The sequence below is a fragment of the Lepisma saccharinum genome, chromosome 13 (genome assembly GCF_977018435.1).
Source record: "Lepisma saccharinum chromosome 13, izLepSacc3.1, whole genome shotgun sequence".
In the NCBI taxonomy this organism is placed as follows: Eukaryota; Metazoa; Arthropoda; class Insecta; order Zygentoma; family Lepismatidae; genus Lepisma; species Lepisma saccharinum.
The window spans coordinates 22,246,446-22,390,624 of NC_139241.1; the positions used below are offsets into that span (position 1 = coordinate 22,246,446).

General features: G+C 38.8%; 2 protein-coding genes across 2 annotated transcripts; one reads left to right on the forward strand and one right to left on the reverse strand.

Annotated features, from left to right (window-relative positions):
* The first annotated feature begins 15,360 nt into the window (after window positions 1-15,360).
* LOC145996895 (uncharacterized) lies at window positions 15,361-69,244 on the forward strand. Its single transcript, XM_083133455.1, has 4 exons — window positions 15,361-15,410; window positions 43,205-43,455; window positions 59,024-59,524; window positions 67,690-69,244. Exons 2-4 carry the CDS (start codon window positions 43,316-43,318, stop codon window positions 67,736-67,738), a joined length of 690 nt encoding a protein of 229 aa, XP_082989581.1. The 5' UTR covers window positions 15,361-15,410; window positions 43,205-43,315; the 3' UTR covers window positions 67,739-69,244.
* A 10,610-nt stretch (window positions 69,245-79,854) lies between these two features.
* Window positions 79,855-80,999, reverse strand: LOC145996723 (kinesin-like protein KIF26B). The gene has a single exon (XM_083133248.1). The coding sequence runs from the start codon at window positions 80,863-80,865 to the stop codon at window positions 79,855-79,857; it is 1,011 nt and encodes a 336-aa protein (XP_082989374.1). The 5' UTR covers window positions 80,866-80,999.
* Window positions 81,000-144,179: the final 63,180 nt, after the last annotated feature.

Here is a 144,179-nt window from a genome sequence, read left to right on the forward strand (position 1 = left end):
GTTGACATTCCAAGTGTCTGTTTGTTTATGTTACAATGTTGTTTTTTCGTGCAAAGCTGTACAGTATCCACATGACATCAGACCGTGGCTCGTAGAGTAGAGTCGAAAGGGACATCGGAAATGGAACACCCACACGGTGTAATTGTTTGTATAGTGTATTGCGATGTTGTTGTCGAATTGGGCATTGCAAGAACAAATGTGTGATTGATTGAATAGGTTCTCCACACGGACAGGAAGTTGCAGGCACGGTATATGAACTGGGATGTATAACGACGTGACCTGTACGCATTCGCATGGTAAACACTAAAACTGCACGGGGTAGGTTAATGTGTTGAAACCAAGGACGTTTATTGCCGACTTGTGCATGCCATCTATATATATTGGTATTGAGGAGTTGCTGGGTACACCAATCGTCCCATTGTTGTTCTACTTTGTTTTTTACCCGTGGGAGGAGGTCAGTGTACGGCAGGCGCATCGGGGTAACAGTTTCTTTCGTTCTTGCTTGTTTGGCCATTACATCAACGCGATCTTGATATTTATTGAGGTCACTGTGGGCGCGAATATATGTGAAGGTCGCTGACAGACCCTGCTGTTGAAGTTCTAACATGATTCGGAGAATAAGATAAGGAAATACCGTTAATTTATATGCTGCCCGACCTGTTCGTGCTAACGTTTGAAGTACGCTCAATGCGTCCGTAAGAATTAACGAATGATCGATTCGTAACTGCAGGGCGAATTGTAGTGCTTTATAGATAGCATAACATTCCGCCGAGAATATCGACATATCGGATGGGAGGGAAAATTGTCGGGTGATGTTATGAGATGGTACGTAAAAAGCACATCCCACACCGTCTGCAGACTTCGATCCGTCGGTATAAATAAAGGTTGATGTGGGCCACAATTCTCTATAATTTTCATGTCTGCCATGATCTTCATATTGTATCTCTACTCGGGGTTCTGTGGGAATATTCAGTTGATATACAAGCGGGTCCGGATGTGTAAAAGTTTGGTGGTAAGCGTCAGGGTCAATATTATAACATTGTAAGAAAAAAAAACGTTTAGCGGGGGGAGGGGGGTCGGGAGGCCAAACCATTGTCGTTGAATCGCAAATGTTTTATTAAATGGATGAGCTTGTCGCGCCCACGATTTAAACAAACATTGCACAGTGAGTTTGATGCGTCTGTGTGACAAAGAAGATTCATTGCTTTCTAAATATACACTAACATTGGGACTAGACGGCATGAGTCCTAGACATGTACGTAAGGCTCGTCGTTGTAATACGTCGATAGACGTAAGAAGTTTTGGATAGGCTCCACCATAAGCTGGTGCTGCATAATCAAATAATGCACGAAAACAATTTTTATAAAATAATAACATTGTATGGGGGTGTCCTCCCCACTTGGTCGTGGAAATACAGCGGAGTAAATTAACTATTTTTAAACCCTTTTCCTTGAGATATTGTATATGCCTTGTCCAATTCAGTTTCCTATCAAAGTATACACCCAGGTATTTGACATTGTCGACTACTGGAATGTGCTGTATTTCTGTGATATTGTTAGGGTAACTGCTCATTTTTCTCGAGTTAAAAATTATGATTTTGGATTTCGGAATGGAAATAGTGAGTCCTAAGGTATCTAAGTGATCTGTAAGAATTGGAACTGTTTTCTTTAGAGCGAGTAAGCCTTGCGTGGCATCAGGGGTGCATTTATAGCAGCACAAATCGTCGGCGTATTGTAACAATTTAAAGCCGTGCATATTTAGGTGATGTATTTGGTGGGTATAGATATTAAAGAGTAGGGGGCTAAGGGGCGAACCCTGAGGGATTCCCGTGCGAGCTATACGGGGGCCTTCCAACCTATCTTCAAACCAGAATTGTAAATTTCGTTCGTGATATAAATTCCAGATTATGGTCCCTACTATGGGGTGTATGTTTAGTTGTACCATCATTTTATATAAGATCAGGATGTGAACTGCATCATAAGCATGTTCTATGTCAGTGAATAGGCCAAAGCAATAATCATGAGTAATCTGGCTATTTTGGATTTCAACTGTTAGGGTAGCTATGGCATCTTGGCTTCCATGTTGCATGCGGAAACCCATTTGTGTTGGCGAAAAGAATTTATTCTTTTCCAACGCCCAATTAATGCGATGTTGAAATGTTCGTTCGAAAAGTTTGGCAACTACTGGTATTAATACTATTGGTCGGTATGACTTTGCCTCCGCGGGAGGTTTGTTAGGTTTTAATATGGGGAGGACTATGTGGTGACGCCACTCGATAGGGATTCGTCCTGTGCGATAGACGGTATTGAATATGTGAGCAAGTAATTGTATACCTTGCTGTGGCAGATGTTTGAGCATGTCATAGGTGAGACCGTCATATCCCGGGGAAGTGTTCGGCACGATTTCTAAAATTTGTTGTATTTCGGTAGCAGTAACAGCCGGGAAATCGGCAGTGAAATCGAAATTCTGTGCAAAGGATTTTGCCTCTCGTGCGCATACAGAGGGTGGCGTGAGTATGTTCATGAATTTTGCTTCCCACTGTCTATCGAGATTTTTCCGTTGTGGGTGGGCCGGGTTCCTAATAGAATGAAATTTATTCCATATGGAGCTGAGGCTATCTGTGCAATCAAGGGAATTACAAAATGAATGCCACGCTTCTCTTTTCGCGTGTAGATATATTTTCTTCGCCTTAGCTTGTAGTCGCCTAAGTTCGATTTTCTTCCCCGGCGAGGGGTTTCGTTCATATCGTTTTAATTGATTTTTTTTTGACATTTTATTAAATCACAGTCTCGGGTCCACCAACTGAGGGAAGGAAATTTAATTGGGCTACTATATTGGCTTCGATGGGCACTATTGTCTATGGCAATGGTAATCATACGGAGGAAATTTTGTTATGTTATTTTTCCGTCAGTGTGGGGAGTTGTTTGATCATAAATGCTTTTAAATTGTGTTTGTAAATGCGTCCCATTTTATGGAAGCTTTGGTCCAACGTTTAACTGGGACCGACTCCCTATTTTCACGCAACAAGTATGTGGGAAACGATCTACGGGCTATAAGTAAAATGGGGGAATGATCACTGCCACGGAGATCTGGTTCCTTTACCCAATGAAAACTATTATACAATCGGGAGGAAGTAATTGTGAGGTCAATACAGGAGGGGCGATTACTATTTAATGGATAATGAGTAGGGCTGCCATCGTTAAAAAGTATAAACCGGTTGTTTGTGATCCATGCATCTAGATCTTTCCCCAAACGGTCCGCGTACGGGTGTCCCCAAGAGGGGTGATGGCCATTAAAGTCTCCGAGGATGAGGTAGGGGCCCGGAGCAAGGGTTATGATCTCTTGTAACTCGTGAAAACGGATTCTTTGAGAGTTGTTTGAGGAGGGAATATATAAGGAAATGATAACTATATATCGGTCATTAATGTTGACTCTAATAGCCACTAACTCTAGTTGGAAGGTCTGAACGAGGGAAAGGGTATGTGGAATTGGTATTTCGGTATGGGAAAGGGTTTCATGCACATAGATGACAGTACCACGCTGATGCGTAGGGTTGCCGTACAAGTGATAATGGGCAAGTCTATATTTCTCGTGCTTCGTTCCTTTAACCTCCTGCAAGCAAAGAATAAGCGGGTGGTGTTCTGCAATTAAATCTAATAGTTCGAGTTTCCGTGCGGAGAAGCTATTTACATTCCATTGTAAGATGGTACCCATTTCCGATATCACCTTAAGCGTTGTCTTCGAGTAACGTCAAAAGTTTGTCTGTCAAAAATTGAATGTGTTGGATGAGGCGAATTCGATGGGCGTTGTCCCGTATGTGTCTAACAGTTTCCCACATGCTGGGAATCATTTCTAAAAGAGCCTGGTACACCTTGCTGTGTTCGGTAGGGCGTTCAGTAATGTGCGATTGTGGATTATTATGCCTCTTGATCGGGTGCACATATGATTGGCGATGGAAATTCTTAGAATGGGAAGGAGTGTTATTTATCGGGTAGGCGTTGTTTCCTATGGGTTGGGATGTCGCTTCCTCTGGGTCAGTAAGGATCGATGAACTAGCAGCGGACTCTATTGCGACGTCATCGTCTTCCCATCGCGGACGGCGATGTGTTTCTTTCCTCGGAGGAGGGCGGATTTTGGATTTCTTAGTGTTTCGTGGTTGAGAAGTAGTCTTAAAGGATGGCACCTTAAAGCGAGAAGAATCCATTGATGTTTGAGAATCCTTATTTTCAGGAAAGTCTCTGTCAGGTTGATTACGTAGCGGGGAAAACACATTGGCATATGTCCTGTTTGAGGAGTGCCATGTGTGATTAGGAAAGAAAGGTTTTGTGCGGGAGGTCTGCAAGTCAGGGAATGCCTCTTTTGTCACTCGGGGTCGATAAACATCATCGCGAGTGGGAGTGGGGAGGAATATGCCTTGCAGCTTGAGTTTCGCCTCCCGATATGATAAATTGTTTTCAGCCATGCTGGTTTGGACAGCTGATTCCAACCGCCAGCTCGCACAGTTTCGGTCTTAGGCTGAATGTGGTAGCTTGCAATTGATGCAACACAAAGTACTGTCACAGTCCTCTGGGTGGGAGTCCAATCCACACTTAGCACACTTGGGTTTTGATTTACAAACTAAATTTAAATGGCCGTATCGGAAACATTTGGAGCATTGTTGGACTGATCGTATACGCGGTCGAACCTCGAATATTTCACTGTTAATGAGAACTTTCTCCGGCAAAATATTACCGCGAAATGTGATGCAAAAGAGTTTAGTGGGAACTAACTGGAAAGATCCATCCTCTTTCCACAGTTTTTTGTTCATGCGCTTGGCCGAAAGGGCCGGGATAGGACTCTCGAAACCATCGAGTACGTCCTGTTCTGACACGTCATGAGCTATGCCGAATATGAGTCCTTCCCGTTGAATTAACGATAATGGAATTCTCGTTTTGACTCCCATATCATGATGCATTGCACTACGCGTGAGAAACTCATTAGCAGCTTTAGCGGTGGGGAAAGTCACCCGGACGCGATTACGACCGCATTGTTCCACTAAATGTACTCGGACTGCTTTCTTACGGAGATAGTTACCAACACTTCCAGCGGCAAGAAATTTCTCGTTAGTGTCTATACCGTCAAATAGGACTATGTAGGGACCCGGCATATCCGTGCCATACCAATATGTAGGTGGAATCTGGGGGGACACATTAATTGTATCACTTCTGGAGATTTTATCGGGGTGAACATCGTCCACTTCTTCGCGAGAACGTTTATTAGAACCTTTCTCAGCGTCCATGTCGGATTGGGAGTCCGGAGTATGATTCCCGGCCATGGTATAACGGGCCTATTTCACGGTCCCGTAAATTTAATTCGATACGCAAGCACAAGATCACTTCACAACACTATCACTAGTTCACAAATAATTTCCCGTACAGGAAAAGGATACAGAGACAGCTCGAACAGGTATACGGTGGTAGTTACTCAGGACCGCTTTAAATACAGGTCTTGATCCTATCACTTCCTATCGCGCACTCCGTGCCCACTTTAATTTCAAAGGAACACTCGCTACACATGCTGCGCGTGCCTTCACTTGATCCCACGAACCTGTCCTCTATGCCTGCCAACAGCCTTTCACCGGTGGCGCCATCTACCCTCGAAAACTTCATCTCTTGGGGCTCAGTGTGCTGATGGTGCAGGACTTCTGGGAGAGCCTGGTATTAGTGTTGAACTAGTGTTTATTGACTAAATTATATATTTTACGCATGTACATATTTGTTGTGTGTATATGATAGGACAGGGTTTCGCCGATAAGCTGTCATTCTTCTGCTGGCTTTCTACCTAATTGACTTCTATAGTGAGTACAGTTTTAATTAAAATTATTGGTTTGATTTGCTTTCTTTTACTTCGCTTTTTGTGCCATTTTTGTCTAATTTGCGAGGATGGTGATGAGGAATGATATGATGAAATTGATAAATGGACACTCACAAACATCCATGCCCAGGCCGGAATTCGAGCCCAGGACCCCTGTCGTCGTAGCGCGATGTGCTAAGCACTCCGCCACGGGGGCCGGCAGTTTTAATTACACAATTAAAATCAATCAATTTAATAATACAATAATCAATTTTATACGGAATAATATGATATATTTTTTATCAGAAAGGGGTTTGTCAATAATAATGAACAGAAATTAATTTAATGATGATGGCTTGAGGAACTTATATGCTATAATATTGCACTGGTCCAGTGATTGGTAACTAATTTAAATTTATATTTGTCAGTCTTTATGATTATACCACACTTTCCAATTGTTAGTATAAACTATAAAAAAAATTGAAAAGTATTTACGAATAAATTTGTTGGGATTGGGCATCGTCCTATAAAATAAAAAAATACTAGGCCGAGGTCTCGAAAAGGTTGAGAACCACTGGGATAGAGTAACCAACCTACCATCTGCTCTGTGTTCCTATGGACACAAGCAAGTGGAGAATAGAAGCTGCTGCGAATTTTGTCACGCTGCCCCTTCCCATGGCTATGGTAAAAGGCCGAGGCTATTTATTCTGGATGAGGCAGTTCACTCCCCCCTCCCCTCTCTCTCAATCCCTCCCATCGGGCGAAACACTAGAAACCTACCCGCTCGGTCCCGTCGATTCTCGAAACCTGTTTTGCTTACTCTCGCTGAAAATGAGGAAGTAAACGGAATCGGAAAGTGAGAAGCCGACCATTTAATGAGGCAATTGTACGCTGTTACCAAACTCAATATAATTAAAATCAAGTATGAAATCATTATTGCTACAGAGAATTTGAGTGAATAGATTATGAAATAAACCTTTAAAAAGTGTCCCATAAAAATATGAAGGTCGTAAGTCCAATAGTTACGGAGGAGTGGAATTGATTACTTCTTTTACAAATAAACGGGGAAAACTCGTCTTTCTAGGAAAGGGAGGGGGAGACGGTCGCGCTCGGGCGAGGGGCATGATTTCCTCTTAAAATACTATTTTTATATTTATAAAGTTACTGGACAAATGACAGTTATACAAAATTTTATTGCTTGAGACCTCAATTCGAGATGTTGGAGTAAGCTCTAATTTATATGACTGAAAATGTAAGAACATAACCATCAACAAAATTTTCAATATGCAGTTATTCTCACAAAATACTTTAAAAATGAGTATTTCACAAACGTTTATTTTTTAAAAATAGATTTATTGATTTAGTGTGAAAGTTTATACTATTTGTAGAACTTCTGAGAAAACCAGACATTCATAGGCGTCACCGTTCCCGAGAAATATCAAACCAAAATAAATCTAATACGGTGGACTATTTTGAACATGGGAGGCATCGGCACGCACATAGCGATTGGCTCCTCGACTGAAAATTCCTTAAATGGCATAACAATTATACTACCAAGTCTCTTGCTTTTATCAAAAAGTGTAACAATTCGTCAATCATTAGGGACTTAGCCGCTGGACAGTGATCAAGATGATGGGTACGAGTCCTCTATTTGGAGACACATCTTATGGCGATTCTTTGATTAAATACATTAAAACTTATATCAGTTTAACGCTTATAAATTAGGCTATAATTTTTATTCCAAATAATTTTCTGTCGCATAATTTATTTGATAGTTACAATCGAGAAAATTCTAAAAGTACAGGAAGACTTGTCTCTATTTTACAGGGGAAGACAAGACTTGTCTTTATTTTAAAAGATGATTTCTTACATAACGTGAAAACCACTTACATTCGTATCATTGCCTATCCTTCCAATTTTCATTTATTTCGAATTGAAATAAATGAATATCCCGCATCTATCACTACGGGTAATGTAGCTCATTCATCATTCATCACCCCAACTATTGGCATACTCGCTGTTCATGGCAAACCTGATAAGGCGCAAGTGGTACTGAATAAACACATACGTGTGGCTAGGGTTAGCAGATCGCTGTAAGGGAAATGTAGGACATGCTGTCCCAAAATGTAGGTAGGACACAAAACATTCTCAATAAATAATAGATATTTCTATAGAACACTTTAGAAAGTAGTTGAAAAGTGACACTTTTCAGTTTTTAAAAAATGAATTCTCAATGAATTTTTAAATGCAAAATTTCAAAACTTGCAATCATACTAATCAATGCACCTCTCACTACATGACTTAAGCGGTACTTCTCAGAGGAGACAGTCAAATTCTTTGAAATTATAGGGACCAGTACCAAACAAACATTTTACAGACTTCATGAAAAATAATTTCTCTCGTGAGTCTGTTGTGCTGATGGTAATGAAAGTACTCTCTCAATATTTGAATTATGACCTGTAATGGCAAACAAATATTCAGCAGTTACCGTAATTGAAAATGGTTCGAGAAGTTTCATCTTGAGTAGTGTCCAGGGTGTCTACCAAAATAACACATCCAGAATTTTTGACTTTATCTGGACTTTTCTATACCTTTTTCCGTTTTTCTTAATGTCTATTTATGCGACCCCTACTTAGGTAAAGTTGAAAATTAGTAATTAAGAAAATAAATATTTATTTAATGAAAAACCCTACTAAAGGGCCTGAACTGTGTTTGGCAGATAAGCGAGGCTTTGGCGTCTACTCACAGCCAGTATAAACTCATATGGGGCTTGTGTCGGTTGTCCCTATATGTTTGTGACTGTCCCTTCATCCATCTTATCTTACCATCCTCATCTTCGCGATTAGCCAAAGGGACAGAAAAAAGTGAAGTAAAATAAACTAAATCAACCAATCAGTCATTATGATAGCAAAAATTCTTGACCACAAGAATAATTTATTGCCTTTTTATTGACTTCTTGACCTACTTGTTAATATATTTACTTTTTCTTGACTACCATGACTTTCATGACTGGCAGACACCATGGATAATTTTGTTATCTATACCCCTGCTTTACAATCAAATTGTATTGAATATTGAATCAGAATGGGCAAGACCTTGTTCCATCAGCATAAACCCTAAGGCAAGAAATTCTGCTCAGGCATTGAACAGTGACGTTATCAGAAAGTGGTCCCAAAACTTTGTTCATTAAGTGCTTCCGTTTTCCTGTTTGTTTAATAGCAGGACAAACTTTTTTTTAGGGGGGGGGGGGCAATGACTCATGGCCGCGTTCACCAACGCCGATTATTTCGAAGTTCAGATGAACGAGATCAATTTTAATCCACAATAAATGAACTTGGTTTAAGGATTTGCATTGCACCAACGAAAAACGATGTTCAGGAGATTCCGTTCAACTGATCCGAGATTAATTTGTAAGGCTATACCTGATTGGTTGGCTAACACAAATGACAACCAAGAACCCCATAGAGTAATGTGATGTGGTAAAGTATCAACATGTAGGAGAAGAAGATAATTCGGGCTGCAAACTTCTCTGAATTTGAGAGATGTACTAATCAACCTTGTCAATATGTACAAGGATGTAGTGGATTGTAAAGAAATAATAATATTAAAAAAGAACTGACGGCACAACACAAAAGGAGGAGAAAGCATGGAACCTTCTTCTACGGGACTTTAATGCCTTACGAAAAACATTCGATTTTGAGAGAACAGTGTACGCTGAACCTCGCCCGCAATAAAGATATATTATTATTATTATTTCTATTATTACTGTACTGTGGTAACTATTTGAATTTTTCATTTCTTAATTCTTATATATTTATATTGTCGTGTCGTGTAAATAGCCAGTAACGTATTTTCGTAAATTTATACAATCATATTTCCAACACCATGTAGCAATATCGCAAACATTGCTGTGTTCTAATTTACCTTGCACGTAATATATGACATTTATATATGTTTTGTGTTCTGGGATAGAAAGTACAGTATTTATAAACATTACAACTTTGCACCACAGAACCACAAATTATTATTATTATTTTGGCAGTTTTTAGTTTACATAGTTCTCGAATTATCAGCATTGTACATCCAACATCTCTAGCGTTTGCATGCCCTCGATATCACTTTCCGCTCTTTTTATATTAAAACAACAACTGCCTGCAGTCGAAGCGTCAGTATCGTGAACCAGGATCACACACCAAAACGGTCGCGAATGGCAGATCAGAAGATAAACAAGTGTTGAACCGTCTTCGTGCAATGGAATTTTCAAGTGATCCTTTCCCGATCCGAGTTTAAAATTTGATCTTCGTTCGTGGAAACGGACATCAATGACTGAAGCAAAATAAATTTCACTATTGAGTTTGGAAGCGTAGTCCATAGACTTGTAACTTGCATGATTTCTTTCTGTTACCTATTTTCCTAATTAATATTTTGTGACGCTCAAAATGTAGGACTTTTATGTTATTTTTCAAATTCCTCCCGGACGCCGGACATAAGGCTAAAATGTAAGACATGTCCGGGAAAAACCGGACGTCTGGTAACCCTACATCTGGCAAGACACACCACTTGAGTTTTAAACCCCCAAAGACTGGATGAACATGGCTTATTGGAAAGGGTATACTTTTCTCTGCACTACAGCTGAAGATATGCGATGAGAGGTTACGCTCGAGACTATACAAAGAGTCTGACTTGCGAGTCGTCTCGACACGGTCTCCCCAAGGCGTCCTCTTATCTCTCTTCGTAATCCTCGTACTCGCTCCTCGATTGACGGACTTAGAACTGACCACTGACCTCTCTCCTTCCAGACATTTATTCCAATCGAATTTACTCAGTAATGCCGACTCAGTTATCTGTAGACTCTTACTTGATTGCGATCGTTTATACCTGTTTGCAACGATGGTGATCAAGGAAGCTCGGCAATGTCTGACAAAACATTCATTCCTTAGATGGTTCTAGCAATTTCCTGATTGGAAAGATGATGGCTAAATGTCTGGGATTTTAGAGTTCGTTGTACGTTACATTTAAAAGATTCTACAGATCGTTACGATGCCCCTCTCCGGAAAATGATTCCTTTGAATTCGTCTTTATATGTGATCCAATCTTATAGGGGTATCGTTCATTACCAAAACATAAAATCCTACAGATCGTTACGCATTATTGAAAAACGAAACATTACCTTTTCTTCAGTCTATCTAATGAGGATCAAAAGTTTAATAGAAAAATAACTGCTTAGATATAAGCCAGTAACTAAGAGTCTGTGAATCCGATGCTTGAGGGGAAGCACAGGGGAGAAGGACGTGAACTTTTGAGATTTTTTTCTTCTAGTAGAGGTCTAACAACTGACCAAAATCCATCTTTTACGGAATCATTCCCAACATTCGTCGTTTTCAACTTAATTTTTTTTTTTGGCTAACACAGAAGTTTTCACAACACTCCCACATCTCGTCCCCATGAACGCGGCTAAAACTATGAAAACAGTAACGTATAAATTAGCAATAACAGCACAAAGTAAAGGCAATTATCAAGAGGAATATCATCTGTCTCTGAACAGTACGTATGTATATCCTCTAGCGGGACACAAATGAAAAGTCTCATTATAGCTCAGTTCATTGCTGATGCAGGACAAATTTCAAATTCATTTTTCTCTCTTACATAAAAAAAACCCTCGATAAAACTTTATTAGTATGAAGAGGAAGGATGGTAGTTAAAAATATTAAAAAATGAGAAAAATCGATGGGGGGATGTTTTGAGCTGTTCAAACTTGAAATATGAACATTTGAACAGCGTGTTCAAATTTTACAAAGTTTCAACATTTTATCATCTCATAATATGCAACCGTTTTTCCCCTTTACAACGAGCTCAAGAACGCTTCTGTATCTTCGTTCGTTCCCGAGATATACTTAATTGAAAAGAGCATGTTGCTCAAAAATGACATTTTGAACAACCATCATATAATTCGTAATAATCATATTTCAGCAAAATCCTTTCACAGGTCTTGGAGCAAAGCAAAGCTGTGTCCGAAATATCATCAACATCGTGACTATGAGGGTCAACTCCTGCCTGATTTGACATGGAATGAATGACCCGACCCATATATATATATATATATATATATATATATATATATATATATATATATATATATATATATATATATATAATGTCATTAAATGTCTCAAATTATTTTATAAAATATACAATATATTATATCGACTGTCTTTCATTCAAAATGTATAATTGCAAATAGATGAACAATGATGTGCATAAGGGAGGAGGGATAAAAAATAAGATATATTAAGATGATAATAGTTTCATGTATAAAATTCACATATAAATGCTATTACGTGTTTTATTAATATATCTATGTACTTCGTGGTTGCTAACGAAAGACGATGAGAAATGGAGAAGAAGTAACAAGTCGGTCTAATTTCTGTGTTCTGGGGAATGATGGGTTTAGTGTCCTTAGAGGTGAGGCTCTTTGTTGTCCATTCTTTTTGTATGTTCTCGATATTATTCCAGTCATGTATATTCGAATCTCAAACTAATTGTTTATATTTGTTGTTAAAACAAAAACTCTTCCCCCCTTGGAAGAATTTTGTGGGGGGAATTTCAAGACAAGGTCGTTGGTGGGAGGAATTCCCCCCGTCCCCCCGGGATTCCGCACCCTGGTTTGGAACATTTATGTTACATATTATGCTGTTCATTAAATCACATTTTTGTAATCTGTAATTTTAAGGCAGTATATTGTTTGAAATAAAATATTCCAAACCATTTCAAAGGTCAACTGACCCCGAACATATCGTCAACTCACTCCACATACAGGTTGAATTGACAATTGTCACTATTAAAAAAAATAAAAATAATAAAAACATAAAATAAAAACCAATAATTTTACAAGTTTTTTGGAGCATGGTGAATTAAAAATTTGTAGTGGTTGAGGAAAATACAAATATTGCTCGTAGGATTTCATCAATAGTATATCTTAATTTTTAATAGCTGCAAAAATTTAAACATAAAAACATGGTCAAGTACTATTTGATGTTGCTCTTAAAGTAGGGTGATCATAATATTTTGACCCAAAGGTCACTTTACTCCCTCCTGAAAAATTGGTTAGGCCTAATTAGCTATAAAATTATTGTCATTAACGTATTATTATTATTATTTATAGTAACCGCTGTAGCTCAGTCGGTGGTCGGCCTCCGTGGAGGAGTGGTTAGCATAGTGGTCCCGGGTTCGAATCCCGGCTAGGACTTGGATGTTTGTGTTGTCCGTAAATTTAGAAAACCGAGAATATAGAGAAAAACTGATATGTACGAATGTTGAGAAAATGTGTGTGAATGACGGGGGATACCACCGAATAGGGGTATTTCTTTATTTTATATATAAAAAAGTCGGTATGGCGTCTGACTACCATGCGAGAGGCCCGGGTTCGATCCCCGGCGGAGAGAACCGGGACTTTTTCCACCTGTTTATGCGGCTCCGGCGTTCGCCCAGTGTTGTATAAAGTGGATACCTGGAGGAAACTCTGGGAGGTAAATGCGGCCAGCGGCGTGGTGCTGATCACATCACTCCAAGCTTCGGCCGAGATACGCCTTCATGGCGTGGTGCAAAGCACAGGGGAGCACTTTACCTTTTTTATTATTTATTATAGTATGGATCACATAAATGATACATCATGAACAATATCTATGTAAAATATGATCTCTCGTTGTCAAGAGCTATTAATTTTTATAATCTCGGTATGACTACTATGCCAGAAGTATTTTGCAGAAGGACCAATCTTCTTGAGAACAAGTTTATTCTTTACTAACCGTTAATAAAGCTCCCCGAAAAAGTTGCATCACATATTAATATCTAACACAAAACGCGGGATTTGACATTTGAATATCCGCCAAGACACAGAAAGTCATTCTTTTTAAGAATCTCTCAAATTTAGACTTGGTTTTCAAGCTAATTCCTAGACTTTTAAAAAACGGGACAAATAGTGTTTCTTGTATAATATCGACGGGACAACTGGGACACGCCTATGAAACGGGACTCTCCCGGTCAAAACGAGACGAATGGTCACCCTATCTTAAAGAAACGATTTTATTTCGAGCAAAGTGAAACAAAAATTATTTGAATTTCACGTTATTCAGTTCATTTTCATTTCTTGTGCGGCGAGGTCGAGTATAGATTGTTGCAGTCAAGAAATGATTGTTGCGCCGGTGCATGGAATTCGCCGCCCCCAGTTTGTACTTCAGTTATGAGTTATTATTTTTTTCTTTTTGCTCAGGCCAATCGGGACTAGACCTACAGTTTAAAGTGGGATCCGAACCACTTGTAGCTCCACCGGGTATCGAACCCGGAACCACTTGATTACAAGGCGACGGCGCTACCACTGCGCCATCGGGGAGGCCCACACACTGTACTCGTTATTTCAAAAGTGGTAATGGAAATTTCCAGAAGCGAAGTTGAAATATTTTTTAAAAAAAAGTTTTTTGAGAACTGAATTTGAAAATTCAGGCGCCAGTTGAAAATGCCTACATTTTACATTCCCAATTTCGCCTTCAAATAAACACTCAAATAATCTGTTAGTTGCATAGGAAAGGCAACCTTACTTTCGAGTAAAAGATTCCGAAGAACTTTTCGGTGGCGGAAACGCATCACCCATCCCATCTCTTCACCCCACCCCTAACAGCAGTGCTTGGAAGGGAACCAGCGAAAAAGAAAGCCCTTGCCATTGGTAACAGCCTTGCTGGGATACAAGAGATCTGACCAATAAGGACGTTTGAAACCCACGTGACTGTCACCGAAAGAGCTCTCCCCCCAATTTGTGCTGGAAACAGCAAAAGAAGACGGCCGCGCCATCTACTGGCCACCGATGGAAATGCAATTTCAAAGCGCAGCGAGGTTTAAATGTAGCTTCCACTTCTATTACCTAACTTTTCTATGGTGTAGGTGCATAGTATGAGATGTTGTTTTAAATTTCGGAAAAAGTGATCTGGAAAAGCATGCGAAAGTACAAAATTCGATGCGCCCCTGTTATCTTCTCTTGTTCGAGAATATCTGCCCATTACTTCACACTTTTACGATTTTCATAAATATTTAATAATAATAATAATAATAATAATAATAAAGTTTGTTCCTCAGGCAAAACAGGCGTCAAAACAAAAATATTAACATAAGGCCCCTAGCTAAGCTTTGACAATGGGTGGGTTTGAAAGTCCGACAATCATTGCGCCGCAGACGATTTTTTTTTTTGGGTTTGGGGATTTTTTCAATACATTAGTGTTTTATTTTAAAATTCAAATGTCTATTTTAGGATAATTATATTATGAAACTATGATCAGTTTCTAGTATTTTATTCAATGGGGGATTTGAACCCACTACACCCCTATACGGTCCTGATTAACAGTTATAGTAATACAAAGATACAGCTTCAGATATGTTTTGAAAATCGAGGGAAATGTAGGTCGAAAAAGGGAAATTTTACACTGGTAAAAGGGAAAGCCTGCATTCGGAGATTGGCAACACTGCTTGACGCACTTGACACATTTCGCCCTTGCATGTAAACACGGAACGGAAACTGTTATCATTTCAAGGTACGTATATGAATAATTTTAAGAATTGGTCGTGAGGGTAGTAATTACGCGTTATCGTTGTACGTACATGTTTCAATTGAAATATTTTGTATGGTATATGAAGTGTTTGTCTTTACGGGGAAGCAGAAGAGCTCGAAGGTTTCATGCAAGTGAATATAGCACCCCAAAACGACTTTCCACAACAGCAGATATAGTAATTTTATGTAGTTAGGTAATGATTGTTAGGTTTGGTAGTTATTTTCTGGGTAAAAATTTACTATCCTTCGGACACCTCTATTTTTTTGGTTTCGTCAATTTTTGACATTGATACTTACGTATCTGCTTCGCGGAACATTCCTGAAGGTGTATTAACGTTGTTTTGATGAAATTAATTGCAATTTTTCACATTACCAGAACGTCTTTCTGGTAGGTGTTTTCCCTTGCCTGAGACACAATATCGCGAGTACACCTTCCTACATAATTGCGCGTCCGGCTTCTCTTTTGCCAAATTTTTGACATTCAAACTTACGTATCTGCTTCGCGGAACATTCCTGAACGTGTATTGACGTTGGTTTGATGAAAGTAAGAGCAATTTTTCACTTTACGACTACTACTTCCTCCTACCTTTCCGTTTGCCTCACACACAACATGGCGCGGACACCTTCGTAAATAATAACGCGTAGGAATGACGCATCGGCCTTGTTTTTTCTCGATTTTCAATTGTTATGCAGTGTTTCAACCTTCGGAACCCAAGAAAAGCCCGTCGACAAACTTAATCAAATCTATTTCTTTTTAACTTTATTTTTCGCGTTCTGACACCAAATTTTAACTATGTATCCCAACCTAATCAACTAACCTATCCACGCGCCAATGGTTTGTGGGGCTAGCGCCAATGGTTCGTGGGGCTATCTTTTTCACTATTGAAACCTTTGCGTGGCCTACTAACCTATCCATGCGCCAATGGTTCGTGGGGCTAGCGCCAATGGTTCGTGGGGCTATCTTTTTCACTATTGAAACCTTTGCGTGGCCTACTAACCTATCCACGCGCCAATGGTTCGTGGGGCTAGCGCCAATGGTTCGTGGGGCTAGCGCCAATGGTTCGTGGGCTATCTTTTTCACTATTGAAACCTTTGCGTGGCCTACTAACCTATCCACGCGCCAATGGTTTGTGGGGCTAGCGCCAATGGTTCGTGGGGCTATCTTTTTCACTATTGAAACCTTTGCGTGGCCTACTAACCTATCCACATGCCAATGGTTTGTGGGGCTAGCGCCAATGGTTCGTGGGGCTATCTTTTTCACTATTGAAACCTTTGCGTGGCCTACTAACCAATCCACGTGCCAATGGTTTGTGGGGCTAGCGCCAATGGTTCGTGGGGCTAGTGCCAATGGTTCGTGGGGCTATCTTTTTCACTATTGAAACCTTTGCGTGGCCTACTAACCTATCCACACGCCAATGGTTTGTGGGGCTAGCGCCAATGGTCGTGGGGCTATCTTTTTCACTATTCAAACCTTTGCGTGGCCTACTAACCTATCCTTGCGCCAATGGTTTGTGGGGCTAGCACCAATGGTTCGTGGGGCTAGCGCCAATGGTTCGTGGGGCTAGCGCCAATGGTTCGTGGGGCTATCTTTTTCACTATTGAAACCTTTGCGTGGCCTACTAACCTATCCACGCGCCAATGGTTCGTGGGGCTAGCGCCAATGGTTCGTGGGGCTATCTTTTTCACTATTGAAACCTTTGCGTGGCCTACTAACCTATCCACGCGCCAATGGTTCGTGGGGCTAGCGCCAATGGTTCGTGGGGCTATCTTTTTCACTATTGAAACCTTTGCGTGGCCTACTAACCTATCCACGTGCCAATGGTTTGTGGGGCTAGCGCCAATGGTTCGTGGGGCTAGCGCCAATGGTTCGTGGGGCTATCTTTTTCACTATTGAAACCTTTGCGTGGCCTACTAACCTATCCACGCGCCAATGGTTCATGGGGCTAGCGCCAATGGTTCGTGGGGCTATCTTTTTCACTATTGAAACCTTTGCGTGGCCTACTAACCTATCCACGCGCCAATGGTTTGTGGGGCTAGCGCCAATGGTTCGTGGGGCTAGCGCCAATGGTTCGTGGGGCTATCTTTTTCACTATTGAAACCTTTGCGTGGCCTACTAACCTATCCACACGCCAATGGTTTGTGGGGCTAGCGCCAATGGTTCGTGGGGCTATCTTTTTCACTATTGAAACCTTTGCGTGGCCTACTAACCTATCCACGTGCCAATGGTTTGTGGGGCTAGCGCCAATGGTTCGTGGGGCTAGTGCCAATGGTTCGTGGGGCTATCTTTTTCACTATTGAAACCTTTGCGTGGCCTACTAACCTATCCACACGCCAATGGTTTGTGGGGCTAGCGCCAATGGTTCGTGGGGCTATCTTTTTCACTATTCAAACCTTTGCGTGGCCTACTAACCTATCCTTGCGCCAATGGTTTGTGGGGCTAGCGCCAATGGTTCGTGGGGCTAGCGCCAATGGTTCATGGGGCTAGCGCCAATGGTTCGTGGGGCTATCTTTTTCACTATTGAAACCTTTGCGTGGCCTACTAACCTATCCACGCGCCAATGGTTCGTGGGGCTAGCGCCAATGGTTCGTGGGGCTAGCGCCAATGGTTCGTGGGGCTATCTTTTTCACTATTGAAACCTTTGCGTGGCCTTCTAACCTATCCACGCGCCAATGGTTCGTGAGGCTAGCGCCAATGGTTCGTGGGGCTATCTTTTTCACTATTGAAACCTTTGCGTGGCCTACTAACCTATCCACGTGCCAATGGTTTGTGGGGCTAGCGCCAATGGTTCGTGGGGCTAGCGCCAATGGTTCGTGGGGCTATCTTTTTCACTATTGAAACCTTTGCGTGGCCTACTAACCTATCCACGCGCCAATGGTTCGTGGGGCTAGCGCCAATGGTTCGTGGGGCTATCTTTTTCACTATTGAAACCTTTGCGTGGCCTACTAACCTATCCACGTGCCAATGGTTTGTGGGGCTAGCGCCAATGGTTAGTGGGGCTAGTGCCAATGGTTCGTGGGGCTATCTTTTTCACTATTGAAACCTTTGCGTGGCCTACTAACCTATCCACACGCCAATGGTTTGTGGGGCTAGCGCCAATGGTTCGTGGGGCTATTTTTTTTACTATTGAAACCTTTGCGTGGCCTACTAACCTATCCACGCGCCAATGGTTTGTGGGGCTAGCGCCAATGGTTCGTGGGGCTAGCGCCAATGGTTCGTGGGGCTATCTTTTTCACTATTGAAACCTTTGCGTGGCCTACTAACCTATCCACACGCCAATGGTTTGTGGGGCTAGCGCCAATGGTTCGTGGGGCTATCTTTTTCACTATTGAAACCTTTGCGTGGCCTACTAACCTATACACGTGCCAATGGTTTGTGGGGCTAGCGCCAATGGTTCGTGGGGCTAGCGCCAATGGTTCGTGGGGCTAGCGCCAATGGTTCGTGGGGCTATCTTTTTCACTATTGAAACCTTTGCGTGGCCTACTAACCTATCCACGTGCCAATGGTTCGTGGGGCTAGCGCCAATGGTTCGTGGGGCTAGCGCCAATGGTTCGTGGGGCTATCTTTTTCACTATTGAAACCTTTGCGTGGCCTACTAACCTATCCACGCGCCAATGGTTCGTGGGGCTAGCGCCAATGGTTCGTGGGGCTATCTTTTTCACTATTGAAACCTTTGCGTGGCCTACTAACCTATCCACGCGCCAATGGTTTGTGGGGCTAGCGCCAATGGTTCGTGGGGCTAGCGCCAATGGTTCGTGGGGCTATCTTTTTCACTATTGAAACCTTTGCGTGGCCTACTAACCTATCCACGCGCCAATGGTTCGTGGGGCTAGCGCCAATGGTTCGTGGGGCTAGCGCCAATGGTTCGTGGGCTATCTTTTTCACTATTGAAACCTTTGCGTGGCCTACTAACCTATCCACGCGCCAATGGTTTGTGGGGCTAGCGCCAATGGTTCGTGGGGCTAGCACCAATGGTTCGTGGGGCTATCTTTTTCACTATTGAAACCTTTGCGTGGCCTACTAACCTATCCACATGCCAATGGTTTGTGGGGCTAGCGCCAATGGTTCGTGGGGCTATCTTTTTCACTATTGAAACCTTTGCGTGGCCTACTAACCTATCCACGTGCCAATGGTTTGTGGGGCTAGCGCCAATGGTTCGTGGGGCTAGTGCCAATGGTTCGTGGGGCTATCTTTTTCACTATTGAAACCTTTGCGTGGCCTACTAACCTATCCACACGCCAATGGTTTGTTGGGCTAGCGCCAATGGTTCGTTGGGCTATCTTTTTCACTATTCAAACCTTTGCGTGGCCTACTAACCTATCCTTGCGCCAATGGTTTGTGGGGCTAGCGCCAATGGTTCGTGGGGCTAGCGCCAATGGTTCGTGGGGCTATCTTTTTCACTATTGAAACCTTTGCGTGGCCTACTAACCTATCCACGTGCCAATGGTTCGTGGGGCTAGCGCCAATGGTTCGTGGGGCTAGCGCCAATGGTTCGTGGGGCTATCTTTTTCACTATTGAAACCTTTGCGTGGCCTACTAACCTATCCACGCGCCAATGGTTCGTGGGGCTAGCGCCAGTGGTTCGTGGGGCTATCTTTTTCACTATTGAAACCTTTGCGTGGCCTACTAACCTATCCACGTGCCAATGGTTTGTGGGGCTAGCGCCAATGGTTCGTGGGGCTAGCGCCAATGGTTCGTGGGGCTATCTTTTTCACTATTGAAACCTTTGCGTGGCCTACTAACCTATCCACGCGCCAATGGTTCGTGGGGCTAGCGCCAATGGTTCGTGGGGCTATCTTTTTCACTATTGAAACCTTTGCGTTGCCTACTAACCTATCCACGCGCCAATGGTTTGTGGGGCTAGCGCCAATGGTTCCGGGGGCTATCTTTTTAACTATTGAAACCTTTGCGTGGCCCTACTAACCTATCCACGCGCCAATGGTTCGTGCGGCTAGCGCCAATCGTTTGTCCACACCCGGCACAAACTTTACAACACACCCACCACACGTCATTCTCCAAACCCTCGATCCACAGTTCTAACTCTCGTCGCAAACGCAGGCAGTTCGAAACACTGGATACCAACAAAACACAATCACGACGCGTCATGATAGTCACGACGGTGTATGAAGGTGATGGTGTATGAAGGTGTACGAACTTCATGGTATACGCAGATGTACGGGCCAAACGCTATCTCCGTCGAAGAATTGATTTTCAACGAATAACATGAATTTCAGCTCTGAAACATTCCCAAATCACACAAAACACCTTCCTGATGTTCGACAATGCTACAGGAACTAATTACGGTAAGTAGTTTCTTCTGTAAAAGTAAATAAATGTGTCCGAAGGATAGTAAATTAGTACCATTTTCTGCGTGTTCTTTCGCTATTTTACTGTACATACAAACAGTTTTGGTAACATTATCGTATGGGTAAAACGGATTCCTTCAAATTTACAGGAGAAAGTACTTACGGAAATCATTTTCTTGAGCGTTTTGGAAGTTCCTGAATGTAGATTTGATCCATTTTAATGTGAATGCGTGTTGTTTTCTGCGAAAATCTCTGTCCGACACGCTGTTTCTGCTCACGCCATTTGCTTTTTGCATGAGAGTGCAATGTTCCGTGTGTTAAGACAATGCAACCCCGTAGCCAGTGTTTCAGCCTCGCCGTGTTTTCACTAGAACCACCTGTCGAGTTCGAAACAAGCCATTTTTCCCGAATGGGTGTCACTTATCGCACAACATTGTGTTCCGACGTCACAGGAGAGAGCTGTTTTTACAATTTTTCTTTGTATTTATGCTAATGGAACCTAACCTAACAGGCCTAACCTAACCACGTAGGCATTCCTCGTCTGACGTCAATATTCAAGGTTGCAAGGAAGAGAATTAACGAATTACAAAAGAAAGATGGTTCCGACCCGAATGGGTGTCACTTATCGCACAATACTGTAGCAACATTGTGTTCTGAAGTAACAGGAAAGATCTTTTTCATGTTAGGCAATACAAGCTAACACGTCTCTTAGCGAAAATAATAATTTTTCTTTGTATCTATGCTAATGGAACCTAACCTAACAGGCCTAACCTAACCATGTAGGCATTCCTCGTCTGACGTCAATATTCAAGGTTGCAAGATGGTTGTGCGTAAAGGAAGAGCATTAACCAATTTCGAAAGAAAGATGGTTCCGACCCGAATAGGTGTCACTTATCGCACAACACTCTAGCAACATTGTGTTCTGACGTCACAGGAGAGACCTTTTTCATGTTAGGCAATACAAAGGTAACGCATCTCTTAGCGAAAATATTATTTTTTCTTTGTATGTATACTAATGGAACCTAACCTAACAGGCCTAACCTAACCACGTAGGCATTCCTCGTCTGACCTCAATATTCAAGGTTGCAAGAGAGTTGTGCGTAAAGGAAGACCATTAACGAATTGCGAAAGAAAGATGGTTCCGAATTGCGAAAGAAAGATGGTTCCGAATTGCTGTGTATGGACAATGAACGTGGTAAATCGCAAGATTATTTTACAAGTTCTACACGTAAATGCGACGTATTAGCATAATTTCAAATAGGGGCACGAAAGTAGATATTTTCCGGTGAACGAGGCTGCACCACTGCATAAATCGACAAAACACTCTCAGAACGCCCCCTAAACCAGTATGCTATCATGGCCATAATGTGTTACAGATTCGAAACAACAAGTAACAGTAAGTACTCGTAAATAGAGAAAATAAACATTATCTTAGTTAGAAATGCATTATTTCGCCTGAAGAAATGTTCCGCAACGCGTTAGCAATGTAAAGAAGTCCGAAATATATGATTCGTAGGTGTTTCACCCATACGATAATAGTACCTGGCCTCCTAATCACGAATCTGTTGTAAAAACCGGGGGTCACGTCTGGAAATTGTACATTTTGATGAAACATTGTTCATTAGCCCCCAAAACCATACACCGGTAGCCCCACAAACCATTGACGTTAGCCCCAAAAACCATCGATGGGTAGCCCCAAAAACCATCCACGGGTAGCCAGCCCCACGAGGTTAGGTTAGGTTCCATTAGCACTCATTTCACCCCTAAATTCATCGAAAAAATAGGGTTCGTACTAGAATTGAACATGATAAATCATTTTCTTGTAAACCAACGGTGTGGTTGGAAACAATGACATTTTCGTTTGTAAAACTACTCATATACACCTATATATATATATAAAAAAAAAATTCAATCTCCTTTTTTTTTAAATTTCCAGACGTGTACTCTGGTTTTTTACAACCGATTCGGGTACTTGTTTACTATCCTTCGGACATATTTTTTTATTTTTACAGAAGAAACTACTTACCATAATAAGTTCCTGTAGCATTGTCAAACATCGAGAAGGTGTTTTGTGCGATGTGGGAATGTTTCATAGCTGAAATTCATGTTCATTGAAAATTAATTCTCCGACGGAGAATAGCGTTTGGCGCGTACACCGTCTTACACCATCACGCGTCATGATAGTGTTTTGTTCATGTTCATTGGGTATCCAGTGTTTCGAACTGTCTGCGTTTGCATGACGTGTCCTGGATGCGTGGTGAAGTTTGTACCGGGTGTGGAGGATCCAGTGGATTTTCTAATTGAACATGGGGTAGTGAAGAAAGGAAACCATTGGCGCTAGCCCCACGAACCATTGGCACGTGGATAGGTTAGTTCTGTTAGGTTAGGAAACATAGTTAAAATTTGGTGTTATGTTAGTATCAGGATCTAGAAATTGGAAATAATTGCGAACCATTGGCGCTAGCCCCACGAACCATTGGCACATGATTAGGTTAGTTCTGTTAGGTTAGGAAACATAGTTAAAATTTGGTGTCATGTTAGTATCAGGATCTGGAAATTGGAAATAATTGCAAACCATTGGCGCTAGCCCCACGAACCATTGGCGCGTGGTTAGGTTAGTTCGTCTCAGGCAAGCGAAAAGGCCTATCAGAAAGACGTACTGGTAATGTAAAAAATTGCAATTAATTTCATCAAAACAACATTGATACACCTTCAGGAGTGTTCTGCGATGCAGATACGTAAGTACGAATGTCAAAAATTGACGAAACGAAAAAATTAGAGGTGTCCGAAGGATAGTAAATTTTTACCACAATACTTGTTGTTCCATCTATCAATGGAGAATGCACAGTGTGCATGCTTGCGTGAGGTAATTTTTTAGATTTTTTCAACATCAATATATATATATTTTTTTAATACATAAACAGTGGTCAATACTTTACGATAAGTTCCAATTTCGTGGCACAAAATCGGTTTGACAATGTTAATTAATTTCAAAAGCAGCTGCATGGAGCTTCTAAATGAAGATCGAACTTGTGGGATTAACCAATGCTAAGAAGAAGGGAGCGATTTTACAATACCAGACAATTCCCCAATTTCGTTCATACTTCGCATACTCAATAATGTAGGAATCTGCAGTTAAAAATTGCCGCTCACGTGTTGAACTTGCAAAATAAGTGGTTCTGTGATAGCAACAGACACCCTAGATATATCAAGGAAAGCAATGTTTATCGGAAGATTTTGTGTTTCGAATATCTAGAAAATGAAATATATAATAACCCATAGCTCTACAGCCCGTGAGGGCCTTGGCTTACCTACCGACTGCTGGTCTCCCTCCCACACTGTTCTTCCGTCACCTGTTGTAGCGTGGAGATCTTAGACCAGTATTGGAGTGTCTGGGGATCAGCCCGACGAGCCCCCAGCCATTGCAGGTCTTCTCAATCGGGTTACGCTCACTCACTCGGAGCTTCCCAATTTCCTCACGATGGTGGGTTGCCACCGGCCCTATACGTAGGCCGAATTAATTCCGACCAGAGCCAGATTCGAACCTACGCCGTCCCGCAGCGAACGATCTCAAGACGAGTGAATATATATATATTCCTTTTTTTTTTTTACTGAGACTTCAAATTTTAACTGTTAGCCTAATCTGACCGTGCATGGTTGGTGGGGCTATCCGTGCCCGTGCATTTTCGTATCACTTAATATTTATGAATGAATACCACCATATTATTAATATTAACCCAACATAAATTGACTAGTGTAGATATTCATCGTGGTAATTGATAAAGTTATTTCACAACTTCTTCACGTTATTCTACAATTTCTACATGTGAGCACCAAATCTTAACTGCAGATTTGTTATCAGGACTCCATTATTAGTAAGTATTCAAATTATTAACGAAATTATGACGTTTTAAAGTGTTTTTTTTTTCAAAGCAAAACTTTACTACTTCACAATATTGTACAATTTTTCCATGCGAGCTCCAAATTTTAACTCCAGATTCATGATTGGGAGCCCTACATTATTGAGTATGCAAAATATGAATGAAATTGGGGAAATGTCGATATTGTAAATTCATACCAGAATAAGTTATTTCACAAAATTGATGAGCCTTTTGCAACAAGTTAGAAAAATCTGAATATCAAGAATTGTATTTAAAACCTTTCTACCTGGAATGCATTCAAATTTTACCATGATCGGAGCACATCTTTTTTTTTTTTTAAATAACATTTTAAAGTAAACACTCATTTGGAAAACACCAGAAATTAAGCACCTCTTTTTCTCACGATTATATTGTATTAAGGCCATGCCCCACCCCAAAAAGGTTGCTATAGATAGATAGATTTATTTCCTTCGAACAGGTGTTCTCGGGTTACCAACCAGGTTAGATTGGAGTTAGCTTCCAACGTTTCAGGCACATACATTGCTCTCATCATCAGGGAATATAGATATCGAGACCAGTGTGGTGTTAAATATATGACAGCTTCCCAGATTTATTTCCTGTAAGAACCATACATGTAACATTAATTACAAGATTGGTATAGGAAAAAGACATGTTACATTACGATGTATTACATATTATATACATTACTAATACAAAATATATATAACAATTGATAATTAATATTATTAGTCAAATTTGATTTGAAAAATTTCCTCAGCCGAATAAAAACAATGATATATAAGTATACTTTTAAGTTGATTTTAAATATGTTCAGTGAACAGTCTTTCAGTTTCTTAGACAAATGGTTGTACAGTTTATATCCATGAAAGTAAACACACTTATTAAATGTAGATGTACTGTGGCTTTTAAAATGAATGTCATCTTTCTTTCTTGTTCCATATGAATGTGCACTTCTATTTCATATAAGGTTGAAAATATTTATTTATTTATTTATTTATTTATTTACTTCTTCTTTTGGATGGCGAAGTTAAGGCACAAGCCTTTTCTTACACTTAACCATCTACTTCACATTTAAATTCAGAAATATTAATACTTCATATATATATACACAAACATAGTAATGGTAAAATCTTTAGGCTTCAAAACACCGGTGCACACGATTCATGATAATTGGCACCAATTATTATTCTAACAACTCTTTTTTTTTTGTAAAATAAACAACTGTTTGGCACCAGGTGTGTTTCCCCAAAACATAATCCCATGTCTCAATCTTGAGTGAAAGTTTGCATGATAAGCAGTTAGAACGGTTTCTTTACTGCATACTTTACTTAATACCTTAGTCCATAACAAACTGAACTTAGTTTGGAAAGTAATACATCAGCATGAGTATTCCATTTAATATTTTCATCAACAACACCCTAAAAATGTTGTATGTTGTACACATTTAATAATATGATTATTAATTTTTAGTATAGGTTTGGGATAATTTTTGGGAAAATATTCACAGTATATAATTTTGAGTCCATCGAATGTAAATTATTAGAAATAAATTCATAAAGTGCAGTTTCTGTCGACTTATTTCTATGAATCCATTCTGACTAGATGTAATTATATTAAATTAGGTAAGAAAGTCTCAATCTTTTATGCATCACTCCTAGGATTTTATCTAACCATGATAATAGTGATATTGGTCTATAATTATGAATACTTCAAGTGTTACCCTTTTTATAAATAGGTATAACTCTTGATAATTTAAGCTTGTCTGGGAAACTCCAGCTCTAAAGGATTAAATACATGAAAAGGTAAGCACTTTTAAGATATTGTGGTAACATTTTTTAGTTATAACATCTGGTATCCCTTCGTATCCTGTACTTTTCTTCATATTAGCCGCGGTGGCTCAGTCGGTAACGCGTCTGACTACCATGCTCAAGGTCCCGGGTTTGATCCCCGGCTGGTTCAAATCCGGGAACTTTTCTAACGATGGAAGCGGCCCCGGCGCCCACCCAGCATCGAATAACATGGGTACCTGGGGGAAACCCTGGGGGGTAAAGGCGGTCAGGGGCGTGATGCTGATCACATCACCCCCACTCATGACCGGGATCAAGAAAGTGTGGGGCGTTACCCCCACACCCCCTATACGCCTTCATGGTCTGGTGCTATGCACAGGGGAGCACTTTACTTTTTTTTTTTTTAGCATTTATGAGAGAATGAAGTTCGTGTCCAGTTACAGGATATATAAACTTAGAGTGATTATTAGTTTTAATTCCTTGATAACTATTTTTATGTGCAGGAAGTTGTTGGACTATTTATCAATTTGATTTATAAAGAAGGAATTGAAGTTTCCAGCTAATTTTTTGGGTTGAGTTATTTCTTCATTTGCCACTAGTATTTTATTAATTAGATATTTATCATATATATCATTCCGGATTCTTGTTTAATAATATTCCACATAGCTTTACCTTTATTACTTGAAGTGACAATTAATTTATCATATTCATATTTCTTTGCTGCAGCAATTACCTGTTTGTAAGTTTTTTTATAGGATCTAAAATACTCCTTAAAATAAGGTCGGCATTTACTTTAATAAGCCTATACAACATTTTTTTCATTTCACATGATATTCTAATTCCTTGTGTTATCCATTTTTTAATTGGAGATTTCTTATTTCTATATAGTTTTGCAGCAAAGGCTAATTCAAAGTTGTACTGGAATATATTTATGAAACCATTAAAATGTGTCATTGACAGATTGGGCTCTGTACACATCTTCCCAAGTTTCAGATTTTAAAAGTTTGTTAAAATAATTAATATATTCTACACTAAAATTTATTTTATTGGTATATATAGCTTCCTTATTAATTTTGTTCTTGTTGGTTTTTAGGTTAAGATTATTAATTTCAAGTTTTTGATATTAAGGTCAGGCAGTCCAGGTTCACCTATACTTGATATGCAATCACTTTTGGTAATATTAGTGATTATTTGATCTATACATGTTTGAGAAGTAATTGTGATCCTAGTTGGTTTGTCAATTATAGCATTTAATTTGAATTGTTTTGATAAATTATTCATATTTTTAGTTTGGGTATGCTTAACTAAAAAAATCAATATTTAAATCTCCACATATAATTAATTTATGATTCTTTTTGTCAGATAATCCATAACTTTTATAAAATTATGAAAAATGACATTAATATTGCTGTCAGGAGTTCTCTAAATTACTAATACTAATAGGTCAAGGGAATCAATTACAATACCCCAACATTCAAAATCTTTTTCCTGATGATAGTGATCAAGTTTAAGTTCGTCAGTAGCCATTTCCTTTCTTACAAAAATACATGTACCTCCCGTATTATATTTAGATCTACAGCATCTTGCGGCCATTTTATAACCAGGCAAGTGTGCACTCTTCATTTTTTCACACTTTAACCAATGCTCGAACAAACAAAGAATATCACATTTTTCATTATAAATTACAGTTTCCAATTCAATAATTTTCCCATTTAAGCCCTGAATATTTTGGTGTAGGACATTATTTTTGGAATTTCTTTCATTGCTTGCTTGTTTTAACTTCTTTTTGATGTTCATTTCACTATTTCCTTCATCAACTTAGGAAGATTATACTTATGAGGCAAGTACTTTACCAATACTCTACAACATCAACTGTGTATTGTCCATTAATATCTAAGGGTGTGTTATTAATATAAATATCATCAGCATTAAATTTATAAGATTGTTTCATGAAACTAGGCCAAGTTTTATTACATAACCTGCCTAGATCTAGTTGTTTCCCTGTTGTGATAAAATATCAGGTAATGCTCTGCTTTCCTTCCTATTGTAAACATTTCTATTCATTATATAGTATTACCTCACTAATTTCTTTACTTAACCTATTTTTCCCAGTCCAATTTCAATGTTGACCATGTCTTGTATGCTCTTGCCTATTAAATTTACTTACATCCACCACTGATACATATTTGAAATGTTTACAAATGGTCTTATATTTTGCATTTACTCGACTTATTTCATCATTAACTACAGACCATTCAGGTAGATCTAATCTGTATGGTAAGTTGACCACTACTACATTTGTGTGGGTTTCCTTTGTCAGATTTTTTTATAGAGTTTTTGTGGCACCATCTTCTAAATTCTTTGAGGCATCATTGCTCCCCCCAGTTATCACTTTAAAGTCATTCGAGTTCATTCTTCTACATGATTGGTCAATGTTTTCCAAAACCTGATTTAGGTTTGCCTCTTATTTTACCAGTCCCGTGCATGTCCTTTAGATTGTCCTTGATTATACCTGCTAAGTTTTTTCCATGACTATCACTAATTAGGTTCACTTTACCTATAAACTTTTAGTCATTCACTCCACATCTAGATCATGATGAAGGATTTTTAGATATCCTATTTATCAAAGGCACATGGTCAGTTTTTGAAGTATCCTTCCACTTCCAAGAGGTCAAAGAGGTTATTTGAAGTAAAGTCCTTTTTGTTTCTAATATTTTTGAGTCTTATTTGTCTTCCCTTGAATACCTTTGCTCCAAGTAAACTCATTTGCGTTATTACTTTTGTTTAAGTGTCCAGTGAATACCTCCTGGTTTAATAGCTTGATTTTGGGTTTATTATTTTCAGCCTTCATATTTTCCAAATCTTCTGTTAAAAGTTCCACTATTTTCTTGAGATTAACAATTTCATCTGGGGGAATTTGATTTGTTGGATCCGAATATATGTATCTGATTCAGTCACCAAAATGGCAGTACACTTTTCACAAATTCAATAAATTTATTGGAGCGTTGTCTTCCTTAATTTCACAACAGTTGTCAAAGTGATACCATGAGTCACAAACATCACATAATATGCCATTCTTAACTACTTTAAGGCATTTATAACATTTGAAATCAAATACAAATTTAACTTTTTTACAGAGCGATTCTGCTACACCACTCTCACCATCTGCGATTGTGAACAACCTGCACGTTATGTCAAATTACGTTAAATTCATATTTTTAGATCTTAGCGCATGTAAAATTCACACAGGGCCTCTTGTCTGAGTTTCCTCCTAATGGGCAGCCTGAAACATTGGATGTCAAGGAAGACAATGAGGCAAATCTATTCATCTGACAAACTTTGTAATTATTTGTCCTTTGCCACACTCAACCAGTATCTCACATCAGTAAGATAATGGAACTAATTTATGTAAATTCATGTCAACTTTATCTGAAGCAATGTCAAACATGTTTCACACTATGGAAGTTGAATGAAGAATAATAGATTAATGCAGAATTGAATAAGCAAAATTTGAATGCAACACCTTTTTTTTTTTTGTGTAGGTCTACTAGTTAATACAGCATGTCCACGCTAGAGGGATCGAGAAATAAATGCTCGCCATTTAAAACCAGATAAGGATATTGCTGTATTTTTCATATGACAGGAAAGGGAAACTCTCCGAGATTGTGCAACACTGTTTTCAGACAGCTACACGGTGGCGCATGCGCGTCAATAGCTTTTGTCTCGAAAGGAAGCCAGGTGCCAATCAGTAGTCGATCGCGCAGTGGAAAACATGTGGACACCGCAACAGAAAATACAGTGCGTCTTATGGCTAGCAGAAGAGAAATCTGTTACTCGGGTTCAAAGCCGTGTTCGTCGTACGTGGAATGTGGATCCACCTGGTCATAAAGCGATTCTCCAATGGGAGAGAACACTCCGAGAAACAGGTTCTTTTCTACCGCAAACAGGCAAACATGTGAAAGTGTCTGTGAATGAGGCAACAATCGAACGTGTGAGAACAGCATTTGCAAGGAGTCCAAGGAAGTCTATCCGAAGAGCTTGTTCCGAACTTCAAATTCCTAAATCGACTATTCACAAGGTCTTACACAAGCGACTCCATTTGACTGCTTACAAGATCGAGCTTCATCACCACATAAAGCCAAATGATCATCCGCTTAGGGCACATTTTGCAGCTGAAATGCTTCTGCGAATTGAAAATGACAACTCGTATCTGGACAAGATTGTTTTCTCGGATGAAGCAACCTTTCATTTATGCGGCAAAATCAATAGGCACAACTGCCGGATATGGGGTTGAGAGATTCCCCATGTTATTCAAGAACATGAGAGAGACATGCCTAAAGTGAATGTCGGGTGTGGATTGACGAGGAACTCTGTCATGGGACCATTCTTCTTCTTAGAGGCTACAGTCACAGGACATGTGTATCTGGACATGTTGCAGAACTTTGCCATAGACCAATTTCCCCCAGGATCGATTTTCCAGCAAGATGGAGCACCGGCCCATTATCATTGACAGGTGCGTGACTTCTTGGATGAACGTTTCCCCGATATGTGGATCGGAAGAGAAGAACCCCTTGCCTGGCCACTCAGGTCATCCGATTTGACCCCTTTGGATTTTTTTTTCTGGGGATATATTAAGGACGTTGTTTATCAAGGAGACAGACCAAGAAATTTGCAGGAACTGATGGGCCGCATCACAAATGCAGTAGCGCTTGTGACTCCCCAAATGCTAGAGAACACTTGGCGGGAAGTTGAATACCATTTAGATGTGTGCAGAGCCACCAAAGGTGCACATATCGAGTTGCATTGAACATCATCTGAAACTCGGTGAGTTTTGTATCAAGTAAAAGTAAAAGTTTGTTACCAATACATTCTGTTCACTAGAAATTATCACTTATTTCTCGATCCCTCTAGCATGGAAACCCTGTATTTAATTGGAGTCCAATCTTGATAATCCATAATTTTTAATACAACAGTAGTGTCTGCCAAATTCGTAGTAGTCAACATCACATGGAAAGGATGATACATAGTACTGATTCAGGTTATTAGGATATAATAAGGTTTTGGGAATTTCTTGATTTACCATGTTTCTTAGGATATCTAAGATGATGAAAGCTCCTATGTTTTACAATTTGTTTTCCAAGTTCATCTGCTTGGTATTCTCCACTGGCATTTTGTATGTTTTTTTTTAAATCTTTAAAGACTTCTTTCAGTACATGTATTTCGTTTGTCACGTTTTTCCATATTTACTGGTCATTTTATTTAAAAGAAAAATAATATAACTGATGTCTAAAATTTTGGCATTATGGCTTAATTTTTCTTACTTTAGGACTGGTTAAAATTTAGTTATACATTGAATTGCTTATAAATTAGTTCCAAACTTATTTGTATGAGTGTATCAATATATTTCTTATAATTTTCCCCTCTGTAATGAGCATGGTCTATTATTTTGTGTGTCTATTCACCTGTGTAAGTTACCTCATGTTGGAAGCTGATTCCGTGTGTTTTTGTTGGTTCTGATAAGTTACATTGTCAGAAATGAGCAGATTTTCTCATGGTAGATTTTCATACCTTTTAGGAATTTCTCATTAAAATTATGGTGTATGTTAGTAACATGTGTTTATAATATTTGTTGAATATATATGTGATGCATTTTGCACGGGCTTTGGTTTTTTAATCCACTTCATACACAGAAAGGCTAATTGGGGTAGGGCCTACAGTTTAAAGTGGGGTCTGAATCAGTGTATGTCACGAGGGATCCTGTTTTTGAATCCCTGCCTTGGCATGGTTGTTCTTTGTGACTGTCCCTTCATCAATTTTATATCATCATTGATCCTCATTGTCACAGTTACCTTAAATTGACATAAATGTGATGTTAAATAACAAAAATCAGTCAATCAAGGAAACATTGTATGTCACCAATGGGCATCACACCTGGAACCCGTTGATTGTAAGCCAACTTTATTAATATTAGATTTTTGCATAGGTCTTCATTTTGCCTACGAAAGACTCTAGTGAATTGTTTTTCAACTAATGGGCCTATGAGAGGTTTTTCTCAGGCAGTTTTCTACCAATCAATTTAAATCAAATTAACTGTAGTGATAAATTTTCCAATATACGATTTCCCATATAGTATTAATTGGATTTTCTTGGTGTTCAAGTGCTACTTGCTTATGATAATCAAGACTTACCAAATAAGGAATGTTGGTTAGGGAAAACTACTCCAAGTCCTTAGATAAAATAGTTGACACAATTCTAACCTAATTATGTATTTTTCAACAAGCCTAAACAAAATTGAAGTACTACTCTTTATGATTATTTCATTATTTATCATACTCATCAGATTTTAATTGCAAGGGCTCATATTTATTCATGTATAATGGTAAAACATATAAAAAAATATTTGCAAGTAAAAAGTAGGAACTACTGAGTTCAGGCATTGACTTTTAAAGAATAGAGTTTGCCATGCCATGATCTCGCAAAGGTTCAGAATCACTGCTCTAGTTTAGCTATGAGAACTATACCTATGCACTACACCCTGCAAAACTCAAATCTGTTCTAATTCGATACTTTGCAGATACAGTCTTTTTTGTTTGTTTGTTTGAAATTAATATTCCAGTATCAGTGTGTTTACATGACCATGACTAAATCCAAAATTTATATTTCAGAGTATACAAAATAAACTTAATGTGTGTGTCCCTTATGACATAGTGGTAAGGTTGTCACATTGTAATCAAAGTGTTCCATGTTTGATTCCCAGTGGTCGCACATAGTGTTTCGGATCTCATGTTAATCTGTAGTTTCAGTCCCAAATTAGCACATCTTTCCATAGAGTGGACTTAACTTGAACATTATTCCTTGAAAGAAAATGCTGAGGAGTTTGAGATTATTCATAATTTGAACACATTTTACCAGTTTTTATAATATCTCACTCCTTATTAATCCAAAATCATAAATTAAAAAATATACTATTCAAACAACTTAACCCTATGTCAATAATCTTGTCAATGAAACTCATACTTCTCAAATTTAGAGGGGAAGAATTGAAATTCAGAAATTATATCACCTTGATTTTATTTGTATGATTGCACCATTTTAATGCCCTTTGTTTTTACACTGCTGGACAAGTTTTCTTGTGTGTTTTTTAGGTCATTTAATCCGTAACTGGCATGGTACCAGATTGTAACATAAAGGGCAGTAGTGTGGTCCCATGGACCACCACCTTGAATTCACAATTTCCATAAGTTACCGAAACCGTAGCAAGCTTTTTCACAAATTATTATGTACAAGGGTCGTTCAAGGTTGACCGGGATTTTCGTACGTAAAAAATCTATGAATAGCCGGATCATGATGAAACGTGCGGGTGACGTAATGTATTCCTTCGCGAGTAACTAGCGCCCGGCATGACGTATTTCGCGAATGCGCAGCAGTTGCAGCGAACATGGCGGCAAGCAGTGTGTCTGTGGCTGTGGAGCAGCGGTGTGTAATCAAATTTCTCGTGAAGGAGAAAGTGAAACCAGCTGAGATTTTCAGACGATTGCAAGCACAGTATGGTGAACAAACGATGTCGCGGACAAGAGTGTACGAATGGTGTGAGCAGTTTCGCGAAGGACGGGAACTGGTGACAAATGAAGCGCATGGACACATTCGCCCGACTGCAGTCACACCAGTGAATATCGCACGTGTTGAGCAAATGATTCTTGAGAACCGGCGAGTAACAGTGTGGGATATTGCTGCCGAGGTGAATATCAGTGTCGGGAGTGTAGAGACAATCATTCACGACCACTTACGCTTCCGCAAAATCTGTGCAAGGTGGGTTCCCTGCCAGCTGACATTCGATCAGAAGTGGACATGCAGGACGGTCTGTGAACAGCTTCTGAATCGGTTTCGAGCAGAAGGTGATGAATTGTTGCAATCCATCATCACGTGTGATGAAACATGGTTGCACAATTCAACCCCAGAGACCAAAAGACGCAGCATGGAGTGGCGGCATAAAGGTCCCCCCCCCCCCCCAAGAAAAGCAAAACGCAGCCGTCCGCTGGAAAGATCATGGCAAGTGTCTTCTGGGACATGAAGGGCGTTATCCATGTGGATTTTCTGGACAAAGGGAGCACAATTAATGCCCAGTATTGCTCCACATTGTTGAGTAGTGCTGTACGAAAGTCCATTCGCAAGAAAAGACGTGGGATGTTGTCTGGAAATGTCATTCTTCTCCATGACAATGCCCGCCCTCACACGGCCAAAGTGACAACAACAACTCTGGCCGACATGCGCTTGGAAGTTCTGCCCCATCTCCCCTACAGTCCGGATTTAGCCCCCAGTGATTATCATTTGTTTGCATCCCTTAAAGACCATCTGGGAGGGAAGAAATTCACGACAGACGAAGCACTGCGGAGCGATGTCCTCCAGTGGCTACGACAACAACCAAGTTCTTTCTACGCCAAAGGAATTCGGGAGCTGCCAGAACGATGGCAACGGTGCCTTAGCGCACACGGAGAATACTTTGAAAAACTGACATAGTTTGGTATTTCTTCTGCTACCTATTTCCTCTGCAGAAATAAAAGTCCCGGTCAACCTTGAACTACCCTTGTATTTTGGACCTTCTTTATGTGATTATGATAAACATTTGTCCACTATTTCCATTATTATGGTTTTTATTACTCAATTTACATAACACTACAAAAATCTGTCTGTTTTCTTAAATGGCTCTGTAAGTATATTTTAATGTGTCTAAGGTAAAAACAATCATTTAATTGTTCAATTATCACAGAACATACATGTAATAACCCAAGGAAAACAATCACAAAAAAGATTCTGCACAATTTTAAAATGATTGATTGATTTGCTTTATTTTACTTCACTTCTTGTGCCACTTTTGGCTAATTTGCGAAGATGGGGAGTTGTTGTGATATGATGAAATTGATGAATGAACACTTGCAAAGATCCATTCCCAGGCCTGGATTTGAACCCGTGATCCCTGGTGTTGTAGCACGCTGTTAAGAGAGATAAGAGCTAATAGATCATAGCAATAGTCATTAGAGATAAGTACTTCATTATAACTTTTATCAGACTCCAGATCTGATAATTCACTTCCGCTACCAACTTATTCAAGTATGTCAAGGATATGTTCACTAAGAAACAGATCATCAACTCTGATTCTCTCACCATGTCCCTTGCCGCAAGACTTAACTTGCGAATTACAGTTGGCCCCACGAGTGTCTATTGCTCTGAAACTAAAATAAAAAGTGGTGCCCGCAGGTTACGTAATATTCCTAAATATGAAGCTGCCGAAAAGGATAAGGATGTACATGTTATTGCTTCTAAGACTGAGAGCATTGTAAAGCCCATGGGTCCCAGGGAACATGCCATGCCAGTTACAGTTTAAGTAGTCAATACGTGTTAATTAAGAAAAAACTTACAACATGCAAAGTTTTGGATTCTCGATGACTGGCTCTTTCAATACCATATTTCATTCTTGCTTCTTCAGCGTCAATCAAAAAGTAACTCTATAATGCCATAAATGCAGTATCTACAGTCACAGATATGATAGTGTTGTTACATTTAAGCCATTCTCTGGCTTAAACTGCTTGGCTGCGAGAGGATGTGTGTATGGGGTATGGAATAAATTAATCTAATTGCCCTTTATCAATATTTAATAGAGTCCGCACAAGCAAGGGAGGATGATTGCGCACGAGCCAGCAAGATATCTAAACACTGATAATGATAAAATCCAAGTGTCACCACTGTACCTGGTTTCCTTCGTGGTTCCTCAGCTGAGTCACAACGTGGCACTGTATCAGTCCATCGAAAGTGTCCTCAGTGGGTTCACACAAACTTTTTAAATGGACCATCTTAACACTTTCACTTGCAACACACTTCGCGCTTAGCTCTCTTGACCAAGACTCTCCTTGCGACCTCTCGTCATCTGGGGACTGGTGGCGTTTTTCATTATATTTCCAGCTCATGACATGCCACCTCCCCCTGAAAAGATATAGGGTTTACCAGGATGCAAGCCCATTTCTTTATTTACAAAAAAATATCAATAAGTATGTACAATGACCAGTCCCTGAATTAATGATTGCACCCCGGATATAACACAATTCGTCATAGGGCAGTAGGCTTGCATGTAGTGTCATATTAACAGGGCCTGTACGTTATGAAGAATAATACACTAATTGAAGTGTAGCACTGTTCTGTCGTGTATTCCGAAGCGAACCGAACCAAAAGTGGCAATTATGGTAGTTTTGGCAGCATCTCATGTACGAGTTTCATGACGTACATGTACGTGACACTGTGGAAAACACTTAAAAAAATATATCAGTGGTGACAGTAATCCAAAGTTAAGTTAGTAGGCCTCAAAATTTGAAAAGAATACACAAATAAGTTGATTGGAGACAAAATTATGTTCGCAAGGAAAGCTCAGTAACAATATTAATTTAATGCGGGATCTTCTTGCCACTTCTGGATGTACTCTGGAGAAATGGCTTCATCTTATTTCTATGACAAGGTACATTAGTGATGACACAGGAAATTATGATCACTATCAGCGTTAAGTATGTTATAAAATAAAATTTTGAGCGTGAACAGGAACAATTGGTAAATTTAATCAGGGTGTAAATAATAAGATTAGGTACATAGTATGCATTCGATTATAGCAGAACATATAATGAAAGGTCGTCAGAAAAATAAATATAAATGGAGGTACCAAATATGTAATAACAGTTAATGTAAATATGTGTGAATGGCAATATTTCATAAAGTCAGAAAATTGCATTTGTAATAAGGAAAAATTTGGTATTTCTGTCCAAATCGTGTATGTTGTGTTTGGTAGGTGTAAAAGAAAATGTGTTTCTTTGTGAGAGTTTTGTTCATTTTTAATGATGCAGCACTCTCAATTCACTTCATTGATAGATAGGACACATCTGCATGATAATAATTTAGAAATTAACATACTGTCATATATTAATTATGTTGATAATATTGCCGTTTACATGCCAGAAGTTACATGAATTGTAGAAATATGAAGGGAAAGAGTGGATAAGACTTTGGTACATACAGCTCTGTAAAGGCATTTTGGCATGTTGAAGGTAGTTATGAATTATTGAAAATTCACAGAATGAAAATTTTACAGCTAATGAAATGGATAATGCATTATCTCCGCCAACAGTGAGAACACGCGAGCCCTCTTCCCATATGCAGTAACTACGTTCATCACGTTCATGCTTTTTCGTTTATGTACATAAATGCTAGCGAAGCAGAAGGTCGTGTTGCTTCGGTATCGTCCTTAGGAGTCCATCCGACTCTGTGTGGAATCACATCATAAAGTGACATCACGAGGAGAAAGGGTCGGCACAATCTTGTATGAGAAAGAAGAGGAAAAAAAATGTTCTGGCGAGTGTTGTCGCATGTATGAGATCTATTTTATTTTCTTCTTGCTCTGTGAGCTAGAAGTGCAGATTTTCCTCCGTAAGATGAAGAGAAAACAGAATTTATAAGAAGAAGCACAGTTTATATGTGTTATTCAGTTTTATAAATTATGTAGTTCATGAGTTGTTACTATCACTGTTCAAGATTTTGTCGCGGCGAGGAACTATGAAGGATGATGATGATGGTCGTCTGCATTAGGAAGTAGTTGTTTTATGCTGCCAGTGTTTCAATGTTTCTCCCAGTGTTGTCAACTTCTAATGTATAAGGTTCACTAGTTGTGAATTATTCCAAATAAAACCCCTCAAGAATAAGGACGATATCCGCTTGTATTTCTGAATTTAAATTTAAGGCGTTCACGTTATCTTCCTCTGTATTTGGTTGATTGAGAGTTACCGTTTGTGGTGTGTAAAGTTTCATCCTGACCGACGCTATCTTTTGTTCAAACTGTTTTCCTTGCATGATCCCTTCAATTCTGTAATGGTTTTTGTCAAGTTGCTCGATTACTATGAAGGGGCATTTGTACTTGCCTAAAATAGCTTTGGACGTCTTTGAGAAGAGTTGCTCTTTCCATAAAAGTAGCATTGATCTTTCCACAAAAGTATTTGATCTCCAGGTTTAAATGATGCTTGAGAATAATGAGGATGAAGCCGTGCCTTGTTCATTCTGTGGCGTTTGAGGATATTATCTTGTGCCAAAAGGCGTGAAAGCTTCATATGTTCCAGCCATTCATAATTGCTCACATGCTGTGGTGGGGTTTGAAAAATCACATCCAGTAAGGTGCGGGAATGATAACCCATCAGCAAATAGGTAGGTGAGTACTGTGCAGATGAATGCAGCATGTTGTTGATAGCTGAGACTGCTCTTGGTAAGAAATTGGACCAATTACTGTGTTTGGCACTGACGTAGAATTTGAACTTTCCTTCCAGCGTTTTTTCCGTTTTTTCAACTAAGCCAAGCCTCTGATGAAATCCTGGGCTGACAAAGCTTACTTCAATTTGGAATTTGTTGGCCAATTATTTGAATAAATCTGAAGTTTGACCTGGAAGTTGGTCGACAATGAATTTTCTTGGAAAGCCAAATGGCAATATGATTTTCGTGTACAGAATATCCTCTAAAACTTCAGTAGTGAGAGAATGTGTCGGTGCGGCTACTATGTAATGCGTGGCTGCCTCAGTGCACGTGATCACATAGTGATGTCCTTCTGGCCCTGATGTGACGTATGGACCACATTGATCCAAGGCGATAATTTGGAGAGGTGTCAGAGAAGTCCTTGTTTGTAGTTCAAAGTACTTTGGTTGGCGGGACTGCTTAAGTCGTGCACACTTTTCACATTATTTGGATTTCTGAGAAGGAAAATAATAACATTCCTTCGCATAGGCATATGTTTTATAGTTTCCAAAATAGTTGAGAGTGTGTGGAGAAGAGTGCACTTCTTTGAACCATATATCTCATAATGAATTTGGGATGCACGTGAATAGCCTTTCCTGTTTGTCTGAACTTAGAGTCCTTCTGTAAATAATGTCTTCTAGGAGATGGAATTGCTGCTGGCTGGTTCTGTCATATTTACAGTCAGCTTCTTTACTTCCAATTAAATGTAGGTAAATATTTTTGAGAAAATGATCAGCTTGTTGTTCATTGGCAAGGTCAAATTGATGTTCTCAGAACACACACAATTTCATATTCTAGGAGAGCAGAAAAAGTTTCATCTTGGATCCATCGTGTTACGGCTAATGGCGTCCGAGTCACTGTTGTCGGTTCCCTTTAGATGTTCAATAATGAAATCGTAGTCTGACAGAATATGTGAAAAACGCCCAAGATGGCCTTTTAGGGTAGTTGATTGTCGTAAATTTTGAATATATTTGGAATCTGTGTGTAATATAAATCTCTTGAAAAGGGTGTAGTTTCGAAATGCTTTTAAAGCAAAAATTATGCCAGAGAGTTCTTAACATGTTTGTCTTGTTCCCTTTCCTTATCATTTAGTATCCTGCTTGCATATGCAATCGGCTTGACGTGTGCGATGACAGTCCCTAGAGCTGTTTTGCTACTGTCTGTGTATGTATATGTGAATAGGTTGGGAGGGATCATATCTGGTTAATACTGGGTTCGTGATTAGTGAATGTTTTGAAGCATTGAATGCATCGTTTTGTGCTTCTGTCCTTCGTAATTTTCACTCCTCCTTCAACAGTTGTGTAAGAACTGATGCGTGTTGGGAAAAATGTGGAGAATAATGACGGGAAAATTTGCCATGCCCAAAACTGGCGTAAAATCATCTTGTTTGTAGGTGTCTGGTATGACTTAACAGTTTCTAGCATCTTAGGTGAAATAGCGCAGCCCTTTTTCAGATAAATGGGGTCTAAGATAGACAATATCACGGTAATGGGATTTGCCTTTTAGGAGCCAATTTTAATCCAGCAAGCCTAAGTCTTTCAAAAGTGTGATGCAATATCTTCAAGGAAGTGGGTACGTTGTCTGAGACTGCCAGGACATCATGTGCGTGAAAGAACAAATGGCGGTTGACAACAACGTAGAGGTCTAAATTCAGCACTATCGCTAACGCTGTTCCGGACGTGACAATCACTCTGGTGCATAATTAAAAGTGTACATTCCCACATGCGTCACTTGAAAACTCACTTTCTCACGACTACTTGGTGTGAGGGGTATCTGAAAATAAGCAGGGAGAATGTTCATGGATGAATATTATTTGAAACCTGCCGCTCTCTATGATGTTTATGAGATGCCAGAAAACTTATTTTTTTGGCGATGGTGTTCGTCTAGCGCACGTCGAAGCAGACACGGTACGTGTTATTTGGTTTATTTACAAGCAGGGTAGGAGAGTTCAAGCGTGGTGCTAAAATAGGAGAAACGACTCCCTGTTATAGCAGTTTCTTGATTTCTTCTTGCATAATTGGAAGTGTATGAGGTGGTATCCTGTGGGGTCGAGTGTACAATGGAGGCTAATCTCCTGTATCGATATCCAGTTCATACCAGGTGCAACTTCGTATGTCACCCTCTTTCGAAATAAAAACATCGGCAAACTCGTGCATCAGTTCTAGTAGTTTATCTTGGTCTTCTTCGTAGACGTTTGGGTTGATGTTGATCTTTGTTTTGTCGAAGTTTTTCCGAGAGATTCAGGAATACGCTTTTCGAGTTCTTCAGAATTTGCCTTAAAAAAAGTTGATGTAGCTTTCTATCATCACTGTTATTTCCCTTTATTGGGTTCCAGATTGGTTCCATCCTTGCCTCGGCAGGACCTTTTGTCTCTCCCGTTTCATGCTCGCCAATTATGTCAAACACAACATCGGCTTTTCCTATCATCATAAATGTAGGAATGGTAACTGGATAATTGGAAAAAAATTGTAAGGACGACATGTAGTTCGTGTTTATGCATGAGGGAGGTAGGGATCCAATTTCCTTTAGGGGATGAAAATCTGGGAATGGGGTTTTATATGTGACTACTGTCACTGGTTGTGCAATTTATTAGATGTACTTTTACCACCGCTTGTTCTCTAGAGTTTAGTTTTACTTTCTCCTATGTTGTGTATGTAGGTTGAATACACTCTTATTGATGTTTCATGTCGATTTTGTATAATTTGTGTACTTGTTGCTGAGCATTCTTTTCTTTTTGCAATTTCCAAAAGTCAAAGCGAGTAATTTGCAAGGTTCGTCTATTTGTGACTATGAGGACTTTATGTGCTGTTAGAAAGTCATTTCCCAAAATGTTGAGGTTTTCTGACCCTTCATACAGAAGTGCCGTGTGCATAAAAGGTTGATCAGCCAATTTGAAGTGAAAGTTGGTTTCGTTTGTTATTGAAAATTTTGGTTGTTCATTTTTAGTAGAGGAAGGATAATTTTCTCAAATTTATCTGAAATTACAGCGTTACCTTCCTGTGCACTAGTAACTAAAGTAACACGATTATGTTTTTGTTTAGGTTTCTTCTTTCTCACACGTCGTCCTCACATTTCATCTTTACATTCCGACCGCAAGAACAGATGTTTGAATTCACCTTCAAATATGTCCTTGTCAGAATTTCAATGAGTGCTAAACATGACATGACACTGTCTATTTCATTAGAATGTTCTTCTGAGAATTGCTTTGCACATGAAAGGGCTATTTTGGCTGCGGCTGCTGAATTAAAGCTGAAAACGCCTGTGGCTTGGCGTGGGAAAGCAATTGATCTTTATCCTAAAGTTAAGAGTAAATTTAGGCAGTTGACAGGATTTTCGCAAAATTTCAAGATCTTGGTTGTTTGGATTGACAGAATGAAAAATATAATTAGCTGGTATATTGTACACGGGGTAACACTGACTTCACCAAGCTGTTTTGTGTTGGAAATTTTAAGTTCATTGTCTAATTGCTTCCTCGCATCTCCACCATGTTACATTTAGTCTGTTCGCCAGCTTAAACTGCTTGGCTGTGAGACGATGTGTGTATGGGAATGGAATAAATTATACTCATTGCCCTGTACCAATATTTAATAGAATCCGCACAAGAGAGGGAGGATGATCATGCATGAGCCGGCAAAATAACTAAACACTGATATAGACAAAATCCAAGTGTCACCACTGTACTTGGTTTCCTTCGTGGTTCCTCGGCTGACTCATGATGTGGCACTGTATCGGTCCATCAAAGGTGTCCTCAGTGGGTTCGCCCAAACCTTTTAAATGGATCATCTTAACACTGCCACTTGCAATAGTTACAATGCACATGCTCTTTGCCAGAATGTGCAGACATAAAGTTCAGTGCATGTGAAATATCCTTTTAATTTATATCCTGCAAACTTCACAGTTGGGGCTTCATGATCTCTGGATTGGATGATTGATTTTGTTTTTTTAAGTCCACTTTATGCACAGTAAGGCTAATCAAGACTGCACCTACAGTTTCATGTGCAATCTGAACCACTATGTGCCTCCAATGGGTATCAAACCTGGGGTCCCTTGATTACAAGGTGGCGACACTACCACTCCGCCATCGGGGAGCCTGGATTGGATTGTGTCTAGTGTTACATATCAGTCATGAAGGACCATGTGACTTGGATCATCACCAGTGACACCCTCACAGTTATTTGAAAGCAGAAATTTCCGTTCTCCACCGCAATCCCTCCTGTTGATATGGTATCTCAAGATAGATTATGCTGATTTTGATGGGGGTTAAATTACTAATTTATCTTGTTTAAATTGGAATTGTATATGAATGTAGGATTTAAAATTCTTCTACTGTACCTCAGACTAAGGAGAGAAGGCTTACTCAGTTATTTTCATTGATTTATATGAACGTTTTACAGAATATTTCTGAAAAAAAAATAATGTAGCTTGTATTTGTTTATTGTATAATAAATTCTTAACTACATATTTAATTCCAGAATTAATGGTACATGGATACCTTTGATGTAATGAATAAATTAATCCTGTGGAGTGATTTATTTTGACTTGATGGATATTTGTACACATTGAAGATATAACTGAAAATATTCATGACAAAAATGGATGATTACCACAAACTGACAGATGTGGAGATATTAGATACACTTACCAGTTTGAAAAAGGAGCTAATGGCAGAGCTATGTAAATTGCCTGAATGGAGTGAAAATCAAACTGTTAATTTGAATGCAAGGTAAGTTGTTCAGATGCAAAATGTAATTGAAATTTTACAATGCAATTTATTATATATGCATCTTTAATCTGTTCCCTTTTTTGTTTACATTCTGATCACTGTAAATAGATAGTTAATTAGTAATCTTCATTATTTTGTACTTTTTAAAGTAATTTAGGGAACTTGTTACCGAACAGAAATAATTTTAACAACGTGGAGAGTACTGGAAAGTAAGTTTTTTTATTAAGTTTTGTTTTGCTTTGCTTGTGGATACCATCTTTTAGGTGCTATCTGCCCATAAGATATACAATGTTTGTACACTAGGTTTATGTGTATTACAGGGATTATCATTTTCTTTGTTCCTTGCATCAAAATCAGGTTTAGTGATCAATTCAATGGTGGCGGGGGGGGGGGGGTAATATCCTGGAGAAATAGAAAAGTTCACCCCCCCAGATAATAATAATAAGCAATTCTTTAAAATTAATGTTAAAATAAAGAAGGAATGTAAATTATTATTCATTTAATGATAACTGCTAACTAATAATATTCTGAAGTAAGTCTTGAAGCTTTTCTGGTGACCAATGATGAAAAGATTCTCTTGTGATATTGACCAGGTGAGTTGTGGAAAAGATTCCAAGCTTTTGAGAGCTAACGACACATTCATCTTCAGGGTGGAAGTGCAGTCCTGAACGTCATCCTGGTGTGTGTATATATATTCATGGAGCAGATATCCTGTTGAGGATGGTGGACCAATCAGGTACTGTGTCCGCCCTTCTGGTTAACTATTGCCACCCAGGCTAGATCCAGTTCGAACCCTGTGTCGTGATTACGGTTCTCTTTTTCTTCATGAATGGCAATTTCTTCCTTGATGATGAAGTCCCAGTATCCATCTGCCCAATATATGTTTTACCCCATTTGCTGATAATACAGTCAACTCCTGGTGTTTTGACACCTAAGTCATCCTTGGGGTTGTGTAGAAGGCTTCTGATCTTTGAGGTTGGTTTGTGAATGTTTTTTTGTTATGTTTCTTGAGAATTTGGCTTATAATTCTGGAGAGATTTCTGATGTATGGAAGGATGGCTATCTTCTGGTCAGCTTTGTCTGGGTTCCCTGGTGTGTTCATGTCCCCTGATGTGTCCGGATTCCCTGGTGTGTTCATGTCCCCTGATGTGTCCAGATTCCCTGATGTGTCCGAATTCCCTGATGTATCCGGATTCTCTGAGGAGTCCAGAGTTCTTGATGTGCAGGTTTTCTTGGGCAGTACTAGTTTTAATGTTGTGTTCTGAGTACCTGTTCTGTCTGAAAGCTGTGCAAAGATGCTGTATTTATTTTAATAGATGCTCCGCATCACTGATGGAGATGGCCTAGTGTAATAGAGTGGAGAGTACTGGTGCTCGTTGAGATGATAGTGATAACTGTTGTCATTGAGATATAGATCCGTGTGAGTCTGTTTCCGGTATAAGGACTGAAAGCTTTGAATCTTCTGCACAACACACCTGGTCAATATCCCGAGAGAATCTTTTCATAATTATATTCTATTTTATTAAAAAACAACAATGGACTTTTGTGGAGTAGCAGGCTTACTGTAATATACATTCTATTGTTGTAATGAATTTCAGCTTCTTGTAGTTAATTTAATGATTAGTCTATCAACAGTTTGCTGCAGAATGGTTGTGAAGTGCTTATACAATGTTATCAAAATATCCACTTAATTTATTTTAACTTACGAATTAGACATAAATTTTAAAATATCTGTGTTGTTGTTATTACTATTATTGTTTGATGTCTATGATAATTCCTCCTCTCCCCTTAATGTTTGATATCCGCCCCTGGGGAAGTGGCTGAATTCAACACTGAACAAGACACTTAGTAAGTCATCTGGATGATTGAATTTTGATTAATAATGAACTACTATTTTACAACATAAGGCTTGTTTGTTTCTGAGTTAAATTTGAGAAGTCTCACTTGTATAAATGTGTATTCAATTTGGAGTTACTGAATCTCTCAATGTCATATTATCATCATACTAACAATGAAACACTTAGGCAAGGATACAATGCAGAACAGAAAAATTGATGAAAGTATATAAAATCTATTACCAATGTTTTTTTCTTTTTACATTTTATATCATTCTTTGTTGGTAAGAGTGATTGTAATGGTCACCTACAGGCTGTTGAAAATGGAAAGTTAATGAAGTGTTACTGTTTTCATATTTTTTATACATAAACAGAAATCTGTACTTGCTCTTGCTTATTCGTAAGCCATAGCAAAACGGATAACTAAGTCTGTAACTTAACACTGTTTGTGACACCACTTCTGTAAGTATATGATGTGATGAAGTGTTTGATATGTCATAAGACCAGATGTTTTCCTGTCCCCTGGGTGTAAAAAAATTTATGAGCCAATACTGCTTCAAATGTATGGGTGTACCTCTATACCAGCAGTATCAGAATTGGTAAGTATTGTTTGATGTCTATTTATTGATAGCAGCCGATACCTTTCTGGTATTTTTGTCTTAAATGTGGTGTGAAAAAATACTGCACAACACTTTCATGGAGTCTAATTATCCTGGAAAATACAAATTTATTTTTAGTTTCCCACCAGTTTTGCATGAAAAGCTGGATTTTGTTATCACGTACTTAACACGTATTTTAATATTCTGTTCAATATTTTACAATATTTTAAAGGAAACTGTTGGCAAAATGATGCATATGATTACCGTGGAATACTTGTGGTGGATGTTTGTACTCTTCGCAACATCTTAATTGACCGCCCTGATAAAATTCAAAGTCCTGAATTCATAAATTTGGCAACATATCGCTTCAGAGCCAACAAATAGTATCCAACTTAGCAACAGTTTTTGCTTCTAAATTAAAACATTCTTGCGAATTTCTTTAATTGTTTCACATTGCATGAAGTTAGAAACCCTAAACCAGTAATATAATATGGAATTAAATGAAACTCGTAACTTGGAAATACGAATATTGATATTTTTTTTAAGAGTATTTGTTTTGAAATTGAAAATAGGGGAATTTATGTGCAGTTGGAAACACTGATCTGGTTCTCCACCACCTGGAGAGAATTGACATCACATTTGAATGCAATCAAGCAAATTTCTCTCGATTTTAGGCAAAATTACAATAAAGAAAATTGCACCATACCGGACGATTCTACAAAGTGCGTCTCTTCCCTGATCTGTAGCGAAAAATCGTTCAGAACTGTGGCAAAATGTTCTTTCAACTGAGATCAACTTCTTTTGCGGAGTTTCACGTTCGTAATCTCCTGGAGCAATTGGTTAGACGGTCGTCTCGTTATACTTTTTCGTCAAGAACGAAACATTGTATGTTCAAATCTCACCCACTCCTGATTATTTTTTGTATTGTTATTTACCGAGTACGAAGTGTTGTAATAATGTAATATAACATTATATTAAATCACTGTAAATATTTATGCGATGCATACCTCGGGAATGTTTCTACTCAACTTCTTGATTTTTCAGTGATTGGCAGTATTTTTGCAAGACCTCTCTATTCATTCAGCTGCCAAAAGTTCCAAAAGTTATGTTAACACACATTAAATATTTATATGTCATAAATATATGTTTTTAAACAGGATGTTGTAATCAATGTGTCCCAGATTTTATATCCCGTGGAGGTTCATTGCACAGTGGTTCGGATTCCTGTTTTAACTGTAGGTCCAGTCCTGATTAGCATAAAGTAGACTTAAAACAACAACAACAACACACACACACACGCACATACACACAAATATTATGTTCTTTGTGCTCTTCACTGCAGACCTAAAATATACGTCAATGGTACAACCACAGATATTATGCTACTGTATATTCAACGTTTGAAACTACCCACCTCTGACTTTATATCACATGTTTCTGCATCCAGAAATGCTGGATGTAAATTGCATAAATATAAACTGAAATATCCAAGGAACATAGATAAGCATTGTTGTCCAAAGCCGTTTACTTTCCGAAAAATATTTTGCAAAGAAGTAGGATTGAACCCATGACCTTTCATTCCTCAAGCAAACACGATCCCCCTACACCACACAGTTCACATTATTTTAGGCACTCGGTTCGATGGATAAAGATATACACATTTCTATTGTGGTGTAGTGCAGTGTGACAGTGTGAAGTGGAAATTTTTAGGTGTTTGCTGGAGTTTTTAGAATAGCTGAGAAATGCTTGTAGAATTAAACATGATGACTAAGGCTCGGAAGTTGGTGACCTAAAAAAATCAAAAGATAACCTATAAAATGACCTAAAAAAGGTAAAAAAATATTATAAAATAATTTTCCCTGTAAAAATGAAAGCTTGATTTTTTCATAAATTACAAGAGAGTAAGTCGATGAAGCCAGTTATTTAGTAGTTGAAACCACTTCAGCAAAGGGGAAGAGAGCAACTAAGTGATAATGTAGTTTTGTTTGTTTACTTTAATGTTACATAAAGTATACCTCAAGGTTTTTCTTTTTAAATCATCTCCTTTCTGATGGAGGCACATACTGGTTTGGATCCTACTTCAAACTGTAGGTCCAGTCCCGATAAGCCTTACTGTGCATAAAATGGATTTAAAACACCAAATCAATCAATCAATCAACCGATTAGCCTTACTGTGCATAAAGTGAACTTAAAATACCAAATCAACCAATTCATCTCCTTTCAGAGTCAGCCTTCTACGATATTGAAGTCGGCCAGCATCCAAAAATACAGTTCTGCTTCTCGTATACCAGAGTATAATTTCATTTAATATTGTGACTAATTTTACTTTAAAACCACAGATTGAAGATAATAGTGTCCAGCAAAAGAACCTCAAAGTAGGCTTCACACAAAGTATTTTAATCCACTGCCAAACATTTCAGTTATGAATAATATTATGTTTTTCCATTGACTGTATTTTTGATTCATGGTGAATTTGCTAAAAGGACCATGTCAAGAACTTTAAATATGTAACTTTTACTAGTAAATGCATTTGAAATGTATGAAAAAACAGGGGAGGAGAAAGATAAACCTGTAAAATAAAAAAAAATGCAACAAAAACTGTTAAAAATACTGACAAATGAACTAAAAGCCAAAAAAGGCTGAAGTATTAAAAAAAAAAGAAATGTTAAATAGAAAGTGTTCTCAGGCTCTAACTGAAGGGAAACTGACATGCTATCAGGTTTTGCATTGTTTTTAAAGATCAGAAAAAAGTTGATTTTTCATCAACTTCCGGACCCTTATTACTAATTATAACCATTGTAAATGTTTGAGGGAAGGAGGCGGTTTATTTAATTTTTTCTTGCTGAGGGATCGTATCGTCCCATATCTCCACTTTATAATACAGAAAAAAAAACAGGTTCATATTTTGAAAGTGACTTGCAATTTTCCACCACGAAAATATGTTTTTCATAGTTTGAAGTTCCTTAAGATGCACTTGCAAGGTATCCCATTGTTTTAATTTCACAAATATTTTATATTCCATATGTTGAATATCCTTTTCCTCTCTCTTTTCCTACAGTTTTTGGAAAAAAGCCAATGTTTGTTGGTAACTGGGGTCTAGTTCAAATGACTCTTTTTCGCTCTCCTGTTCCTACTTTAAACAAACAACAAAATACTTCATAACTAAACAATTGCTTATTCAAAAGATGGAATTTACACACAATTTACAAAATATGACAAACCCCAATAGAAATGTTCATCATTTTTTTCCTTTCAGCGTTTCTCGATTTTTTCTGAATTCGTTGCCATGAGGAAGTTTTAAACATGACATTAAGTTTGAATTGGCTTTTTCAAACAGGTAGCAAATTTTAACGTGAGCTACATGGAGAAGAGGTAGGGTGCTTGATTCTTACAAGGGAGGTTGTAGGGTCGATTCTCAACCTAGGCAGGGTTTTTTTCAGGAATATATCGTTGGGTGTAAAGTTTATCCATCGTGCTAAGAAATTAACATTGCTCTCTGTATTTCACGAGGTGAATGGAGACCTCTCCGATGGCGCAGTGGTAGCGTCATTGCTTTGAGATGAAGTGGTCCCAGATTCGATACCCGGTGGAGGCACATAGTGGTTCGGATTCCACTTTAAACTGTAGGCCCAGTCTCAATTAGCCTTACTGTGCATAAAGTGGACTTAAAACACCAAATCAATCCAATCCACGAGGTGAAAGGAAATAGTAAGAGGAAGTTATTTAGATGATAGGAGGAAGTCACATGCCACGTGGAATGCGCAGAATCAAGTTACGTAAAGCTAAGTCTGTAATGGTGGTTTTGAATATTGCAAAGTTAGGGGGGAAAGTTTGTTAGATCTGATACTCATACTTTCTGCTGAAATAAGACACACATTTTGACCCCATTAAGCCTTGTTTCCATGATATGAAAAACTCAATATGCTGACCAAGGCAGAAATTTATTTTATTATAAAACATAAACTAAATGTAATGTTTCAACCTTCAACTCTGCACCAAGTACAAATGTAACAAGGTACAAAACAGGATGATATATATACAGGGTGTCGCAAAACACTTTCAACAATGCTTGGGTGCTGATAGATATCATAAAAACAAGCAACTTTTCCCTATAAAGTTTACCTCGAAAGCGCTTAGTTTCTGTGCTATAAGCGCTTAAAATCTATCCTGTATGTATGCAACCCAACACAGCAAATGCTTGATCTGACATAACTACCAGGGGTGCGTGGCAGGTTTGCCACTAGCTTTCCTCCTTAAGAGAGACGACTTGAAAACAACAACTTCAGAGTCTTGCCTGAGCAAAATCTAAAACATTAATGATACTTGCGATGTTGTAAGAAGCATTGACAGTATTTATAAACTGACCTAGACAAATAATGGGCAGACTGAAATTCAAGATTGCTCATTCTAAAATATCTCCATAATGGATTGATTGATTTGGTTTATTTTAATTCGTTTTTCTGCCACCTTTGGCTAATCGCGAAGATGAGGATGATATGATGAAATAACAAATGACACCAATGTCTAGACCAGGATTTAAACCCGAGATACCTGGTACCATAGCGAGCTGTGCTAACCACATCACCACGGAGTGTTTCGTGTATCATGCAATATCAACAATTGCAAGGGGCACATGAGATATGGGAAATCCATGAACGAACAAATGTAAACATTATGTGTTTGCTGTCTCGTTTCGAACCCGCAAAGCTGCCCCCCGGACCAGAGTGGTTAGCACATCACGCTACGACGCCAAGGGTCCCAGGTTCTAATCCTGGCCTGGGCATGGATGTTTGTGAGTGTCCATTCCTCAAATTTATCATATCATCACTCATCCCCATCTTTGCAAATTAACCAAAAGTGGCACAAGAAGCGAAGTAAAATAAAGCAAATCAATCAATCATTAAATTAAAAGAGCATTGCAATTATTTCCTTATGAGACGAACACAATTAGCAATAACTCAGATAGGAATAATTTTCTAATAAATAAATTGTAATAACATTACAGTCTGCGTGTTCGAGATGAGGCTGCAAACACATCATGTTTACATTTGTTCGTTCGTGGATTTCCCATTTCTCACGTGTCCCTTGCAATTGTTGATATCGCATGATAAATGAAACACTCCGTGGCGATGTGGTTAGCACAGCTCGCTACGGCGCCAGGTATCTCCGGTTTAAATCCTGGTCTAGACATTGGTGTCATTTGTTATTTCATCATATCATCCTCATCTTCGCGATTAGCCAAAGGTGGCAGAAAAACGAATTAAAATAAACCAAGTCAATCAATCCATTATGGAGATATTTTACAATGAGTAAGTAATCTTGAATTTCAGTCTGCCCATTATTTGTCTTGGTCAGTTTATAAATACTGTCAATGCTTCTTACAACATCGCAAGTATCATTAATGTTTTGGATTTTGCTCAGGCAAGACTCTCAAGTTGTTGTTTTCAAGTCGTCTCTCTTAACGAGGAAAGCTAGTGGCAACCCTGCCACACGCCCCTGGTAGTTATGTCAGAGCAAGCATTTGATGTGTTGGGTTGCATACGTACAGCATAGATTTTAAGCGCTTATAGCGCAGAAACTAAGGGCTTTTGAGGTAAACTTTATAGGGAAAAGTTACTTGTTTTATTATATCTTCCAGCACCCAAGCGTTGTTGAAATAGTTTTGCGACACCCTATATATATACAGGGTGTTGCAAAATACCTGTTACAACGCTTGGGAGGTGATTCGACAAGTAAAAACAAGGAAAAAATGTCATGTGAAAAAATGTCGAAATCGGCACCGTTTGCGAGTGACAGGCGTGCGAAAATCACCTCACGCCATATTTAAAGCACAATAACTCAAGAAGGAAGAAAGATATCAATGTCGGATTAAAATAATACAAAGAAAGTCGTACATGACGAATACAATGGTGCAGCAATTGAGGCCCAGTGTAAATTGCGCAAGGGGACTCTCAAAGAAAGTGGGGAATCCCCTGATGGAAAATACAGGAAATTGACTACTATTTTGTATATAATGTTGAGATCGGAATGTAGGAAGTAAAAAATGATGACGTATGTCCACATGTCCCACTACTGCTGTGACACCTTCCCACACCCGGGAAATAGGAAAATTACTGCAAATCTCCTGTTGTACACGGTTCACATTGCGGTACGAAGAAGAAAATAAACCAATTTGTCACATATCCCACTACTGCTGGGACACCATCCCAAATGGAAAAAAATACGGGAAAACCATAAAAAAATGTTTTCAATCCCTTAATGTTGACACACTACTTTGCAGTACGAAAAACAAAAGTTAAACAATGGCATCAGTCTGTACATACTACAAGAGAGCTCCCCAAAGAAAGTGGGTACTCCTCGAAGGAATGAAGACGGAGAATGGCGAGAAAACGCACACAAGGGCATGTAACATTTCCAGGCACAGCACATCTTGAAGGGATTCCATTGAGAAGCGCACAACCTCCGCACATTCAGATCAATGGTATGAAATATAGCGATCTTCAGCATCTTCACTTGCACCTTTCACTAAAGGACACTATGCTGTGCTGATAGGGACTCACAAACACCGGTATACACAGAGAGGTTGTTGAAAATGTCCGCCATTGACTTCAACACAAGGATGGCATCGGTGAAGCACTGATTGTCTGGTACGCGCAAATACCTCAGACATGTCACCAATTGTCCCAGCAGCGGCACTAACACGAGCAACGAGGTCCTCAGCACTTTCCACAGGGGATTAATACACGAGCCTTTTCATTTCTCCCCACACAAGTAAATCCAGAGGTGTGAGGTCGGGGGAATGTAGTGGCCATGGTAAAGTTCCACCCCTACCAATCTAACTATCGCCAAAGATATAGTTGAGTAAGACACTAGCTCCCCGGTCGAAGTGCGCGGGGGAGCCGTCGTGTTGAAACCAGATACGTTGTCTACCTCACAGTAGCACATTTTCCAAAAGTTCGTACGTCATGTAGAAACACCCGATAATTTCCACCACACAAAATAGAGGGCAAAATGTACGGGCCTATCAAGTGGTCATATACTACGCCACACCACACATTCACTGCGAACCTATGTTGATGATGGTGCACAATGATTCCATGTGGATTCTCCATATCCCAGACGTGGCTGTTGTGGCTATTGAACATGCCGTCCCTGGTGAACATTGCCTCATCGGTACACAAAACTATTGTTGGGAATCTGGAATGGCAAGAGTTCTTTGCACGTACCATTGGCAGAAATTCATGCATAGGGGAAAGTCATTGGGCAGTATGTAGTGCACCTTATGCAATTTGCATGGGGGCAATCCCTCCTCCTGAAGAACGCGGAACACATTGCTATGGTGAGTTTGTCGCGTATGAGACATGACACGTGTTCTGGTGCCAGGGTGGTCTCGTATCGCGTCCAACACGTCCTCTTCCAATTGCACAGTCCGCACAGTGAGGGGTCTTCCACAATCCCACCTACGGAGTAGTAGAGATCCTGTTTCACGCAGTCCAGCATCAAGTCTTTGAAAGAGTGAATGTGCTGGTAACTCCCTATTGAGAAAACGTTCGTGATACGAACACCAGACTAAACTCCACGCTGCGACACACAGAACAGACAGGAAGAAGAACGGTCGACTACACTCTCTACGTAGTATCCAGCAATGCTAATACGTAACAGGTGACCTACACTCTCAGCACCTCTAGTGGGGCTTTCTGTATCAATTAGCTGAAATCACTCTCAGCGTAATCTGATGGCATAGCATCATTTTCGGGTGAATTTCCTATTTCCCAAGTGTGCGACGGTGTCCCAGCAGTCGTGGGACATGTGGACATACGTCATCATTTTTTACTTCCTACATTCCGATCTCAACATTATATACAAAATAGTAGTAAATTTCCTATATTTTCCATCAGGGGATTCCCCACTTTCTTTGAGAGTCCCCTTGCGCAATTTACACTGGGCCTCAATTGCTGCAACATTGTATTCGTCAGGTACGACTTTCTTTGTATTATTTTAATCCGACGTTGACATCTTTCTTCCTTCTTGACTTATTGTGCTTTAAAGATGGTGTGAGGCGATTTTCGCATGCCTGTTACTCGCAAACGGTGCCGATTTCGACATTCTTTCACATGGCATATTTTCCTTGTTTTTGCTTGTCGAATCACCTCCCAAGCGTTGTAACAGGTATTTTGCAACACCCTGTATATACACACACACACACACACACACAAACAATACTCCCCTCCAGACTATTAGACAGTTGTTTTTGGAACATTCTAGCAGGTGGCTTTCCCTTTGTCAACTGTACTTTCACCTAAAAGGCTAAACATATTTTCTTCCATCTAGAATGTGTTTGGACTCTTTATCTAATGCTTTTTCCTTCCTTCTTCTCTCCTCTTTCTCTCTTGTCCTTTCCACTCTTTCTAACACCTTCCATTATTTGTTTATCTTCAGTCCGCCATTCCAGATCATTGTGTCTTCTTCATCTTTCTTCTCTATTTCCTTGGCCTCCTTCCATTTTCTCACCAGTCTTCTCTTCTCCCTTCCTATCTGCTTAGCCTCATCCCACTCTATGTCACATCCTGTTTCTCTCGTGTGTTTAAATATCACATTTCTCACTCTCTCTCTTAAGTCGTGCATCATCCCTATGTTGTTTCAACCTGTCTGACAGCCTCTTTTTCGTTCTCCTATGTACACACACTGACAATTTTTTTACATTTCACTTCGTAGATAATGCCTTTCTCTTCTCTGTTTTCCTTTTTCTTGTTTCCATTCTTTGCTATTCTTAAGATGCCTCTCCTTCCCTTTCTGTAAGTTTTAATGCCCACTTTCCTAAGCACTTTGCATATCTTTTCTGTGGTCTTCTCCATACTCCTTATTCCAAACCTCCTCTCTTTTTTCTCTTCCTCTTTCTCTTCCAATTCTCCCTTGCCACTTTTCTTCCTTTTTCTGTTTATGTCCAGTCTATCCTCCTCCTTATAGCCATTCTTTTCCAGCTGTTTCCATAGGCTATTTTTTTTGCCTTCTTTTTCACATTCTTTCATGCATATTCTCTTGATTCTGTCCTGCATATTCTTTATGCAGATATGTGGACGATTGTTTTGGCATATGGAGGGTACGAAGAGGCAGCCCAACATATTTGCCAAAGAAATACAAGATGAAGAAAGAGGGTTATTATTGGAACTCGAAATAGAAGATGAAGACAAGATAAGCTACCTAGATATATTGATGAAAAGGAAGAGAGGACAAGAAATTGAAACCGCTTGGCATCAGAAGAAGTTTGCAGCAGGGGTATTCTGCCACAAAAGAAGTGATGTAAGTGAGGTTACAAAAATGAAGGAAAAAGAGAGAGAAGACTGGTGAGAAAATGGAAGGGGGCCAAGGAAATAGAGAAGAAAGGTGAAGAAGACACAATGAACTGGAATGGGGGACTTAAGATAAACAAATAATGGAAGGTGTCAGAGAGTGGAAAGGACAAGAGAGAAAGAGGAGAGAAGAAGGAAGGAAAAAGAGCGTGAGAGAAAGAGTTCAACCACATTCTAGATGGAAGAAAATATGTTTAGCCTTTTAGGTGAAATTACAGTTGACAAGGGAAAGCCACCTGCTAGAATGTTCCAGAACAACTTTCTAATAGTCTGGAGGGGAGTAATGTTTGTTTATAGGAGGGTCACTATTTATATTTTGAGCCTAACAATGAAAAAACAGGAATTTGGCATTGAAAACTGCTTTATTGTTTTTCGAAGTATTCTCCTTTATGGTCAATACACTTTTGCATTCGTTCGAACCATTTGTCAAAGCAGTTTTTCCAATCTTCTTGAGACACCTCCATAATATGGTTTTTGAACGCATCAACGGCGTTTTCCGCCGACGAAAATCGTTGTCCACGCAATTTATTCTTGATATTCGGGAACAAGAAGAAGTCATTGGGTGCCAAATCAGGACTGTACGGCGGATGACCCATCAATTCGATTTTTTGAATGTTCATAAAGTCGGTTGTTAGACAAGATGTGTGACAGCTGGCATTGTCTTGATGAAGAATGATCCGATGGCGTTTGTTTGTTTTCCATATTTGACCGAAGACCTCTGGCAAACAAATTGTTGTGTACCATTCAGAGTTGACCGTTCTACGTTCCTCTAAAGGCACAGTTGCCACATGACCAGTTTTCCCGAAAAAACAGGCGACCATTTGTTTCGATGTGATTTGAGCGCGAACAACTTTTGTTGGATTGCGTTCATCTTGAAACACCCATACAGTCGACTGCTGTTTACGTTCCGGCTCATATGCATATATCCATGATTCGTCACCTGTTACAATCTTATATACGTCTTTTGAAGCACCATTATTGTATTTATTGAGCATTTGTTTGCACCAATGGACGCGAGCGTCTTTTTGAGTTTTTTGTCAAATTGTGTGGGATCCAACGAGAACATAGCTTTCTCACAGCTAAATGATCATGTAATATTTTATATATGCTGGTGGAACTAATGCCTATGGTTGCCTCAATCTCACAGTATGTCACATGATGATCTTGCAGTATTAGGTTTTGCACAGCATCAATGTTTTCTTGAACAACAACTGATTTTGGACGACCTTCGCGAATCTCGTTGGTGAGCGAATGGCGGCCATGATTAAATTCGTTATACCAGCGTTTCACAGTGGCAAATGTGGAAGTAAGTTGATCGATGCACTCTTGTCTTGATAATCCAAGTCGAAAATCGTAAAAAATCATCGCACAAAAATGTTCATGAGTTAATTCCATTTTATTGTTGTCGCGCAATCTCCAAGGCAACATAAACAACACAAATGAAGATATTGATAAAACATTTGAAGTACGTTATGGTCAATAATGCCAGACGATTCCGTGCAAACGTCAAATTGCGCCTAACTTCAATCAGTGTTGCCAAGGCTCAAAATATAAATAGTGACCCTCGTATGTATCGTCCTGTTTTGTACCTTGTTACATTTGTACTTGGTGCAGTCTGAAGAAGACCTTGCTAGAAGGTTGAATCATTACGTTTAGTTTGTTTTATAATAAAATAAATTTCTGCCTTGGTCAGCATATTGAGTTTTACAATACATTTTAGATAAAAAGCAGTGACGAATTAACGATTATTATGAGGTTTTGAATTTTTTGTTTGTCACTCATTATATAAATACTTATTAGTAGTTTCTCTGTCGCAATAACCATTTACTTATGTTAATTGGCGATTTACTATTAGTTTTAGACTGTCTTTACGAAGGAACGGACGTAAATTTACCAATCTTAGCAATTTGAACTCATTGAACTCCCTCTTTCGTTACAGTAATGCACTACATCACTACTTAACATAACTGTATTTTTTTTTTAGTATATCGAAATAATCAATATTTTCAGTGTCAGTGAAGAATATAAACAATACATAACTTAAATAAAATTACATTTTGCATCCTGAATACATATATGTGATTTGTGAATTAATCATGATGTGTGTGTTAACACAACATTTGAACAATAAGTAAAAGAAGGTTTAACCTTAAATTCTTGAAATCTGCAACTTTTAAGGGGGAAAATGTGCAGAATGGACGTCCCTCAAGTATGCATTGGATTCATTTTTTAAATATTCTAATATCAACAGTCTCTGTTCAGCAAACCAAAAACAAAAGAGGAGAGGGTGAGATTTGAACCCGTGACCTTTGGATAATAAATCTTTTCTTCGAGCAAGACCTCCTCATCTCCGGGAAGCTATCAACTTGCAGCAAGCCACGGCACCTAGCAACCTGTTGAGTGAGATGAGTCAAGGCAAAATGGATATAAACCCGTGACCTTGCATGCTTGATGAAAAATAAGGACAGTAGAGTTTAACCAACTGCTCTACGTTAACTTGATGACGTTATGCCCATAAAAAACATGACGTTAGGAAGACTCCCTATGTTTGAAGCACATTTTCTTGACAATTCATGAAAAATATTATTTTTTGAGAAGTGTTCGATATTATGCAAGGTATTGAAAATAAAATGTCTCATAAAATCCTCACAAATTTTCTTCTTTCTGCACAAACGTGAAGGCGATTTCATCCAGGTGGAGAAAAAACTGTATTCAGTGTTTCAAACCCCTCTAATTTCAAGTCGAGCAAGCAGAATAGTAAAAATTCCTCAAGGTTCTTTTTCCAACTTATTATTTCTGTTTGTACCTCTTTCTTGCACACTGTCATCTATTAATTAATATTATTAGTTAAATAACAAATTCAATCACTATGCAAACACACAAAATCTTTTGAACTATTTAATTAGCGAGTAATGAAATATATATTTGAAACAAGCAAATTAGAGTGGAAAATCACAAATCAGTTTTATCTCATTATTGGCACTGAAACAGCTACTTTTGTGATGGTGAAATTGATCCTTGTCTGCAGTTTATTGCAGGATGAGGGTGATAATAAATTATATTTGATAAATGATATGTTACAGATTGCATGACATGGATATATATTTTTTATAGACACTGAATTTATGCAAATGTGTGTGTTTTGTGTGTTTGTTGGAGCTGATCCGATACCACTTTGATCCAATAGCGATACTGATGCTTGAAAATTGTTGCATTTGAAACTTGGCCAAATGATCAAAATGCCAGAAAAATATTGGCCAGTATTGGTAAATAAAATCCGACAGATACATCAGTATTGTCTCAACCCTAATATTTATATTTATTTTTCTTGACACCAATAGCAGTGTTAATTTACCCATGCTTTGCTGGTACAAGGTGCAAAGATTTATTTGACAATATGAATGATCTACAGTGATGGACACTTCAACCTTTTTTGATTCCATTGAAGATCAATGTTATGCCCAGATATGTCTGTAACTGTCACTGAAAACCAAAAAATAAAATAAACAAATGTTCTGGTTTGCAAGTACTTTAGCAAGCAGTGTCTACGTCATGCATAGGAAATGTAATATTTGTATAAAACAGTATCCTTCCTTAGAATTCATTATTTTATGTGTGCTCTTGGTGGGGATGAGTGATATATGATGAAATTGATAAATCGACTTTCACAAACACCCATGCCAAAACATGAATTCAAACCCTGGACCCCTGACATTGTAGCGTCGTTTGCTAAACACTCCACCATAGGGCCCACTTAATATATTTTTATCTTCCATAATTTCAGTGAAAATATGTCATCTGACAGCAGAGAAACAAAATTTGAGGGGGAAGTTATCACATCACTGGAAATTCAAATTGGGGAACACACTATATCCCAATCACCAAGTTCCAGCATGTCCTTTAAAGCAGAAGATATAAACATCAGGAATACTTCAACACACAAGTACAACGTAAGTGAAGTGGATGACATTTATGGAAATGGATTTGATAATGTGTCTCCATGGATATTACCAGATTCAAAACCTGATATCAGTGGAAGTGGTAATATGGGAGAGCAGTCATTAGTTCCAAAGGAAACTATAAATCCAGTCGAATGTAAGGAAAACAAATGTGACACAGGAGATGAATACCAGATGTCATTTATGAAAAGAGAAGATGTGAAGAAGGAGGAAGTTGTGAAACAACGTGATGAAGTCCAAAATATTAAAACAGATGAGAGAATGACTATCAATCTGACAGAATTGGATTTGAAGAACTCAATAAAAGATGAAGAAGATGATACCAGGTAATGAATAATATCAGTATTACTATGAAATACTCTCAATAGACCTATTTTAGATGTAAGTAAGGGAGTGTGTTCCAGAAATCTTTGAAGGATATAACTAGAAATTGCATGAAAAAGATTGGAGAGAGCAACTCAAGGTTATTTATGATGTAATTTGAAACTAAACTCCAACATGGATTCTTTTGGTTGCCTACTGGATATCTAGTTCATATTGAAGTTTTCTATTTGTTTTTAGTAGGCTGTTTTGAATAATACGCCAAACTGTCTCTTTGATTCTTCTCTTCAGTTTCTCACAGTTAAGAGGCCTGTCAAGGTGGGATGTCACACAATCTTCCCTTGACATGTGTTAGGTCTGGTTAGGACATGTCATGAAAAAGGGCATGGATCCATTGTAAATCTGAAAGATACAAAACTTATGTATCACATTCATCATTGCAGTAATGAATCTACATCAAAATTTCATATTGGTTTTCCAAAAGGATTCTGTTGTGTTTTCATACTTTTGTAACAAAGGGATAGTTTTAATTGTAAAGTTATGTGAGGAGTGGATAGCATACTGTGAAGTATATATTTGGTGTACTATTATTTTTTTTTTAAGAATTGAGATCCAGTGGTATTCTGTATTACCCACACAAGCAAATCAATATGGTTCGTTTTGCTTGGATTACCTTTATTTTACTTTGCTTTTCTGCATCTTTTGGCTATTTGCGAAGATGTGGATGAGTAATGATACGATTAAATTGATGAATGGACATTCATGAACATCCATGCCCAGGCTTGGACTTGAACCCAGGACCTCTGGCATCATAGTGTGATGTGCTAACCACTCATAACTAATTTTTGTTTCATTTATATTAAAACAATTATTGTCAGTAAAGGAAACGTTGACAAAAGGAAACCAAATCTGAACCTGTGTAGTACTGTATTGCTGCTTGTATCCAAATGTGATAGCCTGAACTTCTAGCCCTATGTCCAATTAATGGCTCTAGCAGGCTGACAAATACCAGATATGACCAGCTTCTGACCTCTAGCTGTTTTTTTCTTTTGTTTGGAACCCTTTTATCAAATGTCAGAACAGTTGAGCACCTTTCTTGCATACATTTTATCCCTGACAAAACTGCAATAAACTCCACAATATAAAATCCAAAAGCATGAAATCCAGTGATCAAGATTGTGAGAGTATTTGTCCATCATCACAAATCCACCTGCTATTGTAATGCAAATTCAAAACAGCATGTGCACTATATTGCTGTAAGGTGAATATTCTGTATATGAAATCAATCAACTTTCAACGTATCAAGAGACATGTCTGAATTTAAAAATGCCTCTTGAATAGTAACTTTCCAATGATTTTGATCAAAGATCATGTCAAACCAGGCATTAAAATTTAGCCATCTCTCACCACTTAGCATATGAGGAATCTCTGATCCTTCTATTGATATATATTTGGTCTTTTTACTTCCCAGAGAAGTGAAAGGAGTACTTGTGTAAGAACGCAACCTCAATAATTGGGGGTCTTCAATCTTGAGCAAAAAATCTACAGCTGAGATTAACCACTTCATTTTGCTATGGGTTCATTATGTAGCTTCAACTGAAATTCATATAGATGCAGATGATGTTTACGATTCAACATACTCTTAACACTCTTTGGAGTTGTTGTAAGTTACCTCTGGGTGTTCTCCTAATCTACTTTCATAGTCATCTTGAAATCATACACCAACTCAGTTGATATCTTCCTCAGTCTTTTTGGGGTCTTCTACTTCTCTAAATGTAAAGAATACTGCTTATAATTTAACAATTTGGTTTTGGAAATTTAACTATCTGGATTTTGGATAAATCTGCACTTCAAATTACTTTTTGTTTTAAGACGTGATTTGCCACTGATAGAGCAATTTAAGCTGAAATATTTTCAGTATTTTCATCTTTTTAGCTCTGAATATATAAGGAGTAGAGTAAAAAAGCCGGTTGTGTGCCCTCTTTTTGGGCTCAGTGTTGCCGACCCACTCAACGAAAATTTTACCATATATTTTACAGGCGAAGCTAAACTACAAATAGGAGTTGGCAACATTGACTAGTACCAGAAAGTCGCTTCACAAACCTTTTGTTTTAATTTTGCCATATGATATTTCACAGGCGAAGCTAACCTACAAATAGGAGTTGGCAACACTGACTATTATCTATGCTGTATATTTTAGCAATTTTTTTGTAGCCTTCTAAGATGATAAGTATGCAGTAAGATGGAGAGTTTATGACAATGACTACGATCTAACACATGCTAACTGGCAATAGTGGTGCAGTGTTGTTGCTCTCATTAACACCCCAACCCCCCTGTCTTTTCTAGCATACTGTTGCCACAATCTATTGCATGCTAACCAAACCTTAAGCAATATTGGGAGGGCCCGGGGACTGAGCTTTTCGCTTTCCACATTTACAAACAATATCGTTTACAATAATACCTTTGCTAGAAAGCACAGTGCAATAAATATCCTTTTTATCAATATTTTAAATTATGCAATAATTTTGGGCACCAGCGTTATATTCGTGTCCATGTGCAAGACTAGTCTTTATATACACAGCCAACTCACTCTTGCAATGTAATATCTGATGCAATATAATACAAACAGCTGTGGAAGGTTCTCGACTCTTCGCGAAGCAGGAAGTACACATCAGAGTTATGTAGAAGATAGGGGGAGAGGGGAATTGCACGCTAGGTTACTGGGGACACGCAAAATACCGTAAGCGAACCTACAGTCTAAAACCACTATGTTCTGGCACCTAGAATCAGAAATTTGTAGTTATTTTATTATAAGTTAGGCGATCCCCATCTCTAAACAAAACAGAGAAATAAGTTGTTGTTTTTTGCTTGGAGAGGGATGGGAGCAAGTGTGTTTGTCGGTTAGTTCTTAGTTTATTTTGTTCGGTAGGGTGTCAGTGAAATAGTTGATTCATATTAGCTTTTTTTTAAACCTGGTATATGTGTGGAAAATGTATATAAATTGTCTAACTTTCTGTATCTGTCCATCTTATTTCCATCTGATGCTCATAAAAATGTTGCTAATCGCTAGTTGCATGTTAATTTAACCTACGAAAATCCATACAAGGTAATATTTTTACATGAGGTAAGTTGGCATACTCTGCAAGGGTGTTTTGTGTGTATATGTTTCCAGCTTATAGCTGTAGAGGACTAGCTATAGCCTATAGAAAAAAAATATTTGCAAAGATGTAGGTTTGGTAACACTGCTCATCGAAAGGAGGTCAAACAGTGTTGCCAGCTGTAGGTTAATTTTCCCCGTCATAAAATGTAAAAAAAAAATTGCAAGAGGTGAGTTGCTTATACTCTATCAGTCGCCGAGGTTTTGGCAATCCGGCTCTCACCACATGGACTGAGCATGTTTGTAGTCATCCTCAGAGATGCCTGAGCCTTGCAGCTTGCTGTAGAACTTCGCTCAGAGAGGCAGCGACTTCTCCGCAAACTTGGTAGGGGACACAGAGGTATGCATGTTTTCATCCGTTGCATTACAAGAGAAGAGCCTGCCTCCCAATATTGCTTAAGGTTTGGTTAGCATGCAATAGATTGTGGCAACAGTATGCTAAAAAAAAACAGGGAGGTGTGGGCATTAATAAGAGCATCAATACTGCACCACTATTGCCAGTTATTTAGCATGTTTTAGATGGTAGTCATTGTCACCAACTCTGCATCTTACTGCATACTTATCATCTTAGAAGGCTACAAAAAAAAATGCTAAAATATACAGCATAGATCGTAGTCAGTGTTGCCAACTCCTATTTGTAGGTTAGCTTTGTCTGTGAAGTATCATATGGCAAAATCAAAAGAAAAGGTTTGTGAAGGGACTTTCTGGTACTAGTCAGTATTGCCAACTCCTATTTGTAGGTTAGCTTCGCCTGTAAAATATCATATGGTAAAATTTTCGTGGAGTGGGATGGCAACACTGCGAGCCCACTGAGCCAAAAAGAGGACACACAACTGCCTTTTTTACTCTACTGTAAGGCTTATTATGCAGGTTTTTTCTCCCTATTCTTACTACGGTAGTTTTATCTGTTTATTTTCATAGATTTCTTTGACATATTATCATTTATAATTTTTAAATTTGTTTGTAGATTTGCTTTTGAATTTTCAAACAACGGATTATCATCTGGATACAAAAGTTCAGATGCAGTTACTGTTTTTATTTTCCAATTTCCTATCTTGAATTTTCTCATCTTTGGTTGTTTCTTATTTCTCAGAACGTCATCCAGTAAGATGATAAATAAAGAACTATGGAGATAAAAATTTCACCAGTTGTTGTTATAAATTCCTCTGATCTATTATTGCCAGTTCTGACATTCTATCTGTTTGTTTTGTAGACACTTTGCATCACTTTTATTAATTCTTTGTTTACTGTTAGTGTTTTTCACAGCTCTTGCCATGGCACCTTAACAAAATCCTTTTCTGAGTCTAAAGCATATATAGCTATAATTCTCTATTCTATTCTGTAGTTTTCTATATTATTATAGCCTTGCTGTAAATATATAATCTTGTACACCTCTTCCTGGTATGAATCCACGCTGTCTCTCTTCTGAATTTATCCCATCTTTCTTGTCTTACTCCATTTTCCAGAATTCTTGAATAAATTTTACTAGGTAGACTGAGTAGTGAGATACTTCTCTGATCTTTGCATTCCCTGTTGCTTCATTTCTTATGTGTAAGTATTAATATTGATAATTTCCCTTAATTAACTGTCTTGTTTTCCTTCCATACCACATTCACTATCATGAGCAATAAATTTCTCCTTCCTTTCCCATATACTTTATTATTTCTGTTGCAATTCCATCATGACCAGCTGCCTTTCCTAATTTCATTCTACCAATAGCTTTATTTAACTCTTCCCGTATAATTGAATCCTGTTGTATCTTGTTCTTTAGGCCTTCTCTCCTCCTCTTCCTCTTCACTTAATACATTATTTCTTTCATTTTCATTCAATCATTCTTGAAAGTAGTTTTTCCATCATTCCATTTTTCTTCATAATTTGTTCTCATCTTATTTTCATCATAAATAAATTTTAATGGGCAATAGTTTTTTCCTTATGTTCTTCTGAACTTTGTAGAATTTTTTTTTATTTTCTTTACGACTTTTCTCCAAATTTCTCCCACATTACTTTATTTGCCTCCTGAACCACTTTCTTCACTTTAACTCTCTACATTCTATATTCTTCGAATGCCTCCAGGGTACCAGTGAAAGATATTTCTTCAATTTTATTTATTTTCTTTTACTTACCTCCTCCTATTTCTGGATTCCACCAAGTTGTTATCTTTTTCTTGCTTCCTACTCTAGGTGTTCCACAAACTCGTTCAGCTACATATATTATTGCCCCTTTCCAACTACTCCAGAGTTTTCTAAGTCCACTTCTCTTTCTGCTACTCTTCTTCTACTGTTCTTTTCTCACTTTCTTTCAGAATTCTTCTTGGATATTTTTGTCCTCCAACTTGTGTAATTTATCTTACATTGTCATTCATCCTTTCCTTCTTTCTATTATTTTTTGATGCCTTCTATTTGTTTGTCTGTTTCTTGTTTTTAAATGTGATTCCAGGGCTGTTGACCAAGTGTATACCCTCATAAATTTTGTGCTTTTTAAAATTGAATTAACCGATTTCGATCTTTTACATGACGTAAAATATATTTCAAGATGTGGAAAACGCATAATAAAAATAACCTGATGTCTAAAGTTAACCAGTGTTCATCTGATTTTCCTTATTAGGGAGTAGTTTTAAGTTTTTCTTCCTTCTTTTTTTTTTTTTTTTACAAAAAGACATCTTGAACAATGCAAAAAATAGTTTTAAATTAATGCAAATTGATGTCGGGAATTCTGACAACTTGATTCCTTTGACAAAGATTGATATTGGAATTGGTGCCAGAGCTGCTTTGGAGGAGGTGAATGAAAAGGAGAAGCTTATGTTTTTTACTAGCTGCAGATTTTTTTAGCAACCAACAACAGGTAAGATTGTGGAACGTAGTCTCCTTAAGTTGAGGTTGGTGAGAGCCGCTAGTTGTTTAGTTCCAAAGCAAATGACTCAGTTTCCAAAGTGATGTTCTCAGCGCATGGAAGACCTGATACAGGAACTTCTCAGGAGAAAGAGAATGAAGGCTGTATCTGGTGATAAAGTAATTCGCCAGTTTAAGACATTGTTGCACAATGTCAGTAGTGAAAAGGTATTGAAAGAAAAGTTTTGTAACTTTTTAATCAAAACTGATGCACTAGATTCTTTTTTTACAGGTGTCATGAAGGGCATGGAAAGTGGGTTTTCTGTAAATAAGCAGGTTTTAATAGAAAATTTGAAAGGAGAGTCTGTTGTGGCTATTCGACAAGTTTATGATGCAGTGAAAGTGGTAGGAGGAGTGTCAAATGTAGAAGTAAGCAAAGATATGATCCAGAGTGTTACAGGTGCACGTATTAGATTCGAAGAAGCATCACAGAAGATGAGAAAGGAATGTGATCACAAAGAAAACAAAAGGAAGGAAATGAAATGTAAAGCAAGTGAGATCCGTGCTTTACAAGCCAAAGAACAAAAGATGCAAGAAGAAGCTAAGGCTATTACAGAACAATTAAAAAAACTTGAAGCTTCTGAGAAGTTTCTTAATTTGCTGTATCAGACATTAAGTACATTTCTTGTTTTATCTTTCAGTCTCAGTAACTTATTATTCCTTTTTAAATCTGTACTAATAATTGTCACTTCATTTTTATATGTTCTAAAAATTCAAATAATTTGTTTGTCTTAACTATTATTGTACGCATTACAGATTAATTGATATTGTATCCATTTATAAACATGCATGAAAAGTGTGAAAATATTTCAATGTTCTATATCAGATATGTAGAAATTGTTTCAGAGTTGTTTAAAGTTCAAGAAAACTGGTGATCTTTGTTCTTAATTACATGCAAAGAAGTGTAATTTTATTTTATTATTGAAGTAGTTTTGTTATTTGCATCAGAAAACAACAGCAATACAGAAGGTGAGGATGGTATGGCTATGAGGGGAAATGGAGGAGGCCATTGTAAAATTTTAGTAGTCATTTACTGTGCATTCAATACTCTGGAAAATATATGAGGATTCTGGAAAACTCAGGGAAAATGGATTTGGAGTTTGCGTGGGAACCCTGCACGTAGCACAGATGGAAGAGGAAAGAAGAGTTTATAGATTTCTTGTTAGGAAACCTGATTGCAAGAGGCTTGTAGAAAGGCCAAGACAAACGTGGAAGGATATGTTGATATGGACCTAAAGGAAATCAGTAAGGATGGAATAGATTGAATTGGTCTTGTCCAGGATATGGACAGCTGGGGAATGCTTGTATTGCTGCAGCAATATAGCTGGTTTTGAGAAGGCTAGAGAGAGAGTGAGGGAGTTCTTCTCTAGTATATTGATGTACCGAGAGTTGGGATAATTAATTCATTTATAATGGAAAGTTCCAATACTGTCTCTCCATTGTTATTTATCACTTCTTCTCTATGCTTTCCTTTTTCCTTTCACCATTGTTCTCTTTTATTTTTCATTCTGACGTTCATATCTCCTAGGATAATAACTTATCTATGTCTTCAATAATTCTTTGTACCTAGGGAGAATTTTATAACATGTTTCTTTGTTGATTGAAATTTCATCCTTGTTAGGAGCATCAGTAAAGTCAAATCTTCTTTCTGTTCAAAAATGTCTACTGTCATTATTCTCTAATTTATAAATTTACATTCCATGATATTTTTATTTTTATATATAATACATGCCACTCCTATTCTTGCTCTTTCTTGTTTTGGTACCCCAGCATAGAATAGGATAGATTAGTGGGTTATTCAATTCCATTACCTTTCTTCTTATGTGTCTGTAAGTGCCATGTGTTTCATTTTTGATTCTTTTATCTCTATTGCTAATTCACTGTCTTTCCCATTTAGACCCCTTATATCCCACATTGAAAAATTTATGGAACCACATCCTCGCCAATGTGTGTCATCATAATGTCTCTGGATTACTCTCATTTTCTTCTTTTATTCATTATGGCTCCAAATGTGCAGGAGTGTGAAAAATGGCAATGTTATAACCACACACCCAGAACGGTTACAGATTGGTGTTCATACAAGGTGCTTTCAAGTTCTAAGGTCTCCTTTTTTCTTCATTACTAGAAGCAGTTATAGACGTGAGAGTTGTTTGAGAAGAAGCATCTATTCTTGAAGGTTGATGAGGCCAGATGACAGCACGAAATGGCCCATAGGAAGCTAGTGGCACTATCTAACAATGGACATGTTTTTGACACTGGAAATGACATCACTTACATCGTAAGAACAGTGTGTTTTTATCCATTTTCTTCACCTGCATGGAATAACACCCATCGATATTCATCTTAAATTGACTGAGACATGCCGTGGTGGTGTCATGGATGTGAGCAATGTGCATTCGTGGAGCTCATATTTCAAAGAATGTCGAAGGTCTGTAGCGATTTTCGGTAAAAAAAAAACAAAAAAAACTGATTTATCTGTTGTAAAGTTACCAAAAATCCTACAAGTTTCAACACCGATCTTTGCTTGCGGTTTTCCGCTCATGTTACGAAAGAAAAGTGTCGTAGTTCAGGAAAGTTGCTATAGGTGGCAGCACCTATTATGCTAGTTCGGCTCCTTTCTTAATCACGCCACCTGGCATGACGTAACTCGACGTGCCGTGCAAAGCAAGCACACACAGTCGAAACGCAGTTTGAATCACTCGTTGGAAAGGGGCAATAATAAATTGCAGTTACGGCAGTTTTGAATTTGTATCGCATGGACTTAGCTATTTTTGGCAAGTGCGATGCAATGGGACTATGGTTCACGTATTTATAAGTAACGTCAATGCACTAATATATATATAACATATATGAACGTTTGACGATAATATGTTAAAATCCAGGTGCACTAAATTTACGTGTGGGCAAAATACCAGAAATTGGTCAAATTCTTCTCGTCGATCTAAGAGTTTTTGAATACGCAAGGAAAGAGGACTCAAGGCTATCCAAATACCAGTGATCATCGTGTTGAACTTGTAAAAAGGCATGGAAGTACAGTTCTAAAGTGTGCCCACAGTATTTAGTTATAACCCTATCTTACTGACCGCATTTATCATTGAAAAGGGTGCTGTAGTGCAAGTGATACCCTCCATGAACCTATTCTACAGTCGAGTAACACGCGTTCTATTAAATGACTTGTTTTGTGATACGTAGTTAAAATGAACCTCCCGAAGTAATTGCTCATGAGCATTTTCAAACACTTATTTTGAACAAGCAACTTTCTAGTGAAACTCAACGTAATTTAGCAATTATTGTTTAAATAAGATAAACTCAGAACCTATAATTGTTGGTTAGATGGAAAATCAGCATTAGTTATCATGAGTAGACGCTGTCATACGATAAAAACTGTATTTAAAGTGGATACTTAGTAAAAATTGGAAATCGTCGCAAAAAGTCACTTTTGGAAAATCGCGACCGTAGTGATTTTCAATGCCTTGTCCTGACTTTAGAATACTGGAGAATTAAAGAAAAGTAAATTTACCTTAATCTTTCCTTTGATTGAGCATCTAATTAGCATGGTTGTTCCATTTGTTAGCATTATGACAAAATAAGAGTAACGCAATTAAAGCCAAGGTACTAGATTAGTCTCTGTTTATAAATTATGAATTTAAAGTGTTGAATGCTAATTAATTAAACCGATTTTGCTGGACAAAATTGTATTTGATTTTAAGCAAAAACTTTCACATTACGAGATTGAACTGTTCTTTGCAAGTTACAGTTTTCTTGTTATGCAATCACTTTGCATTGATTGTGAAATTTACAAAACGTACAAAACGCGATATTATACCAAATAATTACATCACTTTCTTGTTATGCATATTTGTTATTTTGAAGGATATTAACGTGGATGAATCTACGATCAGTAGAATTGTTACTGTTAAGGAAAGATATAATTGAATAAAGTTGTCAAATTGTTATAAATTGAAGTACGTGTACGATAATTTCACCTTGCCATATCAACCAACAAGTGTGGGCATACATCACATGTGTAGTTAGTGGTGAAGGCATGAACATTGATAATCGTAACACTGTTTATTTAAGCGTACGCAACTTTGAAATTTTTCGGTAGCATTTATTTTGCAGGTGAATTATATAAGAACACGAAGCTTTGTTTACCCCCCCTTCTTACAAGCAATCATCTGTATTTTGCTTAGTCACTGCTTAGTCCTTGCCATGTATGTTTATTGTGTCCAGTTTTGCATCAAGTGAAATTGAGGTGCTGTGAACAACATGGCAAGTACATTCCGCCGTTTCCAACCTAGCAATTTTGTAAGGGTTCTGCAAATATTAACATCATTTTGATTATGACCTCGAAGATTCGTATTTCTGGTAGCTTACAATTTTGTACCACCAAAGCAGACTGTTACACGTCGTATGAAAACAAATCAAAGGACCCTCGCCCACAAACCAGACAGCAGTTACTCCATTGCTGAGAAAAGGGATATTTTGGTACAGCGAAGGCGTTATGCACACGCATTGCTATCCTAAGGGTACTACAATGATGGGTACAAGCTATGAAACTGATTTGAGGACCAAGTTGCTTCCAGGATTGTGAAAGAAACTGCCGGAAATGGCTGAAGCTGTCATCTTTCATCAGGACAACACACCTCCTCATTGAGCGGCCATTGTTTAGCCGCTCTTCATGGAAAACAAATTTGAAGTGAATCACATGCTCTGTCCATACTCCTTTGACCTTGCACCTAGAGATTTTTGGCTTTTCCCAATGCTGAAGGAGTTTCTCCGGGGCCGCACATTTTCCTCTTGTGCTGCTATTGCATTGGAAATTTTCCAGTGGGGCAAGAAGACCCCTAAATAAGCCTTTGCGGTAGCCATGCAATCATGGCGTCGACATTGCAAAAAGTGTGCATGTCTAGAGGGAGACTATGTTGAGAAGTGAATGAAGTTTCATCTCTGTTGTGTAAGTTGGCTTATGAAAGAAAAAATAGTAGACCTTAGAACTTGAATGCACCTTGTACTAAGACGTTTTCACTCCTGTTGCAATACCTATGCCTACAGTTACGAGTATATACACTTACATAATTATAGTTTTTCCTACCTCTAGAGTTACTATTTTATAGTTTACCATCACCACCTTGTAATCAAGGGGAACCGAGTTCGATTCCTGGTGGAGGTGCATAGTGGTTCGGATCCCACTTTAAACTGTAGGTCCAGTCCCGATTAACCTTACTGTGCATAAAGTGGACTCAAAACACCAAATCAACATATTTTATAGTTATTATAAAAATATGGAATCTCTTTAGTTTCCAGAACCTTTTACCAGATCTATTGTCATTACCACTACTGTTATTGGTGCCGTGTCATCTGGAACATGAGAATTCCTTGCATAAGACTCATGACTCTTACATAATGTGTCTAACACCAACAGGCGTCTCATCCCTCCTACCTTAAACTTTCAACACTTGCATACAATACTTCATGCTGAGCAACTAATTCTGGTGTTTTACCAAGGCTAATATTCTGTAGAAATATTTCTCTACTTTATTGGGTACCTGTTGGGCAACTATTCACTTCTATGTCTACTTTGCTATCCTGGATCTATGGTTGCAATGCATGTAGACTTCTGATATGCAATTTTGAAGATTTTAAAGAAAATGGACTGTAATCTATTACCTGTAGTTTCTCTTGGAAGAACCAGTTTTTAGCATCAACTCTTGAAAGTATTGGTGCAATGTCTTTGTGGGAAGATTTAACATATCAATGGTATCCTCAGCCTCTTGAACAAGTTTTGACAGTAATCCATTCTAGTAGCAGTTACATTAGGTGTAACATCTTCAGATCTTTACAAGAGTGTACTAGATTCGCATATTTTTTTTTTTTTTTGCAAATACCGTATTTCAACACATATTCGTCATCGTCACACCCTGTTTCTTCAGTCGAAGAATGTTTTATAACTGTTTGTTGCACAATCATCACATCAGCGTGATAGATAACAAAACCACCATGATACAGATACAGAAGATTTATATATATATATTTTTAAAATAATCCATACTTCACATCATTATAGTAAACTTTCTCAAATACAATATTTCAATTTCATTGTGCATATCAATAACAACTAATGGGTTAACTTATTTTGAAAGGGAGAAATGTTCACTAAACTGTTATGAAGAAGTATTGTAAGTTGAGTTACACTGTATTCAGTTTTAACATATTCACGTGTATTCTAATCTTGCCCCAAAGACAGTTTAGTAATGAATGATTTTTAAGTACTGTTAATACTGGCACATTTTTTAAAAAAAATCCACCTTATGGTTGAACCATACCATTTTAGCAGAATAATTTGGTACATAATTTATGATGAACATGGAATGAAATATGGTACTACATTTCTGTTCAGTTCCATTTCCTGAATTACCATCATGGAAGTTATCTCTGCTTTACTTTTTACAACTGTATTATCTCTTTTATGTATACTTAGAGACTTATGTTCAAGCCCAGTAATGAATTCTCGAGGTTGCTCTGAGAGGAACCCCCAGGAAATTAAAAATTCCATCCTGAAAATTTCAATATCCTGGCAGATCATTCCGACAATAGCTAAGAAATTTGACAAGCATGTTGACTTATGCCGTCTTTCATTCACTTGAATTTAACCATGTTTTTTTATAATAATGATAACCTCTGGATTTTCCTCTTTTTAATTTAAGGCGGAAATTTTGAAAAAAAAATATATCATCCGTTCTGAAAACTGCTAGTTGTAATATATAATAAAATTCTATTTCATTGAAACTCAACAATGGACACATTTAGACCAGCATTACTGGTGTAATTTAAGTTTTATTGTTGCAACAAATTTCAAAATATTGTAACTATTTTAATGGTTAGTAAGTCAACAGCTGTGGAATAATAGTGACTTGCTTCTGCAATTATATTGAAAGAAGTGTTCCAGAAACATATCTAAACAACAATTATTTTATTTTCTTGTAATAAAATATGGGAATTGAGGAGGACTCATATGCTGAAAGAAGTGCTATTAATGGTGAATATTGGGTTACTCTTCGTTATTCTTAGATCAAAGAGAGTATGATTTTATACCTATCCTCAATTCATCCTGAACAAAGTGTTGAATGCGAGATTAAGTACCAGCACAAATGGGATGGTAAGTTGTAAGTACAATTCATTGCATTTTGACAGCGATTAGGGTGAGAATTTTAAAGTTGTGAGAAATGCATTTGAAGTATCATATTGAAGCCTGAAAAAAAGAAATGAAAGGAAATGGCATAGTGTTGTGTACCTTTCAGTATATCTAGAAGTGTTGGAACCTGGAAAAAACACAGGCCATTCAGCACCATGAATATAGGGTTATGACGATATTAAGAAACATGATGGTCAGGATATACATCTGGTTCTGTGAAGACGTCAACTGAGAGGGGAAGAGGAACGCACAGAATATTTCATTGATGATGTCATCCACAGATATGCTGTATAAAAGTCACAGTCCATTAGTGTGCTGTAAATAATGTATTACATGCTATGGTATTATTTTATTTATTCTGTTCATGTAGAGAAACAGCCTCTGTGGCAGAGAGATTATCACAGCATGTTACTATCTCAGGGTCTAGGATACAATTTACAATTTCCGGATTGAGCAAAGGCGTTTTTTGTTATTGCCCATTTATCAGTTATATCACACCATTCACCCTTATCTTCGCGATCAACCAGATGTGACAGAAAAGTAACGTGAAATTATCCAAATCATTCAATCTAATTGTAATATAATTGGCACTTATTCTCATCATGGAATATTCAGTCCTTACTCCTTAGATCGCTTGCTTCAAAGTGAATATTTTTTAACTAATTATCAAGAATCTTATTTGTGGCTAATCACCTAATTTTGTTCTAGTCAACTTCTAACATGATTGTCAATACAAATGGTGAAAATTTTAAGCACTTGAGTTAAGGTCTTTAGTAACATTTGCAGGCCAGCTCATCAATTACATTAGATTAGATTTATTTCCATCCACTTGACCATATCAGTACAAATAGCACTATGATATGGGATAGATCAATTACATGAAGAATTTTGAGTACAAAGGAATTAACCCATACTTAAGCATATTAAAGTGTATAAAATAACATAACAAAAAATAGAAGAGAAATCAAAGGTTATGTCTATTAATGAGAAGAAAAATCAAAGGTTATGTTATGTGTATTAATGAAAAATATGATCTAAGTACTCCTCTGTGCTGTAAAACAAATACTTCATTAGCAAGCTCTTTACTGTCATTTTAAATTTAGTTGGATTATGATTCTTGAATTGCTCTTGCAGTTTGTTATAAAGTTTTACACCTTGGTATCCTAGACTATTATGCGTTTTGGATGTGCAGACAGTAGAAAGGTGGATAGATTTATGCATACGAGTGCTGTATTTGTGTGTCTAGATTTTTTGAGAAGATTTCAGAATTTGTATGAATAAAGTACAATGTTTCTAATATGTACAAACATGGAAGAGGGATATATTTCAAAATTCATTCAAAATTTGTTGGGCTTGAGAGGAATAAATTTTTCATAATTTTTAATTTCCGTTTTTGCCAAATAAAAATGTAAGTACAGGTTAAATCTGTCCAATATATACTGTCCTCAAATCATTTAAAGATAAAACATTTCTCAGAATTCTCATCATGTAGCAGAGTTTTCTTAACTTTTTAGTTAAAATAGTAATTTACATGTCCCAAGTCAGGTTTGAGTCTATCCTTACTCCTAAGAATTTTATTGCATTGCTTTCTTTGACGACTTCATTGTTAATAATTACATTTAAGTTGTTTTTTTGTTTGTTTTACTGGATTAAAATTTATTAGAACTGTTTTATTAACATTCAGGAAAAACTTGTTGTTTTGATTTGAATTGATTTAGTTTATTTTACTTCGCGTTTTGTGCCTCTTGGCTAATTTGCGAAGATGGGGAATAGTGATGAAATGATGAAATTGATGGGCATTCACAAACAACCAAGCCCGAGCGGAATTCGAACCTGGGAACCTTGGCATCGCAGCACGATGTGCTAACCACTCAGCCACAGGGTTCGACTTGTTGTTGCTCATGTTCCAGGCTTTTTACTATGATGTTTGTGTCATCCGCAAAAAGTTTTGTTTGAGAGACTGATAAAGTTTCTGGAAGATCATTTATGTATAACAAAAGTGAAACTGGTTCTAGAATTAAACTTTGCGGTACACCTGTTTTGAGGAACAATTTGTCTGATTTGATTTTGTTAATATCTACATACTGACATCTGTCTTTTAAATAGGAAGTGAACCATTTCTTGCTAAACCCCTGAATCCATAATTGTCCATTTTATCTAGTAAAATGTGCTGCACCAAATCAAATGCTTTGGTAAAATCTAAAAATAATCCATACACATGCATTTTTTTGTCTCTCGATTGTAGTTTATTTGTAAATTCGAAAATAGCTTCTGATAGTGATTTACTTTTTTGGTATCCAAATTGATGTTTGGATAGAATTTTATGTTTTTCTAAGAAAGTTTCTAATCTATTTAGCATTATTTTCTCTATTACTTTAGAGAAAACCGATAAAAGAGATATTGGCCTATAGTTCGAGCATTTCTCTTTGTTCCCTTTTTTTTAATAAAGATCTCACTTTTGCTATTTTGTACTCACTATGGAAAATACCTGTGTCTAAAGGTGTGTTGCAAATACTTACTGATAGGGTTCGGGGTGAAGGACTTGGTAATGAGGATTAATAACCAGACGGTGAACAATTAATACATTTAATATACACTGGACGTTATGTCCGAAGCATTCAAATACATTGAACCATGATATAACAAACATTACACAGAATATATCTGCTTATGATTTTTCTTCTTCTTGCCGTGAAGACTAAGCCTTGTAGCCATACCTAGACCGTATCATCCCTCCAGGTGTCCCATAAAAAAAATCAGATATGCTGATGACCGTATCGATCTGGTGGGCGGCGAACCCTGGTAGACCTTCTCGGAGATGAGTGAGGTGTGCTAGGACCTGGTCCTGGGTATCCGGCTCTGCCTGGGATAGGTTCTGGTACTGTTCCACCGGGGTTTGTTGAATTTCTATTTGGTATTGTAACGTTGAAGTCGTCGTCATCTGCAGTGTCACGTGAAACACGTCTCTTCAACCACCTGGGATGTACCACTCGTTTGATTCCATCTTCCAACATTATCTCGTAGAGGATGCTATCCCCAATTCGACGAATGACAACTCCTGGGATGTAATTTGGAGTACCATGCTTAGGTGATTGAACCCAAACTGCTGAGTTGATGGTGAAAGTACCATATCTCGATGAAGAATCGTTCTGAAATTTTGCTGACTTCCTCGGCTTGAACGGAGATTCACTCGACAGAGGCAGATTGTTTGGTTCCCACCAAAATCTTGGTCGGTATTTCAAGACCGAAAGTGCCGGCAGGCTTCCTTTTCCACCCAGTCGCGTGTTCCGAAGGATGAAAAGAAGGTTGGCGATCCCCATATCAAGTTCAAGCGTGCTGAGATTGGGCTTGTCAGTTATAAGCTTGACAAGAGCGGTTTTGACAGTACGAACGTATCGTTCGGCTAAGCCGTTGCTAGGACTGTGATAAGGTGGTGAAGTAACATGTTTGATGCCATTCTTAAGGCAGAAGTTACGAAATTCGAGAGAAGTGAACGTTGGGCCTTTGTCGGATACGATAGTATTTGGTATCCCTAGCGTGGCGTAAGATTGCATAAGCCAGCGGATCGTTTCCTTTGTGTCCAATGTGTGTAGAGGCCATACTTCTGTCCACTTGCTGAAGGCGTCTACTATCAGTAGGAACTTAGGCCCTGCAAAGAAAAAATTGTCTATATGCCATCTCTCGTTCACGTACGAAGCGAGAGGCCATGAAGAATCGGGTCCGTTGCGGACCTTAGGAGCATTAGCTCGGCATGTATTGCAGCTCGCTACAAAATCCGTAATCTCTGCTGACATGCCTGGCCACCAAAATCTCGATAGACACAACTCTTTCATACGAGTTGAACCTATGTGCCCATCGTGTAAAGCTCTAAGAACTTCATTCCGTTTAACTGTGGGAATGATAAGTCTACCCGACCACATGAGCGTTCCCTGCTCGTACGTTAGGTGAGCTCTTCTTTCGAAGAAAGGTGCGAGCTTCTTCCGTTCGGTAGACGTGTCGTGTTGATCTGGCCAACCATTTACTACACAGGAGACAACTAATGAGAGCAGTGGGTCTTCTGAAGTGGCGTTCTGTATTGAGTCTCGAGAAAGAGGAGCTACAGCGTCTTCAATGGACCCGAAATATGCATGAAGTTCTTCTTCTCCAGCTGGTATTGTGTCACGTGTTTGCGTAGGCAACCTGCTTAGCATGTCAGCTACTTCTACCTTGCTGGAATGAATTATATTATATTGGTATGAAGATAAAAGTAGAGCCCATCTCATCAATCTATTGGATGAATGTTTTGAAATGGCTCGATCCGGAGAAAATATAAACTTTACAGCACGTGCGTCTGTAACAATCTCGAACTTGGATCCGAGTAAAAATTTGTGAAATCGCTTGATACCGTGAACTATGGCTAGAGCTTCTCTCTCTACCTGGGAGTATCTGCGCTCCGTCTCACTGAAGGTGGTAGAAGAGCAGGCGATGGTCTGTAGACCGCTATCAACTCGATGACACAATTGTGCGCCACAGCCGAAAGGAGAGCCATCAGTGATAAGTACAACTGGCTTTGTTGGGTCGAAAGGCACAATAGGATTTATCTGTCGAAGTTCCGCCATGATGCTGTCGAACTCGTGTTGACAGTTATCGTCCCATTTCCAAGAGACGTTTTTCTTGAGTAAAGAAAGTAAAAAGTGAAGTTTCGAAGCTAAGTTCGGTACAAACTTTCGATGAAAGTTGATCATCCCGATGAAGGAACGTAATTGTGATTTGTCTTGAGGTGGGGGAGAATTTAGGATGGCCTCCAAGTTCTTGTCTGACGGCCGTATACCAGCGACGTCAATCTTGTATCCTAGGTACTCGATAGATGAGGTTAGGAATTGGCTTTTGCTGGCGCTCGCTTTGACATTGTGTTTGGCCAGACGATTCAGGACATCACACGTGCGTGTGAAGCATTCTTGCAATGTTTCACCTCCGATGATGACGTCATCAAAGTAGAAAGAAACTCCGGGAATGTCATCTAGAATCTTCGCTAGGACCATTTGAAACAGATCTCCACTTATGTTTATGCCAAAAGGTAGTCTGTGAGGTTTATATAAGCCCCAAGGTGTGTTGACGACAGTGATGCGTTTGGCAGCTTCAGAAAGTTCCAACTGTCCGTAAGCCATTTGAAGGTCAATTACCGTAAAGTATTTACACCTGGCCAACTTAGAGAAAATATCCTCGACTCTAGCAATGGAAAACTTGACGTTTTCAGTCATTTTATTCACCGTTCCTGAGAAGTCAGTGCAGAGACGAAGTGAGCCATCTTTCTTGGTAACAACGACAAGTGGTGAGGCCCAATCAGAATATCCGACCGGTTCCCATAACCCTACTTTCACTAGATTTTGAATAGAATCCTGAACACGGTCTCGAATACCGTAAGGAACTTCGTAATGTCTACGAAATATTGGTGCAGAGTTGGATCTCAGTGGTATATCGACCAAATAAGGTGTAATTGGCTTGGACAAATCACCATCAAAGATTTTCTCGTATCTAGAAGAAATTTCTCGCCTTAGGTCGTCGGCACCAGCGTTAGTAATAGTACCTTGTACTGTGTTAGTTGAAAGAACACTGGCCGTAACTAATAATCGCCTCCAAGATGGTTGAATAATGTCCAACCATGTACGACCGATCAATGGATATAAAAGTTTCTCCTGACAGAGAAAGACAGGTAAAGTATAATCCCTATTGTCTAAGTATAGTTTGACGGATGTTTGTGCTGTAACACGAACATATCCTTCGTTTACACCTCGTAATCGTAGGCTAGAATTACATTTAACATAGTGTGGAAACAACTGATCAAAATACTTCTCGTTGAAAAGAGTAACAGCAGACCCAGTATCTACTTCACATTTAACAATACACTTATTGATTTGGAGATTTATTATGAAGCTATCCGAACTGATTTGGTGCTCCAAAATGTGTTGAGTAGAAGTAATCAGTGTGGAACGATGACTGAGCGCACAAGTGTTGAGATGGTTGAAGCTGAACGTAGACAACTCATCGGGTGTTGTGCTCCGTGAGGTTGAACTGGACGTTCTATTCACGGCTCTATCTTTTTGCTTCTTTCTGCATCGTATATTCCAATGGCCTTGTCGTTTGCAGTAGCTACAGATTGCGTTTCTTGCCGGACATAGACCTTGTGGGTGATTCTTTGTGCAGTTGCCGCACTGGGAGTGAGGATTTTGCTTGGTAGCAGTTGTGTTCTGAGGTTGATTGTAGCTCTTCTGCCTCGTTTCGCCCGAGCGTGAACTCTTTGAAGCGCCTGTGTGGCGATCTGGATTCATCCGCGTCAAATTTCTTGAGCTGGTGGCAAAAGTCACAGAATCTGCATTGTACTTATTCGAGAATAATTTAACTTCTCGTTCTAATAACTCACAATGCAAAGCAATTTCTTGACATTTAGCAAAGGAAAGATCACTTTCAGATAATAATCTTTTTCGAGTACTGTCAGATTGTACACCAACAAGAAATTGTTCAACAAGTGCCTCATCTAAATACTGCTCATACGCACATTTGGCTGCTTGTTGTTTGATTTTCACTACGAATTGAGTAACTGATTCTCCTTGAGATTGGATACAATTTCGAAACTTGAACCTCTCTGTAAACTTGTTGGTTTTGGGCCTGAAGTGCTGAACCATTTTGTCGTGAATGACAGCATATGTTAGATTACATGGCATTTCAGGAGCCGTAATATTGCGAAGTACTTGAAAAGCCTTAGGACCTATGACTGCTAAGAGAACTGCTGCTTTTTTTTTTCATTTGCCACATTCTGGGCGAGACAGAGTTGATCAAAACGCATGAAATAACTATCAATATCTTCATTTTCTTCAGCAAATTCGCTGAATGTAATGTTGAGAGCCATGTTATCGAAACTTCAAATTACATTAACTGATAGAAATCACTGGCATGTATGAAAGTTACGATGTGTAACTGAAACTTGCATGTAGAAAATTAGCAAACTTAAACGTTACATGTAAGACCGTCTTGTTGATTTGCTACAGAAATCTTACTTGTTATAATCCCGTGCCGATAAAGTCATCCTGACGATACGATTAGAATCCTTCAAATTTTCTATTCACTGTCCACAGCGCCAAACGCAAACACGTGACACAATACCAGCTGGATGGTGGAAAGGGTGTCCGTGTAGTGATGTGCTGAAGGAGACACATGAGCAATCATGGCGGCGTGGCACGTCAAAGATCCTAGACATTCCTTCACTAGCTGCGTCACCTTGTTATCTCTGTATGGCAGATGTTTCTGTCCGTTGAAGATCGCGAGGAGGACGTTTCCGAGGCCCGAGAGGGGGATTCCGCCGGTCGCTCTCCCTCGCTCGCAGCTTCCCAGGTCTATCAGGTGGAGCCTGCTTCTGCCTCCGGCCACTCCGCCCTTGCCAGACTTGTCGACGCTGTACTGGTAAACGTGGAGCGTGTAGAGCAGGTGAGTATCTCTGGTCTCGTCCCTGCTCCTCGAGACCAAGGCCGCGTCCAGGTAGAACGCCGCCTTCTCCGCTGTAGGGACTCTCAGCTCGCTCTGGTTCTGCAGCTGGGTGCCGAAGAGAGGGTCGTCGCGCAGGTACACGCCGGGCGACTGCTCCGAATCGTTCGCATGCCCAGCCAGAAGGTCCTTGAGGTGTTCCGTAGGGCCCGCCACTTCCACGGCCGAGACGCGCACCGAGAATCGAGCCCCGGTCTTCTGCTTCTGCTCGTTGATCCCCCTGAAGAGCCAGGCGATGGCGCAGGGGATGACGCCCATCGTGTTGGCGGACTCTCCGCTCCCCACCATCGTGTAAGTTTTACCTAATTTGGCATGTCCGAAGCAGAAGAGGCAGCCGTCCGTTCCGTTGATGACGGCATGGATGACGTCAGTTAAGGCACTGGAGCAAATTTCCGTCTGCGATTCGTCTTGCGAGAAGATGGCGTCGAAGGCGAACATCTTGGGGGCAGCGACGCCGACGGGCCTGTCCTCCGGGGCTGAAGATCCTCCGCACGCCGCTGGATCGAACAGAGTCACCTGCTTCTTCCGCTTGTCCAGGCTGAGGAACGGGGAGGACGAGTCACCCGCAGAGCCGGCCACCCGCAGCATCACCTTCACCTTGCCAACTCCGCTGACTTCTTTGACCCCGATGCGCCGCAGAAGCGCGGGGGGTGGCGGGGGCGGTGAGCGGTGGATGACATTGTAGAAGTGGGTAGGGAACTGTGACGTCAGTTCCTCTTCTCCCGAAGTACAGGTTTAAATTTTTCCAAAAGCATTTTTTCCTTCTCCTGCAATGCTTTGTCAGATGGATTGTTTGGGTCTACACCCTCCGAGAGCGTAGTCTCCTGTGTAATGTATTTTACAATTACAGTCATCAGCGCATTGATAAATCCTGGTGCTGTGTAATGTGAAGGATCTAAATTGTCCTTTATCCATTTGTAGAATGGCGTAGGATTTGGATCCGCTTGTAACTGTTTCCATAATTCAGCCTGGATTCTAAGTAATGGGAATAAGAAATTCAGTCCTCTGTAACGTTGAAGTCGTCGTCATCTGCAGTGTCACGTGAAACACGTCTCTTCAACCACCTGGGATGTACCACTCATTTGATTCCATCTTCCAACATTATCTCGTAGAGGATACTATCCCCAATTCGACGAATGACAACTCCTGGGATGTAATTTGGAGTACCATGCTTAGGTGATTGAACCCAAACTGCTGAGTTGATGGTGAAAGTACCATATCTCGATGAAGAATCGTTCTGAAATTTTGCTGACTTCCTCGGCTTGAACGGAGATTCACTCGACAGAGGCAGATTGTTTGGTTCCCACCAAAATCTTGGTCGGTATTTCAAGACCGAAAGTGCCGGCAGGCTTCCTTTTCCACCCAGTCGCGTGTTCCGAAGGATGAAAAGAAGGTTGGCGATCTCCATATCAAGTTCAAGCGTGCTGAGATTGGGTTTGTCAGTTATAAGCTTGACAAGAGCGGTTTTGACAGTACGAACGTATCGTTCAGCTAAGCCGTTGCTAGGACTGTGATAAGGTGGTGAAGTAACATGTTTGATGCCATTCTTAAGGCAGAAGTTACGAAATTCGAGAGAAGTGAACGTTGGGCCGTTGTCGGATACGATAGTATTTGGTATCCCTAGCGTGGCGTAAGATTGCATAAGCCAGCGGATCGTTTCCTTTGTGTCCAATGTGTGTAGAGGCCATACTTCTGTCCACTTGCTGAAGGCGTCTACTATCAGTAGGAACTTAGGCCCTGCAAAGAAAAAATTGTCTATATGCCATCTCTCGTTCACATACGAAGCGAGAGGCCATGAAGAATCGGGTCCGTTTCGGACCTTAGGAGCGTTTGCTCGGCATGTATTGCAGCTCGCTACAAAATCCGTAATCTCTGCTGACATGCCTGGCCACCAAAATCTGGAAAGACACAACTCTTTCTTACGAGTTGAACCAATGTGTCCATCGTGTAAAGCTCTAAGAACTTCATTCCGTTTAACTGTGGGAATGATAAGTCTACCCGACCACATGAGCGTTCCCTGCTCGTACGTTAGGTGAGCTCTTCTTTCGAAGAAAGGTGCGAGCTTCTTCCGTTCGGTAGACGTGTCGTGTTGATCTGGCCAACCATTTACTACACAGGAGACAACTAATGAGAGCAGTGGGTCTTCTGAAGTGGCGTTCTGTATTGAGTCTCGCGAAAGAGGAGCTACAGCGTCTTCAATGGACCCGAAATATGCATGAAGTTCTTCTTCTCCAGCTGGTATCTGCTGTTACTCTTTTCAACGAGAAGTATTTTGATCAGTTGTTTCCACACTATGTTAAATGTAATTCTAGCCTACGATTACGAGGTGTAAACGAAGGATATGTTCGTGTTACAGCACAAACCTCCGTCAAACTATACTTAGACAATAAGGATTATACTTTACCTGTCTTTCTCCGCCAGGAGAAACTTTTATATCCATTGATCGGTCGTACGTGGTTGAACATTATTCAACCATCTTGGTGGCGATTATTAGTTACAGCCAGTGTTCTTTCAACTAACTCAGTACAAGGTACTATTACTAACGCTGGTGCCGACGACCTAAGGCGAGAAATTTCTTCTAGATACGAGAAAATCTTTGATGGTGATTTATCCAAGCCCGTTACACCTTATTTGGTCGATATACCACTGAGATCCAACTCTGCACCGATATTTCGTAGACATTACGAAGTTCCTTACGGTATTCGAGACTGTGTTCAGGATTCTATTCAAAATCTAGTGAAAGTAGGGTTATGGGAACCGGTCGGATATTCTGATTGGGCCTCACCACTTGTCGTTGTTACCAAGAAAGATGGCTCACTTCGTCTCTGCACTGACTTCTCAGGAACGGTGAATAAAATGACTGAAAACGTCAAGTTTCCCATTGCTAGAGTCGAGGATATTTTCTCTAAGTTGGCCAGGTGTAAATACTTTACGGCAATTGACCTTCAAATGGCTTACGGACAGTTGGAACTTTCTGAAGCTGCCAAACGCATCACTGTCGTCAACACACCTTGGGGCTTATATAAACCTCACAGACTACCTTTTGGCATAAACATAAGTGGAGATCTGTTTCAAATGGTCCTAGCGAAGATTCTAGATGACATTCCCGGAGTTTCTTTCTACTTTGATGACGTCATCATCGGAGGTGAAACATTGCAAGAATGCTTCACACGCACGTGTGATGTCCTGAATCGTCTGGCCAAACACAATGTCAAAGCGAGCGCCAGCAAAAGCCAATTCCTAACCTCATCTATCGAGTACCTAGGATACAAGATTGACGTCGCTGGTATACGGCCGTCAGACAAGAACTTGGAGGCCATCCTAAATTCTCCCCCACCTCAAGACAAATCTCAATTACGTTCCTTCATCGGGATGATCAACTTTCATCGAAAGTTTGTACCCAACTTAGCTTCGAAACTTCACTTTTTACTTTCTTTACTCAAGAAAAACGTATCTTGGAACTGGGACGATAACTGTCAACACGAGTTCGACAGCATCATGGCGGAACTTCGACAGGTAAATCCTATTGTACCTTTCGACCCAACAAAGCCAGTTGTACTTATCACTGATGGCTCTCCTTTCGGCTGTGGCGCACAATTGTGTCATCGAGTTGATAGCGGTCTACAGACCATCGCCTGCTCTTCTACCACCTTCAGTGAGACGGAGCGCAGATACTCCCAGGTAGAGAGAGAAGCTCTAGCCATAGTTCACGGTATCAAGCGATTTCACAAATTTTTACTCGGATCCAAGTTCGAGATTGTTACAGACGCACGTGCTGTAAAGTTTATATTTTCTCCGGATCGAGCCATTTCAAAACATTCATCCAATAGATTGATGAGATGGGCTCTACTTTTATCTTCATACCGATATAATATAATTCATTCCAGCAAGGTAGAAGTAGCTGACATGCTAAGCAGGTTGCCTACGCAAACACGTGACACAATACCAGCTGGAGAAGAAGAACTTCATGCATATTTCGGGTCCATTGAAGACGCTGTAGCTCCTCTTTCTCGAGACTCAATACAGAACGCCACTTCAGAAGACCCACTGCTCTCATTAGTTGTCTCCTGTGTAGTAAATGGTTGGCCAGATCAACACGACACGTCTACCGAACGGAAGAAGCTCGCACCTTTCTTCGAAAGAAGAGCTCACCTAACGTACGAGCAGGGAACGCTCATGTGGTCGGGTAGACTTATCATTCCCACAGTTAAACGGAATGAAGTTCTTAGAGCTTTACACGATGGACACATTGGTTCAACTCGTATGAAAGAGTTGTGTCTTTCCAGATTTTGGTGGCCAGGCATGTCAGCAGAGATTACGGATTTTGTAGCGAGCTGCAATACATGCCGAGCAAACGCTCCTAAGGTCCGAAACGGACCCGATTCTTCATGGCCTCTCGCTTCGTATGTGAACGAGAGATGGCATATAGACCATTTTTTCTTTGCAGGGCGTAAGTTCCTACTGATAGTAGACGCCTTCAGCAAGTGGACAGAAGTATGGCCTCTACACACATTGGACACAAAGGAAACGATCCGCTGGCTTATGCAATCTTACGCCTCGCTAGGGATACCAAATACTATCGTATCCGACAAAGGCCCAACGTTCACTTCTCTCGAATTTCGTAACTTCTGCCTTAAGAATGGCATCAAACATGTTACTTCACCACCTTATCACAGTCCTAGCAACGGCTTAGCCGAACGATACGTTCGTACTGTCAAAACCGCTCTTGTCAAGCTTATAACTGACAAACCCAATCTCAGCACGCTTGAACTTGATATGGGGATCGCCAACCTTCTTTTCATCCTTCGGAACACGCGACTGGGTGGAAAAGGAAGCCTGCCGGCACTTTCGGTCTTGAAATACCGACCAAGATTTTGGTGGGAACCAAACAATCTGCCTCTGTCGAGTGAATCTCCGTTCAAGCCGAGGAAGTCAGCAAAATTTCAGAACGATTCTTCATCGAGATATGGTACTTTCACCATCAACTCAGCAGTTTGGGTTCAATCACCTAAGCATGGTACTCCAAATTACATCCCAGGAGTTGTCATTCGTCGAATTGGGGATAGTATCCTCTACGAGATAATGTTGGAAGATGGAATCAAACGAGTGGTACATCCCAGGTGGTTGAAGAGACGTGTTTCACGTGACACTGCAGATGACGACGACTTCAACGTTACAATACCAAATAGAAATTCAACAAACCCCGGTGGAACAGTACCAGAACCTATCCCAGGCAGAGCCGGATACCCAGGACCAGGTCCTAGCACACCTCACTCATCTCCGAGAAGGTCTACCAGGGTTCGCCGCCCACCAGATCGATACGGTCATCAGCATATCTGATTTTTTTTATGGGACACCTGGAGGGATGATACGGTCTAGGTATGGCTACAAGGCTTAGTCTTCACGGCAAGAAGAAGAAAAATCATAAGCAGATATATTCTGTGTAATGTTTGTTATATCATGGTTCAATGTATTTGAATGCTTCGGACATAACGTCCAGTGTATATTAAATGTATTAATTGTTCACCGTCTGGTTATTAATCCTCATTACCAAGTCCTTCACCCCGAACCATACCTAGACCGTATCACTTACTAGTGGTTGTAATATATTTTTCACACATTTTTTGAGTAGATAACTTGCAAATTTATCTGGCCCTGATGAATACGTTTTTTTTCGGGGACTGTTTAAATATGTTCTTAATGTAGGTGTAGAGATTACTGCATTTTTATTTACTCTAGTGGGAATGTTCACAAAACATGTATTAAAAATTTGTGCTACATCAAGGGGATTGCTTTTTTTCCTCCATCAGACATTATTTCTATTTTTCGTTCACATTCTATTTTTCCTACCAGATTTGTTATTAAAAATTTGGCATAGTTTATTTGATTTATTTGCAGATTTGATTATTTTATTTGCAATGGCTATTTTCTTCGCATTGTTTATTACCTTCCTGAGGATATTTATATATTTTTTTGTAGTAGTATTTAAGTATGGGATTCTGGTTTTTCTGCATTTCTTTGTATAATTTTCTTTTTGTTTCACAGGATTTTTTTTATCCCTTTGGTTATCCAGGAAGTGAAGTTGATATGATTAAGGGTTTTTTGTATGTTTTGTATGGAAATGCTGCTTTAGAATGATATTTTATTGTCTTCGTTAATAGGTTTACTTTTGTATTTAAATTTTCCTCTGTGAGCACATCAGTCCAGTTTTATTTTTTAAGGAATGTATAAAGTTTCCTATATTTTCCTTTTTGAATTTTCTTTTTCCATAGTAGTGATATGTTTTGCTTTTTTGTTTTATATTCTCTGGTATATGGAAACTTATGAAAAGTGCTTCATGATCGAACAAGGCTAAAGGTAAAATATTTGTAGAGTGTTTAAAAAAATCTTGATTAATTTTTACTTGATCAATACATGATTTACTTGTTGGCGTTATCCTTGTTGGTGAATTTATTGTTGAAATCATATTATGGGAGGTTAGAATTTTATTTAGTTCATTTTTTTTCTGGACTATGCTTTAAAAAATCTATGTTTATACCGCTCGTCACTATAAAGGGTCATTTTTATGTAATAAAATGGACAACATTGTTTCCAAAAAATGTGCCTAAATGTGCATCTCTTGTTTCGTATAAGCAAACTACTGTTACTTCATTGGGTTGTAATTTTAAATTCACTACTGTGTGTTCAAAATTGAATTCTTCATTTAAATAATCAGTTTTTGAATGGTGAATTGCTTCTAACTAGTATGGCAGCACCACTTCATTTGTGGTGTTTCAGCAATATGTGCTGGCTAAATTCAAATTTAAAATTGGTGTTGAAGAAACCTTTTCTTTTCGCAATCAATGTTCAGTGTCACAAATTATATGTTGGGCTTTTTTGAGGGATCCAAGAATCGCATCCAGCTCAAGGATGTTGTTCCTTAATGACTGAAAATTTTGACTCATTAACCTAAAAATATTTTTGTTTTCCGAGATAGGAAGTTTACACCTGCTTTGTGTAAAGTTTCTGTACTGACTCGGACATTATGAGTTTCCCCAATTACTAGCAATACTTATAGCTAAAGACTGACACAAATTTATTTTTCCGTTTACATTAAAATGAAAGCCATGCATGGTGAAATTTTCTGTTATATATTTTTATTACCTTTGCATAAGCTATTTCATTGGTGCCCGACCCTGTGGCCGAGTGGTTAGCACATCGCGCTGCGATGCCAAGGGTCCCGGGTTCGAATCCCGGTCGGGCTTGGTTGTTTGTGAATGTCCATTCATCAACGTCATCATTTCATCACTCATCCCCATCTTCGCAAATTAGCCAAGAGGCACAAAACGCGAAGTAAAATAAACTAAATCAAATCAAAATCAAATCTATTTCATTGGTGAGGTTTTCACTTTGTCAATATGAACTTATTGCCAATATTGTTAAACAACTCATTCGTTCATACTACTTTATCTTCACAATTAACAAAAGTGGCATAAAAGCAAAGTAAAATAAAGCAAATGAATCAATCGTACTACTTTTATTCCTGTGCAGAATGCCGAATTTTGAATTAGCTAATTTTTTATCTTGCCAAGCTTTTAGCTTCTCAGAACCAGATTCAGATGAACAAATATACTAACCTATAGATCTCTACCGGCAAAGTAAATTTTCAAATGGACAACATCCAGGTTAAGAGATAAAGTTCAATATAAGCACTTCCATTTTAAGATAACGTCGTCCACTTGCAATGAAGGGTTCCTTCCACTTTCAATACCCAGTAGAGACACAAGTTGTTCTGATCCCACATGAAATAATAAATAGGTACAGTCCCGGTTAGCCACACACAAGGTGTTTCAGAGCGACCCAGACACTACCTTTTTCTCGAGAACAGGAGATCGTATCAAGTTGAAACAAAAAAAAATGCACCACTAAGTTGGGCCCAAGGAATCCGTAGAAAGTACTTGCAACAGCCCGAAAGCCACTGTTTGTGGCTTTAGTGGGGGGCACATGCCCTTTTTGTGCGATTTTCAAATGGGATGGGTATGTTTGGTATGCAGATTTGGAAAGGCGGGAAAAAAATACGATTGAGTTATGAAACATTTGTCTGTACTACCTACTTTTTCCGTGTAGAAAATGGTTTTGCAAAAAAAGGAAGGTGAGCAAAATCGAGTATACCGAGCTTAACAATTGAGATAAGTGCAGCACCATAACAGTTTTGGAAAGTTCAGGACACAAGCTTTCCAACAATATGCCACATGATGACTGCGGGACTAAAAAAGGATGAAACCACGTGACCCAAAAAATGGGGTCTAAATTTAGGGAAGAACTCTAACATTTGAAATGGCAAGGGGGGTCGATCACAGAAAACATGAAAAGGATGCGAACATGATTTTGTAATCCACTGACTGGTTTCAAAATGGCTACCAAAACAATTTTGACCCCTGAAGTTGGTGTTCTAAAGTGAAGAATTACGTACGTAAATAGCAAAACACAAGCAGTGGACCAGAGTACGTGAGATCCTGTACAAAAAATGCCAGCGGAACAGCTGTTTATTTGTGACAAGGTTTCTAAGTGGTTACTGGTTCGCTACCATTGTCAGACCATGCCACTCGTCACATGTTACGTAAGTGTACTGAACGTCCAGGTGAGAGATTTGCGGTTTCGTATTAGTACATGCTTCTGAGTGTACAACATGCAGTGAGTAGAACTTCTGGTCCATTGTGTACGAGTAGGAATAAGCATATGCCCACGTGTTAGGTAGGCTGCAGTACACAACACAGCATGCTGGCCCAGTTGACAAATTACAAAGTATGCCAATTGCCGGTCCGTCCTGTTCAATTTGACTGCATGTACGCTGTTCCCACTGCCCGGTTCAACAAAGGCAAACGGAAAGTACCACGGGTCGAGGTGTGACGAGCTCTCCTGCATTGCAGTCCGTTCCAGTGTGCTTCCACTGATAACGCGAATACGCCCCTCCAAACTTGGTCTCATTCACTGTTGTCTGTTACAAGTGGTTGCATCGTCGAAGGCATTGTGTGGTAGCTACCTCAGGACGTTCTACAGTGCATTCCTCGTGGGTATTGTGTATTCCTGTACTTAATTCGCAGTGGCAAATTGTCGATTGTGAACTAATTATGCCTTTCACGAACGAAGAAGCATTTGATATGCTCATGGTGTTGGGTGAATGCCAACGAAATAGTTCTGCTGCTGCTGCTCGTGTGTATGCTGCAAGGTATCCCGATTGGGAACATCGTTGAAGACATGTTTTTCGCACCCTTGCCGATCGTGTATGCAGGAGGGGCAATGTTCAGCCTTCTACTAGTCACAAACATGAACGCATTGCTCGGCCTGTTCGAGATGAGAGGTCTGCTGGTGTACTTGCAGCCTTCCATCTCAATCCTCACGTGAGTATCAGGCAAGTTGCTCGTGATTCTGGTGTCAGCGCAAGTACAGTGAGAAGGATTTTAAAGGATCACAGATTGCATCCGTACCACGTGTCCTTGCATCAAGAGCTACACGGAACTGATTTTCAAAGCAAGCTAGACTTTTGCATGTGGTCTCAAGCTCAAGTGAATGCAAATGTTCGATTCTTTGACGCAATATTGTGGTCTGACGAGGTTAGAGTTAAAAGTGATGGTCAGGTAAATCGGCGCAACATGCATTACTGGGCCGTCGAAGACCCACGGTGGATGCAAGAGGTTGATCATCAACGTAGATGGTCTGTGAATGTGTGGTGTGAAATCATCGGCGGACGAATATCTGGACTTCATTTTTTTCAAGCGAGGCTTACGGGTGTTGTGTACCACACATTTCTTCAAGAACAATTGCCCAGTCTTCTCGAGGACTTCCCCTTACACTTCAGAGCACACATGTAGCTACAACAAGATGGTTGCCCAGCACATTTTGAGCTGACAGCGAGGAATCAGGTGAATGCAATGTTTCGTGGTCGCTGTGTAGGTAGAGGTGGGCCTGTGCCCTGGCCTCCTAGGTCACCAGACTTCACATGTTTAGATTATTACCTCTGGGGACGACTGAAAGAAATTGTTTACCAAAATCGCCCTACTACGAGGGACGACATGATCGAGCGCATAGTTGCTGCATGCAGGCAGATTAGTGAGGCAGACGTTATTCCAACACAATGATTTCAGTGTCCGTGTGCAGAAATGCATTGAGAACGAGGGAAGACATTTCGAACATCTACTGTAAGTTGAAAAATGTGCATCACACTGAGTGCTTTACCTATTCTTCTCATTTTCATTGGTTTCTGATTACTCTTTCGTATTTCTTATCACCATTTCAGTTAGGCCTATTTCTCTTGTCAAAAGTTGTTTGGCAATCAATTGTGAGAAAAGGACCTTTTTCGTTGGCGAAGCAGCCGTTAAACACGCCAACGAATTCCTTATTGTGCGTTACAGTAAACCATTCGTTGCCAGTCCTAAGCCTGAAGAAAGTGTGAAGGGTGGTCAAAGTTGCAGCTCGGACAAAGCTTACAGAAGTACGGTGTTTCAAGAGCGGACCCATTACCATAATTGTTTGTACAGGATCTCATGTACTCTGTCCAGTGTTTGTGTTTTGCTATTTACGTACTTAATTCCTCTTTGGAACAGCAACTTCAGGGGTCGAAATTGTTTTGGTCGCCATTTTGAAACCAGTCAGTGGATTACAAAATCATGTTCGCATCCTTTTCACGTTTTCTGTGATCGACCCCCTTGCTATTTGAAATTTTCCAGCTCTTCCCTAAATTTAGACCCCATTTTTTGGGTCACGTGGTTTCGTTCTTTTTTAGTCCCGCAGTCATCATGTGGCATATCGTTGGAAAGCTTGTGTCCTGAACTTTCCGAAACTGTTATGGTGCTACACTTATCTCAATTGTTAAGCTCGGTATACTCGATTTTGCTCACCTTTTTTTTTTTGCAAATCCATTTTCTACACGAGAAAGTGGGTAGTACAGGCAAATGTTTCATATGACAATCATATTCTTTCCCCGCCTTTCCGAATCTGCATTCCAAACATACTCTTCCCATTTGAAAATCGCACGAACGGGGCATGTGCGCCCCTCACTAAAACCACAAAGTTTGGCTTTCGGGCTGTTGCAAATACTTTCTGCAGATTCTTTGGGCCCAACTTAGTGGTGCATTTTTTTTTGTTCCAGCATGATACGATCTTCCGTTCTCGAGAAAACGGTAGTGTCTGGGTCACTCAGAAACATCCTGTATAATATTATTTGATCACCAGTATTTGTATCGTTTGTTTATTCTTGTTGCATTACTGGATGTATTCTTTGCTCAAATTACAGCAGTTAATGTAGCTTGTAGTTTTTCGTTGTTCAGAGAATATGTGTTTTCCTTCCAACACTGTCATGTTCCATGTTACAATAGAAAGATACGCCCGGGAAGCAATGAAATGGGTTGCGTTGCCAGCATAAAGTTGACAAAATTTACTTCATGAAACAAAGAAAGCAGTAAAATTATGCACCCACAAAATGTAAATGGAAAAGTTTGTTTTGAAGTCTTCTACACCTTTCTGTTGTTAGTAGATCCAACCAAAATTACACCTTGTATATAAACAACAAATTATTTTTTTTAGTAGTGCACATAGTACTTCTATAATTGTTGGACCTGTAGCAGACGGAATTGAAAATCTCGTGTTTCATTTTTCATGTAAACAATATACACTCATGCTCATAAATTAAGGATAATAGAGGTTTTGGTGCCCCACGATACAGCACTGAAACAAACTAGTTGTGGTAGCACAGACACATGTTGAACACGCAAGAAAGACACATACATACCCTGTTTAACCCTGTTTATTGCAGAAAACGTGAGAAAAACCAAAGAGCGCACATATGATACAAAGCAAGGGAGATTGTAAAATGTTGTTCCACAGTTCTTTGAGCATGTGCACATGTTTCAGTATAGAATGTGATGCTCATGCACATTGAAACATGCATGTACAACGGCTTGGCATACTCTGGAGGAGGTTGTCGAGCAGCTGTTGGGGTATGACCTCCCATTCTTGCACCGGTGCCTGTCGGAGCTCCTAAAGAATCCGAGGAGGTGAAAGATGTGCGGCGACACGTCGGCCTAGAGCATCCCAAGCATGTTCGATTAGGTTGAGGTCGGGAATAGGCAGGCCACTCCATTTGTATGATGTCTTCTGTTTGAAGGCACTCCTCCACAATAGCAGCTCGGTGTGGATTGGCATTGTCATCCATCAGGAGGAACGTAGGACAGACTGCACCTCTGAAAAGACGAACGTAGTCTTGCAGAATAACATCCCGGTACACCTGACCTGTTACAGTACCTCTATCGAAGATATGCAAGGGTATACGTTAACCAGGATAATGCCACCCCACACCATGACAACAACACCTCCATACTTGTCCCTTTCGATGATGTTACCGGGTTGGTATCTGGTTCCTGGTTCACGCCAGAGGGTTACATGACGAGAATCATTGTTGAGACTATACCTGGACTCGTCAGTGAAGAGTACCTGAGACAATTCTTCCATTGTCCATGTCTTGTGTTCTCTACGCCAGTTGTTACGGGCTACTCTGTGACCATGTGACAGTGGAATGCAAACTGCAGACCTCCGGGTGAATAAACCGTGCCTGTTGAGTCGTGTGTATACAGTGTGTCTGGAAACAACTGTTCCAGTGGCAGCTACAAGGTCTCGAGCAAGCCCCCCGCAGTACTTCATCAGTGTCTCAGGGGACTTACGGTGAGATACCTGTCTTCTCGTGGTGTTGTACACTGTGGACGTCCACTGCTGTAGCGCCGAGACACGTTTCCAGGCTGTTGGAATCGTTGCCATAATCGTGGGATCACACTTTGTGGCACATGGAGCACCTGTGACACGACCTGCTGTCTTTGGCCCGCCTCTAGCTGCCCAAGTATCCTTCCCCTCATTACATCATCAATATGTGTTTGTTGAGCCATTTCACACACACACACTCACCATTAGCACAACCGAACACAACTGCACACTTCCTATAGGCACTGAATTCTGATCAGCAGTTTCGCTTCTGTGAGTCATTTGTTACAGCGCCACCACACACTGAATCAAGGTCATAGTCAACACAGGTTCTTTGGTACAGTACCCGGACATCATTTCAAGCTGCAACGTGCACATCAAATATTTCTTTGTACAAGATTCAGCATTATCCTTAATTTTTGAGCATGAGTGTAAATTTCTTTACCGAAGTGAAATTGCCAATTAATGAAATATGTGTTCTAAAGTTTTCTTACAATCTGAGGCGTACATAATCGTGTTATTACTCTCTCTAAATTAGCACAGAAATTATACATAAAAATTGACATGCCGTAAGAATAAATGGAGACACTTATGGCTGTGGGGATAAATTGAAACAAGTCAATAAGTAGTGTCACACAAATACATATTTCTATAATGATATTTTTGTTGTATATTTTCAATATTAAAATCTTACTTTTCAGGCAAAATAGTATTAATTTCAAAACATTAAATTTAGTTGCAAATTGTAGTAAATCATCAACCACTGGTAAAGTTCATATTGGACATCGCAAACACATATCACCTCCTTTAAATAAAAATAGGCATAGAAATATTGCTGACCAAGAAGAGAACATACATTTGCAACCTACAATAAACGAAAATCTTTGTGCTTTTAGTTCCGCTCAGTGTGGAAAATCATTTGATACGAAAGAACACACAACTCGTCACTTGCAAATCCACAAAGAATATATTTCGTTGCAACGATATCATTGCAAGAAATCTTTTATCCAAGAGAGAAATCTAAACGTAGAATCTAGCCATGACCAGATTCGCCCATACGAATGTTCTCGGTGCAAGAAGAGATTTACTCGAAGTGAAACCTTGAAAGACCATTTGAGAATTCACGATGGAATTCGCCCATACGAATGTTCTCAGTGCAAAAAGAGATTTACTCAAAGTGGAAGCTTGAAAAATCATTTGAGAATTCACGATGGAATTCGCCCATACGAATGTTCTCAGTGCAAAAAGAGATTTACTCAAAGTGGAAACTTGAAAAATCATTTGAGAATTCACGATAAAATTCGCCCATACGAATGTTCTCAGTGCAAAAAGAGATTTACTGAAAGTGGAAGCTTGAAAAGACATTTGAGAATTCACAATGGAAATCGCCCATACGAATGTTCTCAGTGCAAAAAGAGATTTACTGAAAGTGGAAGCTTGAAAAATCATTTGAGAATTCACGATGAAATTTGCCTATACGAATGTTTTCAATGCGAAAAGAGATTTGCTAATAGTGGAAGCTTGAAAATACATCTGAAAATTCACTATGGAATACGCCCATACGAATGTTCCCAGTGCAAAAAGAGATTTACTCAAAGTGGAAACTTGAAAAATCATTTGAGAATTCACGATAAAATTCGCCCATACGAATGTTCTCAGTGCAAAAAGAGATTTACTGAAAGTGGAAGCTTGAAAAGACATTTGAGAATTCACAATGGAAATCGCCCATACGAATGTTCTCATTGCAAAAAGAGATTTACTGAAAGGGGAAGCTTGAAAAATCATTTGAGAATTCACGATGAAATTCGCCTATACGAATGTTCTCAATGCGAAAAGAGATTTGCTAATAGTGGAAGCTTGAAAATACATCTGAAAATTCACTATGGAATACGCCCATACGAATGTTCTCAGTGCAAAAAGAGATTTACTGAAAGTGGAAACTTGAAAAGACATTTGAAAATTCACGATGAAATTCGCCCATACGAATGTTCTCAGTGCAAAAATAGATTTACTGAAAATAAAACCTTGAAAAATCATTTGAGAATTCACGATGGAATTCGGCCATATGAATGTCATCAGTGTAAACAGAGATATACTTTTAGAGGAAGCTTGAAAAGACATTTGAGAATTCACGATGGAATTCTCCCATACGAATGTTCTCAATGCAAAAAGAGATTTACTGATAGTGAAAGCTTGAAAAGACATTTGAGAATTCACGATGGAATTCGCCCATACGAATGTTCTCAGTGCAAAAAGAGATTTACTCAAAGTGGAAACTTGAAAAATCATTTGAGAATTCAAGATGGAATTCGGCCATATGAATGTCATCAGTGTAAACAGAGATATACTTTTAGAGGAAGCTTGAAAAGACATTTGAGAATTCACGATGGAATTCGCCCATACGAATGTTCTCAGTGCAAAAAGAGATTTACTGAAAGTGGAAACTTGATAAGACATTTGAAAATTCACGATGACATTCGCCCATACGAATGTTCTCAGTGCAAAAAGAGATTTACTGAAAATAAAACCTTGAAAAATCATTTGAGAATTCACGATGGAATTCGGCCATATGAATGTCATCAGTGTAAACAGAGATATACTTTTAGAGGAAGCTTGAAAAGACATTTGAGAATTCACGATGGAATTCTCCCATACGAATGTTCTCAATGCAAATAGAGATTTACTGAAAGTGGAAGCTTGAAAAGACATTTGAGAATTCACGTTGGAATTCACCAATACAAATGGTTTTGTTGCAAAAGGAGATTTATTGAAAGTGGAAACTTGAAAAATTGCAGTGGAATTCTCTTATATGAATGCAATCAATTCCAAATAAGATATACTTATAGTACTTGATTGAAAAAGCATTTGAAAATTCTTCAACCATTTGAATATTCTCACTGCAAAAGACAATGGACAATTGAAAAATAATTAAAAATAGTAATAGTAATGTTATCAGTGCCTGGAGAAGAAGTAGTGTCAAAGGAGATTTGCTACTTATGGAGGCTAAAAAATGAATTTGAGATTCATGATAGAATTTGCCCATATGGATGTCAGTGCTAAGAGAGTTTTATTCAAAGTGGAAATTTGAAACAAATTGAAATTTCACGAGAAATGCCTATGTGTGTCCTTGGTGCAAAATTTATTTTCTACTACTGGAGACAAACCCCAAACATTATAAAAGTTGTATTTCACCTTATTATTGAACATGTCATTGTTTGCAACATATGTTTGTCTAATGACACTTGAAAATATATATTTATATTTCATAGTTGTGTTCTGTGGGGATATTTGCCATAAATGTTACATTCGGTCTTTATATTGGTGTATGTGATTCAAGCATAAATATATACTAAAACCCATTGTGACATTTTTGCCAGTCAGTCAGTCCTTAGTATAGGAAGATAATAGCGACATTTCAAATTTTAATGTATAATGTGATTGTACAACTCTTTGCAGAAGAAACATAATTGATGGTAGTATAAATATTATGAAAAATGTGTTCAGAAGATTGCAATTATTCTATGTACGCACAAGATGTCCCAGAATTAAGGTGGCTTAATATATTATGTTGACACATATTTTTAAATTATCATAAATTAATTATTTTTTCATTATCATAATTTACAATTTTTATTTATTGTCTACTCATACCATAATGGAACGTGTCTTCTCGAAAAGAAAGTAAAGATCTAGTGGACTGATATCTGCGTTTTCTTAGTTGTAGAAGTGTTAGCTGTATGCACACTTCCTCACTTGTGATATACTCGTTCATCATTGCATTGATAAGGCCAATGCCAACCAGAGACTGAAATATTCTGAGATCCACTTATTCTCTTCTTATTTTGATTATATTTTGCTTAAAGTGCTTTGTAAACAGAAGCCAGCTATTTACGGCTGTCACCTTCATGAAGGAGAAGAAGAGAAACATATACCACTTATTCAAGGGAAGTGAATACATTTAATAACTATGTAAGTTAACTCCGCTCATATCATTTTACTTAATTATTCCAACCAAGGTTCCTTGTTGTCATTTTATGACATGAGGTCAATTTACATAAATGTATTCTTTCAGCTTCTTTTCCCACCTTCTGGTCATGTCAATATGTTTTGCACCTACAAATATGAAATAACATATCAAGCCACCCAGATAGCAAGGAAGGCCTATCTCAAATCCACATTAAATTTCAATGCAAGTCCTGTGAACTTGCACGAAAATTTCAGAGCAAGTCTGCAAATTTGCAGCAATTTGAAAGCAATTACCAACATTTGAAATTACAGCAAGTTCTAACTATAACCTGGAGCTAAGTTGCACGATAAGTTTCGAGGCTTCCTTCAAGTTAACATGTAGCTTGCAAGATAAGTGTTCAAACCTCAAATGCTTGCTGCAAGTTAAGATGAAAATTCCAGAGCAGGTGTTATAGATCTGAGGCTTGTTGCAAGGCAGGTGTTGAAACTTGCAGCAAGTTGACCACAGTCTTGCTGGACAACTAACACAACTTACGGCAGCAGTTGGTTGGTCCGAATGAGATAAAGAACTACGGGAAAAAATGGTGTATCAGAGCAAATTAAACCAATAGTTTCACATACTTGTTAGAAAATGTGTTCTCTAAGGAGTGTATGTAACCATTTTTTCCTACTAGCCCTTGATCTAATTCAGAACCAATACATGCAGTAGGTATAACGGTTAGTAGAGGAGGCTGACCGGTTGAGCAACCTTAAGTGAGGTTCAGTGTTGCCAACCCTCCCCAAGAAAATTTCACCATGTGATATTTCACAGGCAAAGCTAACCTACCAATAGGAGTTGGCAACACTGACTAGTTGCTTCTCAAACCTCTTGTTTTTTTTAAACATATGATATTTCACAGGCGAGGCTAACCTACAAGTTACAAGTTGACGGCGTAACCTTCTATAAGATGATAAGTATGCAGTAAGATGAAGAAGACGCCAACTGGCAATAGCGGTGTTAATGCTTCCTCCTCTCTACCCCCCTCTTACTGGGCCTCCTCCCTTATGGCGCAGTGGTAGCCTTGTATTCAAGGGTTCGATACCTGGCGAAGGCACAAGTGGTTCTTGAAACTGTAGGTTTAGCCCCGATTAGCCTTACTGTGCATAAAATGGACTTAAAACACCAAATCAACAACTATTCCTCCTGTTCTTCTCCTCTGTTTTTTTCTAGAATACTGATCTATTGCATGCTAACCAAACCTCTTGGGGAAGCAGGGGGCTCTTGTAACGCCACGGGACGAAAACATGCATACTTCTGTTTTTCCACATGTATGTATGTATGTATGTAATGCGATTTAGGGGGAAGAGGGGCCAAAATTTTGAACTTACGGCTGGAAATGTTTTCTATGACATGTTTTTGTTCGAGGCAAATTCATAGGTGGATATTGTTAAATAAATATTAATATTGTAAATATATATACTTATTGTATTTAGTTTTTCGGTATCGAAAAAAGCGACTGTCATATCGTATTTGAAAATTACGCTTTACCTGTGAATATCTAGAAACGACAATTTCGTTCCCTCTCTCTGCGTGTGCTAACAATGTTGACAGAATACAGAAATTCAACAATAGGTAGGCCTTGGAACGACGGAAGTTATACTTCCTGGCTTTTCAGTAGCTGAATTCCTTGTTGGCCAATTTTAACCTTATAGCTAGAAATGTTTCCATAAAATAACCATGCCTATGAACCTGTTTGGCTTCAGGAAGCAAGCTAGGGAAGTGCCCGTCCAGCCCACGTCATCGTCGAGCTTCGACGAACTTCTGCCTTCCATGCTATCTAAACTTAACGGTCTATTAATTATACACTTGAATAGCATCCTGACCCAGTACGACGAGGATGTGGGCAAAACCTTCTATGGATTCAAGAACAATTTGAATTATTACCGGTTCCCCATCTCCGGCAAACTTAAGTTCGACATGAATCCCGAGAACGAAGGGGAAGCCAAGGTTTCCTCCGGCAAGATCATCTATCGCAACAAGCACGATAGGATGGATGCGACTACAACGTACAATGTCTCTGCTGGCGATCGCCTGTACGTGGAGCTCTTGGACGACTACGATAAACTCATCCCTCTTTTCATAGAAATGAAAATCGCCTACCCTATAATAAATAACCACAGTGGCAACAATGCCTAACGATATTTTCGGCCACACCAAGCGCGACGACCACGGCGACGAGCTACTCATGCTCGACGTCAGGGTCAAGAAGTTGCGAAGCGACCTGCAGGCTCTGAAGTCCACGCTCAACTCCAGCCTCCAGTCCGAGATAGCCAGCCTGCAGCCTCAGTGCCTGGACCCCGTACTCAAGATCGATGCCGAGCTTAAATCGCTGTTGCAAAAGTACACCGACCTCGCGTCGATAGACAACTTCGACAACTTGCCACTGAGTGTAGGCAAGCTCCAGAACGAACTTGTGAAGCTGCAGCAAGCGCAAACTTCCGACGTGGAACAGCTGAAGCGACACTTGCAGGACCAAACGAGCACCATCCAGACTGAACTGCAAACATTATCCAGAGCATCAAGACTCAAGATGAGTACGATCGCGTGAATGCCAGTATTGCCAAATTGCACGAACAGTTTCAATCGTTCGAAATTCCTACGTTGGAAAGCATCAAGGCTGAGCTTCAAACGGACGCTTTGCATGCAGCCATCAACGAAGTCAAAACTAAACTCCAAACGCTACAGGACTTTATCGACAATCTACCTTCGTCCAGCGAGCTGAACGCCATTGCCCGTAGCGTGGCCAACATAAAACTCCAACTTGAGACCTACGAGGATTTCGGGAAGCTGCAAGGCACCATAGCCCATATTGAGGATGCTCTCGCCGTCATCAAAAATCATCTGGCAAACGTACACGAAGCACTGGAATCCAAACTGCCTGGCATCAGGGATACTCTGGCCAGCGTCCAACAGCAGATCACCAAGTTGGAAAATCTAAACACCGAATCAGAGTTGTCGCATTTTCATCACTTGATAGACGACATACAGACTAAGTTGGAAACTTTGCAACAATCCACCCCCACCCAGGACGACATAACACAATTACAAGAAGGCATACGCGCTGCTGCTGCTGCCTCGGAGTTGGATGCGATGAAAAAAGCTTTGGAGTCGCTCCAAAACACGGTGGCCACCCTGCCCACCTCGCAGGAACTAAAAAGCGTGAAGAGGGCTCTCAACCGAATACTCAAATCTGATGACATCAAAAACATCCAAACCGAAATTGAATTGCTTCGGGAGTCTGTTGCAACCTTACCCACCAACCAGAACATAAGCGAGCTACATGCCTTGTTTGCGGAAATTAGAACCCAGGTCCACGACCTCGCAACCCAGAGCTCCAAGTTGACACTCGTGGAAAGTCTACAGCAGATTATCGCCAATGTGAAAGAGCAAATTGGCAGCATAGAAGCAGGCCAGGAATCGGCCATAACCAATTTCAGTACCCAACTACATGAGTTAAACGAAAAATTCAAGAGGCTAATTGTCGATGTGAAGATCAAGCCCGATTACGACATTGTTGTCCGTGCTATCGAAGAGCATCTGGAGTCGGTGAACGGTAGATTGGAGGATGTGGAAAGCGAGGTTCGAACCAATGTAAACACCCTGAACGCCAGCAGCATCGACAATCTCAAATCTATTGTTGTCATCGAACTGTACAGCATCCCAAACAGGGAATTTTCCTCCCTCTTCCATCCGGCTGCCAAACTCTACATGCTGACTCCTGCCAAAGCCTATCACCAGTTTTTCCTCGCCGGCACACTTCAGTTTGTTAAGGTTTCATACTGGTCTTTGCCTCACGCAACCCACTACCCAACCATGACCGTGACGAACATCGGTGACGAGCCTAAAGTAAGAGAAGTGGAGTTGGTCGATTTCACCCATCCCGAAACTCGCGAGACTGCCTATGCCTATGCCGAAGATGCCACTCAAATTATCGACATAGAAGTAGGTGATAAGCTGTACACAGAAAACCCGGCATTGTCTGCAGCCAGAAATCCCATCCAAGCTATATTCTTATTTTCGCGCAATGTCTAGGCAGGCTATTGTGAACGAGCTGCACAAACCTGCACGGCGAAACTACAAACGACTGGCGGTAGTGACCAAAGGCATAGACGATCTGTGGGAAGCCGACCTTGTGGAAATGAGCAGTGGCAATTTAAAAAATTTACATAAAATCAACAAGAGATACAAGTATCTTCTTACCGTTATAGACACATTTTCAAAATTTGCTTGGGCTTTACCCCTCAAGGCAAAATCAGGAACCTGTGTAGTGGAAGCATTCAAAACTATTTTCAATGAAAGTGGCAGGCGACCTCGATTTCTTCAAACAGACAACGGAAAAGAATTCTACGACTCCGTCTCTCGGCTATTTATTCAAAAACAAAATATTCAACATTACTCCACCCTTAGTCACATCAAAGCCAGCATAGTGGAACGTTTCAACCGAACTCTCAAAACACGCATGTGGAAACGATTCACGCTTCAGGGGAATTACAAGTGGCTCGACATGGTTCCGGAACTTGGTAACGGCTATAATAATCCTAGTTTGCATCGCACGATAAACATGAAACCAGCTGACGTCAACAAATCTGACGAGCGGCGTTTAATTTCTACGGTTTATTGTCCAAAGTACAAATTTACAAGCAAGAAACCGAAATACAAAATTGGAGATCAGGTGAGAATCAGTAAAGTTAAGCGCGCGTTCGAAAAGAGCTTCACAAAAAATTGGAGTACGGAACTTTTCACCGTAGTTCGAGTCTTACCCGGAAACCGTCACACGTATATAATAAAAGATAATCGCGACGAAATTCTGAAAGGAAGATTTTACGAAGAGGAACTTTCTAAAACAAAATACCCCGACACGTATCTTATTGAAAAAGTATTACGTAGAAAATGTGACAAATTGTTGGTGAAATGGCTGGGACTCGAGGAAAAAAGTTGGATAGACGCAAACGAGGTGATTATGTAATGGGTGCTTGAGATGTGGTGAGGCGACTGCCAGATTTTCCATCGGAAATTCAGGATAGGAAAAATGGCGAACTTCTACCCGACAACATTCGCTGCCTCATTGTTGGACCTTCTGGATGTGGAAAAACAACGTTGCTTATTGATAATTTTCTTCCTGCACCCAACTGGTTAAACTGGAAGAACAGGCACCTGTACGTTTTCTCCAAAAGTTTGGAGCAATCGAAGTATCGCCAGCTGTCGAAACTGTACGAGGGACTAGGCATAGCCATATTTACTTCTGAAGTGATACCACTAGACTTCTGTCTCGAGAATTCGGTGGTGGTTTTTGACGATGTGATCCTGGAGAACCAGAACGAAATTCGCAATTTTTTTACACAGGGTCGGCACAGAGGCATGGACTGCTTCTACCTTGCTCAGACTTTTTCCAAAATCACCAAGCAGCTACTCCGAGACAATGCTAATTTTATTTGTTTGTTTCGTCAAGACTACACCAATTTAAAACAATCAGTTTTCCAAATTTTGCTCTTCATGCTGGAACCAAGATGATTTCACAATAGACATGACGAGGAAACCCAATAACGGAAAATACAGAAACAAAATTAATAATTTTCTAAACGTTGCAACGTTACAAGAAACGTCTTGACCTATTATAAATAACTACATACAGAAAAAAAAAATGAAACGCAAACTTGCAGACGACAACCTGAAGCTGCGTAGCTACCTGGCAAAACGGTTTAAGGGTTGGAAATCCGAGAATCGTGGAATTTACGAAGAGAGAAAGCGTCAGGACCAACGTATCATCGATGCCATCAGTGGACTTGGTAAAGAAATCAAAGATGTCACCGAGCAAAACAGAGTTAATCAACGAGCTTGTTCCACTTACTGCTCGAAATTATACCATACCCACACCGATATCCAGCATTCACACTACTCCGTTCGAACTTGCTCCGGCTCCGAGACGTCAGGCCCTAGGCAGTACCTCTTCGGACAAGCTAGTCGAGCTGGGTCCGTTGGCGAGGGATTACCTAAGCACTGGGAAATTCGAAAAAGACGAGGTATTCGGATTGTACCCGACCATGGAACATAACGAGGGTGTGGTTTGGAAGATTGGAAAGTCAAAAGTCATGTTCGACGGCGACGATGTGAAAGTTAATTTGGGCGAGAAGAACAGCTGGGCTAGCTATCCTGGCACCGTGGGACTGTGGGAACTTATCACTAAGAAGCAACCTAAAGATTATACATACGAGGATTACCAAAGTTACACAAATTTTGTTCATGACGGACCTACTGTACCAAAACAACGATGCAACACAGAATCGCGTGAAATCTAGCAGTGGATAAAAGTACAGGAACCTCATCAAGCCAATATGGACCCAACTCAAGACTGGCAGCGGTGTCAAACTCTACACCACCTTGCCCAAGGAGTTTGGGTAGACAACGTAAGGAAGCTTGTAGATCGATTGTTCGTTATCGCAGGCGAAGAAAATGCAGGCAATCGCAACTTCCACAACCAGAAGGTGGGCATCTTGGACATGATTAGCACCAAGCTTGCCAACTTCATTGTCAACGACAACAAAGGTATAGGTTACCTTATCAAAATCATCAACACCCTGCCTCCCAAATTCTGGAATGTTGCCCAGGGTCGAAGTTTGGTGAACGATAGTGTAATTGGATGTATTATTGGCGCAAAATTTTTCTTGTATAAAATTAGGCTAAAATGCCTATAAAAGTTTATTATTCAAGTGTCCCCCTCTATCAAATTTAAGATTTTTTGCAATAATACTGGGATGAAGAGGGGAAGAGAAAAGATGACCCCCCCAAATTGATGTGACAAAACCTAAATTTGCAAAAATCGCTGTTTATAAATTTGTTAAAAATATGGCTTTTCTCAATATTGTTTTAACTACACTTAAAACTAATCCAAGATGCTCTTATGAGCCACGCACACACCTACCCACACCCACCTACACATATTTACTTCCGGTCCACTTCCGGTCTACTTCCGGTTTACTTGTTTAACCTGTGGGTTACTGTGGTGTCTTCTGATTGGCTTACTGTTTCAGATGCGGTTTGAGCTTAGGCTACTTAAAGGGTTTTCGTATTACAAATCAGTTAATATTGTGAGAATAGCTGAAGAGTATAGAGGTGTTTTTCCAGTGCTCCTCAGTAGTCAGAGAAGGGGGTACGAGTAAATACCCTCCTCTCCCCAAAATCTAACAATTTCATAGTGAGCTCTCTTAGTGTAATTTAACTGAAAATCATGTTTTTAGCTGATTTTACAAGTTTAAAAACTGAAAATTTGTTTTATGCAAGAATTCAAATTCCAATTTTATTGTATAAGAATTATTTTATAGTTGCAGAAGTTAAAAAAACACAGTTCTACTACACTTGCTTGGTGCTGGGTTGCACTAGCACTCTACCATATGTCTAAAAGTATATCGAACTAGACGGGGCTAATAATTTCTTAATTGCAATTATTTTTCCAAAGAAACTTCTTCAAAAAAGAAATGTTAGCAAGAATTCCCATGTAACCTAGTTGTTGACAAAATCAATAGCTTTGCATTCCCCGAGTGTGCGTGCGTGTGTGTAGATGTGACGTCAACTTCTTAAGAATCTCACGTCAATAATACTAGCTTGGGAAGGTCGTGACATTCCTTTTTCTCTATAAAAAAAGAGATAGAGGATCATGTAACTTGCTTGACGTAGACAGGATGTCAACAATGCATTCATAACTAACATATGATTATTCAAAAATTCAAATAGTGCAGTGGAAAACAACTAACTAACTAACTAACTCTCTAGACATCTTAAACCCGAAGAGAGCTAATACAAGCACAAGTGTAAATAATTAAATAAGTTACAATGAGCTGAGACATGGTTTGAATTTTTTGATCTAGGTATAGATGCCGACAGGCACTAAGTTTTGTGTGATCAATAATTATTCTACCGGCATAGTGCTCAAGGGTCGATTTTAGGTCTCACCACTGAAGTTTCCGGGTTCGAACCCCTGCATAGGAAATTTTTATAAGTGTTTCTTATCCAATTTCATCTTTATTTTTATTGTTGCTACGTAAAATAACAAAATTACAAACAAGAAGATATAATAATAAGAAGAGATGCAATGTGTAACATGTAGTTTTCGAGAATTACTCTCAAGAAAGGGTCCAACACACTTCCACGCGCCTAAACCCAGAACTCGGATTAGTTGGAGCTCCTGAATGTCCTAATACAACAAAGTTTTTATCATAGAATAGTTATAGGAAATTTGCTATCAGATGTAGGCATATGTGTTGGTTTTAGATGTTGATAAGTATAGGGAAAGGGGAAAAAAGAGGTTCTGAAAATATGATTACATTAGTGATTTTAAATTGTATTCTTGGGGTTATGTACACACTTGAATTTTGAATTTTTCCCCGAGAAAATTTTTATATAAATACCAGAGCTGAAAAAATATTATAATTATAATTATTGTCTTTTAAATTACATTTTATTAATTATTATAAGTTTAAAAGTGTTTTTTTCTAGTAAATAGAATCTTATTAAATTTTGACTTGATTGTGAGTTTTGTGTTTTTCCCCGAGAAAATTTATACGTATATAAATACCAAGAAACTTCTATTTAAATAACATCTTGTAAAAAATGACAACTTGTATAACTGACTTACCACTTGAACTGCTATACAAGATTTTTGAATACACAGTCGATGGAGGTGAGGATGTTGCGAGGCTTGTTGAGTTAAGCAAAATAGTGCCTGAATTTTATCCACCGTGCAAGATGATTTTTATGGATAATCTACGCAAAATAAGTGGTATTAAAAACTTTCAGAATCCAGATTCACTTTTTCGGGCTGCCTGCAAAAAGTTAGCTGATAGGATGGACGAGCTTTATGAGGGGAGGGAAGGAAGGAGACGGTATACGGATGATTGGTATAAGTCAAATGCTGAAACAGATAATATTATTACACAACTTATCGCTTTGACTGAGGCACGAACTTTTTTTCTAACCTGACATGATATATAAATAAAATACTATTACTAAAAAGGAGATAAACGGATTAATTTTCGCAGGTGACCAAATATCATGAAACATCGATAAAAGATATGCTTAATAATATAAACAAATGAAAATTATATTAAAGAGGAAATAAAATAAAAAGTAGACTTAATTCAGGAAATGCATGTTATTTCTCTCTAAGAAATTAAAAGTTAAAATATATAAAATAGTAATTTTACTTGTAGTATTATATGGATGTGAAACTTGGTCAAATATAAATTAAGGTGTATTTAAAAATAAAATTGTTAAGAAAATATTTGGACCTAAAAGGGATGAGAAGACAGGTTAGTGGAGAAGGTTACATAATTTAGAACTACATAATTTATATTTATATCCAGATATTATTAGAACAATTAAATAAAGAAGAGTTAGGTGGACAGTATATGTGCTACAAAGTCTGAATGGGAGAGAAAAGAGGAGTTTACAGAATTTTTGTTGGGAAACTTGATGGTAAGAGGAGGCCTAGACGAAGATAGAAGGACAATATTGAGATGGATCTAAAGGAAATTGCTAGGGATGGTTAAGAATATATAAATGGATAGATGGAAGGCCTGTGTTGCTGCAGCTACGAACTTTTGGGTTTAGAAATACTAGAGAGTTAGTTAGTAATGAAATTACATGGCACTATAAAAAAATACAATCCCTGGCATAGAATGAACTTTTTAAAAAATGAAATTTATTTCTTCATAATGAACTTTAACCTATAGCATTGTACAAAAAAGAGATTACTTGAAAAGTAAAATTAATTAATGCAATTGAAATAAAAGTATCAGAGGTGCAAATAAATTTAGAAAGGGGTGGCAACCTAAAATAAACTTGATGAAAAATGGCTGATTATTTTAAATAGATGGAAGAATTGCTTTAATGATTTTTTAAATGTTCATGTAGGAGATAAATCAGAAATAAATGAAGCAGAACTTATAGTCCCAGAAACTAACTTGATTGAATTTAAAAATGCCAAAAAGATAAATTATTCGTATTTGGAATACCTAAGAATCTTGTTAATATGTCTGACAAATGTACAATTTATGAAATGTTATAAAACAAAGATGCATTATATTTATTGCTTTTTAATTTTGTCTTAGAATATACTGTTAGGAAGGTAAAAAAACTAACAAAGTACTGACTCAACTGTTAGCATATGCAGATGATGTAAATACAATTAAGAATAATGCTAAAATATTTTTCAAAGCATCTAAGGAAGTTAGCACAGGCCGAAACTAAGTGATAATTACTCGATTTTTGAACTAGTTTCCAAATTCAAGTACTTAGGAGTAATACTAACAAATGAAAAGTAGGATTAATTCGGAAAATGCATGTTATTTTTCTCTTCATAAACTTTTGTATTTTTGTTTAATATCTAAGAAACGAAAAGTTGAAATATACAAAACAGTAATTGTGCCTGTGGATGTGAAAACTTGATTTCTTGAAGATAAATTGAGGTGTATTTGAAAATAAGATTCTTAGGAAAATATTTTAGCCTAAAAGGGATGAAGAAACAAGTGAATAGTGAAGGTTACATAATTTAGAAGTACATAATTTATGTTAGTTTCCAAGTATTATTAGATTGATGATTAAATCACAAATACTTAGGTGGGCACGAATGAGAAAGGAATAAAGGAGAGTTTACAGGAATCTTGTAGGGAAACCTGATAGTAAGAGACCAAAACGAAGATAGAGGCGGACCTAAAAAAAATCGGTAAAGATGGAATGGAATATATAAATCTTGCTCAGGGTAAGGACAAATGGAAAACTTCAGCTATGAACTTTTGGATTTAAGAAGGCTAGAGAGTTAGTTAGTTAATTGATATTCAATGTAATATAATTTAACATATTTCAGAAACAAAAAGGCAGCAACATGGTATTCATATTGACAAGGGAATTCCTACAAAACTTATGTTTTTTCCTCGTAAGTTTACCAATAGCACTTACTTACTAATTGTGAAGATGAGGATGACAATACGTTCCATCGTTCCTATATAAACGTTTCAACGTTTCGGTAAACGTTTTGGTAACGTTTTAACGTTTCGATAAACGTTTTAGTAATATTACTATGGTACACTAAGCAATTTCCTTTAGATCCATCTCAATATTGTCCTTCTATCATCGTCTAGGCCTCCTCTTACCATCAAGTTTCCCAACAAAAATTCTGTAAACTCCTCTTTTCTCTCCCATTCAGACTTTGTAGCACATATCCTGTCCACCTAACTCTTCTTTATTTAATTGTTCTAATAATATCTGGATATAAATATAAATTATGTAGTTCTAAATTATGTAACCTTCTCCACTAATAATATTATCTGTTTCAGCATTTGACTTATACCAATCATCCGTATACCGTCTCCTTCCTTCCCTCTCCTCATAAAGCTCGTCCATCCTATCAGCTAACTTTTTGCAGGCAGCCCGAAAAAGTGAATCTGGATTCTGAAAGTTTTCAATACCACTTATTTTGCGTAGATTATCCATAAAAATCATCTTGCACGGTGGATAAAATTCAGGCACTATTTTGCTTAACTCAACAAGCCTCGCAACATCCTCACCTCCATCGACTGTGTATTCAAAAATCTTGTATAGCAGTTCAACTGGTAAGTCAGTTATACAAGTTGTCATTTTTTACAAGATGTTATTTAAATAGAAGTTTCTTGGTATTTATATACGTATAAATTTTCTCGGGGAAAAACACAAAACTCACAATCAAGTCAAAATTTAATAAGATTCTATTTACTAGAAAAAACACTTTTAAACTTATAATAATTAATAAAATGTAACTTAAAAAACAAAAATTATAATTATAATATTTTTTTCAGCTCTGGTATTTATATATAAATTTTCTCGGGAAAAAAATTCAAAATTCAAGTATGTACATGACCCCAAGAATACAATTTAAAATCACTAATTTAATCATATTTTCAGAACCTCTTTTTTTCCCCTTTCCCTATAAGTAGTGTATATTAGTTGTTTCTACGCAACACTTAGTAGGTATGCATTTGTAGCCTCTTTTTTTATCAATTGAATATCAGTTTTTGACATATTTTGACAATTTTTTGTCGATGTTTTAGCGTTTAGCGAAGTTTTAGTAAAATTTCCCTTTTTTCCCACTCGTTTCTAACTCACACTTAGTAGGTATTGTCTTTTAGCCTCTTTTTTATCAATTAAATATCAGTTTTTGACATATTTTGACAATTTTTTGTCGATGTTTTAGCGCTTAGCGATGTTTTAGTAAATTTTCCCATTTTTCCCACTTGTTTCTAAGTAACACTTTGTAGGTATGCTCTTTTAGCCTCTTTTTTTATCAATTGAATATCAGTTTTTGACATATTTTGACAATTTTTTTGTCGATGTTTTAGCGTTTAGCGATGTTTTAGTAAAATTTTCAATTTTTCCTACCTCACACTTGTAGGTATTTCACGATCTTACGTAATATAACTTAACCTATCCTTTTTTCTTACTTGTTGTTTCAAAATAGTACTTTGTAGGTATCCTCTTTCTTTATCAATTGAATATCAGTTTTTGACATATTTTGAAAATTTTTTGACGATGGTTTAGCGTTTAGCGATGTACATGATGAATCCGCAAACAGATTTTTCCTAAGTCTTACCGTTTCCAAGATAACACCACTTCCGGTCGCCATTTTGGATTTCCGAGCATAGGTTCTATTCATATTTTACTTAAATATAGGCGTACGTGATGAATCCGCAAACAGATTTTTCCTAAGTCTTACCGTTTCCAAGATAACCCCACTTCCGGTCGCCATTTTCGATTTCCGAACATAGGTTTTATTCATATTTTACTTACGTATAGGTGTACGTGACGAATCCGCAAACAGATTTTTCCTAAGTCTTACCGTTTCCAAGATAACCCCACTTCCGGTCGCCATTTTCGATTTCCGAACATAAGTTTTATTCATACTTTTTCTCACGTGAAGGAGTACATGATGAATCTGCAAACAGATTTTTCCTAAGTCTTACCGTTTCCAAGATAACCCCACTTCCGGTCGACATTTTGGATTTCCGAACATAGGTTCTACTCATATTTTACTCACACATAGGCGTACATGATGAATCCGCAAACAGATTTTTCCTAAGTCTTACCGTTTCCAAGATAACACCACTTCCGGTCGCCATTTTGGATTTCCGAGCATAGGTTCTATTCATATTTTACTTAAATATAGGCGTACGTGATGAATCCGCAAACAGATTTTTCCTAAGTCTTACCGTTTCCAAGATAACCCCACTTCCGGTCGCCATTTTCGATTTCCGAACATAGGTTTTATTCATATTTTACTTACGTATAGGTGTACGTGACGAATCCGCAAACAGATTTTTCCTAAGTCTTACCGTTTCCAAGATAACCCCACTTCCGGTCGCCATTTTCGATTTCCGAACATAAGTTTTATTCATACTTTTTCTCACGTGAAGGAGTACATGATGAATCTGCAAACAGATTTTTCCTAAGTCTTACCGTTTCCAAGATAACCCCACTTCCGGTCGACATTTTGGATTTCCGAACATAGGTTCTACTCATATTTTACTCACATATAGGCGTACATGATGAATCCGCAAACAGATTCTTGCTAAGTCTTACCGTTTCCAAGATAACCCCACTTCCGGTCGACATTTTGGATTTCCGAACATAGGTTCTATTCATATTTTACTCACATATAGGCGTACATGATGAATCCGCAAACAGATTTTTCCTAAGTCTTACCGTTTCCAAGATAACCCCACTTCCGGTCGCCATTTTGGATTTCCGAACATAGGTTCTACTCATATTTTACTCACATATAGGCGTACATGATGAATCCGCAAACAGATTTTTCCTAAGTCTTACCGTTTCCAAGATAACACCACTTCCGGTTGCCATTTTGGATTTCCGAACATAGGTTCTATTCATATTTTACTCACATATAGGCGTACATGATGAATCCGCAAACAGATTTTTCCTAAGTCTTACCGTTTCCAAGATAACCCTACTTCCGGTTGCCATTTTGGATTTCCGAACATAGGTTCTATTCATATTTTACTCACATATAGGCGTACATGATGAATCCGCAAACAGATTTTTCCTAAGTCTTACCGTTTCCAAGATAACCCTACTTCCGTTCGCCATTTTCGATTTCTGAGCATAGGTTAGTAGATAGTAAATATGCCCTTTGACCGCAACCCTGATTTTTCGACCTCTAAGAAAACTGCACGAAAACCTCAAAAACTCACTTTCTCTCCACGTTCCGCGCCTCATTTATTGCGCTGACGATGTTTCACGGCGCAGAAAAGCCGTGATGAGTAAATTCACTTTCTCATCCTTGAAGGATGAATGCACCTTATCGTAATTTTTTTCCAAGTCCCGGCCAATGTTTATATATCGTGACCTTTGTAAACCTCTCGCGAACGATGTGATATTTCTGCCACACACACACACATATGTGCGTGCCTCTCATTATTTCTGTATTGTGACGCAAGCAAACAAACAAAATAATAATTGTTTTTTTTTTAGGATTCCTGACCCCTATAACCCCGCCAGGGTGCGTGGTGCCCAACCAAAAAAGGTTCTAACGGCTGCGGTTATAGATAACCACACCTCCGTAGAGTTTCACGTGTTTTTTTTTCTCAAAGGTCCTATGGGACACCTCTGTTTGTCAAAAATTCGAGATATTTGCAATTTAACGCTGTGGACTTTTTTCGATTGATGAAAAAAAAATGGTTCCATGACGACCTATGTTTTTTTGGTATGGGTGGACAGAGGACACCGAGACTCGACCGACGCACTAAACCCGACCTCTCTACGACTATTCGTTCAAAAGTTACGAGTGATCAAAGTTTTTGGGAGGGGGTGGGCTAACTTCTTACCCCTTGACCCCAGGACCACCAAAACTTGGTATACGTATTCTACACCTCCAAAATCGACAGGGGGCATCTAACGATGCCGTATGGGGGTGTTTTTCGATATATTTTTTCGATAACTCTTACCATTTTCGAGATATTTGCAATTTAAGATTTTTTTAACGCTATATAAAATAACATACCTGAAAATTGTATCGCTATATACTAGACTTTTTGATTTCTGTGATTTTGGAGAAAGCAATGGCATCCACCACCAGTTTCAATCGTAAAAATGATAAAACTGAATGTGTTACTTGTGGGAAGCTAATCTCAAGGAACAATTTATCGGTACACAGGGCAAGATGTAGCGAAACAGGTTCGAGAATTAATCGTTCGTTACCTTCTAAGTCTTGTGCTCGATGCGGAAAGATGATCAGCATTGCACATTTAAGTAAACACCTTAAAATTTGCAAACCATCGACCGAACAAGGAACATTGAAAAGAAAAATCGATGATCCAGGAACCGAAGCTTCCACTTCCAAGCAAATTAAATTATCCAATGAACGCAAACCAATTAGATCTGCATTTAACCGTCATATTCAGGATTTCTCTTATACATCGGAACCAGGCTGCGACATTCTTAGTTTCTTGCGTGAAACGAAAACATCCGTGATAAATATTCTAAAAAATAAATTGGAAAATAATTCCATAAAAGTATACGTTGATCTATTTTTCGAATACGAAAAAGTCGATGGTACAACAAGAGTCTTTTATCATCGAACAAAAAACCAGGCTCTTCATTTGGAGGACGTCGATAATTTGGACGAATTTTATTCTGATCTTTCAAATGAGCTGGTTAAGAAACACGACGATTTCGAGGCTAAAGGATCGGGATGTTCTATGTGTGGTAGTCCTCACACGTTAACTGTTTACGTGAACCGATTCTCGCCTCTTCGTGCATCCAGCTATGTTCCTCTTCCAGTGGATATTAAAAATAAAAAAGCCGTGCTGAACATTCAAAATATAGATGATAAATGTTTTCTTTGGTGTGTGTTGGCGGAACTTCACCCGATTCATTAGTCAAATCATCCAGAACAGGTTTATCATTACAAGCAGCATGAACCTGAACTGGAAAATGCAATGTCTGGCATCGAATACCCGGTGACCATTTCTGATATATCAAAATTCGAAACACGAGCACGAGATGCAGAAGGAAAACGCTTAATCATCAACGTGTATTCCTATACGTTGGATAAACATGTCGTGCATCCCGTCAGGATAAGCGATGTCGACGATGATGATGCTCGTGTGATTAATCTTCTTCTAATTTCAAACAACAGTGTTCACCATTACTGTCTCATTCGTTCACTATCACGCTTAGTCAGAAGTCAATCAACCAAGCATGCAAACCACATCGAAGTTTGCCCGAGATGCCTAACCACGTTCGACGATCAAAAACAAGTCGATTATCGAAAATACACCGGACGTCAGATTGCTATCGATAAACTTGTTCAACATAAAATATATTGCGGCAACAACAGACCGGTTCGAATGTTGATGCCCGAAAAGAACGAAGTGGAAGAATTCAAAATGCACAAGGCATTGTTGGAACATCCGGCCATCATCGTTGCTGATTTCGAGGCGTTCCTCAAACCACTCTCATACTGCGATCCGGATCCCGAAGTTTCTTCCACCACACCTTACCAGCTTCACGAACCAAACAGTTTCGGTTACGTTGTCGTGCGACAGGATAAAATAGATGAACCGTACGTATACCGAGGACCCGATGCAATCGAACGCTTCTTCGAAAAGATGATCGAGGAGGTTGGGAAAATTGGATGCATGCTGCAAAGATCGAAACCGATGCTTCCGTTATCTGCTATCGAACTTCAAAATTACTATGACACTGTCAAGTGTCCTGTGTGTGATAACCACTTCACAGACGACAATCGTAAAGTGTTTCACCATTCGCATACGGACGGTCGCTTCATAAGCGGAATCTGTAATGCATGCAACCTCAAAATTCAAAAACCAAAATTCGTCCCCATATTCTTTCACAATGGTTCTAATTACGACTTTCATCCCTTAATTAGGAAACTCGGATACGACACTCTAAAAATAGATATTCTTGCTCAAAACGAAGAACGATACATCTCTATAAGTAAGAAAGTTATGATTCCTGAGACTAAAAACGTTGCAACGTTTAGAAAGTCGCTGATTTTGTTTCTGTATTTTCCGTCGTTGGGTTTCCTCGTCATGTCGATCGTCGCGAATCCGAAATCGTCACTGTTCCAGCAAGAAGAGCAGCGTTCCGAAAATTGATTGATCAACAGGACGTTGAGTTTAGATAACGTGGAAGGTAGAAATTCATGATCTGCCGTGCGGTGTACAGTCTCCATTGTTTGCTTTCGGAAACCAAAGAGATTCATTGTCCTTGCTAGTTATTTATTGTGTATGTGATAATTTGAGACAGTTAAAGTTTTTTTTATTTTAGTTATAGTTATTTAAGTTTATTTTTTTTCAATTGCATTGCCTACAATTTTTACTAATTTCTAAACGATAGTGTCCCTAAGGCAACGTGTGGATTCCACAAGACAAAATACATCTTTTATCGTCATGCGGATCTAATGCTACTTTCCTAACTTTGTTTGTTGTAATCACGTGGTCTACACTTTGGATTCTTTGTTCTATACTTAGTATCGTCGATTGTGAGTAAAGGCAATCGATGTAATCGTGGAAGGTGAGTTTGTTCTCCACCGTATTCTTGCACACACCTTTTGCTTTCTTCGTGACGCTACTTTCTGTTCTCATGGCATACATTTTCGAACGCAAACCCGCGAACTCGACAATAATATCACCGTTACATTCATCTTCCAGTTTACCTAGGACTTTTTTGTTGAGGGAAGGAATCCCAAATCTGTTGGGTTGAGGATATGCAGAAGTATCGAAATACTCAAGCAAGGAAGGATTTTTTATGTATTCATAGAGGTTAGGTGTTCGTATGCTGTAAATGAAGCTGTCGGTGTCCGTGTACAAAAGTGATATCTTATCATTGAAGAAGGGTTTCATCACGTCGTAATGAAATTCGAACATGTAAAGTTTCGACAAGTCGAGAACCGTTGCGCCAACGTAAATTGGTTTTCTGAATTTCATCAATTTTATATCTAGATTGAAAAGTGCCAAATTCTCATTGTAAATTTTTCTCGACTTGAATCTAGGATCGGCCACCCACTTCATGCATTTATTTTTATCTGAAACCAATTTCACGTCTACATGATTCCGCACGTTTTCCATTGTCTTGCCATACACCGCGTTATTCATCAATTTAAAAAAATCTTTGTCTAAATCGGAAGTGGCAACTGTCCTATGTTGCGTATTTGTTTCAATGTACGGTTTGAACCACTCGGAATATTTAAACCTGAGGACTCTTCTAACATTCGCTACCTTAGCACCCTTCCCGATCAAGAATCGGAGATTCGAGTAATGAACAACGTATCTCTTTTTCCCCTCTAGAGTCAATAAAAGCTTGCATTGATTAGAATGAGGCGAAGATTTGAACTCGGATGCCGGTGGTAAATCGCTGAACAGATCGTGTAAATGGTCGGGGAATTCGATATCCACCTCTGCAAAGAAGCCATACTCACTATCATCGAAATTTTCTATATATATTGATGCCCATTCGAATCCCCCGTAAGGAAGTTTCTGTACCATGGCATGTCCGTAGAGATTGTTAACGTCGGCGTAGAAGATGTAATTCGATGCTCGATTTGAATCATAATCTTCTTTCATGTGCACGTTGTTGGCTTTTGCATATCTCTGCACACATTGTACCATCCCGCCCCGAATCCCCCTCTCGATGAAAAGTAACATGTCCACGTCCGATATCAGTTCCAGCTTGACCTTTGTCTGGAATAACATTGCCGACCACGCTAATCCCGTTAGGCTGTAGAATATATAAATATTCGTTGCCGTTTTCCTGAACGCTTGAAAAACATCCGCGAGTATCGTTACGTCTAATTTTAAGTAGGCATCGTGGTAGTCTCCGAGTGTCCTACATTCTAATTTCTCCCACATGAGTTGCGCGTGTTGGTATTCTTCGTCCGTGATTCCTTTCTCTCTGAGTCTGCTGTAAAATTCTCTTGGAAGTGGGAGAGCGTCGTCATTAAATTTAGAATTATCACTAACATATTCGTAAGGATAAATCCCTTTACGTCTAACGAGTTCTATGTCTACGTTGGGAAAACTAGCTTTTGTAATTTTGAATTGTTCGTCTAAAAGTTTGCTGGCAAGAGCGTCCAGGCTGGCAGAGAGAAATCTGTATGAATCCAGAAACCTCATCTCGATGGTATTTTTAGTCTCAGGAATCATAACTTTCTTACTTATAGAGATGTATCGTTCTTCGTTTTGAGCAAGAATATCTATTTTTTGAGTGTCGTATCCGAGTTTCCTAATTAAGGGATGAAAGTCGTAATTAGAACCATTGTGAAAGAATATGGGGACGAATTTTGGTTTTTGAATTTTGAGGTTGCATGCATTACAGATTCCGCTTATGAAGCGACCGTCCGTATGCGAATGGTGAAACACTTTACGATTGTCGTCTGTGAAGTGGTTATCACACACAGGACACTTGACAGTGTCATAGTAATTTTGAAGTTCGATAGCAGATAACGGAAGCATCGGTTTCGATCTTTGCAGCATGCATCCAATTTTCCCAACCTCCTCGATCATCTTTTCGAAGAAGCGTTCGATTGCATCGGGTCCTCGGTATACGTACGGTTCATCTATTTTATCCTGTCGCACGACAACGTAACCGAAACTGTTTGGTTCGTGAAGCTGGTAAGGTGTGGTGGAAGAAACTTCGGGATCCGGATCGCAGTATGAGAGTGGTTTGAGGAACGCCTCGAAATCAGCAACGATGATGGCCGGATGTTCCAACAATGCCTTGTGCATTTTGAATTCTTCCACTTCGTTCTTTTCGGGCATCAACATTCGAACCGGTCTGTTGTTGCCGCAATATATTTTATGTTGAACAAGTTTATCGATAGCAATCTGACGTCCGGTGTATTTTCGATAATCGACTTGTTTTTGATCGTCGAACGTGGTTAGGCATCTCGGGCAAACTTCGATGTGGTTTGCATGCTTGGTTGATTGACTTCTGACTAAGCGTGATAGTGAACGAATGAGACAGTAATGGTGAACACTGTCGTTTGAAATTAGAAGAAGATTAATCACACGAGCATCATCATCGTCGACATCGCTTATCCTGACGGGATGCACGACATGTTTATCCAACGTATAGGAATACACGTTGATGATTAAGCGTTTTCCTTCTGCATCTCGTGCTCGTGTTTCGAATTTTGATATATCAGAAATGGTCACCGGGTATTCGATGCCAGACATTGCATTTTCCAGTTCAGGTTCATGCTGCTTGTAATGATAAACCTGTTCTGGATGATTTGACTAATGAATCGGGTGAAGTTCCGCCAACACACACCAAAGAAAACATTTATCATCTATATTTTGAATGTTCAGCACGGCTTTTTTATTTTTAATATCCACTGGAAGAGGAACATAGCTGGATGCACGAAGAGGCGAGAATCGGTTCACGTAAACAGTTAACGTGTGAGGACTACCACACATAGAACATCCCGATCCTTTAGCCTCGAAATCGTCGTGTTTCTTAACCAGCTCATTTGAAAGATCAGAATAAAATTCGTCCAAATTATCGACGTCCTCCAAATGAAGAGCCTGGTTTTTTGTTCGATGATAAAAGACTCTTGTTGTACCATCGACTTTTTCGTATTCGAAAAATAGATCAACGTATACTTTTATGGAATTATTTTCCAATTTATTTTTTAGAATATTTATCACGGATGTTTTCGTTTCACGCAAGAAACTAAGAATGTCGCAGCCTGGTTCCGATGTATAAGAGAAATCCTGAATATGACGGTTAAATGCAGATCTAATTGGTTTGCGTTCATTGGATAATTTAATTTGCTTGGAAGTGGAAGCTTCGGTTCCTGGATCATCGATTTTTCTTTTCAATGTTCCTTGTTCGGTCGATGGTTTGCAAATTTTGAGGTGTTTACTTAAATGTGCAATGCTGATCATCTTTCCGCATCGAGCACAAGACTTAGAAGGTAACGAACGATTAATTCTCGAACCTGTTTCGCTACATCTTGCCCTGTGTACCGATAAATTGTTCCTTGAGATTAGCTTCCCACAAGTAACACATTCAGTTTTATCATTTTTACGATTGAAACTGGTGGTGGATGCCATTGCTTTCTCCAAAATCACAGAAATCAAAAAGTCTAGTATATAGCGATACAATTTTCAGGTATGTTATTTTATATAGCGTTAAAAAAATCTTAAATTGCAAATATCTCGAAAATGGTAAGAGTTATCGAAAAAATATATCGAAAAACACCCCCATACGGCATCGTTAGATGCCCCCTGTCGATTTTGGAGGTGTAGAATACGTATACCAAGTTTTGGTGGTCCTGGGGTCAAGGGGTAAGAAGTTAGCCCACCCCCTCCCAAAAACTTTGATCACTCGTAACTTTTGAACGAATAGTCGTAGAGAGGTCGGGTTTAGTGCGTCGGTCGAGTCTCGGTGTCCTCTGTCCACCCATACCAAAAAAACATAGGTCGTCATGGAACCATTTTTTTTTCATCAATCGAAAAAAGTCCACAGCGTTAAATTGCAAATATCTCGAATTTTTGACAAACAGAGGTGTCCCATAGGACCTTTGAGAAAAAAAAACACGTGAAACTCTACGGAGGTGTGGTTATCTATAACCGCAGCCGTTAGAACCTTTTTTGGTTGGGCACCACGCACCCTGGCGGGGTTATAGGGGTCAGGAATCCTAAAAAAAAAACAATTATTATTTTGTTTGTTTGCTTGCGTCACAATACAGAAATAATGAGAGGCACGCACATATGTGTGTGTGTGTGGCAGAAATATCACATCGTTCGCGAGAGGTTTACAAAGGTCACGATATATAAACATTGGCCGGGACTTGGAAAAAAATTACGATAAGGTGCATTCATCCTTCAAGGATGAGAAAGTGAATTTACTCATCACGGCTTTTCTGCGCCGTGAAACATCGTCAGCGCAATAAATGAGGCGCGGAACGTGGAGAGAAAGTGAGTTTTTGAGGTTTTCGTGCAGTTTTCTTAGAGGTCGAAAAATCAGGGTTGCGGTCAAAGGGCATATTTACTATCTACTAACCTATGCTCAGAAATCGAAAATGGCGACCGGAAGTAGGGTTATCTTGGAAACGGTAAGACTTAGGAAAAATCTGTTTGCGGATTCAACATGTACGCCTATATGTGAGTAAAATATGAATAGAACCTATGTTCGGAAATCCAAAATGGCAACCGGAAGTAGGGTTATCTTGGAAACGGTAAGACTTAGGAAAAATCTGTTTGCGGATTCATCATGTACGCCTATATGTGAGTAAAATATGAATAGAACCTATGTTCGGAAATCCAAAATGGCAACCGGAAGTGGTGTTATCTTGGAAACGGTAAGACTTAGGAAAAATCTGTTTGCGGATTCATCATGTACGCCTATATGTGAGTAAAATATGAATAGAACCTATGTTCGGAAATCCAAAATGGCAACCGGAAGTGGGGTTATCTTGGAAACGGTAAGACTTAGCAAGAATCTGTTTGCGGATTCATCATGTACGCCTATATGTCAGTAAAATATGAATAGAACCTATGTTCGGAAATCCAAAATGTCGACCGGAAGTGGGGTTATCTTGGAAACGGTAAGACTTAGCAAGAATCTGTTTGCGGATTCATCATGTACGCCTATATGTGAGTAAAATATGAATAGAACCTATGTTCGGAAATCCAAAATGCCGACCGGAAGTGGGGTTATCTTGGAAACGGTAAGACTTAGGAAAAATCTGTTTGCAGATTCATCATGTACACCTACACGTGAGAAAAAGTATGAATAGAACCTATGTTCCGAAATCGAAAATGGCGACCGGAAGTGGGGTTATCTTGGAAACGGTAAGACTTAGGAAAAATCTGTTTGCGGATTCATCACGTACGCCTATATTTAAGTAAAATATGAATAGAACCTATGCTCGGAAATCCAAAATGGCGACCGGAAGTGGGGTTATCTTGGAAACGGTAAGACTTAGGAAAAATCTGTTTGCGGATTCATCATGTACATCGCTAAACGCTAAAACATCGTCAAAAATTTTTCAAAATATGTCAAAAACTGATATTCAATTGATAAAGAAAGAGGATACCTACAAAGTACTATTTTGAAACAACAAGTAAGAAAAAGGGATAGGTTACGTTATATCACGTAAGATCGTGAAATACCTACAAGTGTGAGGTAGGAAAAATTGAAAATTTTACTAAAACATCGCTAAACGCTAAAACATCGACAAAAAAAGTGTCAAAGTATGTCAAAAACTGATATTCAATTGATAAAAAAAGAGGCTAAAAGAGCATACCTACAAAGTGTTACTTAGAAACAAGTGGGGAAAAATGGGAAATTTTACTTAAACATCGCTAAGCGCTAAAACATCGACAAAAAATTGTCAAAATATGTCAAAAACTGATATTCAATTGATAAAAAAAAGAGGCTAAAAGACAATACCTACTAAGTGTGAGTTAGAAACGAGTGGGAAAAAAGGGAAATTTTACTAAAACATCGCTAAACGCTAAAACATCGACAAAAAATTGTCAAAATATGTCAAAAACTGATATTCAATTGATAAAAAAAGAGGCTACAAATGCATACCTACTAATTGTTGCATAGAAACAACTAATATACACTACTCCTATACTTATCAACATCTAAAACCAACACATATGCCTACATCTGATAGCAAATTCCCTATAACTATTCTATAATAAAAACTATGTTGTATTAGGACATTCAGGAGCTCCAACTAATCCGAGTTCTGGGTTTAGGCGCGTGGAAGTGTGTTGGACCCTTTCTTGAGAGTAATTCTCGAAAACTACATGTTACGCATTGCATCTGTTCTTATTATTATATCTTCTTGTTTGTTTTTTTTGTTATTTTACGTAGCAACAATAAAAATAAAGATGAAATTGGATAAGAAACACTTATAAAAATTTCCTATGCAGGGGTTCGAACCCGGAAACTTCAGTGGTGAGACCTAAAATCGACCCTTGAGCACTATGCCGGTAGAATAATTATTGATCACACAAAACTTAGTGCCTGTCGGCATCTATACCTAGATCAAAAAATTCAAACCATGTCTCAGCTCCTTGTAACTTATTTAATTATTTACACTTGTGCTTGTATTAGCTCTCTTCGGGTTTAAGATGTCTAGAGAGTTAGTTAGTTAGTTGTTTTCCACTGCACTATTTGAATTTTTGAATAATCACATGTTAGTTATGAATGCATTGTTGACATCCTGTCTACGTCAAGCAAGTTACACGATCCTCTATCTCTTTTTTTATAGAGAAAAAGGAATGTCACGACCTTCCCAAGCTAGTATTATTGACGTGAGATCCTTAAGAAGTTGACGTCACATCTACACACACGCACGCACACTCGGGGAATGCAAAACTATTGATTTTGTCAACAACTAAGTTAGATGAGAATTCTTGCCAAAATTTCTGTGTTGTAGAGGTTTCTTTGGAAAAATAATTGCAATTAAGAAATTATTAGCCCCGTCTAGTTCGATATACTTTTAGACATAACAGTTGGGCTGAAAAGTTCGTAGGCTGACTCATAGATGGCGTTACTAGAATTAAATCCATGTGATTTTTACTTAGTACTAACCTTCAAAAGATACGTGTATAAATTTCACAGCTGCCGGATAATTAGTTCGTGAGATATAGCATTGTGAGTGAAGCAGCTTTTGTTATTGTGAAAAAATGGATAAAAAAGAATTTCGTGTGTTAATAAAGCATTGCTTTTTGGCGAAAAAAAATACTGTTGAAGCCAAGGCTTGGCTTGATAAACATTATTCGGACTCTGCACCAGCAAAATCAACCGTTGAGAAGTGGTTTGCTAAATTTAAACGAGGCGAAATGAGCATCGAAGACGATGCACGCAGTGGACGCCCCTTTGAGGTTGTTACCGACTGTTTCAGAGCAGAAGAAGACTGGAGGTTTCATATTCAGCATCCCGGCTATCTTGGCAGCATTGGGCGCTGTTGGCAGTTTGGCAGGAGGCAGCGCCGCGATTGCCAAGACCGTCATCGACGCTAAGAAGAACAAGGCTGAGTTGGAAGAGTAGAAACGCCACAACCTGGCTATGGAGAAAAAGGGGAAAGGTGTGACCAAAAAGCGAAAGAACAACCTCGAAGCTTTGAAAAAGTTAAAAAAAAAAGAAGAGCCCCTGTCCAACTTCGATATTGAATCTTTGATCGAATCGTTGGGGGTCAAGCACTTCAGGGGCGTTTTCATGTCTGATTCTCTACCTTCTGTTGTGAAGAAAAAAGAGTGTGGCGTGGTTAACCTGGACAGTTACGAAAATCCATGTACACGTTGGATATGCTACATCAAAGTCAACAACAACAACAATGCATTTGTTTTCGATTCATTCGGAGGCACGCCACCTGCTGGGTTGGTAAAGTATCTCAGTGTTGCCAACCTCTACTACAATGACGAACGTATTCAGCGTTTCAGCGATGTGAACTGTGGCCATCTCTGCGTTTCCATGCTTGTCTTCCTCTCGCAATTAAATAACCCAACGATCGAGGATTTCCAGAAAGCATTGTGGCTCCTCAAGCACTATGGGGGTATTCCATCTCACAAGCGAGACTTCGCTTCTGAAACTCGCATTGCATGACGATATCAGCTATCCTAAATCTATTGCTCTTCGTGCATTCTACACCATGTACCTGATACCTAACGTGACGGTACGCAACAATACCATCAAAATTGGCAGCGAAAAAATCAGCATCACCCCCGGCCTGTCTACCTTGCAGGCTCAATTACCAAGAAGTGTATTGCTGTCGCAAAATTCTGTAACTCACAGGGTGGAACAGGTGTCTGCCACGGAAACCGTAGACCTGGGTACCATCGGAGAGCTTTTGGGATTCGAGAACAACTCAAAGCTCGAACCTGGCATCAAGCACATCGGTGCTAACATCCCTAAATTTCTAGCCATCGAGACTCTGAATATACATTGCAATGTGGCAGAAGGTATGATCACCAAATCCTCGGACGGCATCCCAGGGAGTCACAAGCAAACAGGTATTATCGCTACGTTCAAACCAAACTCTGAGTTCATGGAGCCAATTATCTACACACCCTCCCCACCGATATACTTTTCCGTATCTCGTAATCGCATAGACAACATAGAATTGGCAATTACCAACGAGAAGGGAGAGGTGGTTGACTTTGCAGGAGCCACGACCACTGCCGTCGTGGAGATTAACATATAATAACTAACCATCATGGAGCAAATCGAAAGTTACGAGTTGCAGTCCTTCCCTCCCAATCGTCGCACGTTTGCCAACCTCAACGAAGCGGATCGAGAGATAGAATACGACGTGGACGTCGAAGATGGATTCATTCACCCTCACAGAGCTGATTTGTATATCAACTTTGATGTTGTGAAGAGAGACAACAGCGAAGCATTTCTTGCCAATGCAAATTTAAGACTTGTAGATAATTTTGTGCCGTACCTGTTTTCGCAGGTGGAAGTTAGAAAGCATGGCACCGTCATCGATAGGGTTGCCTACCCCGGGATTACCTCTACAGCAGTTGGAACACTGAAACTCTCCAAGACCGATGCAGCATACTACCAGGCAGGGGGATTCGAAGCAGGTACAAAAATCCAAACTCAAAGTCACACAGTACTGTTTCCCATGCGCCTGCTTCCTGGCTTCTTCTCCGACTACACATAGATTATGTGGAAGGGTGGTTTGCGCGTCACTTTTCGCAGAAGCGCCAACGACAACGATGCGCTGATGCGTTACAGCACCTTGAGTGCAGACGGTTCAGCAATTCCCAACACACTACCTGATCCTGCCAAGTGCATCATCCAGTCCATGGAGCTGCGCATGCCCGTAGTGGAATACGAAACTAACTACGCTCTCAAGTACAAAGCAGACATTTTGAAGAATCCCCAAGTACCCATCCAATTTTACGGTTACCAGTGCGTGCAGAAACCTGCTTCCGGCAACCATTTTGCACACAGTTTAACAGTATTCGGTACGATATGCCAGAGTTTGTGGTCGTGCTCTTCCAGACAGGGGAGGACAACAACCAAGAAAAAGATTCGAGCCAGTTGGACAATTGCAAGATCAAGAACATCTACCTCAAAAATGGCAGGAACGAGATATTCCCGCGTGAGAACTACAACCTGAATATTGCAAACAACGACTACCTGAAACTGTACGAGGCATACACAGCTTACAAGAGGGTGACCTCCGGCAACGTGGACGTGTACTACAACCCCAATGAGTTCATAGCTCGCAGACCCATGTTCGTCATTAACACATCTAAGAGAAAGCAGATGGTTGTTAACGATCGCACCAACATCAAGATTGTCTGTGAGTTCCATGACGCCTTGCCTGCCGATACTCTATGCAGCGTCATCCTTATTGCAGAGAAAAATTTTGTCTATGATGTCAAGAATGAAAGAGTGACCGAACAGTTTTAAGTACAAGAAAAAAAATCGCATAATTCTATAAAAATTATACTGACCATAGGTTCAAACATTAGATTAACCTGAAACGCAATGTATAGGATGTACTGCGAGGAACAACTTCTTACATTTGTGAGAATAATCTGGAATAAAAAATAATAAAATTTAATTTTGATGCATTTTAGAATTAAATCACACTTGAGCGCACAAAGGAACTTCCCCTTTGGCCCTGCGTGTGCCCCATATTCACCCCGTAGGGCGCGGCAGGGAGTTAGTCCCGCTAAAAATACCAAAACTCCACCTGTTTTTGCATTTGAAGATAAACACTATTGTTCTAGTATCTTGGCTATATTAAATTAGAACTTCTGTTACATGAATTGTTTGTTGGTTTTTTTTTTCATACATACATACTACTTACTACATTTGAGGCATATCTTACTAGTTTCTAGACGATGGTGGCCCCACGGGAGCGTGTGAATCCCACATTTCAAAACACACCTCTTGTCGTCGCGTGCGTCCAGGGCAACCTTTCTCACCTGGTTGGTTGTCAACAAGTAGTGTAAAATACAATACAACCAGGACGAGAAAGTATGAACCCCCCTCAGGCAGATTTGCCTACACTTAAAACTTGCTCAACATGCCCATATGAGCTTTTTGCTCAAATGTGGAACCCCGTCTAATCCAAGATTTTTGTAAAAATGCCCTCGGGAATTTCCTGAGAAAGTATGACCCCCCTCAGATTGATTTGCCTACACATATAAAAGGCACTTCTGTGAAATTTTTGTCCATAAGCTTGTTAAAAATTAGCTCCTTTTGATATTTTTTTGGCTACACTTAAAACTAGGCCAAACGTATTAACACCCACCCACACACGCACATACCCCCCTCACACATACACACACACATATTTACTTCTGGTTTAAGTTCAATTGGGCACCAGGCTCAACTTGTATATCTAGAATTAAGATAATGTAATTCTTCTAGAATTGCTCTGTGACTCTCTCATTTCTTACATCATAAACATATGATTTTTCACCTATGAGAATAACACTACATATAGTGTCATCAGGGAGTGTATTGTGGAATTCACAGATAATTTTAATGTTTGTCCTGTCATTAACCACAACTTGTTTCCTTTTTGAAGTGTTGATGACAAACATGGGTCTCTGTGCTTTGAATTCATCTGGTGTGTAATACATGTCAGTATTGCCAGTAGTGACCCTTTTGTATGCTGTAAATGCTTCATATAATTTAAGGAAATCATCGTTGGACATGTCTAAATTATAATTTTTTCTGGGGAATACCTCATTTCTGCCATTTTTAAGATATATGTTCTTGATGTTGCAGTTATCAAATTTACTTGAATTTTTTTCCTGATTATTGTGTCTTTCAGTCTGAAACAGTACCACCACAAAATCCGGCATGTCATATTGTATACTGGAGAATGAATTTGTAGCATCAAACTCATAATAAGTACCAGTGGCAGGCTTCTGCACACTTTGATATGTATAAAATTGTAAAGGAATCTTTGGATTTTTTATTATATCTGCTTTGTATTTAAGAGCATAACTGGCTTCATATTCAACAACCGGGATTCTTAGCTCCATAGTCTGAATAATGTATTTGCCTTCATCAGGTAGGGTATTAGGCAGAACTTCTCCTGTAGAGTTTAATGTGCTGTACCTCATCAAAGCATTATTATCATTTGCAGCTCTTCTAAATGTGATTCTTAAACCACGCTTCCACATAATATCTTTGTAATCTGAGAAGAATCCTGGCAACAGGCGCATAGGGAACAGCACTGTGTGGCTCTTAGATATAATTTTATCACCAGCCTCAAATCCACCTATTTTGTAGTAAGAAGCCTCGGTTTTGGATAATTTTAGTGTGGCCAAAGCTGTGGAGGTAATGCCGGGATAATCCACTCTGTTTATAACAACACCATGCTTTCTGATCTCAATTTCAGAGAACAGATGCGGCACAAAATTGTCTACCAATCTTATATTTGAATTTGCCGGATAATCTGTTCCATCGAGCTTTACAACATCAAATTTGATGTATAGATCTGCTCTGTGGGGGTGTATAAAGCCATCCCCTACATCAAGATCAACCTCAATCTCTGTGTTGGGTTGATTTAAATTTGCAAATGTCCTCCTGTTTGGGGGGAATGATTGTAGCTCATAACTCTCAATATTTTCCATTTTTTTTGTATGTATTTTTATTTAAATATTAATTTCTATGATTGCAGTTGTTGTGGCTCCAGCAAAATCAACTAATTCTTCTTTTTCATTAGTGACCATCAACTCAATGTTGTCTATTCTATTATGGCACACAGGAAAATATAATGTTGGTGATGGAGTGTAGATGATTGGCTCCATAAATTCAGAATTAGGTTTAAATGTTGCAATGATGCCAGTTTGTTTGTGAGTGCCTATGCCATTTGATTTGGTAATCATACCCTCAGCCACATTACAGTGAATATTCAGAGTCTCTATGGCTAAGAATTTAGGTATATTAATAGCAGTGTGTTTGATGGCCGGTTCAAGTTTTGTGTTGTTCTCAAAGCCTAACAGCTCTCCTATAGTACCCAGATCCACTGTTTCTGTAGCAGATACAATCTCTACTCTGTGAGTGACAGAATTTTGAGTTAATACTATACCTCTGGGTAATTGAGCATTTAGAGTGGACAGATTATATTGCCCTGGAGTGATGACAATTTTTTGATCCCCTACTGCAATTTTGTTGTTGTGGTGTGTAATATTAGGGATCAAGTACATGCCATAAAATGCTCTGAGAGCTATTGTTTTGGGATACACTATATCATCATGTAATTTGAGTTTCAATATTGAATTTTGGCTGGTGAGATGGAATACCCCCATGATGTTTTAAATACCACAGGGCCTTTTGAAAATTTTCAATTGATGGTTTATTTATTTGAGACATATATCTAAGAACAGATAAACACAAATGTCCGCAATTAACATCTTTGAAATTTTGAACACGGGCATTATTGTAATAAAGATTAGCTGAATTTAGATATTTTATTAAATTTTCAGGTGGAACACCTCCAAATGAATCAAACACAAAAGCCTCATCTTTTAAATATTTAAGATAACAGATCCAGTGAGTGCCCTGATTTTTGTACTTATCCAAATTAACAATGCCACACTCTTTGTTGAGTGGTTGCTCTGGTAAAGAATCAGGCATGTACACACCTCTAAAATTTTTGATGCCCAGTGGCTTGATTAAAGCTTCAATATCTTGGTTTGTAAGCGGCTCTTGTTTTTTTAAACTTATTCATGGCTCTCTTAACACCTTTGCCTTGTTTCTCCATGGCCAGGTTATGGCGCTTCAATTCATCTAATTCTGCCTTATTTTTCTTGGCATCTATTACTGTTTTTGCTATGGCAGCTGATCCCCCAGCCAAGCTCCCAACAGCCCCAAGTGCTGCTAAGATGGCCGGGATAGTAAATATGAAACCCCCCACATGTGATTTTTTCCTGGATTGTTGTAATTTTTTTAATTGGGGGGGTACTAAGTAATAATTTCATACCTTGGACCTTGGCAATACAAGAGTTTTTTTTCTTGCGCTGCTTTTTGGTTAAAAGGCTATCAATAGTTTTAAGAGATTTAAGACCTGCATAAGGTATTTGATACATAACACCCTTGGCCTTCATTCTAGGTTTATTATATACATATATTCACCGCCCCCACCCCAGTTTTTGTTTGGTGTTCATAGCTATGGTGGTCCCCAATGCTGCTATTTTCTCACTTAAAGAAGCATCTTTGCTTACAAATCTACCAAATACAGCCTCTTCTAATTTCTTGTCTGCAATATGTCTCTTGTCAAGATCAGAATGTGTGTTGTATGCTATGTCATGGTCTCTACAAGCAGCATCTAGGGGATTAACACCAGGATCACCTCTGTTTAATCTATGGTCCAATTTTGTGCCTGGACCACAATACTGATAGCCTGGAATATGTAGTTCAAATGGCAGCTTGTTTATAATGTCATTAACCAACCCCCGGCCCTCAGAAATATTCCAAAATTTAGGTGGTAGAGTATTAATAATTTTTATAAGATATCCAATACCCTTAGTGTCATTCACTATAAAATTAGACAATTTTGTGCTTATCATGTCCATAATTCCAACCTTTTCATTGTAAAAATTGTGGTTGCCAGCATTTTCCTCCCCAGCTATCACCAATAACCTATCCACAAGTTTCCTGACATCATCAACCCAGACAAATTCTTTAGGCAGGGTGTTGTATTGTTTGATTCTACTGCCTGTCTTAATTTGTGACCATATGGGCTTGATTAAGTTGTTATATTTTGCTCCACTGCTAGACTTGACTCTTTTTTGTGTGGGATCATTGTTCTGGTATAGAGCATCTGATTTTATTAATATTTCTTTGTAGTACTCATAATCTTGATCTGTATAGGTGCCAGGCCTTTTCCTAGTCATCAGTTCCCACAATCCAGGTGTGCCGGGATATTTAACAAAACCACCTTTTTCTCCAAGATGAGATTCTGAATATACAATTATATCATCTCCCACAAATGTTACTCTGAAATTGCCAATTCTATGTATGATGCTACCATCACGCTCTGTGTCAGCATATAAGCCAAAGACCTCATCTTTGTTGTCTTTAGGTGTGCTTAAATATTTTTGAGCAAGAAGACCCAATTCAATAGGATCCAGAGTAGCTTCAATTCTTCGAGGAGCAACAGGACTAGGTGTATGAATACTGGAAAGTCGGGTGATTGGATAATCTAATATGTTCCTTGCAGCTACAGGTACAAGCTCTGTGATCAAATTTTGATTTTGCTCTGTAACAGTTTTGATATTTTTACCTACTTCACTGATAGCATCAATAATAGGCTGTTCTGTTTGTTTGTGTTCATAAATTCCTCGGTTCTGTGATTTCCATCCCTTAAATCTTTTTACAAGATAATCTCTTAATTTAAGATCATCAATGATTGGCCTTTTCATGGTTATTTATATATGTTTCAATGTCTAGAAAATTGTTAATTTTATTTCTATATTTGCCACTATTGGGTTTTCTTGTCATATCAATTGTGACAAACCCATAACTGTTCTGGTTCCAGCACCTACTGCAAAACTTGGAAAAATCATTGTAGCTCAAGTCCCCACCTACATATTCATCATGTATGTGTTTGAGGTTGGTATGATCTTGATGAAACACACATATAAAATTTTTGTTGTCTCGGATCAGCTCCTTGGGTATTTTTGAAAAAGTCTGTGCAAGGTAGAAGCAATCAATTTTTTGTGTCGGCCCTGTGTAAAGAAATTTCTAACCTTGTTTTGATTATCCAGTATAATGTCATCAAACACAACAACAGAATTATCGAGACATTCATGGAGTGGCTTAACATCTGATTCAAAAGTGGCAATATCCAATCCATCATATAGCTTCATCAGCTGCTGATATTTTAATTGTTCCGAGCTCTTAGAGAAAACATACAAGTGCCTGTTTTTGCAGTCTAACCAATTGGGTGCTAATAAAAAATTATCAATCATTAGTGTAGTTTTACCACAAGCTGATGGCCCAACAATAAGACATCTAATATTATCAGGCAGCAACTTGCCATTTCTCTTAATCTGCTGTTCAGGTTCTAGCAGCCTCTTTATAACATCCCAGGTGCTCATATTATCACTTTGTCTGCATCGATCCAGCTGTGTTCTGGAAGTCCTAGCCATTTGACAAATAACTTGTTGCCTTTTCTGCGGATGATTTTTTCTATGAGATATGTGTCAGGCTGTTTAGTTTTGTTGAGTTCTTCTTCATAGAACCGGCCTTTGAGAATTTCTCCTCGGTGGTCTTTTATTATATATGTGTTAAGGGTCCCAGGTTTAACTTGAACCACTGTAAATAATTCAGTGCTCCAGTTTCTTGTAAAACCTCTTTTGAATAAGTGCTTATATTTGCTGATTCTTACTTGATCACCCACCTTGTATTTGGCCTTTCTTGTTGTTGGCTGGTATCTAGGATAATAAACAGTCCTGATCAATTTTTGCTCATCAGATGAAGTTACTTCAGAGGGTTTCATGTTGATTCTGGAATGGACAGAGTTGTTATATTTATGTAGAAGTTCTGGAAGAATACTGAACCATTTATAATTACCTTGAAGTGTAAATTGTTTATACATAAGATTTTTTAGGGTTCTGTTGAATCTCTCTACAATTGAGGCTTTGAGATCACTCTAACTCGAATAATGTTGTATTGACCGGCTTTTAATAAATTGTTGGAACACAGAATTATAAAATTCTTTGCCATTATCTGTTTGCAAATAGCGCGGTGATCTTCCACTCTGATTGATGATTGTCCTGAAGGCTTCTGTAATACAGTTTCCAGTCTTGGATTTGAGTGGCACAGCCCAGGCAAATTTTGAAAATGTGTCTATTACAGTGAGTAGATACTTGTAGCCCTTGTGGATTTTGTCTAAGTTTTTCAGCTGTCCACTTGCCATCTCAATCAAGTCGCTCTGCCATAAATCATCTATGCCTTTTGTGACTACTGGCAGTCTCTTATAATTATGTCTGGCTTTTCTGTGTAATTCATCAACAATAATTTGTCTAGACATAATATGAAAACAAGAATATTGCAACTATGGGGTGTTCAGCAGCTGATACTACAGGATTTTCTAAATATAATTTGTCCCCTATTTGTATTTTAAATTCCAGAGAGCCATCGTCTTCAGCATAGGCTGTTTCTAATGTATTGGGGTCTGTAAAATCCTCTAACTCTACACTGGTGATTTTTGCTTTGTTATCAGCATTTGTTATTGATAAGGTGGGGTAGTGGTGTGCCTGTGGTTGAAGCCAATATTTGATCTTGATTGGTCTAAGTGTGCCCCCAACAAAAAACTGGTAATAAAATTGTGCAGGGGACAGCATATATATTTTGCCACCTGGTGTAAATGGTGAATCATATTCTTTGTTGGGGATGCTGTACAATTCAAGAATTACTGTATGTTTTGGATTCTCAATTATGCCTGTTATTTCTTTTTCTGCTGTAAGCAATCTGCTTGCTACAGATTCAAGGTGCTCATTGATGGTCCTAACAACATCATCATGGCCTGGCTTGATCTTTATGTCCACAACAAGTTTCTTGTATTGTTGCACAATCTCTTGAAGCTGGGTGGCAAAAACAGACAGAGCATTTGCTTGATTGGATTCCATGGTCCCTAGCTGTTGCTTGATATTAGCTACAATTTGATGCAAATTTTCAATAACTGCCAATTTTGAATTTTGAGCAGTAAGATCATGGACCTGTCTTCTGATATCCTCAAACAGGGCATGCAGTTCATTAATATGTTGATTAGTTGGTAGAGTGGCCACTGTCTGAGTGAGTTGTTTGATCACTGTCTGGATATTCTTGATATCTTCTGATTTCAATATGCGATTCACTGCTCTCTTAATATTTTTAAGTTCCTGTGATGTAGGCAGATTTGTTACAGTATTTTGCAAAGATTCAAGTGCCAATTTCACATTATTTAATTCAGAAGCATCAGCCACATTTTGCATAGCATTTTGGAGCAGGGCTATATCTGCCTGAGTGGGTGTTGATTGTTGTAAAATTTCAAGCTTTGTTTGGATATCATCGATCAAGTGATGAAAATGTGATAGCTCAGATTCAGTGTTGAGGTTTTCAAGCCTTGTGATCTGTTCCTGGACACTGACAAGTGTGTCTACAATACCAGGCAGGCGGGATTCTTGTACATTTGTCAAATCACTTTGCACTGCTGCTATTGTACCCTCAAGATGGGTTATGGTACTTTGAATTTTTCCAAAATCTTCATATGTTTCAAGTTGCAGCTTAATGTTGGCAACACTCCGAGTTATTGCATTCAAAGCATCAGAAGATGGCAAGTTGTTCATAAAATTTTCAAGTGTCTCAATTTTTTCTTTAACCTCGGCTATGGCATTGTTCAAGGGGTCCAGATTAGGTATTTGGAGTGATTGAATCTGCTCTTTTAGAGTGAAAATCACTAGATCAAAATCTTCTTGTGATTTTATGCTTTTGACATTTGTTTGGAGCTGTGTCTGGACATTATTTATCTGCTCTTCCAATTGCTGTTTCAATTGCTCAGAGTTGGTGGCCTGGGTCTTAAATTTGGCTTGAAGAGCTGCTACAGGCTCTTCTAAACTTTGAAAATTATCCAATGTTGCCAGGTCAGTATATTTCTGAAGCAGCACTTTGAGTTCAGAATCAATTTTAAGAAGAGGGTCCATGCATTGTGATTGTAAATTTGTAATTTCTAGTTGAAGACTGGCATTAAGTGTGGTTTGTAAAGCTTGTAAATCACTTCTTAATTTCTTGACTCTGACATCAAGCATCAGAATCTCATCACTGTGATCTTCATGCCTTGTATGGCCAAATATATCATTAGGCATTTTTGTTTTAGTGGTTATTTATTATTGAATATCTGATTCTTAATTCTATAAAAAAGGTATAAGCTTGTCATATGATCCAGGGACCTCAATATATAAGCAGTCACCAGCAGAAACAGTATATACAGTTCCAGAAACCATGTTTGAGTGCTTAATTCTATAAATATTTCTCCCCACTGAAATCTTGACATTACCCTCAGGGGTTGTAATAAATTGCAATTGACCACCTACAGGTAATTGGTAATGATTTAAATTATTGTTAAATATGTACAATGTTCTACCTGTTTCATCATCAACATCTGTAAGTATGCTGTTCAGATGAATAATTAACAAAGCACTTAGTTTAGATATTTTATCAGAAGAGGGTTGTGGTGTTGGCAGGTCCATAATAGCCTGTTTTTTGAACCCAAATAAGTTCATAGGCATGTTTATTTATTTCAAATCATGCTCTGTAATTGGGCATTGATTACCACTTTTCAAATCACAATGACCCCATGGTAAAGTATGTATGCCACATGACAAAATGCATCTGTTATCATCATGTGGGTCCAGAGCCACTTTTCTTACAATATTTGTAGTCAACAAGTGATCCACACTCTGAATTCTATTTTCTGATGTTCTGATTGTGCTACATGATTTGAGGCAATTTTTGTAATCTTCAAATTCAAGCTCTTTGTCTACAGTCACTCTGCCAATGCCCTTGGCCTTTTTGGCAAAAACACCACTACATGTTTCAAAACTGTACATCTTGGCCCTTAACCCAGCAAATGCCACAATAACATCACCAAGTGTCTCATCTTTTAACTTGCCAGGCACCTTTTTGTTGTGGGGTTGAATCCTTGTATGTTCAGTGGTATCAAAATATTTAAACAATTCAGGCTGTGCTATATCTTGATAAACATCTTCTGTTTGAATATCAAGAACAAAACTATCTGTGTCCATGTACATCAGTTTTACACGATCCTCATAAAAAGGCTTCAACACATTATAAAACAATTTTAACATGTGTAATTTGGCCAATTCCAATATCACAGCCCCTACATAAATAGGCTTATCAAACTTAATCTTTGTTTTTTTCATGGTGAAAAGTGCCATATTCTCATCATAAATTCTTCTGTAATTGAAGTTGGGCTTTGCAATCAATTTTCTGCTCCGGCTGGGGTCAGTAATTATTTTAACATCAATATGTTTTCTGACATTTTCAATTGTTTTGCCATACACTGAATTGACCATCAATTTAAACAAGGTCTTATCAAATTGGCTCAATGCAGATGTTCGAAGCTCTGTGTTTGTATCAATATAAGGCTTCAACCATCTTGAGTGCCTGAACCTCAAAACTTTTCCAACTTTGGTCACTTGAACACCATGATTCATAAGGAACTGGAGGTTTTTGTAATAAATGACATAATCCTGTTTCGGCTCTAGAGTCATCATCAATTTCTTCTGTTTAGAGCCAGGTGAGCACTCAACCTCAGGAATTGGGGGCAGATCAGAAAATGTGTTGTGTAAATCATCAGGAATTGTCAGATCAACCTCTAAGAACAGGCCATAGTTACTGTCATCAAAATCCTTAAGATCTTCAATATTGAAATCTTCAACCCACTCAAGCCCTGCATATGGCAGTTTTTTCATCATAGCATAACCATAGAGGCTGTTGGCATCTACATACAGTATATAATTTGATGGCAGTGCTGGATCATTATCAGGAATATATTTGTTATTTGCTCTGGCATATCTCTGAGAACATTGCACCATGCCTCCTCTTATACATTGTTCCATAAACAGATACATGTCCTGATCCTGGATCAGATCCAGTTGCATTTTAGTGTTTAAAAACATTGCAGACCATGCTAGGCCCGGAGCACTGTACAAATACATTGGATCCAGCTTATAATTTTGCATGGAAGATTTTCTAAATGCCTGAAGTATATCAGCTAAGAGGGTCACATCAAGTTTTAAATAAGCCTTGTGATAATCACCAAATGTCTGGCATTTTAAATTGTTCCACATCAACTGGGATGGTGATAATCTTCATCAGTGATTCCAGATCCTCTGATTTTGCTGTAAAACTCTTGTTGTGGTGGCAGAGAACACTCATCAAATTTAGAAAAATCTTTAACATAATCATATGGATATACACCCTTCCGCCTAATTAATTTCAGGTCCTGATTTGGAAACAAAGCACATGTGATTTTGAATTGATCATCAGATAATTGAGTGGCCAGTGTAGCCAGGCTAGCAAACAGAATTCTGTATGAATCAAGAAATCTTAAGTGAATAGGAACACCATTAACTTTAATTATTTTCTAATGGCAATATATTTCTCATTATTTTCAGCTAAAATATTTAAATTCTGCTTGTCAAACCCCTCGTACCTGATCAAATGATGAAAATCATAATTGGATGCACCATGGCAAAATATAGGGACAAATTTTGGTCTCTGGATCTTAATATTACATCTATTACACAGGGCCATTAAGAATTTACCATCTGTATGAGAATGGTGATGTACCTTGATATTTGCATCTGAAAATTCAGAATCACATACCGGGCATTTTTCTGCATTGTTGAAATCTTCAATCTGATCCTCTGTTAAAGGCAACATTGGTTTTGATTTTAATAAGACATTAGATGCTATGCAACGGCACTCATTTTCCATTCTATCTTCAAATTCTTTGATGGCATCTGCTCCCATGTATAAGTGTGGTTCACTAGCTACACCATCCCGTATAATTATATAACAAAAACTAGAAGGTTCATGTAGCTGGTATGATGTAATTGAAGGTTCATCAGGATCTGGGCTGCAGTATGCAAGGGGTTTGAGGTTTGATTCAAAATCACAGACTATATATGCTGGGTGTTCCAACAAGGCTTCAAACTTTTTGAATTTAGCATTTTCACTTGGATTGGGCATCACCATATGAACAGGTTTATGGTTGCCACAGTATTTCAGATGCTCAATTAACTTGTTTTTAGCAATTTCTGCATTCACTTCCCGAACCCCATTTATTATTTTTTTACCATCAAATACAGACAAAAATCTTCTGCACAACTTGAATATTCTATGAGTTTTGTTTAGTTGTGTTCTGACTAAAGCTTCAAGATTATGTATCAGAGTGTAATGATATGTGCCATCCCCTTCAATTAAGAGCAGATCAATCGGAATAGCAGAATCATCATCAAATGTACTGATTCTGAGAGGTTCTATCAAGCAATTGCCACGACCAGTAGAACAAATAAATACATTAATAGATAATTGTTTGCCATTGATATGCCTGGCCTTTTTTTCAAATTTATCAATATTCTGAACAGACATTGCATATTCTAAGCCCTTCATTGCTTCATCAAAATCATTTTCATGCTGTTTATAATAACTTATTCTCTCAGGATTCCTTAAAACTGGAAACAAAGCAGCTAAAATACACCACAAAAAGCATTTCTGGTCGGTATTTTCTTTGTTAACCACGGCTCTTTTGTTTTTAATATTGGCAGGTAATGGCAGATATGTAGATCCTTGTAATGGGCTGAATTCAGAAATATTAATATATAACTTGTGTGGAGAACCGCATAGGCTCCATCCAGACTCTTTTGCTGCAATTTCAGAGTGTTTAATATTCAATTGATCTATCAAACTGATTATTTTGTCTGAATTTGCATTTGTATATACCGGTACAGTTTCTGTTATGTGGGGCTGTGTAAATTTTGTGCCATTTGGCTTCTTATATTGTGTAAACAATTTGAGGGACAGCTTATAAGAGCCATTTTGTGCATTTAGAATTGCCTGCACATCTGGATTTATACTGTTCAAAAATTCTTAATGTCACATCTTGGCTCTGATACAAAACGGTGACCCCTTAATTGGCCGTTAAAACTGCTATGGATGGGTTCATAGCGTGGTTGCTTTGCCGCTCTAGTATTAACAGGTGCCTCATGCTTCCTTTTCAGACCAGATGTAGATGGTTGTGGGGGCAATGTTGATGACTGTGCAGAACAAGTACCTTTATGTTTATATGTGAAATATTCCAGATTATATTTTCTATGGCATTTAGGGCATATTTTTGTGGGAGTTCTGCATTTGTCTGGATTACAAATCTTTTGATGCTAGCCCAATTGGGGCTGGATATATTCTTATTGCATTGATTACAATATTTTTGATTTGGCATTTTTGTTGTTGTTTATTACATAAGATTTCCTGGGGTCCAAATCAAAATTCTATGCTTAATAAAAATTTCAGTTGGGTTCAGCAGTGTGTTTTGTATACCTAGTGTGTGTGTGTATGTGTGTATGTGTGTTAATATTTTTGGCTTTGGTATTTATATAAAATTTCTTGGGGTTCAAATCAAAACTCTATACTTAATAAACCTATGACAGGTTGTATAGGATAGCCTACATGCACAAAGATAGAATAAGTATAGATCCACTGAAGCACTGACCTTTCTCAATTGCATGTCTGCACAGGCATGTCGTGATGTGCATGGAAAGGCATTGACCTAATACCATGTGTCGTGTATTGATCTTGTATAACAAACTAGGGCAAATATAAACCCTTTGTTCAATATATTAGAAAATTCTATATATTGATTCAAACAAACCTATAATTCAATTTATACAAATCTGCGATATCTAAAAAAAATAAGAGGAGCAATGCAACAACACATCTGTACTCCTCAGCCACTCTCACAATACTAACTGATGTGTAATGCAAAAGCTCTTGCATCATAATTTGTTGCACAATGCAAAAACTCTTGCATCATAATTTGTTGCATAATACAAAAGCTCTTGCATCATAATTTGTTGCATAAAACAAAAGCTCTTGCATCATAATTTAATGCATAACATGATGGTAGGGCTTAGTTTTAGGTGTGGGCAAAAAAATATCAAGAGGGGCATATTTTTAACAAATTTATGGACAACAATCTGACAGAAGTGCCTTTTATAAGTGTAGGCAAATCAATCTGAGGGGGTCATACTTTCTCAGGAAATTCCCGAGGGCATTTTTACAAAAATCTTGGATTAGACGGGGTTCCACACTTGAGCAAAAAGCTCATATGGGCATGTTGAGCAAGTTTTAAGTGTAGGCAAATCTGCCTGAGGGGGGTTCATACTTTCTCGTCCTGGTTGTATTGTATTTTATACTACTTCAACACATGGTCGACACTCTGGATGCACTGCTCCACTCCTAGAATTGACGTCCTAGTTTGAAGGGATTTAACGTAATCCTCGAACTTGCGGTGCTCTTGGACGACCTGCCTGCCCACACCCTTAGCTTTTTTCGTGATGGAACCTTCTGCCCGAATAGCATAGGCTTTGGCGCGAAGACCGGCAAACTCGAGAATTACATCACCGTCCTTCTCGTCTTTGAGTTTGCCAGGCACCTTCTTGTTGCGAGCCAGGATTTTGTATCGGTTCGGCTGGGAATAGCCTGACGTGTCAGAGAGGTTCACAAAAGCTGGTACCGTGGCTATATCCCTATATGCATCGTCCGTGCGAACGTGGTACATCAAACTATCTGTGTCCGTGTAGAGTAGGCTGATATTGTCGTTATAGTGCTGGTGTAGTATCCCATAATATATTTGAAACATGTGCAGCTTGCTCAGGTCTAATACTGAGGCACCAACATAGATTGGTTTGTTGAGCATCACCTCGCTCTTCCTCATATGCACCAGAGCAAACTGCTCATTGTAAATAGTGCGTGATTTGAATAACGGGCTTGCTACAAGCTTGCGACATTGTGCTTTGTTTGATATTAGCCTTACATCTACACGATTTCGCACATTCTCCATGGTTTTCCCAAACCCTGCATTGTTCATTAACTTGAAGAAATCGCGATCCAAATCAGAAGTGGCGACTGTGCGGTGTTTGGTGTTGAGCTCGATGTATGGCCTCAACCATGGAGAATGCTCGAACATAAGAATTTGATGTACTGTGCGAACGGTAACCCCGTGCTTCATCAACCTCAGGAGGTTTTGGTAGTGCAGGACATAACGCTCTTTGGGCTTGAAGTCCATGACGAACTTTGCTTGGTTCGAGCCAGGCGGGCATTTGAATTCCGGGGCTGGCGGAAGGTCGCAGAACAAATCCTGCAGCTTCTTGGAGAACTCAAGGTCCACCTCGGCAAAAAATCCGAAATGAAAATCGTCGAAACCTTCAACGTCAAATTTGGAGGGGTCAGCCCACTCGAACCCTCTAAAGGGGAGTGGCAGCATCATGGAGTGCCCGTACAGGTTGTTCACGTCCGTGTACATGATGTAGCTGGGCGATTGGGAGGAGTCGTAACCGGTGGCCATGTGGTGATTGTTGGCGTGCGAGTGTCGCTGCGACACCTGGACCATTCCACCCCGGACGGCACGTTCTACAAACAGCATCATGTCCACGTCCGAAAGAAGCTCCTTGCTTGTTACTTTTGTAACAAGGAGCATGGCCGACCATGCCAGTCCGGGAAGACTGTAGAAGTATGCAGGGTCCAGCTTGTAGCTTGTCTTCGCAGTTGCACGAAACGCCTGGATCACATCAGCGAGGAGCGTCACATCGAGCTTTAGGTAGGCATCGTGGTAGTCCCCAAGATTTTGGCAATACAGCTCGCGCCACATGGACTGAGCATGGTTGTAGTCATCCTCAGAGATTCCCGAGCCTCGCAGCTTACTATAGAAGTTTGCTCGAGGAGGCAGCGACTTCTCCGCAAACTTGGTTGAGTCGGTGATGTATTCGTAGGGGTAGACCCCCTTACGCCTGAAGAGACCGGCGTCCAAGTTTGGAAAGTTCGCAGAGGTAATGAGCATTAGCTCGTCGCTGAGCTTTTTCGCCAGGGCATCGAGGCTGGCCGGGAGGAACCTCAGGGAGTCGAGGAAACGAAGTTCGATGTAAGAGCCTGATTCTGGGATTCGCACCCACTTGCTCAAGCTAATATAACGCTCCTCGTTCTGCGCCAGGACGTTGATTCGCATGTCGTCGTACCCAAAATGAGGCACCAGATGGTGGAAGTCGTATCCCGAGCCGTTGTGGAAAAACACAGGGATGAAGCGCGGGTCCCGAGTCAACAAATTACACCGGTTGCACCATGGACCAATGTATCTACCGTTAAACTGATCATGGTGTTGAACTTTACGGTTGTTGGTGCAAAACTCCCGGGTGCACACAGGACAGGTAGTAGCCTCCTCGTGCTTGATTTTGTCGTCAGAAGACAGCGATTCCATAGGCTTGGGGGTCAACAGGAACTTCCCTATCTTGTTGGCTTCCACAACCATCCTGTCTAGAAAATGTTTGACTGCGTCGGGACCGCGATACACATAGGGCTCGGGGTCAACAAGTCGGTCTCGCCACACCACAACATAAGCATAACTCGAGGCCTCGTGGAATTGGTAAGAGGTAGTAGAGGAAACTTGTTGTAGATGGCTTTTAGGTTGTCGACATCCGCCAGATGTAGCGTCTTCGCCTTAGTATTGTGGTGGAAGCTATAAATTTTATCAGACGGCTTCTTATACTGACAGCGTAGCGATGCGTAGAATTTGGTGGAGTGCGTTGCAAGCGCATCGCTGAGGATGGAAATAATTTTGGCTTGCACGTTCTCCAGACTTCCTCCCATTTTCCTCTTTTAGACATTGACGTATGGCCGAACGGAACCGAGAGACCACAGCGACAAGACTTGAAATATTACCCCTCCACATTGGTCAATGTAGAGAGACACGATTCCTGGTGGCTGGTAGTGATGGTTCCTCAATCATTAACGATGTTCTACTTCTGCTCGTGGCGCTGGGGTTCACCCGCAGAATGTAAATCAGAAGATTCAAGTGAAACGTCTTGTCCGAGTTGAGGCATGAAAAGCCTTTGGTTTTCCGAAAGTGTTCGAAGCGAACTTCGTGTGTTTTCGTACACAAGAACTAGAATAACACCAGCGTGTGTGCCTGTTTCTTACAGTTGTTGATGTAACGGTAGGATTATCAGACGTCCTCTTTTACGTGTCCTAAAAATGTCCCGGCGGGTTTTTAGGAAAATAGGGAAATGTCCTCTTTTTAGAGGTACAGACAACTGTTTCAACTTCAAGATTCGTAACAAAATTTTATATTTGTAAATAATTGTTAATATTGTGTCCGTGTTCAATTTCACACTCAGTTGCAAGCGCAAAGACATGAAACTTTTCTTCCAACAAAGAATGAATATAGTTTATTCATCTCTTATAGGTCCAAATATTCTCCTAGGTTATTTTCAAGAACTCTCAATTTGTTTTCTTCTTTTAAACTTAGAGAGACAGTTTCACAACCTTATAATACTACCGGCATAGTAAATACCATAAATATTAGAATATTCAGACATTTGCCTGTAACGAGGACTATTAGATATACTGAAATGGTTTAAAAATTATTTTACAAGAGTGTGTGATCTACAAGCTCACCAAAATACATAAACACAAATCTTGTGTTCGAAGTGCTCCATCTAGAAATGTCCTCCTTTTTAGATTATGAAATCATCTAAAAATGTCCTCTTTCATTAAGTTTGTCATCTGCTAACCCTATGTAACGCAAAGGAACAGCAGCATATTAACCTTGCATTGATTAATTGATTGATTTGGTTTACTTAATTTCGCTGCCACTATTGGCTGAACGCGAAGATGAGTAATACGATGAAACTTATAAAGAGACGCTCACAGAGAACACCCTTGCTCAGACCGGTATTCGAACGCTGTTTTCGTAACACGCTGTGTTAACCACTCCGCAATGGAGGTCAGGTAACCTTAGAAAAGTTCAACTTCGCTATAGTCAATCGTCTCCTTACCATCACGAGGGACATCAAATTGCTTTTAAAATGCTCTAACTATTTGCTATCCTCCCACAGATACTACCGGGTCACTGTTTTTGATACGCTCCTCATACATTATCAACACGACAAAGATACTAATCCATCACTGCATAACATTAAGGCAAGAAACAAGTTTGCGAAAATATTGACCAATCGCTAAAGTCAACCCTTTCTCTAAGTGCTGCTCTCCGATCTTCAAATATTGAGGCCACTCTTTGGCAATTCATTGTCCTGCAGAAGAGAGGAGCATTGTCATTCTTGCTACCGACCGGAAACCAAGACAAGGAGACCGCCGCAAGATGTTTGAGTATTCTGCAAAAAATGCTGCCTTGTGTCTCGACAAAAGAAAATCGGATCAATATTCTAAAGAAATTGCCGAGACACAGCACATCAATCATCTTGGTGGACACTGCATGCTCTGTAGCCATGTCAACGTTGCGGGTTTTCTCCCCCTTTTAAGATGTATGATGTGGAAGTTTCATTGTTGCCGGGAAAGAGAAATATACGGAACAATGTCGATTCTGAATATTATAAAAGATTCTGAGTTCACTGGTTATGATCCTCTGTAAGTCGTGAATCTTTCTGGACGTAGTTTTCTTATGTACTATATACAGAGATTGCAGTTTTGTGAAATATTGAGAATTCACTCAAAATAACAAGCTAGAATCAATGGTCTTTATCATTTTTGTAATGGAGGAATACTAATACTACTGTCAGTAGCCCGTCCAAGGAAAATATAGGTTTTAATGCATATTTGATTGATTTTTTAATCTTGTAATTTTATCTCTCAATGTCTGCGAAATTCTTCATCAAGAGGTTTCGAAATCTATCTCTCTAAGGGTGCAACATCTGTGAAATATCTTTCAAAGTCTGTGAAATATCTTTCTCTCAAAGTCTGCGAAATATATTTCTCTCAAAGTCTGCGAAATATATTTCTGCCAAAGTCTGCGAAATATCTTTCTCTCAAAGTCTGCGACATGTCTTTCTCTCAAAGGCTGCAAAATATGTTTCTCTCAAAGTGTGCTAAATGTATTTTTCTCAAAGGCTGCAAAATATGTTTCTCTCAAAGTATGCAAAATATATTTCTCTCAAAGCTTGTGAAATATCTTTCTCTGAAAGTCTGCGAAATGTATTTTTCTCAAAGGCTGCAAAATATGTTTCTCTCAAAGTCTGCAAAGTGTCTTTCTCTCGAAGGCTACAAAATATGTTTCTCTCAAAGGCTGCAAAATATGTTTTTCTCAAAGTGTGGGAAATGTATTTTTCTCAAAGGCTGCAAAATATGTTTCTCTCAAAGTATGCAAAATATATTTCTCTCAAAGCTTGTGAAATATCTTTCTCTGAAAGTCAGCGAAATGTATTTTTCTCAAAGGCTGCAAAATATGTTTCTCTCAAAGTCTGCAAAATGTCTTTCTCTCGAAGGCTACAAAATATGTTTCTCTCAAACTCTGCGAAATATCTGTCTCTCAAAGTCTGCAAACTATCTTTTTCTCAGTGTCTGCGAAATATCTTTCTGTCAAAGTCTGCGAAATATCTTTCTGTCAAAGTCTGCGAAATATCTTTCTCTCCAAGTCTGCGAAATATGTATCTCTCAAAGTCTGCGACATATCTTTCTGTCAAAGTCTTCAAACGCTTTCTCTCCAAGTCTGCGAAATATGTGTCTCTGAAAGTCTGCGAAATATCTCTCTTCCAAAGGCTGTGAAATATCTTTCAAAGTCTGCGACGTATCTTTCACTGAAAGGCACTATGAAATCTGGGTCAGCAAGATTCCGAAAACTTTTTTCTGAAGGCTGATATCAAGGTTCTGATCAAGAGTATTACACAATATTGAATAATACTCTTGTTCTCAAACAGATGAAATTATTCATACTTAATATTATTATTATTATTTATTTTAAAAAAAACTGAAATCGCTGTCAATTTGTTATGTGTACGAGAGCAGTTTTACACATTTCAAGATTGAGAATAATAGCACAGATAAAGAAACTAAGATAATTAGTTTCTTTTAGTGGATAGTTTGCTACAACAACTTTAATTTTTGTTTTCATAGTTGTTTACAAGAGTATCTTGTTTGATATTAAATAAATATTTATAGAAGCAAAACTGAATGAGATACATGCATTACCAATTCTACCATTTCATCCCCTTCAGTATGCAGATGATTTCTGTTTCTATAACATTACAGATGATGCTACTCAAGGTATAATAGCAATGTAGAATTTAATCGCCATCATAAGAGCGTTGTGTGTGTGTGTGTGATTGTGTGTGTGTGTGTGTGTTTTTTATATTGTGTAGTAGTTGTGGTGTGTTTGTGTGTGTCTTGTGTAGTAGTTGTGATGTGTTTGTGTGTGTCTTGTGTAGTAGTTATGCTGTCTAATGTGTTTGTGTTCGTCTTGTGTAGTAATTGTGCTGTCTAATATGTTTGTGTTTGTCTGGTGTAGTAGTTCCTCCATTCATATCGGGGGTTAGGCGTAGAGCTTACAACTCTGCACTGTAAAAAGACATGTCAAGAAACAGAAATA

Bases quoted from the DNA above. Each gene is read 5' to 3' on its own strand.
- LOC145996895 (XM_083133455.1), top strand. From the start codon at position 43,316: ATGACAAAAATGGATGATTACCACAAACTGACAGATGTGGAGATATTA. The intron at 43,456-59,023 runs GTAAGTTGTTCA...CCATAATTTCAG, and splicing joins ACTGTTAATTTGAATGCAAG to TGAAAATATGTCATCTGACA. The intron at 59,525-67,689 runs GTAATGAATAAT...CTTCATTACTAG, and splicing joins GATGAAGAAGATGATACCAG to AAGCAGTTATAGACGTGAGA.
- LOC145996723 (XM_083133248.1), bottom strand. From the start codon at position 80,865: ATGCTGCGGGTGGCCGGCTCTGCGGGTGACTCGTCCTCCCCGTTCCTC.